The 142,230-nt window shown below is 52.3% G+C and overlaps 3 protein-coding genes across 3 annotated transcripts; 2 read left to right on the top strand and 1 right to left on the bottom strand.

The window, feature by feature from the left end:
- Positions 1 to 32,635: 32,635 nt before the first annotated feature.
- On the top strand, positions 32,636 to 44,673 carry CHRNB4 (cholinergic receptor nicotinic beta 4 subunit). The gene is made up of 6 exons (XM_056128775.1): positions 32,636 to 32,733; positions 37,669 to 37,817; positions 38,963 to 39,007; positions 39,111 to 39,220; positions 40,331 to 41,300; positions 44,533 to 44,673. The coding sequence occupies exons 1-6, from the start codon at positions 32,679 to 32,681 to the stop codon at positions 44,671 to 44,673; spliced, it is 1,470 nt and encodes a 489-aa protein (XP_055984750.1). The 5' UTR covers positions 32,636 to 32,678.
- A 6,170-nt stretch (positions 44,674 to 50,843) lies between these two features.
- On the top strand, positions 50,844 to 64,195 carry CHRNA3 (cholinergic receptor nicotinic alpha 3 subunit). Its single transcript, XM_056128776.1, has 4 exons — positions 50,844 to 50,882; positions 51,429 to 51,538; positions 56,530 to 57,550; positions 64,054 to 64,195. Exons 1-4 carry the CDS (start codon positions 50,856 to 50,858, stop codon positions 64,180 to 64,182), a joined length of 1,287 nt encoding a protein of 428 aa, XP_055984751.1. The 5' UTR covers positions 50,844 to 50,855; the 3' UTR covers positions 64,183 to 64,195.
- A 14,949-nt stretch (positions 64,196 to 79,144) lies between these two features.
- Positions 79,145 to 124,185, bottom strand: LOC130036823 (CAP-Gly domain-containing linker protein 1-like). Its single transcript, XM_056128728.1, is given in 16 exon segments — positions 79,145 to 79,295; positions 85,942 to 86,020; positions 86,430 to 86,580; positions 86,755 to 86,872; positions 104,633 to 104,640; positions 104,829 to 105,038; positions 107,188 to 107,273; positions 107,276 to 107,873; positions 108,263 to 108,317; positions 109,361 to 109,464; positions 109,821 to 109,840; positions 109,843 to 110,017; positions 113,527 to 113,749; positions 115,455 to 115,579; positions 122,839 to 123,380; positions 124,101 to 124,185. Coding segments are annotated over 16 exon segments (2,730 nt in total).
- Between the last annotated feature and the right edge of the window lie 18,045 nt (positions 124,186 to 142,230).

The following is a 142,230-nucleotide window of genomic DNA, read 5'->3' as shown; positions in this document are numbered from 1 at the left end:
TCTGAAGCCATTTAAGCCCGCATGTACAAGAATACAAGCAAGTATGTTAAAACCAAACACACGTGTGCTACTTTAGGTACATCAGTGGGCTAGAGTATAAGAGGTCGCGCTCCAGGAAATACTTCTCGCTCTCTTCCGGGAGCTTTATTTTACAGTCTCTGGATCTTGGCCGTTGATGAGATTACATGGAGCTGGGGGCAGTTTGTGGGTGTGGCTGCCAAGCTACTGGAAAACGGGGGCACCTGGGTGGAGGCCCAGTCCCAGTCCCAATCCGAGCAGGTTTGGAGATCGCAGCCCCGGGTCCCACATACCTGGGTTCCTCTGCCAGTTCCTTCATGTGTGAGGCTTATCCGAGCATGTGGAGAGTGGCCTTGAGCATGGCTTTGGCTGAGTTCAGGAGGTTTTCGACTGCTGCAGGTCTGCCTGGGGCGGGGAGGAAAACTCAACTCGCCCCCTCCGAGGTGCCCTGGTGAAGACAGCCTGGCGCAGGGGCAGGAGATTCTGCCCCAGCCACCATTCTGTATCTATCAGTTCCCTGGACTCTGCTCTCCTCTATATAATTGTCACCCTTTCTGGGGAGCTTCCTTCGTGGATATATAATGACTGCATAGACTTTGGATCTCACAGATACCCTCTATTGCATAAAAACAAAGAAAGCTCCTTTGACCTTTGAACAAAGTCCTGTGATTCTTTCTGAATAGTACATGGACATAGACAGTCAGGTCCCCCCACCCTTTTTCTTTCCTTTTGGGTCACACCTGGGCTGGAGTGATAGCACAGCGAGTAGGGCATTGGCCTTGCAAACGGCCAACATGGCCGACCCGAGTTTGATTCCTCCGCCCCCCCTCGGAGAGCCCGGCAAGCTACTGAGAGTATCTCGCCTGCAAGGCCAAGCCTGGCAAGCTACCCGTGATGTATTCAATATGCCAAACACAGTAAAAACCGTCACAATGGAGACGTTACTGGGCCCACTCGAGCAAATTGATGAACAATGGCAGGACAGTGACAGTGACAGTGGGTCACACCTGACAATGCAGGTGTGTTACTCCTGGCTTTGCACTCAGGAATTACTCTTGGAAATGTTTGGGGACCATATGGGATGCTGGGGATCTAACCTGGGTTGGCTGCACGCAAGGCAAACACCCTACGTGCTGTACTATTGTTCAGGCCCCGCTCCTTACAGCTTCTACACCTCATGCAACAAGTTCTCACTGACCAGCTCCCTAGGTGTCAAACATTGTACCAAATTCTAGGGACCCAAATATAAAGATCTTACTGGGATAAACCTGAACCCAACGAACCTCCTATTACTGATTGTGGTTCTGTCCCTGGTGTAATTCCCACCTAGAGTATTCCTAAAAACAGAGCCAGGAGAAACCCCTGAGCATCACCAAGTGTGACCCAAAAAGAAAAAAGAAAAGAAAAATGTAAGGAGAGGTGCTGGACAGAACACAGCAAATAAGGTACCTGCAAACCTTACTGTACTCAGGGCTTACTCCTGGCCGCCCTGGGCTCAGGGATCACTTCTGGCAGTGCTTATGCGGCCATATGGGGTGCCAGGGAATTGAACCCAGTTTGGCCGTATGCAAGGCAAGTGCCCTAACTGCTATGCCCCCATCCCATTAACTCCATTTAAAATCATCACTGTGGCAGTGTTGTGAACCCCAGTAGTTCATTCTAAGGATCTTGACCTGTAGTTGGCAGCCTAGCCCTAAAAGGAAGGAGTAAGCCCCCCAGACACAGGGGCATGACAATGTACCCCACCCTGCAGCCTCCCTTATCCTGGACTCAGGAGAGGAGATGCTGATCCTGGTCACTCTGGTCATTTAGCAGAAGCGGCTGGGCACCAGCACTGCCCTGACCAACATGTGGGCAGTGCGTTCTTCAGGGACTGATGCCAAGGGTGAGGGCCGGGTAACAGACTAGTAGCTTAAAAGACCCCCAGGGTTCAGCCTGCTGGTGGTTGCTGGATGTCGCACTGCCTCATCTACTTCCTCTTCCGTGTGTGTGTGTGTGTGTGTGTGTGTGTGTGTGTGTGTGTGTGTGTTGGTTTGTGGGCCACACCCAGCAGTACTCAGGACTTCCTCCAGGCTCCTCTGTTCAGAAATCACTCCTGGTGGGGCTCGGGAGATTGTCATATAATTCAGAGGCTCAAACCTGGGTCAGTCCCATGCAAGGCAAGTGCTCTAACCCCGGTGCTCTCTCTCCAGCCCATGGGAAGGACTGTTTGTCCCTTACATTCTACCCACTGGGCCTGGCAGTATTTTCCCAAGCTGGAGCACTGTGTCTCTCACCCACCCTCGGTGGACATGGGGCTACAGGAGCAAGGCCAGGGACCAGCTAAGGGTTCTGAGGAAGAGGAGGGGCCTGGGGTGGGACAGCGCCTGGGGCTGGGTGGGTGAGAGACATCCCTGTGTCACACATGTCCTGTTCTGCTGCAGCCCTATGGGGGCCCAGGGCTGGGGAGACAGAGCAATGGGCAGAGAAGTCACTCCTGAGAAGGGCATCCAAGGTGGTGAACACAGTCCACAGACAGGAAACACAATACTGAGCTAACTGGGCCACGGACCTGCTGGAGTCTGTCTCTGAGCGCCCCAGAGGGAGCCAGGAGTGAGGGGAGAGGAATGCAGAAGGAAGGGAGCCCCAAACCCTGAAGTCGCACAGAAACCCCCAGCTGTGGGTTTACACAGCACAGCTAATACCCCACCACCAACAATACACACATGCCACTAGTATTCTTTCTTGCTTAGTAATTTCTTGGTTTTATATGTATAATATTCTTTCTTGTTTTTATAGTGGGTAAGGCATTTGCCTTGCACGTGGTTGACCCGGGTTCGATTCCTCTGCCCCTCTCGGAGAACCCGGCAAGCTACCAACAGTATCCCGCCTGCACAGCAGAGCCTGGCAAGCTCCCCGTGGCATATTTGAAATGCCAAAAACAGTAACAACAAGTCTCACAATGGAGACGTTACTGGTGCCCACTCGAGCAAATTGATGAACAGGAGGACAGTGCTACAGTAATATATATATATATAATATATATAATATAATATATATTATATATATGGAGAGAGAGGGAGAGAGAGAGAGAGAGAGAGAGAGAGAGAGAGAGAGAGAGAGAGAGAGAGAGCCTCTAATCATGCCCACAGAATCTGATTCTGATTCCTGTTCAGGGACCAGCAGCCTGGGGCCTGCATGCCCAGATTTTCTTTTCCTCTGGCACAAAGTGGCTGCCCACCACTGTTGTCAGGAGTGTCTGTGCCCAGATGGCTAGCGGAGGCAGGTGCCAGCTCCATGACTCCCTGGGACTGGGCCTTGCCAGCAACCGGAGCTGCGGCCCTCCCAGCCTTGCTTCTGGGAAGGCAGATTGAATTAGTTGTTGGGCCCATCTGGTCAGCCCTTGGCCTAATACCGTTTGGCAGCTCATGCCTCAATGCCAACCCCAGTCCCCTGGCCTCACGGCCAGAAATCCAATTTGCCACCGCTTAATTGAGCCCTGGACTCCCGCGGGCACTGCCCCCCAGGCCCTCCTGCCAGGCCAGCAGCAGATTGCCTGGTGATTAGGACAAGGAGGAAAGAGCGGCAGGAGCCAAGTGAATTTCAATTACCCTCATTTTCCTCCTGGAGCAGCACATAGCCCTGGCTCTAAGTGCGCCTCCGCGGCAGCTGCAGGGAATGCTGATAGCATTAAGCCTTTGTAGCACTTGGGGTGCTCCAGATGTCCTGCATTTATCAGAGGGCAGCCTGGACCCCCACCTGTGGGCTCTTAGTATCTAGTTCTATTTGTCAGAAAAGTAAGTTCATAGTGGCTATAAGTGACCCCAGATACCCAGGGTTTGGGTTTCCCACAGTCATTGGCTCCTGTCTGTGGCTGGTGGACTCCAAAACTGGACTCCAAAAGGCAGTTTTGTTTGATTTTACCACACGTGGTGGTGCTTGAGGGCTCAGTTCTGTGCTGTGGGCCACTCCTGGCACCATGCAGAGGACTTTGCAGTGCCAGGGATCAAATCAAGGCCTCCTGTATGCAAAGAGTTCGCTGTAGTCCATAGCGCTATTTCTCTGCCCTCTAAGAAGGTTTTGGGTCTTTATTCCCTGGTAGCCCACCTATCCCTGGAACTTAGGTAAGGTGGCAGGGCAGAGCCTTTGCCGAATGATAGCCATGGTCTCAGGGAGCAACTAGGGGCAGAGAGCTTAGGAGGAGGCAGCCACCTTTCTTACGCCTGGAGATGCTGCATCCTAGCTGTGGCCAGAGCTGAAGCACATTCAGACTCAAAAGAAATAGACTCCGGACCTTAAGGGTGATCAGCTTCAGCACTGAAGATCAGGGGTCAGAGTGTTAGTACAGTGGGTAGGATGTTTGCCTTGCCCACTGCTAACTCAGGTTCGATCCCTGGCATCTCGAGCCCACCAGGAGTGATCCCTGAGTGCAGAGCTAGGAGTAAGCTTAGTACGACTGGATAAGGCCCACTCTCTAAAAATCCTTTAATTAAAAAAGAGAGTTTTTTTTCTTTTTCTGTTCCACAGGAACACAGACAGCACCTTCCCTGAAGGGAAAATCAGGCTCAGCCTCCAGTTTGCAGTGTGGTGAGAAGCAGCCTTAAGTGGCCTCTCTTGAGCACCACCAGGAGAAATTCCTGAGTGCAGAGCCAAGAGTAACCCCTGAGCATCACTGGGTGTGACTCAAAAAGCCAAAAGCAAAAGCAAACCCACTGAAGCGCAGAGGCCTGTAGTTCAAAGTTACACAGCAAGTCATTGTAGAATTCCAGTCACCTGACCGTCTGCCTGGGGGTTTGTTCTCCATCCTGGCTCTTGTCCATCTGCCCAGGAGAAAGAAAGACACTGGTTGGTAGTCTCCCCAAACTGAACCTCTGTGCTGGCCAGCCCTGGGAGGGGTGGGCTCCAATAACGGGCCAGCACAGCCCACCATTCTCCATGCTTGACTGGACTGAAGAATTCATGAGCTAAAGGGAACTCCCACTTGACAACCGTCAAACCTCAACTTCCACATGAGTGGTCCAGCCTAGCCTAATAGCAGACAGTGGGAGCCGACTGAAGGCCACTTCCCGAATCTCAGCCACAGGGGGAGCAAGACAATCCAAGTCCCAAATTCTGGCACCCCTTCCCTTGCTAACCAACTACTAGCATTGCATTCGGGGCCGGAAATGGTAGAGTCCACACAACTGCTGTGGGAGAAGATCCAAGTGACTGGGTTGGGCTCCTGGGAACTGGGCAGGCCTCAGGGGCTCAAGAAAAGTTGCCAGGAAGAGGGGCTCTATCAGGAACTGATCCGAGGCTGGCAAAGAGGGCAGTTTCCCAAGAGAGGAAGAGAAGGATGGCTCTTATGCCATAGATGTCACCTGATTCCTTCCCATCTTTTTTTTTTCCTTTTTGGCTCACACCCGTTGATGCTCAGGGGTTACTCCTGGCTCATGCACTCAGGAATTACCCCTGGCGGTGCTTGGGGGACCATATGGGATGCTGGGGATCCAACCTGGGTTGGCCGCGTGCAAGGCAAATACCCTACCGGCTGTGCTATGGCTCCAGCCCCTCCTTCCCATCTTTAGCTTAGGAGAGGCTCTAGGAAAGCAAAGGAATCTGTGCTGTGCTTAGCCAGCCAAAAATGGCCAAGGTCACTCCATTATACTTTCTCCGAGGTTGCCCCTGGTCATGAGAAATAGGACAGAAAGAAGCCTCAGATTGTTGGTAACCGGTAGGCCTGGTTGAAACACCCCTTCTACGCCTGACAGCCGCTCCCTAGCGTTTCCACGACTCATCTAGCCCACAGGGAGGAAGGCGTGTACAGAGACTATTCCAACTCCCCGGGGAAAGAGGGCGGGGCCAAAGTCCATCCCAATCCAGGAAAGTGGGCAGAGCCAGGACCCATTTTGCCCCAGGTGAGTGGGTGGGGCCACAACACGCCCCTCCTCCAGGAAATGGTCAGGGCCAGGAACATCCCTCCTCCAGGAAAGTGGGCGTTGTCTGGACCCATTCCTGCCCTGCAACCAAGGCTCCTCCATCCTGAGGGCCCAGGTTGCCTTAGGAAGGTCATATCACCTACAGACCTGACAGTGCTGTGGCACCTGTTTGGCACCTATTTGGCATCCTGCCTCACTCCTCCACTAGGCATACTAGATTAGGAGAGGTCAGTCGGGTCTTGGAACCCTAAAGGTTCCTAGAACAGCATTTGTCAAACTCCTTGGTCTCGGGGGTCCCTTCATACTTTTGTTTTTATTTGGGAGGGAGGGTTGGGTTCCAAGTGCTCCAGGCTCCGTGCTCAGGCATCACTGCTGGCTGTGCTGGGGGCCATATATGGTGCTGGGGATGTAGCTTGGTTGACCAAACACAAGCAAGGGTCTTACCTGCTGTGTCCCACCTATCTCTCCCGTCCCTGCTCTTCATACTTTTCAAGATTTTCATAAGTTCTGGAGAACTTTTGTTTCTTCCGAACTCCATCTATTTACCATTTTAGATGAAAACTGAGGAGCGTTTTTTTAAATGTTTCTTGATTTATTTTTAAAATAAAATAACCAGTAGATACTGAAATATTTGTGTGAAATAAGCATATTTCTAAAATGGGAACAGTTTAAAGAGGAGAACGGCATTCTTTTACACTGTGCACATTTTTTAAAGGCCTGGTTTTAATAGAAGACATCTGGACTGTCAGATTGCTCCTGCATTTCATCTGTTGTACCGTGCCTTTCTGGTTGAAGCGTATGGAGAAAAGATGATGTCACAGATGTGCAATAGTAAATAAAATGGGGCAATGATTGAATTGCCTTTCCAGGAAAACATAGATATTCTTCTTGACAGTACATAAGAAATGAACAACTGGTAGTTTTTTGTTTGAGGAAAAGTGGTATTTGAGCCACTTTGATACTGTGATACTCTGGGTACCCTGTGATGTTGGGGATGGAACTTGAGCCTCTTGCATGCAAAGTCTGTGCTCATTCCATTGTGCCTTCTCCAACCCTGAGTGGTCATTTTTATTTATTTATTTTGATGTTTAGTGCTTTTATTTCAAATGTTTCTTTTACAATTGCCAATTCTATTATATCTTATGTGATTGAAAAGTATTTTTATTTATTTACTTATTTTTTTATTAAAAATTTTTTTAATAGTGAGACATCATGAGGTACAGTTGCAGACTTAGACATTTTTGTGCTTGGGTTTCAATTATATAATGATCAAATACCATCCCTCCACCAGTGCCCACTTCCCACCACCACGCATCCCAGTATCCCTCCCTCCCCCATCCCCCCATCCCACCCTGCCTCTGTGGCAGGGCATTCCCCTCTGTTCTCTCTCTCCTTTTGGGTGTTGTGGTTTGCAAAAGAAACACTGAGTGGCAATCATGTTTGGTCTATAGTCTACTTTCAGCATGCTTCTCCCATCCTGGGAGGGTCCTCCCAACACCTTTATTTGGTGTTCCCCTCTTTATCTGAGCTCCCTTTTCCCTAGTATGTGTGGTTGGCCTCCAAGTCATGGAGTAGACTTCCTGGTACTAATCTCAGCCATTCTTAGGTGTTAGTTTCCTATTTTGTTACTTTATGTTCCCCAGATGAATGCAATCTTTCTATGTCTATCCCTTTCTTTCTGAGTCATTTCGCTTAACACGATACTTTCCATGTAGTAAATGAGTGGTCATTTTTAAATGTTTAATTGCAATGTAAAATCTGGAACTCTATCAGTGAGAATGTGGTACCTATTCCATTACATGGGTCTTTTGGACTTTGAATCAGTATTTTATTCACACATGAGTCCGTAGCATTCTGCATTGGTCATTTGGAAAATGCTGATTCCCTGAGTTACACAGATCTATGAAAGATTGACACACAGGAGATTCAAGCACATCAAAGTTGTTACTATTACTGCCAATCTCATGTTTCCCAAAAGTCTCACTTTTCATTTAAAAGCTAGTGCCAGAGGGGCTGAAGCAATAGCACAACAGGGAGAGCGTTTGCCTTGCACAAGGCCAACCTGAGTTCAATCCTCAGCATCCCATATGGACCCCCAGCACCGCCAGGAGTAATTCCCGAGTGCAGAGCTAGCAGTAACCTGGCAAAGCTGAGCATCGCCAGATGTGACCCCCTGCCCATAAAAAGCTAGTGCTAGAGTGATAGTATAATGGGTGGGGCACTTGACTTGCATGCAGTCAACCTGGGTTCAATTCCTGGCACCCCCATATGGTCTCCTGAGCCCACCTGGAATAATCCCTGAACACAGAGCCAGGAGTAAACTCTGAGCACCACCAGTCATGGCCCCCAAACCCAAAATAAATGAAATGAAAGGAAATAAAAGCTAGTGCTTCAGAGTTACCAAGGACTCAATAGTTTTCTATGAAGTCTTGAGCTAACTTTGTCCCTTTGTGGGGAGGGGGGGTAAGATGTCAACTACCTACCCTTGTCAGACCAACTAGAGTTTGAAGCCCCCCCCCACTCACCTTCAAGTAGAAATGGGTTTCATGAGAAATGCAGTGAGTTTGGCTCACAGTGCAAATACTCACACCAAAGTTTCTCCTCAGACATTTATCAAAGTTTGCAGGCTGACTCTTACATGTGCTTCTCATTATTTCTTCACATAAATTATTAAAAAGTGGTTAGCTCAGGGGCTGAGATTCAATACAACTTTTTTAAATTAAATATGATCAATAGAATCTTTTCCCCCAAATAAAATCCTTTCCTCTTTCATCAAAGATGGTTGCAACCCCTTTACTGTGAGTACTCAGCAACGAAGCCACAGACACCAGAATGGCTGGATGTTGGGGTACCCACACCAGTAGATTACCTAAGTGTTATTTTACCTTTGAGGAGAAAAACTCTCTGGTTTTCTTCTCTGGGCACCAAATATGTGCATGGGGGTTCCCACACTGAGCACTTCTCAGATACCAGCTCTTGTCCTCAGTAGTCAGCTCTGAGCTTTCTCAGGTCAGGTCAGATGCCAGGAGGTGTCCCTGCCAATAGCCACCCCACCCCAGGCTGTCTCCTGACCTCTGGGAGCCCCTCATCAGGTGTGACCATTTGCTAGAGCTGCTCAGAGGACCAGGAAAACAGTTTACAAACAAAAGTCCCTGTTTATCAGAAAGGAGAAGGCCAGGATGGAAATTAGTGGTAAAGCCCAGGCCTTGCCTGGGTGAGGCACTGGGTTTGATCCCCAATATTTTCTCTCTGCCCTCTCCTCACCTTCACCACCCCCCCAAATTATGATTCTGATGTTGTCTGTTAAGAACAGACAAGTCACACTCATAGCATCACTCCAGCCTCTGGATGGATCTTTCCAGATGTAGCTATTGTTTGGTGTGTGTTATTTCAGGGCCATATCCAGCAATGCTCAGAGATCACTCCTGGTTGGCTCAGGAGACCCTGTGTGGTTTCGGGGATCAAAGCCAGGTCGCTCATGTTCAAGGCAAGCTCCTCACCCCCCTGTACCACCTCTCTGGCCCTGCAGTTATTTATTTAATTTTTTTTTCTTTTTAGGTCACACCTGGCGTTGCTCAGGGGTTACTCCTGGCTCTGCACTCAGGAATTACTCCTGGCGGTGCTCGGGGGACCATATGTGATGCTGGGATTCAAACCCAGGTTGGTTGTATGCAAGGCAAGCGCCATACCCGCTGTGCTATCGCTTCAGCCCCCTTGCAGTTATTTTTAAAAGAGAGTTTCTGTGTGAAACATGTACAGGAGCCTGTGGGGGACACAGGGACCACAGATAGCTTGGTGGGCTCCAGAGGTCATGGGGACAGAGTGGGTCTGGAGAGCCAGGACTGTTTCCTCATGGTTGTCCTACACTTGGAAGGACATGCCAAGAGGGGACACGGGTGTCCCTACCCTGCCCGTGAATTTAAAGCAGCAGGGAATGGACGGAGGGAAGGGGGTGTGTATTCTGGGCCTAGAGGCAGGACAAAGATTAGCAGCATCTGGGCACCCCAGCTCGGCTCACCCCGGACAGCTACAAAGGACAGGCTGGAGGCAAAGGCGGGTCCTAGCTCACAGAAGGCCCAAAATGTCACGCTAAGGATGGAGGGTTTGATCCTGCTGGCTCTAAAGGTCACCCCAAGAACTCAAGCAGGGAACTACCTTCTCAGATGTGTGCTTTTGAAAGCACCCCCTCTCCCTGGCCCACCCTGGTGGCTGCAGAGGAGGGACAGACCCCCAGGTCCTGTGTGGGGATGGGGGGGAGGGAGCAGAACTGGAGGGATGTGTCCAAGGGGGGGAATGAAGAACTCTGGAGGCCTGGAGAGATAGCACAGCGGGTAAGGTGCTTGTTTGCACAAGGCTGACTCGGCTTTGATCCTCAGCACCCCATATGGTTCCCTGTGTCCTGCCAGGAGTAACCCCTGAACACAGAGCCAGGGATAAGCCCTGAGCACTGGCTGTGGCCCCCAAAACCAAAAATAAAAAAAGAACCCTGGAGAAGCTGCGAGTGAGCCGGAGTCTGTGTGTTCCGTGGGAGGTGTGTTTGCATCATGTGTACATGCATGATGTGTGTGTACGTGCATGTCTGTTGAGTTTGTGTGCATGTGTGTGTATCTGTGTACAGACATGTCTGGGGTATTCAGAATGTCCTCACGGCTGGGGATGAGATAGTTGAGGGTTGCTGGTCAAGTGTGTTATCCCACTTACCCTAGGGACAGCTGGACAAATAGTGTGTGTGTGTGTGTGTGTGTGTGTGTGTGTGTGTGTAGGGGGTGTCCCAGGATAACAGGGTCTGGGTGGGGCAAGGGTGAGAGGAATCTTTCTCTCCCTCATTCACGTGATGGAGCAAAAGATCTAAAATCCACCACAGCAAAGGGGACAGAAAGGAGTCAGCATGGAACATGGTTCTGGAAAACGAATGGAGGTGAAGCCCTTTAGGATGGGTTGGAAGCTTTCAGGGGCACTGGAGTCAAGGGCGCTTGGGCCTCTCCGGGGGGATTCTCTAAGCCTCTGGGCAGGGAGGGGGGTGGGGCGGGGGGAGAGCGGCAGACACAGATGGCAAAGCCAGGACTGGAAACTCTTCCCCCACGCTTACTCACACCAGTATTGCCCTCACAGGAAAACCAGAGTTTCTGCTCCAAGCTGAAGTGAATAAACCGCCAGATGAGGCACTCTTTAATCCTTATTCTAGCATTTAGGGACCTTCTGCCATAATAACTGCTTTCCCAACAGTTATCACTTAATTCTTTCCAGAAGCAAATAACCCCAGATCAGCCTGTTTAAATACAAAAGGAACATTTGACAAAAACTTCCAGAGACCTACATCTCTATCTATCTATCTATCATCTATCTATCTATACCCCCCGCCCTATCCCGTGCCCAGAGGTGCTGGGGGGGCCTTGCAGAGCAGGAGTCAGATTGGGGCTCCCACTTGCAAAGCACGCACTGCAGCCCTTTGCACCATCCCAATGGCCCCTAAACTTCCAGAGTGAAGGGGAAAGAGCAAAACAAGTCCTCAGAGAACATTCAGGCAATAAGAGAAAAGAAAGGAAATTCCCAACCTAAGGAAAGTTCAAGAAAATATTCTAAATAGAAGGGGGATGGGAGAAAGGCAGGGTTTAAGAAAAAGAATTAGAGGAAAGTAATACCTATTTTAAAATCATGGCAAAACATACATAAAAATGCATAAAATAAAATGTATGAGCCAGAGAGATAGTACAGCAGGTAAGGTGCTTGCCTTCCACTCTGCCTACCTGGGTTCAATCCCAGGCATTTCATATGGTCCCCTGAGCACTGCAGGAGTGATTCCTGAGTGTAGAGCCAGGAGTAACCCCTGAGTATCACCAGGTGTGACCCCAAAACAAACTAACAAAAATAAGTAAATAAGGGGCCAGAGCAATAGTACAGTGTCAGGGCACTTGTCTTGCACGCAGCCAACCCAGGCTTCATCCCTGGTATCCCATATGGTCCCCCGAGCACCGCCAGGAGTAACCAAGTGTGGCCCCAAAAGCCAAATAAATAAATAAATAAAAATTTGTCACGCTAACCCTTTCTGAGAGTATGATACAGTAGTACCAAGGCCATTCAATTGTGATAGGCGTCACTATTCATCTTCACAACTTGAGTTTCCTCACCAGAAGGCAACACCTTACCACAAAACAGCAACTTCCCACTGCTCCCTCTCCACTTTTTATCTCAGACCCTATGACCGATTGTGATTGATGCCTTCTCATCTTGGTCAGACCAATGATGTTGTATTTGTTCTTCTGCACTTGCACCATCAGGTCCTTAATGGATGCTTCTGATGCCAGCGTACGTGCATTGAAAGTATTAACAGTCATTTTAGTCCTTCATTTTGGCAGCCTCACAGCACACCGTTTTGGACACTGGAGAAGAACTGTTCCTCGGAACATGCAACAATAGAGGCGTCAGTGGTGTCAGTGTCCTTGTCAACATGAGCATTGATTCATTCTAAAGCCTAACAACCTGAATCGGATGATTATGCTTGAATTAGAAATGGCTCACCGCCGGCAGTTTCTATCTTCGTTGTCTACTCACCAACATCCAACTACGATGAAGAAGAAATTGAGAAGTTCTACATGGAGCTAAAGAAGTTCTATAAAGGAGACCACACCTTCTACAAGAGCATTGTCAGTGATTTTAATGCCATGATAGGACCAAGAAGGTCGCCCAAAGAACTCCATATCGAGACCCATCGCCTAGAATGGAATGAACGGGGTGAGAGACTGTCTGAGTTCATCATGTCAACCAAGACCATCCATGGTAACTCACAGTTCCAGAAGGCCGAATCTAAACATTGGACATGAGACTCCCTATGGACAGTTCCACAATGAAATTGACCACATCATATTCAATTGACAGCTTTGCCTGACCGATGTCGCTGTTGTCCCAAAATTCCAAAAAGGATCGGATCACCGAGCGATAGCACAGCAGGTAGGGCATTTGCCTTGCACGCAGCCAACATGGCCAACCCGAGTTCGATACCTCTGCCCCTCTCGGAGAGCCCGGCAAGCTACTGAGAGTATCTCGCCCGCACAGCAGAGCCTGGCAAGCTCCCCGTAACCGTATTGAATATGCCAAACACAGTAACAAGTCTCACAATGGAAACATTACTGGGTCTGCTCGAGCAAATCGATGAACAACAGGAGGACCGTGACCTGTACTTCACAGAGCTAGGAGAAAGGGCTGCAAAGTTTAAGAGAGAACTCCCAGAATGACCACCAACTTGGAGCTCTTTGGCACTATTGTGGCAATGTGGGAAGATGCCGTCATTGACAACACCGATAAGGAATACGATTGACTGGTTCAGCACATCCATGACTGCGAGAGGAATGCCTAGAGTGGGCACAAACAGACACCTGTCTTTGGAAACTCTTGAGCTCATTCACCAACATAGTTTGGCACGAGCCTCAGGCAATCACAAGCTAATGTCCGAGCTCACAAAGCTGTGCAGAGAAGCCATAAAGGAAGACCTCAAAGAGAGAAGAGCAGCAGTGCTGGCTGATGTGGCAGAAGCTGGGAAAAGTATTCACAATGCTCGCCTGTCCTTTGCCAACTACAAGGCCAAGATGACTGCCCTCCGACATCCTGATGGATCTATCACATCTTCCAGAAGGGCAATGGAGAAAATTATCCATGACTTCTACTTGGATCTCTTCGATAGCCACATCTACCTACCCACATACCAAATTCCAAAGGATGGATATGTCATTCCCAGCATTCTCCCTTCTGAAATTCGACATGCCATTTCCTTGGTAAAGAAGCATATCGCACCCGGCCCAGACAAGGTCAGACCCGAACACCTGAAGAACCTGCTGCCAGTACTCATCAACACATTGCCTTGGCTCTTCACACGCTTCCTGTCTGAATGCAAGGTTCCGTCCCAGTGGAAAACCAGCAGGACCGTTCTGTTGTACAGAAGGGAGACATCCACAACATCGGCAACTATTGCCTGATCTGCCTGCTGTCTGTCATCTACAAGTTGTTCACTCAAGTCATCCTGAGTAGAATAGGCAGAACACTAGATGAAGGACAACCATGCGAGCAAGCCAGGTTCTGAAAAGGATTCGTCACAATCGACCATATCCACATGGTGATCAAGATCATTGAGGTTTCACAAGAGTTCAAGATGCTGCTCTGTCTAACGTTCATCAATTTAAAGAAGGCCTTTGAGTCTGCTGAGACTGAAGCGGTCATTGAAGCCCTAGTCAAACAGGGCGTTCAAACTCAGTACATCAGGATCCTCCGCAAGCTGTATTACAGATTCACCACCAGAATCTCACCATTCTACAAGGAAGTGATCATCGATGTAAAGTGAGGGGTTCATCAGGGTGATACCATTTCACCGAAACTCTTCAGTGCCACCCTCCAGAACGTCATGCAACAACTGGAATGGGAAAAAATGGGAGTGAAGATAGACAGTCGGCAATTATACCACCTCCGCTTCACTAATGATGTCGTTCTAATAACACCAAACATTATCTAAGCAGCACAAATGCTGGTCGACTTCGACCAGGAGTGTGGAAAGGTCAGACTGCAGCTGAATCTCACTAGGAGAATGTTCATGAAAAATAAACTAGTCCCTAATGTTCCATTTGCTCTCAATGGAACGAACATTTCCGAATGCAGCAGCTATGTGTACCTGGGTCGAGAACTCAACATGAGGAATGACTTGGTGCCAGAACTGCGTAGGAGGAAGAGAGCAGCATGGAATGCTTTCAAGAGCGTCAAAGAAGTTGTTAAGAGGACGAGGAACCTCCAGCTCCAGGCACATCTTTTCGACTCCACCATTTTTCCTGCACTAACATACGCCTCTGAACCCTATGAAAACAGGATGAGAATGCTATTTGGGTTTCCCAAAGAGGAATTGAAAGAGCTATGCTTGGAATATCACATTTCACTCAAGTGAGAGAAGGAATCTGGAGTTCTGACCTCCATCGACGATCAAGAATCAGGGACGCTGTCTCGTTTACCAAGGCGTCGAAAATCAGATGGGCCAGACACATAATGTGATTTAGAGATGACTGCTGGATTAGAGCTGTTACCAACTGGATTCCACGGGATGTCAAAAGGACGCATGGCCACCCACCTACGAGATGGTCAGACTTCATTGTCAAAACCCTGAACAAATGGCTTGAGTCTCCTCGTGTTCCTAGAGCAAGCAGATGCCTTTGGGCTACACTGGCACGTGACAGGGACAGATGGAGACGTTACTGGCACCCACTCGAGCAAATCAAAGATCAACAGGATGACAAGTGGTATAAGTGATGACTTATTATTCTAAGTAGCCCCTGCGAGTTGAATCATATAGGCTTCTTTTCGTAAAGTGATTGCCTCACTTAGCATATTATTTTTCATATTTATTATTATTCAAAAGATCAAAAGACATCAAAAGATCACGTGGACGCCCACCTATAAGATGGTCAGACTTCTTCGTCAAGACCCTAAATGATCGGTTTGAGGCTCTACATGTTCCTAAAACGAACAGATACCATTGGGCTACGCTAGCACGCAACCGGGATGAATGGAGACGTTACTGGCACCCGCTCAAATAAATCGATGAATAACGGGGATTAAGTGATTAAGTGATTATTATTCATATTTATTCGGGAGTCAGAATTTTCTTCCTTTTTTGAGGTTGAATAATACTCCATTGTACATGCACAGAGAGCTAGACCCTTTTCACCTTTTGGCAGTTGTGAATAATGCTGCTATGAAGAACATGGGAATACAGAGAAATCACCTCTGAAAATGAAGTGCATGCTTGCCAACATAAGACTTTCATAGAAGCTTAGAATATAGATTGGTAAAATGTCCAGAATGTGAACCAAATGTCAAAGAGAAACGAAATCTGAGAAGAAAAAGAAAACATTTCAGGAAGCGACTCATGGGATGAGACACATAGTCCAGCCTTCCACACGTGGCCGACTTAGATCCAATCCCCAGCATTCCACAAGCATCCCGCTCTGCAGAACTTCCAGGACCTCCTGATCACCATGGTGTGACCCCAAAACAAAAATATTAAAAATTTGAATGGGGAGGGCGAGCTTAAGGGAAATGGGGTAAGCTGAAGGGGAGGCGTTTGGGTACACAGATACCCACTCAGGCAGTTTTTAATTTCTCTGTATAAGGGCCACTGCAATGTGGCTGCAATAATGAATGCAATAATGAATTTATGAATGCACTCATTCTGTACATCTGACTTGGAAGGGGTGGATTTTGGTTTTTGGTACACACCCAGCTGAGCTCAGAGCTTACTGTTGGCTCTGTGCTCAGGGTTCATTCCTGGCAGCGCTTAGGGGACCATATGGGAGGTTGGGAAATTGAACCTGGGATGACCATGAGCAACATAAGCACCTAATCTGCTATACTACCACGCCAGCCTTCATCTGATTCTTTTTAAGATTAGTTGTTAAAAGTGGAATTTGTAGGGGAGGGACATTTGGGTCACACCTGGTGGTGCTCAAGACCTACTCCTGGCTCTGTGCTTGGGATCACTTCTGCTGGTGCTCTGGAGGTCACATGTGGTGTCAGGGATCAAACCAGGGTCAGCAACATGCAAGGCAAGCACCTAGACCCTCACTATATCACCTGCTCCGGAGGAGGGATTTCTTGTGCAGACAGATGGGAAGATTTTAGGGGTCTTATCTTCCAGAAGATTTGTGCCAATTCCTGCCCCGCAGTAGCGAGTGTCCACTGTCTCAAACTCCACCCTGTCTGGCTGTCATTTAGAAAAGAAAATACTTCTCTGACCTGTGTCAGTTTGCCAGCCAAAAGGAGTTCATCATGCTTTTAGTTGCATTTCTTTTATTACATTTGTTGCTACAAATGGCTTCACATGTTTGCCGGTGATTTGTTCTGATTTCAAAATCAGATGTCTGTTATGTTCTCTGCCCTTTCCTATTTTGATGTCATCTTATTTTTGATTTGTAATAAAACCAACCCTTGCCAGCTAACTATAGAATCATCCAGTTTATCATTTACTGTTTAATTTTGTTTATGGTGTATTTTATCCATAAAACCTTTCTGGGAGCTGGAGCAGTAACACAGTGGGAAGGGCATTTGCCTTGCATGCAGCTGACCCAGGTTCAATTCCCAGCATCCCATATGGTCCCCTGAGCACCGCCAGGAGTAATTCCTGAGTGCAAAGCCAGGAGCAACCCCTGTGCATCACCGGCTGTGGCCCAAAAAGTAAAACAAACAAACAAACAAACAAAAAACCATCTTTCTGCTGTCTCATTTTTGAGTCATTTTAGTTTCTGTGTTAAGCTGAGAACAGCCTTCCCCACATCAACATCATGTAAAAATTTTCCTCTGCTTTCTTCTCTCATCTTTTTGTTATCGTTTTGGTCACCTCTCTCCTTTTACCCCATTTGTAATTTATGTTAGCAGGTGGTTTGGGAAAAGATCAAATCCTTCGTTTTCTCAGCCATATTTTTTTCACTTCCTACCTATGTTGAAATACCATAATATTTTTATCTCTTTTTCATTTTTTGGCTACACCCAGTGGTACACTGAGGTTACTCCTAGCTCTGTCATCAGAAATGGTCCTAGGGATGGTGCTTGGGGGAAATTACACAGTATCAAAATTCAAACCCAGGTTTCCCACAAGTGAAATATATGCTCTAGCCCCTAAGCTGTTGTAATTTATTGGAATTATCAATACATTGATATTATCCATTTATTATATATTGATATTATATAATTTATTGATAATAAATTATCAATAAAGGCTTTATTGGAACCTATCAACTATTTTATTTTATTTATTTATTTTTGCTTTTTGGGTCACATCCGGCGATGCACAGGGGTTACTCCTGGCTCTGCACTCAGTAGTTACTCCTGGAGGTGCTCAGGGACCATATGGGATGCTTGGAATCGAACCTGGGTCGGCCGCATGCAAGGCAAACGCCCTACCCGCTGTGCTATCTCTCCAGCCCCCTATCAACTATTTTAAAGGTAACTTCCCATTTACTGATGTTGTTCTATCACTGAAACATTAGAGCATGTTTACAACAGACCAAGGTCAAAGGCGAGTTGTCCAGTCCTTCCGGGCCTTGCTGGGAAGCCCACTTGCCCCTGCCCACAGCCTTGAAAGGTCCATTAAGAAGGTACCTTCAGTCCTCATTAACGCCCAAGCCCAAGAGTCAAGCGGTAGTTCCGGAATGAAGGAACACTTTCTCCTCAGCTCACCCCATCTGCCCCCCATGTTCCGGTCTCACCCCAATGATAGGCATATTGGGGAGCAGCTGCAGACCCACTGAATCCTGACCCCACCAGGCAAGGCACCCAGAAGTCATCTCAGCTGCAGGGAGGTGGGCAGCTGGCCTGCCCACATCCTGGGATCCTAACTGGCAGGTAGGCGGGCTTGCCATGCCGTGTGCAAACATCCTCTGCTCTCAGGCTCCATGAGAGAGGGAGCACCACTGACGAGGGTGGGAGAGAAAGAGGAGCTCCTGGAGAAGAGAGTGCACTTCTTTTCTTCCACCTCTCCCCAATGCCACCCCTCAGCAACCAGGCTGCTGAGAAACGAGAAGCTTGGGTCTCTCACAGGCCTTGTGGAGTCAGGCTCTGTGCTTACGTGGACTCCTCGGGGCATCCCTGTGCCCTGTGATAAAGGGGGACCCTCTAAAGGAGTCAGGGAGGTGAGGCAAGGCACCACATTACGAGACACTCCGCCCTACACATACACCACCCCACCCTCAGCTGGACAGGGTTCATAGGCCAGACACCTGCTTGCTGGAGACCAACCTCACCTCAGGATCTGGACAGGTCTGGGTCAAGGCTGAAATTCAAAGAACTAAATATTCTCTCCCACAGCACCTTCATCAGTGACTGCCTGTTCTCTCTCTCTTTTATTTTATTTCTTTTTTTATGTAGGAGTACTGCTATTTATTCAGCCACTGATTAGCTGATTGAATTGGGCATGAACTCCACCTTACTTTATTTTTTCATTTTTTATAATTTTGTTTATTGAATCACCGTGAGAGCAATTACAAAGCTTTCGGGTTTAAGTCTCGGTTATAAAATGAAACACACAGCCCTTCACCTGTGCCCATTCTCCACCACCAAAAACCCCAGTATATCCCCATCCCACACCCTCCCCCTACCTGTGGGGCAGATGATTTCCACAGTACTCTCTCTCCTTTGATTACATTCAATATTCTGACACCAGACCCACCATTATTATTTGGAATTTTACCCCAACACTCAGATCTGCTGAAAAGGCAACAGTAGACAATTTGTTTTCTATTGCTGGCTAAGAATAACATATGATGTCACGTGACTGCAGTAGTGGCAGTGCGATTTTGAAATTCCGAAATTTTAACACTTAAATCTGGGGGGATTTCTGCCAAAACCTGTTGGGTTCCGAGATTTGTTCCTGAGTCTCTGGGATCTTGGCCGTTAAGCAGCTGATCAGGAGCCAGAGAGGCCATTCATGGGTGACGACTCGGGGAACTCATTGTGGTGGGGAGGAAAGGGCCAGCTCCACCCCCATCCCGTGAGGCCCTGCGTGTCTCGTCACTGTGGGCCCAAATCTGACTGTCCAGTGGCCTCTGGAGGATGATAGCCACCAGGCCACCAGGGGGAACAGGCCAAGGCACAAAACCTTTCCCCCCTGTGGTGGCCCAGCACCGGTAACCTACTGCATGGATTGGACACATTTCCACCAAAAACCATTGGGCTTTGAGATTTGTTTTTAGTCTCTGGGATCAAGGCCGTTAAGCAGTTCGATCAGGAACCAGAGAGGCCATGCCTCCAATTATATAGCTGAGCTGAGGTGGTTTGTGGGTGTGTCTCCCGCATAACTAACTTGACGTTTACTTTCTTGGTAAATTTGCCCCTAGTTTTTGGGGTCTGGCCAAAGGCACAGCAGCAATTTTGGGGTATCTGGAAGTCTGAAGGTGCCATCAGGCTACTGATGCACTCGCCTCACAGGTACAGACTGACCTGCTGGCGGCACCTTACCCCCTGACAAACTGTTCTCTGAGGGGACAGTTTGTGGCATAAAGGACTATGTGATCTCAGCATCTCCTCTCTCTCTCTCTCTCTCTCTCTCTCTCTCTCTCTCTCTCTCTCTCTCTCTCTCTCTCTCTCTTTCTCTCTCGTGCTCTCTCTTGCCCTCAATCCCTTCTCTGAGTCTTAGTTGTCTCCATGTTTATTAGAGAGCAGAACACTAAGGGCCAGAGTGATAGTACAGCAGGTAAAGCTCTCTTGCTTTGCATGTGTCTGGCCCAGATTCGTTCCCTGGCATCCCTATGGTCCCCTAACCATCACCAGGAGTGATGCCTGAGCACAGAGCCAGGAGTAAGCCCTGAGCAGTCCTGGGTGTGGCCCAAAACAACAACAAGAACAGAAAACAAAGGAGAACACTAAAAATCTCTAAGATTCTGGTAACGAGTGTTTTTCCAAGCAGAAGGAAAACCTGTTTGCTTCAGTCTGAGGTGAAAAGGAATGAGTCTCTGATTTATTGGGCAGATGTTCTCCGCCGAGCGTCTAACTGGCCCTGTGCCGAGGATATGGTGCTGGCCAAGACTCTCTGTATGTACTCCCTAGTGTGACCACAAAGGTCCACTTCCATGGCCACTCCAGGGCCAGTTCATGAAGAGTTGAAGCTACAGATTCAGAAAGAGCTTTATGGGCAGCCAGCCAGCAGGCTGGGAGACTCTGGTTCATGTCCTCAAAGTGATCATCTTGCCCATATGGCCACAAGAAAGGTCTTTTAGAAAAAGAGACAAAGGAAGTGCTTTGTTTGTTTGTTTTAGGGCCACAGCTGTGGGTGGTCAGGAACCTATTCCTGGCTCTGTGCTCAGGAGTGACCCCAGGTGGTGCTCAGGAGGACTATGTAATGTGGAGATTTAAACCAGGGTCAACGTCATGCAAGCAAGTGTCCATCTTACTGTCCTCGCTCTCTGGCCCTGCCTAGTTTTACAAACAGCAAACAGTTGTCCCAAGTGCCTTTCTCAGGCAGGCACTTGGGACAAAGAGGGTGAGAATGGAGAGTGGTTAGGGTCATCCTAGCAATGTAATTTTAAGCTGTTAAAAACTTTAATAATGGGGCCAGGGCTATAATACAAAGGGAAGGTCTTGCACCCAGATGACTTAGGTTCAATCCCCATTACCTCATGTAGTCCCCTTAGTGACCAGGAGTGATTCTTAAGCACGGAGACTGAAGTAAGTCCTAAACACTGCTGAGAGTGGACCCAATCTCCTTCCCTGCAAATACACACACACACACACACACACACACACACACACACACCCTTTATTAGTATTTTGTTCAAATTTGTTCAAGTCTTTTGAGATAGGATTAGAGATAATTTTTTTTTTTTTTTTTTTTTTTGCTTCTTGGGTCACACCTGGCGTTGCACAGGGGTTATTTCTGGCTCATGCACTCAGGAATTACTCCTGGTGGTGCTCGGACTATATGGGTTACTAGGAATCAAACCCGGCCGGGTCAGCCGCGTGCAAGGCAAACGCCCTACCTGCTGTGCTATCGCTCCAGCCCCAAGATAAGGGTTAGAGATAATTAAAAAAATTATTTTTTGGAATCTACAGACTTTACAGACCAAAAACGAAAATTGGAGATAAGGATTAGTCCTCAGAGATCTCTGAGGAGCCTGTCTAAAGTGTGGTCAGAAAGAGTTTGCCAGTGAACTTAAATTTAGGAGAGACATTTTTCAGCCCGTACATTCTCCCAACTCCCTTCAGTAAGTGGCCTGTCACAAACCCTGTTCCTCATGTCTAAACTGAAGAGTCAGCCTTGACCCCTCAGTTATGAGCATGCTCCCCGCATAGCCAACCATAGTCAGCCTGCAGCTCTACTGAATTTTCAGTCTCTTCTCCTCCTCCACCTTTCCTACACACTCCCAAGCCCCTGTGGTCTCCAGCTTCTACTTCAGTGAGGCCCAAGCTCCCCCCAGGTGCTTACTCCACCAGAAGCCAGAGCAAAACATTGGAGACAATTGTGTCATGCCATCCTTCTGCTTAACACCATCATGAGAAAATCTAAACTTTCTGGAGCCAGAGAGCAAGTACAGAAGTTAAGGCACTAGCCTTGCATACTGCCAACCCTGACTCAACACTTGCCCCTGCCTTGGCGCCACCAGGAGTGATCCCTGAGCACAGGAATAAGCCCTGAGCACTGCCGGGTGTACCTCAAAGAAAACCTAACCCTTCCACTTGACTTGAAGGCCTGAAACAGCCCGCCTCAGTCCTCACTCTCTGCTAATCACACACTCAGCACTTCTGTCCTTTCTTCCTGCCCTGGCAGCTGCACATCTATCTACGCTCTCTCTTGTCTCCACCCTGTGAAATATTGTTGTTATTGTTGTTTTTTTTAATGGTTTTTATTTTTGTTTGGTTTGGTTTTGGTTTGGGGACACACCCAGCTGTGCAATGCCCCCTGCATAGTAAAGCAAGCACCTTGATCACCGTAGCAACGCTCTGGCCACCTCTGGAATACCCTAAAACTCCCTAGAGTTGATTCCTCTGGTCAGCACCACTGAGAGTCAAGTAACTCTCCTCCATCCTGCTGTATCACACCACATTGGGTGGCATTCCTGGCACACTGGCCTCCAGAGAAGTTATTTTATATGTGATTTCTTTTCCTGTTCCTTCTCTCCCATGAATGAGGCCTTTGTCTTACTTCCTGTTGAATCCTTAGATCTTTATCCTCCATTGAGAATGGAAATGAAAATGGAAAATACTCAGTAAATGTTTGCAAACTGTCCACTGTAGTACTGACCTCCTGTTGTTCATCGATTTGCTCGAGCGGGCTCAGTAACATCTCCATTGTGAGACTTGTTATTACTGTGGTTGGCATATCGAATACGTCATGGGCAGCTAATAGCGCCACGGGTAGCTATTTTTGCAAACAAATGAATAAAAACAGGCCCTGGCTCAATGCTTAATAAATGTTTGCCCAAAAAAATCAATAAAAGAAGTTAAAAAGAAAAAGAAACAACAGTCTTGCTCTTTGCTCTCATAAGATTTGAGTCTGGAACCTTCCTAAAGGAGTCTTCCCAAGTCGGCCTGTGGGCCAGATCACCCCAGAGCAGGATTAAAATAGAGATTCCTGGTGCCATGTTCAGGTGGGCAGAATCAGAACACCTAGGAGAGTGTCCTGGAAACATTTATTTGGGAATTATTTCTTTAGATAATCACAGGTTGGTTCAGGCCATAACCCTAGAAGAAAGGCTCTCTCCCTTTTTCCCGTTTTCTTCCAAAATATTGTGGCTAATTGTCTGTGTTCTCTTGAGGACTTTAACTTTTTATTCCAGCCTGACTCATCTGGTCAGCAATGGCTGGCATGTGGGAAGCACTTAAGAACTGTGAGTTGTAAGAAAAATGAAATGAAAACTGTGCTTCGGTGTTACAACTTTCCTGATGCGGGGTAGAATCATTGATCTGGGAAATGGGATTCCTGAGTTTGGGCACGAAGTTTGCTGCTTCCTGATCGGGGAGTTCTCTGAGCTTGGATTCTTGATGCATAAAAGGAGAGCAGGGGCCAGGAAAATAGTTCACTGGGCTGGAGCACAAGCTCTGCATGCAGGAGTCCCAGGCTTGATCCCTGGTGCCACAAGGTCCCTTCGACACTACTGAGAATGGCCCATTAACTAAGAGTTAGAGATATAGTACAGGGATTAAGGTACTTGCCTTGCATACACATGACACTGGTTCAATCCCTGGCGTTGGCTCTGTGCTCCAGGGTCACACCTTGCAATACTCATGGGATTTTGTGGTGCCAGTGACTGAACAGGACTCCAGTATGCACAGTACGAATGGGACTCCGGTACGCAAAGTACATGCTGTGTGCTTCCAATTGCTGAGCTACTTCTCTGGCCCATGTTTAGTTGATGTGTGTGTGTGTGTGTGTGTGCGTGTGGCAAAAATACTAAAGCATCTGCTGAGAGAGAGTTCAGAGCTCAAGGCACTTGCCTTGCTTATAGCCAAGTTCAGTTCGATTTCTGGCACTGCACCTGGTCCCCGGAGCACTGCCAGGAGTGATCCCTGAGCAAAGAGTGAGGAATAAGCCCTGAGCACAGCCAGGTGTGGCTCAAGACCAAAAATTAAATTTTAAATATATTTTTTCAAAAATTTAAGACAGGAGGCTGGAGCCATAGCACAGTGGGTAGGGCATTTGCCTTGCACGCGGCCGACCCGGGTTCGATTCCCAACATCCCATATGGTTCCCTGAGCACTGTCAGGAATAATTCTTGAGTGCATGAGCCAGGAGTAACCCCTGTGCATTGCCAGGTGTGACCCAAAAAGCCAAAAAAAAAAATAAATTAATTAATTAAATAAAAATTTAAGACAGTTGAGTTGGAAAAGAAAAAGTTGTTTGTTTTTCTTTCAATTATGTTAGATTAACTGGATCTCCAGTGGGGAAAAGTAGATTTTGGTATCATTCACTACAAACAAAAACTTGCTAAAAATAGGATCAGAGATCTAAATGTGGAACCGAAAATTATAGACTTTTAGAAAAAATAATGGGATTATCTTTACAATCTTAGAATAAGCAAGATCTCTTCAATATACTATAAAAAGCATTGCAAAGATGATAGAACAGTGGGTAGGGCACTTGCCTTGCATATGGTTGGCCCAGGTCCAGTCCCCAGCACCTCAGTACCCACCTATGGTCCCCAGAGTCTGTCAGGAATGATCCCTGAGAACAGATCCAGGAATAAGCCCTAAGCACCACTGCATGTGGCCCCAAAAATCAGGGCAAAAAAAAAGAGAGGGAGAGATAAATTTATCTAGAAAACGAAAATTAAAAAAAAATAGTTGTTTTTTGTAAGTCAAATCTTTGGTTTTGATTTTGGGGCCACGTCCTGCTGTGCTCAGGCCCCAGGGATCACTCCTGGCCATGCCACAGTGCAGTGGGCACTAAAGATCTAACAAATGGGGCTGGAGCTATAGCACAGCGGGGAGGGCGTTTGCCTTGCACACAGCCGACCCAGGTTCGATTCCCAGCATCCCATATGGTCCCCTGAGCACCGCCAAGAGTGATTCCTGAGTGTATGAACCAGGAGTAACTCCTGTTCATTGCTGGGTGTGACCCAAAACAGCCAATAAATAAATAAATAAATAAATAAAGATCTAACAGATGTCACTGCATTCAAGGAAAGTGCATTCATTCCTGTATTATCATTTTAACCTCAAAAATCGACAAATAAACAAATAAGCAAAACATGTATATCAGTTAAAGAAAAAATATCTAGAATATACAACAAATTCTTGCAACTCAGTACAATCCCTTAAGAAATGGGTAAATGCAATACACATTTGACAAAGGGTTGATATCAAGGATATACAAAGTACTGGTTGAACACCACAAGAGGAAAACATCCAACTCCATCAAAAAATGGGGCGATGAAATGAACAGAAACTTTCTCAAGAAAGAAATCCGAATGGCAAAAAGGCACATGAGAAAATGCTCTACATCATTAATCATCTGGGAGACGCAGATCAAAACAACAATGAGATATCATCTCACACTACAGAGACTAACCCACATCCAAAAGAACAAAAGCAACCGGTGCTGGCACAGATGTGGTGAGAAAGAGACCCTCCTTCACTGCTGGTGGGAATGCCGACTGGTTCAGTCCTTTTGGAAGACAGGATGGATGATTCTCAAAAAATTAGAAATTGAACTCCCATTTGACCCAGCAATACCACTCCTGGGAATATATCCCAGAGAGGCAAAAAAGTATAGCCGAAGTGACATCTGCAATTGTCTGTTCATTGCAGCACTCTTTACAATAGCCAGAATCTGGAAAAAACCTGAGTGTCCAAGAACAGATGACTGGTTAAAGAAACTTTGGTTCATCTACACAATGGATTACTATGTAGCTGTTAGAAAATATGAAGTCATGAAATTTACATACAAGAGGTACTACATGGAAAGCATCATGCTAAGAGAAATGAGTCAGAAAGAGAGGGACAGACATAGAAAGATTGCATTCATCTGGGGAACATAAAGTAACAAAATAGGAGACTAATACCCAAGAATAGCTGATATAAGTACCAGGAGGTTTACTCCATGGCTTGGAGGCCAGCCACACATGCTAGTGGAAAAGGCAGCTCAGATAGAGAAGGGAGCACCAAATAAAGAGTGTTGGGAGGATCCTCCCGGGATGGGAGAAGCATGCTGAAAGTAGACTATAGACTGAACATGATTGCCACTCAATGTCTCGTTTGCAAACCACAGAACCCAAAAGGAGAGAGAGAACAAAAGGGAATGCCCTGCCACAGAGGCAGGGTGGGATGGGAGGGATGGAGGGTGGGAGGGATACTGGGACCCATGGTGGTGGAAAATGGGCGCTGGTGGAGGGATGGGTACTTGATCATTGTACAATTGAAACCCAAGCACAAAAATTTGTAAGTCTACAACTGTACCTCATGGTGTCTCACTAATAAAAATTAAAAAAAAAAGAAAAGGTAAATGATTTGAATGAAATCTTTATAGAGACAAATACAAAATTGCCTAATAAGCATGGAAGAAAACTCTCATTATCATTAATTATCAAAAATGGAGTGATAGCACAGCGGTAGGGCGTTCGCCTTACAAGCGGCCAACATGGCCGACCCGAGTTCGATTCCTCCGCCCCTCTCGGAGAGCCCGGCAAGCTACCGAGAGTATTCGATATGCCAGACACAGTAACAACAAAGTCTCCAATGGAGACGTTACTGGGCCCGCTGGAGCAAATCCACGATCAACGGGAGGGCCTTTACCTTACCTTTTATCAAAAATGGAAATTATAACTACATTGATATACTATTACATACTATAAAAATTAAAATGTAAACAGATCAGAGCTATAATACAGTGGGTAGGGCATTTGTCTTGCATGTAGCCAACCTGGGTTTGATTTGCAACACTCCGTATGGTCCTTTGAGCCCCACCAGGAAGGCGTGATCCCTGCTGGGTGTTGCCCAAAAACAAACAAAAAAAGTTAAAATGTAAGAAGTGACCACAGCATATGTTGGTAAGGATATGGAGCAATTAAAAGTCTACGGCCCTGTTGCTGAAAAGGCAAAATGATAACAATCACTTTGGAAAACTATTTGAGAGTTTTAAAAAATTAAACCTAGGGCCTAGGTGGTAGTATTGTGATTAGGGCTTATGTCCAGCATGTGTCTGATCTAGGTAGCATTTCTGGCATACGATGATCCCCCAAGCATCACTGGGTGCGGTCCTGGAGGCCCCCAGCACTGTCGGAACATCCTGGTATCCCCACACTGCACAGCCAGACCAACATACATCCTTAGGCTCTTGCTGAAGCAACAGCCTGGTGTGCCGAGAATCACTGGTGGCCCTCACCTCCTGAGCCTCATCAGAAAGAATTGTCCTTTGTTTTGCAGCCACACCCCGTGGTATTTAGAGACTGTGCTCAGGAATCACTCCCCCACTGTAAAATCCATCTATTTCACTCATAGATATGTACTTGAGAAAAACACATATCTCCACAGCAGTTCTTGTTTGTGGAAATTCATAGTTCTCTGTGTCGTGGTAATAACTTGAAAACAACCCAAATTTCTATCAAGTGAACAGATAAACAGTCCTGCCAAAGAATGCGGGTCAGCAATGGCAGAAACAAAGCGCTGACATACATACCCAGTGGATAAATCTCAAAATTGCTTTCCCAAGGCAAATAAAGCAGAAAGCCATCCCCGCAGCCCTGAAAAGATGTCATACTATATAATATTACTTACATTAAATTCTAGAAAATATGAACTAGTCCACAGGAATAACAAGATCTGTAGTTGCCTGGGGCAGTGGTGCAGGGAGTGATGGGTTTCAAAAAGTCACAACAGAATGTTACTGTTGGGGCCAGAAGGATAGTACAGCAGCAAAGGCACTTGCCTGGCTCATGACCAACCTGGGTTTGATCACTGGCTTCTCGTACGGTCCCTGAGAACAGAGCCAGGAGTAATCCCTGAGCATAGCCAACAGTGGCCCCAAAACCAAAACAAAAAAAAACTGTGGGTGTTATGGAAATATTTCAGGACTGAAGAGAAAGCTTAAAGGGCTGAGAGCGGGCTTTGCCTGGACCTCAGTGGTGGGGGCAGCTTCTGCAAGTGCAGAAGCAAGAGAAATGCACATTCCCCTGGGGAGGGGCATGGAGAGCTTCTGATTGCCTAGGGCCCACTCTCAGGTTTTTTGGGGGGTCCCACTCTCTGGATTGCCCTTTTTTAGGAACACATTGCAGCCATCCTCGGAAACAGAAGGGGTACAGAGACGTACTTTCTGGGAAGTAGGGAGGCCTGGGGAGGGCTTGAGGGAGGGTATTAGTGTTGGGGGATTTGTTCTCGAGGTGAAGAATGGGCGAAGGTGCTCAGAGCCCCCAGACTCTTGCTAGGCTCAGTTAGTGGCTGGGAGCTTCCCACTAAGGGAAATATTCTGCTTAAAGGCTTGGGGGGGGGGCGGCTGGACCCATAGCACAGCGGGTAGGGCGTTGCCTTGCATGCAGCTGACCCAGGTTTGATTCCCAGCATCCTATATGGTCCCCTGAGCATCGCCAGGGGTAATTCCTGAGTGAAGAACCAGGAGTGACCCCTGTGCATCCCTGGGTGTGACCCAAAAAACAAAATAAAAGAAAATAAAAGAAAAAATAAAGGCTATAGGGGTGCTTGCTTAGTCTTCAGAGGATGTCCACTCCCCCATGCCTTGCAGCTGAGAGCTGAGAGGTCCCTGACTCCAGCCCTCTTTTTCTGCTCTGCTGCCCACTGATGGCACCCAGGGAATAGATGTGCCTGACTCCTCACTGTGGGGATCTCAAGAGACCCCTGAGGCATTTACCTCAGTTTCTCTGCCTGAGCCTCCTGTCTTGGTCTACGCAGCGGGGAGATCAGAGAGATCACAGGCAGAGCGTCGGATGCTGGGCCAGAAAGATGGTATAGGGGAAAGTACTTGCACATGGCCCACCCGGGTTTTGTCCCCAGCACCCCATAAGGTACTCTGAGACCACCAGAAGTGATTTCTGAGCACAGAGCCAGGAGTAAGCCCTGAGCACTGCCGAGTGTGGCCCTTATGCCGAACCACAGCAGACCTCCAAACAGAAGCCCTGACAGAAAAGGTAGTGTAGAAAGGAGGTAAACAGTCAAGCATTTGGATACTAGCTGTGCTCCTGGCTATCTTGACTGATGAGATTAGAATCCAGGCATCAAGCCTCAGGGCCAACCCAGTACCAAGGAAGAGAGCATAATGAACCCCTGGACACCACAAGCTCCACCCTCAGGACCCTGAGTTCTGTGTGGGGGATTTGTGGTGGATCCCTGCCAGCTCCATCTCTCTGGTCAAGAGCGCTGCAGCCCAGGCTCAGCTGGCGAGCCAGCCAGCCTCCCCCAGGGCCAAGGCTACTGCAGAAGAAGCAGGTGGCAGGCGGTGGCAGAACCCCAGGCCAGGATGTTTGCTTGTCTGTCTGGCCCCTGGACAATAGCTCAGTCTGCAGCTGGAGCCAGGCACACAGCTGGGAGAGCCACTGCCCATCTCCACGGTCAGCCCCCTCCTGGGCCCACCCACCCACGTCTCCTTTGTTTTTTCTTTATCGCTTATCTGTAGTGCTGGGAGTCAAACCCCAGTCTGATACGTGTAAGACAAGTGCTTTATCACTGCATCACACACCCCCAGACACTCCTTTAATTTTTTTTAATTATTCTAAATATACATAAATCTGTATAAAATCATACAAGGAATACCTGAGGACTGCAAAGCAATAAGATTGGTTAGGAGGCAGGGGAGCAAGGAGGAGATATGGCTGGTCTCCAGAGGACAATATGGTGCCCTGGGAATCAAATCCACGTTGGTCATGTGCAAGGCAAGCCCCATATCTGCTGTACGACCTCACCAATTCCTGTTTTGTTTTGGACTCACACCCAGAAGTGGTCTAGGGATGAATACTCCTGGCTTGGTGCTCAGGGGAAAAAATTCAGGACTTTGGTATGCAAAGCTTGCACTCCAGCCCTTTGAGCTTTGATCCCTGTATTTAGTTTTAATGTCTCCAATTTCTTTCCACTGAAAACAGTTCCTCAGCCTTCCTTGAATTTTATAACCTTGACACTTGGGCAAACTTTCATATATTTATTTATTTATTTATTTTGCTTTTCGGGTCACACCTGGCGATGCTCAGGGGTTACTCCTGGTTTTCCACTCAGGAATAACTCCTGGCAGTGCTCAGGGGACCACATGGGATTCTGGGAATCAAATCCGGGTTGGCTGCGTGCAAGGCGAACACCCTACCCGCTGTGCTATTGAAGACATTATTCAGCCCAGAGATTGTACTCATCAGCTTTCCCCTCTGTAAAATTAGCTCTTTCCTCTAATCAGTGTTTTCATGGGTAGGTGTTTTATAACTATATATCTGATTTATCAGATTTTGGTGAGGAAGGATTCCCAACTCAGGGGGGCTCGGGGGCCATTCCTGGCATTTCTCAGTCAGCAAGACTCAGCCCAAGGGTTGGTACACACCAAGGTCAGCCCCAGAGACATTTGGGCTATGTGGTGCTGGGAAATGAACCCAACACATTATACCGTCTCCCAGCTTCTTACTCAAAGTTTCAGTGATTCACTTACTTCCGTACACGTTTCGGTTCCTCGTTTTATTCGATGAGTATCCATCACTATCACCATTGTCAGTCTATATTTTTAGGTTTGACCTGCCCCAGATTTGCTTCACAGAACCCCTTAAGGTAGTTTCTGTCTCTTTGGTATTTCCCATCCTTCTCCAAACACATCTTCTACTTTTAGGTGCAAGTGAAGATTATTTTAAAAGGATGATATTTCATCTCTCTTCTTCCTTGGTCTCTTCTGACCCTCCCACTTTCACTAACCTAGTTCGGAGCTTTGCATCTGACAAGTTCAGGGCCACACCTGATCATGCTTAGGGCTAACTTTTGGTGGTTCTCAGGGAACCACATGTGGTGCTGGGGATTGAACCAGGGTTGGCTGCATGCAAGGCAAGCCCCTTACCCCCTGTACTATCTCTCTGGCTCAGGTTTTGGTATTTACAAGCTCCCAGCCTGTGAAACACTAGGGGTACATATGTCAGGCGATAATAGGATCTCAAACAACAGATCAAGGGCAGTTCTCCCCCACCCCCCACAATGAGCAACTCAGCCACACACATGCATTTTTCCAGGCACTGGATAACAACAAGCCCCCAGTTTCTTGCCTAATCTTTTGGTCCCATTTTATGTAAAGGATTTGCCTTTGCCTTTGGCTTCCAGAGCCCAGCAGGCCCCACGCTTCACTTCAATCTTTCTGTCTCACTGACAGAGACACCCACACCCACATATACACACACACACACACATACACACACACATACACACACACACCCTTTTGTTTCTTTTCTGATTTTAGTTCATCTGCCTAGGGCTTTTGTTTTATACTGGCCTCACAGTTTTTTCTGAAAAGGCAGTTTCATTTCAACAGTGTTCTTTCTAAAGATTCTATGTCAAGTCAATGTCACGTTGTAATAAAAGACACTGACACAGTCAATATGGTAACTAGATTTAGTCTGTGGAGGTGATCAAGTTGCCTTTTTAAGTGATCACTCCCCACAAACCTTCCATTCCTACCTGCTCCTCCAGTTGTTATATTTGACAGCCAGGATCTATTTTATTTTATTTTATTTGGAGGTCTGGGGTGCTAAGGCCTATTCCAGGTTCATTGGCCAAATTTGGTCCACAGAGGTCTCAGGGATGCAGTGACAGGAATGGATCCCAGGCATTCTGCAGGCAAAGCATGCTCAAAGCAGCCAGCCCTTTGAGCCATCTCCGGGGCCAACCAAGTGGGTTTAGACCCTGAACTGAGGCACCAGCCTGGACAAGATTCAGAGGCTGCTCTGCCCTGGTGCAGATGCCCATCCTGGAGACCTCCCACCCCCAACCTCCAAGAGAATGGTAGCACTGTAGCACTGTCCTCCCGTCGTTCATCCATTTGCTGAGCAGGCACCAGTAACATCTCCATTGCGAGACTTATTGTTACTGTTTTTGGCATATTGGATACGCCATGGGGAGCTTGCCAGGCTCTGCCATGCGGGCGGGATACTCTCGATAGCTTGCCGGGCTCTCCGAGAGGGGCGGAGGAATTGAACCCGGGTCGGCTGCGTGCAAGGCAAACGCTCCACCCGCTGTGCTACCGCTCCAGCCCAAGAGAATGACTCTAAAACGTAGGAAGGGCCACCTGACCGAGGAAGGTGTGCTTGTAAGGCCCGAGGAAGCAAAAGACATCCCGTCTGACTCCGTCCCCTCTTCCACGGGACCCAACTTGGTGGGTCAGGAGACTCCAAATTTCACCCTTTTCCAGCCAGTCCCTGCGCAGTATCCGCAGAGAGCCACCGCTCTGCTCCAGCTCCCGCGAAGCCGGATATCAGACGGCGACAAAGTCCCGGCAACAACGGTCCCCGCCAGGGAAGGGTCCCGCGCGGGCCTCAGTCTCCCCTCGGTGCAAAGGGCACCAGCTGTCTGCTTGCGGCCCTCGAGGAAACCTTCGGGTCCAGCAGCGCCGGCCCCGCCCCAGGACACGCCCCCACGCCTCTGGCCACGCCCACAGGGCCACGCCCCTCGGTGGGCGTGGCATCACGCTGAGCGCACGCCGGGCCCTCGGCGAGGTCTTAGTGCCCGCGGGGCCACCTGCGAACCCTGGGCCTGGGCACAGCCGAGCTCACAGAGCTGCTCGCCGCTGCCCGCGCCCGGTCCGCCCGCTGAGCTCGCCCAGGCTGTGCCCCGGTCCCGCCCATCATGAGGAGCGCGCGCCCCCTGGTCCTTTTCTCCCTGGCTGTTCTATGCGGGCTCGGTGAGTTCTCTTTTTGGGGAGGGGGTGCAGCGGGGAGGGGACACGGGTGGGACGGCAGCGGGGGAGTGGCCCGAGGTGTCCCTGCGAGGGGCTGAGCCCGCCCGCCCAGGAGGCACCGTGGAGTCTGGCAACGGGGTCTGCGAGGTTTGGGGGTGGTGCGGAGCGCTTTCTTTGGAGTTCCTTTGGGCCGGGTCGCGCGGGGTGGGGTGGGGGCATCCCGCTCCTCCCGGGCGCGGAGGGGTGACGTGTAGACGGTCCGGTCCGGAGCAGACCGCCGCTGGCCCAGGAGAGAAGGTCCGGGTTCGCTTTGGTGGAGATGCAGACCTGGCCCAGCCGGGAAGACTGTGCGGGGGGTGAGGGTGAAAGACTTTTAGGGCGCCCTGACTCAGTTTACCCCCTCCCCAGTAGTTGGGCCAGCCTGGATACCCTACTCTTGCGCCCTGTGACTGCTCTCGGGAGCCTGGGGTCTCTGGCACCCGGCTGAAAACCCTTCCCCCGCGGAGACGGCGGGTGGTCAGGAATGCCTGATCTGGCCTCAGTTTCCCCACCCGAGGTCCCAAGGCTTTCTGCTCTTCCCCTCAGGTGCACTCTGGTAACCCTGTTTGGGCAGGGATGCTGCAGGGGTGCCGGAAGGCGAGGCTGAGACTGCTTCTGTACGTCCTGGGTGAACCTGGGTGGGTCCTTTCTCCCCTCTCAGCCTCAGTTTCCCCTTCTGGGCAACGGGGGAGCATTCACTCTTGCAGACTCCGGCATGGGAATGTCCATTTGCAGCGTTTCTTTTTTGTCTTTGTTGGGGGCCACACCCTGCTGTGCTCAGGGCTAGTCCTGGTTCAGGGATCATTCCGGTAGGGGTAAGGAGACCCTGTGGACATTTGCCCACTGTTCTATAGCTCCTCTTCAGTTGGGCTGTTTCTTAAGCGGAGTCCTGGGGCTGCCTGCCCCACCCCATTCCTGGGCTCACCCTGGCCCCTCAGGATTGAAATTTTGTCCGTGGAGCCTGGGACCATCCAGATGACTCTTGTGCTCAGTTGAAATAGCTATGACTTTGCGTGTGGTAAATTCTTTTTGGGGGAAAAAAAGCTAAAAACTCAACTTAAAAAAGAAAATTCCATAATCAAAATAGAGAGAGAGAGTGAAGTGGAAATCATCTGCCACACAGGTAGGGGGAGGGTGTGGGGTGGGGGGGCATACCGGGGTTTTTGGTGGTGGAAAATGTGTACTGGTGAGGGGACGGGTGTTTGATCATTGTATGACCTGGACTTAAACCCAAAAGCTTTGTAACTGCTCTCACGGTGATTCAATAAATAAATTTACTTTAAATAAATAAACAAAAAGAAAAAAGAAAATTCCAGAGCTGCCTTTCAGCAAATGCAAATCTGTTCCCTTCCAAGGCCCACCACCTTCTCTTACCCCGAACTCCATCCCCAAGTGAAAATCAGTTTCTCTGCCATCCTCAAGACCCCTTGGCCAAGACAATTCTGTGGCTAGTTGACTTTCTGTGGTTTGTATTCTGAAACAGGTGGTGTTATGTTTCTGGCTCTCCCATACAGATTCTGAGAGCAGATGTGTCTTTGCAGCCTGTACACACTCACAGTTTAGAACCCTAGGTGGCTTCCTCTCTGGCCGCTAACCCCTTTAATGGGAGGGGGGGCGGGCAGCGGGGGAGCAGTTTTTCCTGGAAGCCAGGGTAGGCTAGTTGCCTCATTCATCAGAATCACTGGGTGCTGGCTGACCCCTAGTGGTGGTCCCTGTCTAAGTCCCCCCAACCCCTTAAAATTTCCTACCCCAATTGTACCCCAGAAGCTTCCACCATTCTTGGGCCCCATCCCTGAGAGACCTTATCTGTTGAACCTGCTGAACTTCCTGGGCATAAAGCAGCAGATTGGAAAGTCTAAAGGACTATTGTTCTGGGCTTTCCCCCAAGGGGTGTTGTGGGGGTTAGCAGGGGGAGGGTGGACTGGAGTCCTCAGCAGGCTGCTGGACATTCCCACCCCAGCCCTCAGTTGCTCATGTATAAGTACTAACACAAGTTCAGGAATGAGCACCCATCAGCCCAGCTCGGGACATACCTGTCGGGGCAGACTCCTTACTGGGGCTTGAGCACTAAGAAGGCACAGGGTCTCTGTCTGGAGAAGTTGTTTGGATCAGAGAGCAACTCAGTGGACTGGACACAGGCTTCACATTCAGGAAGCCCAGACTTGATCCCAGGCACTTCCTGCTCTCCAGAACACTGGTAGAAATGATCACTGAACAGAGAGCCTGGAATAGCACCTCCTGGAGTAACCAAAAATCAATTCTTCCATCAAAAAAAATAAAGATAAAAAAGGACTGTAAAGCACTGTCCTCCCATTGTTCATCAATTTGATCAAGCGGGCACCCGTAATGTCTCCATTGTGGGACTTGTTGTTACTGTTTTTGGCATAGTGAATACACCATGCAGAGCTTGCCAGGCTCTGCTGTGCAGGCGGGATACTCTCGGTAGCTTGCCGGGCTCTCTGAGAGTGACAGAGGAATCAAACCCGGTTGGTCGCATGCAAGGCAAATGCCCTACCTGCTGTGCTATTGCTCCAGCCAAAAAAGGGGAAAGAGTAAAAAAGAATTTTAAATATAAGAAACTAGGGGGTCTGGAGCAATAGCACAGCGGGTAGGGCGTTTGCCTTGCACTCGGCCAACCTGGGTTTGATTCCCAGCATCCCATATGGTACCCTGAGCACCGCCAGGGGTAATTCCTGAGTGCAGAGCCAGGAGGAACCCCTGTGCATTGCCAGGTGTGACCTTAAAAAAAAAAAGCAAAATAAATAAATAAATACAAGAAACTTCTAGACCCAGTTTAGATGCTGCTGACTGGGGAGGTCCTTAAGTATGTTCCTTTCTCTCTTTGATTTCAGCTTCCCAGGCTGCAAGATAGTACATGGGTGGAAATCAGAGGTTCATTTGACCTACTTTCTCCTTCCCAGGGAGAAACAAATCACTGTGCCCCACTCCCTCCAAAATCTACCTCCCTTAGGTGAAACAACAGAAAGCGGCAGCCTATGGCACTTGGGGCCACCATTGCCCCCAGCCTTTGGGGAAAGTTGATAAATTACCCACAAAGTCTTCAGAACCCGACTCTGGGGTTCACTGCTCCTCCCCCAGCCAGGCCAGGCCCCCTGGGGCGAGATAAGACATGAGAGGCTGGAAAGGTTGCCCCTGGGCTCTGGGCACTGTGGAGAAGTGGGTGCCAGCCTCCCTCCCGCAGTGATGCGAGGCGGGGACACCGCAGACTCCCCCCAGAGCTCTCTCGTCCCTGCGAGGGTGGGCTTGAGCTCGCAGCTGCCCTCCCTCCAGTCTGGATGGCACCGCCCGGTGCATGCACCAGACAGACTGGGAGGAGGCCCGGGGCTGCAGCTGGCCTCCACGGGGTGAGAGCAGGGCTGGGAATGTAGGCCGAGCCTCCGCAGGGCCCGCCCGGGGCAGCCCCCGAGGGCCAGCGCTTGCAGGTGGGCCGGGAGTAGCCTGCACACGGTCTCCTAAATAGGCAGCGCAGCTCCAGATAGGCAACGAGTTGGAAAGAGCAGGAGCGGGCAGGGGTGGCTGTTCCGGGGCCTAATTTCAGCCAGCTCCCACCCTCACCCCCCAAGCCCAGTGCATACCTGCTTGTCCAGGCAGAGGCAGCAGCTGGGAAACTGAACCTCGTCAGGGAGTCGTGAGAGTCCCCGACATCCCTCTCCTCAGCTCCCATCTTTACCCGCCCACCCACCCCTACACCTGCACTGGTTCCTCTATTGCAAGCCCCATCTCTGTTCCTGTCTTTCCTTCTCCAGGGCCCTCACTACCCTCTCGCTCCCTCCAAACGCAGCACCCCTCCTGCCACCCAACCCTGACATTCCCCGCAGAAGACCATGATGGGGGAGCCCAGGACCTTCCCTTCTTCCCTGTAAAGCAGCAAAGACAAAGGCCCCCAAACCAAGTGGTCAGAGATCTGGGGTGGAAGAGAGGGTTAGGCTTGAGTTTGTGGGAACTGAGGAGGAAATTACAGGGCAGCCCAGTGGTACTTGGGGGCTACCATGGTTACACCCGGTGGTGCTCAGGGAGCCATGCAGTATTCGGGATCAGACACAAGGTCTCGTGCATGCGACATGTGTGTCCTGCCATTTGTATCATCTTCCTGCCTGGGGCTCTAAGAACACCCTTTTAAGCTCTAGAACAGGAGCCTACTGACAGATGGACCCCCCCACCCCCCGGTTGGCTTCCACAGGCACCTTGCATGCTGAAGACCCAAATGTGAGCCGCCAGAGATCCTCAGTGAGAGCCTCACCTCTGCAAGCTCCACACCCCACAGCCTTTGGCACATGACCTTTCTGGCTGGGGCCACACTGGGGGGCAGGAGAGAGAGGCACTTCCAGGCTGGCCTTAGCCCCCATGTGGTCAAGAAGGACGCTGGGACATTTCCGGGTGGGAAGAGGTTGCCCACAGATAGAAGTAGGGGTGGCGGGGGTGGGGGGGCGGAGTGGAGGCAGCGGCCTGGGCACGGGAGAGCTGTGAGCCATCAGGGCCAGGGCACAGGGCACATGGTGGAGCTGTCATGTGGCAGGGTTGGGTCCACCTCTGCCTGGAACCCTTCAAGTTGGGGGGGCCCTGGAGAGACCAGGAAGAGGTCACTACATATCAAAGCAGCGCAGAGAGCTCAGAGCAGGGCTAGAGATGAAGTCGAAGGGGGGGGGGGCAGATGGACCTGGCGAGATGCTCAGTTTGGGGTCACTCCTTGCTGGAGGGGTTGCAGGGGGAAAGGGGTGCAGGGTGGTGTGGGTGGGAAGCAGCACTCCGTCTGGGCTATGTTCAGTTCGAGATCTCCCTGAGAAGCGCCTGCCTGGGGGTGCCTGGTCTCCTCCCCAGCCGGCCCTCAGTAGCAGGGGAGCTGGACACAGACAGTGGGGCTGACCCTGCTTTTCCCAGGGGACTGCCGCCGGGCCAACGCCGAAGAGAAGCTCATGAACGACCTGCTCAACAAAACTCGCTACAACAACCTGATCCGCCCGGCCACCAGCAACTCCCAGCTCATCTCCATCCAGCTGCAGCTCTCCCTGGCGCAGCTCATCAGCGTGGTACATGCGTGTGGCCTGATGGGTTGAGGGAGCGGGGTCGGGGACAGTGGAAAGGCCCTCAGAGGCCCGGGAGGGCTTTGAAAAAAGCAGCGGCCGAGTGGCCATGCCATACGGCAAGACTCAGGGCACATAGGTTTTCACCTTGGCATCACCCAGACTTCTGGAAGAGCCCCAGGCTGTGCATCAGATCTTTCCCCTTCTTCAGAGATTCGGCAATGTGCCAACATTGCAGATCCCAGGACTGCCCTGGAGCTGTGGTTCTTTGTTTTGCTTTTGTTTGGGGGCCACGCCTGGCAGTGCTCAGGGCTTACTCCTGACCTTGCACTCAAGGGTCGCTCCTGGTGGTACCAAATATGAACAATCTCTCTGGCCTCAAGTTACAATGATTTCGTTCCAAAATTTTGTCTTTGCCTTCATGTATGCTCAGTCTGTCGAGGGCGGTCAGGGGGCAGTGGGGGGAAGGGGGAGGGGGAGGGGGCAAGCCTGCATGTGCACCCCAGTTCCACAGTTTGAAGCCACCTGAAAATCCAAGGTCTTGGATTGATGGAGAGACTTTGACTTCAAGTAATAGAGCTTCTAACTACAATTTCTGAAGCAACATGGCCTCTCTAAGGAGCACACAGGCCGGCACGGTTGTGTGTGTGTGTGTGTGTGTGTGTGTGTGTGTGTGTGTGTGTGTGTATTAGGTGGTAGTGGTGTGAATGTGGGAGAGTTTTTGGGGGAGTATGTGGGATGTATGTGGGGCGTGTATGGGTGTGTGTGGGGGGGTATATGCTTGGTGTTTGTGATAATGTGCCGAGAGTGTATGTGGGTTGATGTGGGGTGAGGCGGGGGGGGGGTTATGTGGGGTTGTAGGGTATATGGGAAGTGTGAGTGGGGGTATATGTGGGGTCATGGGGGTGGTCTGGTTGCTAGAGGGTATGGTGTGGGGTTATGTGGGGGTTGTGTGTGGTAACTCACTCGAGGTGGGGAGAACCCCTGGGATGTGCCTCCCAACATGCCAGGTGAGAAGTGCCTGTGAGTCACCCGACAGATGGTTGGTTAGGCAGCAGTTGGTCACATGTGCCCAGAACGTGGGGTGCTTATGGGAGAAAGCAGGCCTGGGCATGAAAGTGCCTTCTGAACTGACAGCTGTGTCCTTCCAGAATGAGCGGGAGCAGTTCATGACCACCAACGTCTGGCTGAAACAGGTAGGAGCCCCGCATATCCTAGCCCACCTGAGCTGCCTTTTCTCCAGGGGGATCCGTGGGGGTGAGGGGTCTGCCCATGATGAGGCCTTGCCTGCCTGCCCAGGAATGGACCGACTACCGCCTGGCGTGGAACAGCTCCCGCTATGAGGGCGTGAACATCCTGAGGATCCCAGCCAAGCGCCTCTGGCTGCCTGACATCGTGCTTTACAACAAGTGAGTGTAGCATCAGCCTGGAGTCCAGGGGAGTCTGCCCTTGACCACGTCTCCCCTGAGCCTTGTTTTTTTTTCCGTCTGGAAAAAGGACATAATAAGTTCTGTTGGAATTTTGCAAGACTTAAAAGGGCTAAGGTGGGGCAGGGCCGTTGGCTCACTGGGTGTCCTCCGAAGCTGGGTCTACCCCTGCCCTGCCTGCTTGTGTCCCCACACTGCTGCCTTCCAGGCCACAGGGCTGAGAAGTGGATTCAAGTTGAGTGAATCCACTTAGTTACAAGTGAGGAATGGGGCAGTGGTAGGGGCTCAGTGCAGCAGGCCCCGAGCATCCTAACTGTCCTCTCTGTCCTCCACAAGGCTTATTGGACTCTCAGTTGCGTTATACATGTAACTGTGGGTATTGCTGGATTTCTATGTCTCAGTGTGATAGGAAAGCGGAAGTTGCGAGAGAGACTCTTTCTGGGTGGAAGTTTGAACCAGCAGAAGCATGAGATGATGATGAGCATGTGTGGTGTGAAGATAAAAGCCAAATTTAGGGGCCAGAGAGATAGTACAGTCGGTAGAGCACTTGCCTTACATGTGGCCAACCTGAGTTCAGTCCCCATACCCCAAGTGTTCCCCTGAGCCCTGCCAGGAGTAAGCTCTGAGCACAGTCAAGTACAACCCAACACCCGCCCCCCCCAAATAAAACAAGAAAACAAATGGCACTGCCATGTGGGTGCCACCTGCTATCTACAAGAGCACCTGCAAATTAAAAATCTTAGCTATACTTCCTTACTCATATTTTGCCCATGCAGAAGTCACAGAACTTCCGGGAACCTCATTTTTCCCATCTGTAAAATGGGAATGACAATAAGTCCTACGGGGCTATTGCTAGGTATAAATGAGCTCATACACATGAAGCCTCCGAACTGATAGGACTTTCTCTGCTCTGCACTTACCAGGTGAAACAGTTCTTTGCTGGGAGGGCATGGCAGTGGGGTGAGAGAGGGTGTTCAGGAGGGCAGTTAGTGGGGTGTGGTCCTCCCAAGGGATCCAGAGGTCTGGGGGGTTCTGAGCATAGGCCTGACTTGTCAGTGGGTTTCCTGACGTCTGCTTCATGCCCTGCCCCAGTGCGGATGGGTCCTACGAGGTGTCCATCTACACCAACGTGGTGGTCCGCTCCAATGGCAGTGCCATGTGGTTGCCGCCCGCCATCTACAAGAGCGCCTGCAAGATCGAGGTGAAGCACTTCCCCTTTGACCAGCAGAACTGCACCCTCAAGTTCCGCTCCTGGACCTACGACCACACGGAGATCGACATGGTACTCAAGTCACCCACAGCCAGCATGGACGACTTCACACCCAGCGGCGAGTGGGACATTGTGGCACTCCCGGGACGGAGGACGGTGAACCCGCAGGACCCCCGCTATGTGGACGTCACCTACGACTTCGTGATCAAGCGCAAGCCGCTCTTCTACACCATCAACCTCATCATCCCCTGCGTGCTCATCACCTCGCTGGCCATCCTGGTCTTCTACCTGCCCTCTGACTGCGGCGAGAAGATGACGCTCTGCATCTCCGTGCTGCTGGCGCTCACCGTCTTCCTGCTGCTCATCTCCAAGATCGTGCCGCCCACCTCGCTGGACGTGCCGCTCATCGGCAAGTACCTCATGTTCACCATGGTGCTGGTCACCTTCTCCATCGTCACCACCGTGTGCGTGCTCAACGTGCACCACCGCTCACCCAGCACACACAGCATGCCTCCCTGGGTCCAGCACTACTTCCTGCACCAGCTGCCCACGTTCCTCTTCATGAAGCGCCCAGGTGGCAGCCCCCCAGGCGGCCCCCAGCCAGGCCAGATCCTCCTGGCCAAGGCTGAGACCGGTGGCCCCACCAGCTCCCCCCACCTCTATGGCAACTCCATGTTCTTTGTGAATCCTGCCTCTGCGGCCCCCAAATCTCCAACAGGCTCGGCCACTGTGGGGCTCCCGGGGGACCACCGGCTCCCATCGTCTGGGCAATTCCAGGAGGAGCTGCAGGAGGCTTTGGAGGGCGTCAACTTCATTGCCCAGCACATGCGGAGCGACGACCAAGACCAGAGCGTGAGTTGGTGGCCCGCCCCTGTGGGGTGCCCTTGCATGGTGCCCCCAGCTCACTGGAGGGAGGGGGCTGGGGCTTCCCTTTACCCAAGCCAGGTGAGACAAAGGGTAAGGTATCTGGAACAAAAACAGGTTTTATTATAGCTTCCTGCATGGAGAGAAAAGATGTACAAGACCCTTCCCTTTGTTTATTTGGGGGCTCCCCACAGGCAGAATGTGAAGATGAGGACGCAGGTCAAGACAGTTGTTTTGAGCAAGGACCCCAGGAAGCTTGGGTAGGAAGGAAGAAAGGAATTTGAGGCACAAAAAAGGCAAAAAGCAGGGGAGTTGGGGAGGCGCCATTCCAGAGACCCCCAAGGATGCAGGGAACAAGCCTGGGATTCAGCCCCTGGAGGGACCATGGTGTGTGCCTTCATGGGGAGGAAGGGCCCCAGGGCACAATTCCTGTTGACCTTGGAGCCTCCCACTGACCTTGGAGCCAGCTTCGAGGTGTAGCCATAACCCTTGGGGCAAAGGAAAAGGCTGCATGGAGGGTCCCAGGGGCTGGTGCTGCCTCCTGCAGCCTCTGGGTGTGGGGGTTCCATCCTCCTTCGGGCTCGCGAAGGGCCCACAGAAATGCCACAGATTTGAGGGGTTGAGAAACATCTGTTCACACATCCTCATATGAGGCCAATATAATACACAATATTTTTATGGGATGCCTACGGTCGCCAGATATCTAGATATATTTTCAATGTTTTGGTTATTTTCCACAGGACAGAGCAGTTAGGACTGGAGTGTAGGGAACTCCTGCAAGTTCCCCGAGCGGGTAATGCTCCGGGAACAAGGTGTTTACAGCCCCAGAGCCCGGATGGAGCGGGGAGAGGGTGGAGATTTTCCAGTCCTGCACTCCTGGTGGGGGTCTCACGGACCAGCTGTAAACATCCTCCTTTCCACACGTTGCTGCTGAGGCCAACCCAGTCCTCAGAGCACAGAGAGCTGCCTGAGAAGTAGAGAAATGAGAACAGCTGCTCGGTCCAACCCCCAGCTCCCTGGCCAGTCTCCGGGGAAGGCGCTGGGATTCCATTAGTTGGAGGGGAGAAAAGAGCAGATGGAAGAAGCGCCGTCTCTCCGCTGCGTGGGGAGCACAGAATCGCTTCCAGCTGCAAAGCAGGCTGTGGGCTCTCGCTCCTGGCCACAGGGGTGTCCTCAGCACCCCTACCCTGAAGCTGGTCGCAAACATGGGCAGCGGATGGCCCCAGGCTTGCTACCCCTCATCTGCAGCGCCCAGCTGGTGCATCTGGGCACGCTCCAGTCACAGAGGACCATCAGATCTCACTTCCTGACCAGGGTTCCATGCTATTCTTTCCAAGTAACTCCAGGCAGTATCCCTGCCTCTCTGATTCCCGGGACCCCCAAATGTCCATGCACAGCTGGGAGTGCTGCAGATTGATCCGTGAGGACCACATGGGCCCGTTTTCCAGCCCCACCCCTGCGGGGAAGGGGGTGAGGGAGCGGGCGCTGTGCTGGGAGAGCCTCGATCTGTGCGAAGGTGTCCAGGAGTTGCCCTGTCCACCTGACCCCAAGTGGGCTTCAGGAAGGACTGGTCTCCTGCACCCCTGGCTGAGCTGCGTGAGCCCCACGCTCTCCCCTCCAGAGCCCTGCACACCCCTTGGTACTCAGGGGCCTCCTGCTTTTTCTTTTTTTCTTTTTTGGCTTTTTGGGTCATACCCGGCGATGCTCAGGGGTTACTCCTGGCTCTGCACTCAGGAATCACTCCTGGCAGTGCTCGGGGGACCCCACGGGATGCTGGGAATCGACCCAGGTGGGCTGCGTGCAAGGCAAACACCCTCCCCGCTGTGCTATCGCTCCAGCCCGCTCCTGCTTTTTCTAACCCGATTAATTAAAAGCCTCTTGGGGGAAGGAACCAGGCAGAACCGGCTGTTCCTGCGAGGGTGGGCTTCCGTGAGTTCCGGCCAACCACCGAGTTGCTGCTGAGCCCCCCACGACTGCTCTCCAGCACTGCCCACAGCAGTGAGGCAGGTTCTCTTGCAGAGAGAGCAAAGCTCAGAGAGGCTCTCTACCTCGTTCAGGGTCACACAGCGGGGGCTGGCTGGACAGAACCCAGGCAGGATCCTCAAACTATCTTGCCCAGATTATGAAGCTACAGGCTCACTGAGTGGTGTCCTCAGGCCGCTGGAGAGAAGAGGCTTTCTCCCCGGCCCTCGCCTGGCCCCCCGGCCCCCACCCCTGCCCAAAGCCAGCCCCTGCTTCATTTCTCATCTCAGCACTTTCATGCTCCCTAGCAAATCACTGGGCTCTGTATACAGCACAAAAATATAAAGAGAGGGGGAAGGCAGGTGCATATCTGCCTTCACACACACACACACACACACACACACACGCACATATACTCTCAGGCCAGGCAGCTGTGGTGTGTGTGTGTGTGTGTGTGTCTGTCTGTCTGTCTACAGGCACATGCGTGTCCACGTGTATGGCAGGCCCTGGGGACACAGGATTATTCCGTGGTGGGTGGAGGGGCACCGCTGATGGACCCTAATACACGGGATGGCTGGTGCCAGCAAGCCTGGTTTCCCACCCCGCTCCAAGGGGCTGACGAGCGAGATTGTGTAGGGACACAGACGTTGGGATTCCTGGACCCCTCTACCAGGCCAAGGGAGCAGACGGGGCCCCACCTCGGGGTGTCAGCCCTACTTCTGCCAGCCCCACACCCTACAGCTGGCTCTGGGGAGACAGTGAAGGGGAGGAAAAGCTAGTTGATGCAGCAGGAGGAAGCTGAATCTTAATTACAGGATTGAATTGAGCAAATTAAGCAAATTAAACAGCAGGATTTCCAGGGACCCTGCAGGCCCCAGGGTCCTGCGTCCTCCCCAGCTCTGCAGCCCCCCACCCCCGAACCTTCCTTGGGGTGAACCTCAGGAAAAGGTATTATGGTGCAAATAAGAGAAAGCACTGGGTGAACACCCCCAGCCCCAGCCCCTTTTATGATCTGGTTTGGTTTCAGATTCAGATTGCCCCCTCAAAGTGTGGGGTGGCGTGACCCCAACCTTTCTGAGGGTCGCTGCAGGGGGCCCCTGAGACAGAGATCCACACCATTCCCGTTCCCCCACTGAGATGCCACCCATCCAAGTGGCCAGTAAGGCGCCTGGGCAAAGGCAGGGCTTGGCTGGGGAGGCTGGGAGGGGGGTCCCAGGATGTCTCCCCCCACCCTGTCACCTGCTCTCCCTGCCTGCAGGTGGTCGAAGACTGGAAGTACGTGGCCATGGTTGTCGACCGGCTCTTCCTCTGGGTGTTCGTGGTGGTGTGTGTGCTCGGCACTGGGGGACTCTTCCTGCCCCCCCTCTTCCAGACCCACATACCTCCCGAGGGACCCTAGGTTGCCCTGGGGTGGGAGAGGATGCTGTGTGCTGCAAGGGTCAGTGGCTTTCTTCCTTCCTCCCTCCCTCCCTCCCTCCTTCTCTCCCTCCCTCCCTCCTTCCTTCCTTCCTTCCTTCCTTCCTTCCTTCCTTCCTTCCTTCCTTCCTTCCTCTCACACCCAGCGATGCACATCGATGCTCATGTGCTCACAAATTACTCCTGGCGGTGCTCAGGGGACCATATGGGATTCTGGGAATGGAACCTGGGTCAGCTGTGTGCAAGGCAAACACCCTACCCACTGTGCTGTCGCTCCAGCCCCCTCTTCCCCGCCTATGGCTGCTTTCTCCTGGTGGACACTGACCGAGACCAAAATCGTGAGAGCCACAGCCAACAGCCCTTCCCGTGCCCATGGAGGGGTGAGGCTAGAGGCCTGGGCTGACCTCTGCCAGAGCCTTGGAGGGACCCAGAGGGCTTTGCCCCAGCAGAGGGCAGCACCCACCGCGAGCTGGCCTACCTCTCAACCCCTCCTCAGGACGCCGCTCCCCTCCCCCTTTCAGCCCCCAGCCTTCACATCTGCTGACCTTCCCCACCCCCCCACCCCGCCCCCGCCCCCGCCCCACGCTTCTCCTGACACTGCCTCCCTGGGGTCCTGCTCAGGCCCCCCATCATGCCATGCCCGCTCTCCTGGGTGACTGTCCCCATCATCTCTTCTAGAGCCTTCTTCGCGTGCCACCTTTCCTGTGCTCCTCCACACCTGCAGCTCTTCTTCCTGGGTGGTGGTGGTGGGGGGGGAGGGTGTGCACTGGCCTCATACCCAGGGGGAGAGCCAGGATCCTTATCCTGCTGTGTGCAGCAGCCGCCTAGGGCCTGGACAGGGCTCGGCACGAAGTGGGAACACAGTGCTTGCTCGGCACACAGTGGGAACTCAATAAATGTTTGCTCAACAAGCGGCTCCTCTTCCTCTTCCAACTGGGATGCCCCTCTGAACAACCAGCCCTGCTCCCCGACCTCCCCCAGCTCTACATTGGTCAGCGCCTCCTGTTTGAGGTCACCCAGCTCACCTTCCTCATCTCGTAGCTTCCCTGACTGCCCCATGCACTGTGCCCAGCCTGTAGTAGCCACGCAGAGTATTTGTGGAATGCTGAAAGACATTTCCCCCTACCCCCCATTCTGTTTTTGAAATAACCCTACAATGAAATTGACTTGATATACAGCCTCGTGAATTTCAGTTCATGTCATGTGATCAGAAGTAGCTGTACCCAATATCCCGTCATCCCTCGACCACCCCCTCCCCCCACACCCTGGAAACTACTTCTACTCTTTTTCTATTTGGTCTTTTCAGATTGACCCTCCTCCCCCCCCCCACACCCCAATTTTACAGTGCCAGGGATAGAACCCAAGCCTCAGACAATGAGCATCAAACACTCAAACATCCCTATCTGTCAAGAATGCTTTAAAATAAAATCATTTAAAATAATTTCTGAGAGTTGTCTCTTTCTCTAAGCAGAATGTTTTTTTATTTTTTGTTAAATTGAATCACCATGAGGTACATAGTTACAAAGCTGATCATGATCGGGTTTCAGTCATACACTGTTCCAACACCCATCCCTCCACCAGTGTACATTTCCCACCACCAATGTCCCCAGCTTCCCTCCTTCCACCTCTCCCCCCAGCCTGCTTCAGTGACAGGCACTTTTCTTTCTCTTTCCTTTTGGACATTATGGTTTGCAGTGCACATACTGAAAGGTTTTCATGTTTGTCCCTTTGCCTATTTTCAGCACACAATTCTTAATCCAGAGTGATCATTTCCAACTATCACTGACATAATGGTTCCTTCTCTATCTTATCTATTTCCCCCAGCATCTGAGGCAGGTTTCCAACTGTTAACCAAACCTCCTGGCCCATGTTTCTACTGTCCTTGGGTATTAGTCTTATACTATGTTTTTTTTTTTAAATATCCCTCAAATGACTGCAATCAGAGCAGAATGCTTTTGAGATCGGCCACACCGTTGGAGGCACTGAGCTGTTTTCTCTCTTCCTGGGCAGGATTTCACATTTAGGAAGTTACTAGTTTGGGGTAGTTATGACTTGTTACTCTACGCATTCATGGACAGGATTTTGTGTGGCCAAAAGCTCCCATTTCTCAAGATCAATAGGAGTGTGGTTGCTGGGGGCTAAGGGGTACACAGTTCACTTTGTGTGAAGTTGTCAAAGCTGTATCTCCAGCTGCCATTCCTTTGGACCTTCCCACTAGCAAAGTATGAGAGCCCCTGCTCTTTTCCTATCTAAACTTGGGATTGGCAGACTTTTGTTTTAGCCATCTGCATGGATGTGAAACGGTGTATCATTCAGGTTTTAATTTGCTTCTCCCGATCATTGGTGGTGGAGAATGGGCACTGGTAGAGGGATGGGTACTCAATCATTGTATAACTGAAACCCAAGCACAAAAATTTGTAAGTCTACAACTGTACCTCATGGTGTTTCACTAATAAAAATTTAAAAAAAAATTGCTTCTCCCTCATGGGTAGTAACATTGGCTGTCTCTTCATGTGCCTTTGGCCTTTGTTGATAAAAGGCTTCCTTAACTCTTGCTCTTTTTGTTTGTTTCCGGGGCTTGGGGGACCATGCAATGTTGGGGATCAAGCCAGGCCTCCTGCATGCAAAGCATGAACTCACATCATTGACCTATCTCTTCAGTCCTCTTTTACCTTTTTTTGAAATTTTTTATAGGTTTCTTTTTTCTTTTTGGGCCACACCCGGCGATGCACAGGGGTTACTCCTGGCTCATACACTCAGGAATTACTCCTGGTGGTGCTTGGGACCATACGGCATTCTGGGAATCAGAGTCAGGTCAGCTGCATGCAAGGCAAACGCCCTAGCCCTGCTGTGCAATTGCTCCAGCCCCTTGCCTGTTTTTACTAAACTGAGTTTACTTTTTTTTTTTTTTTTGGTTTTTGGGTAACATCCAGCGTTGCTCAGGGGTTCCTCCTGGCTCTGCACTCAGGAATTACCCCTGGCGGTGCTCAGGGGACCATATGGGATGCTGGGAATCGAACCCAGCAACGCAAACGCCCTACCAGCTGTGTTATCGCTCCAGCCCCTAAACTCGGGTTTACTTTTCTTACTAAATTTTGAATTCTTGATTTCTTCAGGACTATTTTACTAAGATACAATGTACGTATCGTAATATTTCCATTTTGACAGGGGGCATTCCTGACAGTGCTGTGCTCAGTCCAGCAGGGGCACAGTCGTCACTGTTGGGGCCGGGGGCAACAATGGCGATGTGTGCCAGGGATCAAACCCAGAGCCTTCTAACCAGGTGCTCTGCCACTTGAGCCACATCACCAGCTATTAATTTCCTTCATTTTGTTAATTTTGGTAACCCAGAGTTGCTCAGGGGCCATGCCTGGCCATGCTTAGGAGGTCATATACGATGCTGGGAATTTGCACGGGATTCGTGTTCACAGCTGCGTGTAAGCAAAGTGTCTTGCTTCTGTGTTCTTTCCCTGGCCCCAAATTCATTCATACTTAATGAACAATGTAGTAAGCTTCAGTAAGTGTATCCCCTTTTTTCAGTTACAGGAATTATGTTTGAGGGTTTTAGCTCTTTGAGGATTCTTCATATGTTCTGGATACTAGAGACTTACATCACTTTTTTAAATTGTATTTTTTAATGAATCACCGTGAGCTAGTTACAGACTTAGGAATTTTCATGATTACGTTTCAGTCATACAACGATCCAGTACCCATCCTTCCACAGTGCCCATTCTCCACCTCCAATGTTCCCAGTATCCCTCCTGCCCCATTCCATTCCATCACCACTCTTCTCTGTGACAGGCACATTCCCTTTTACTCTCTCCTTTTGGGTTATATTCCTTTTTAAACTAAGGAAAACGAACGGAAAAGACTATGTTTGGTGGATTAGGGGCAAGAAGCTTGCCTTGCACATCACCAGGCCGGGCAGGATTCAATCCCCAGCACCACCCCAGGCGTGACCCAAACACCCTCCCCCGAAAAAAAAGTGACCAAATCAACAAATTCAGGAGAATGAGAACGCTCTTAACAGGGGCCCCGGGTAAATCCCAATTCTTATACTTCTGGCTCCTGCAAAATCTCTCCCTTTGTCTAGAGGACTTTTAACATGGGTTAATAAAGACAATTCACCTGCCCTTCATTAAGAAACTTCATTAAGAATCACTTGGCAAGCACCTACAGCCTGGAAAGCTTAAGGTCTCTCTCTTTGAGGGGACGTTGGTGCCTTCTGGGGGACTAGTGACCATTCGGCTTAGCGGTCCCCAGTCCGGAGGTCCACCGGGCACTCGCCAGGACGCCAGCGACAGAGTGTCGCCCTCTCCCTCCCCTCTTCCTCTCGGGCCCCGCTGGGCTGTGCGCTGGCGCGGGCCACAGGAGCCAGGTGGGGGACTGTCCCCTGGGGTTACAGGGCCCTTCCAGCGCCTCCGCCAGCAGGCCCCGCCCAGTTTGGGGCGTGGCGAAGGGGCTCCCACGATTGGTGGGGATCGAAGAGGCCACGCCCACCAGCCCTGGCCACGCCCCGAGTGGGCGTGGCGCCCAAAGCCGGGAGCGGCGAGCGGGTCCCGGCAGCCGCGCTCTGCTCCCCGCGCCGCGCCCCGCCGCCTCCGAGCCCGCGCCGCGATGCCTTCGCTGCTGCTGCTGCTGCTGCTGCCGCCGCTGCTGCTGCCAGGTACGAGCAGCGGGGCCGCAGGCTCGGAGCCCCGTGCTCTGGCTCCGGGCCCGCGGGGAGCGGGCTGTGCAGGGCTGGCAGGGGGAGGGGGCGCCGAGTTCCCCTCGTCCGGTCGGACCGTCCGCAGGGCGCGGCTGGAGAGCTCGGACCCGGTCCTTCCGTTCGCTCCCAGGCGCCTCGAGCCTGCGCCCTGTCATCCGTCCTGGGTGCCGCCGGACAGGTGCGCCCGAGCCTTCGGGCTACATGCCGCCTGCCTCCTTAGGAGCAGGTGGGGAAACTGAGGCCAGAGCGGGCTAATGGCTGGCCCAAGACCCCCCGGGGGAGGGTAGTCGAGCCGGGGCGGGGGGTGCCCTCTACCCCGCCTCCCCGCCCCCCTGCCCCGGGCTTCCTGCCCGCGTCCCCGCGCGCGAGCGGCCCTGAGACCCCCGCGGCGGCCGAGCGCATCCGGCCGGGCCCACCGCGTCTCCGTCCCGCCGCCCGCGCGCCAGAAGATCTGGGAGCGAGCAGGCAAGAGGCCATCTCGGTGTCTCGAGATCTAGGTTGGGCTGCACCAAGGACTCCCCTCCTCCCCGCCCCGTGGCCCCCAGACTCCGAAGTGGGAAGCCGCTGCCTCAAGATGCCCGGGGGGCGGCGTGGGGGAGGAGAGGGGCTTCCCGAGAGGGGAGGCGCTTTTTGGATCAGGATGTGCGGCCGCACCAGCAGGAGCCAGGACCACACTCCGAGGGCAGGGGAGCCCGGTCGAGTCCGGCTTCCAAGCGGGTCAGTGGCCAGACCCTTACAGGTTCCTGGGAGGAAAGGAGAGTCTCGAGCCTGGGGTGCGGTCCCCAACAGGTGAAGAATCAAAGCAAACGCCCCCCCCCACTGGCCATCCGTCCACTATAAACACCGCAGGGGTCCTCCCAGCACTGAATGGTCCTTCGGCAGCAGCCCTGGGAGGGGCAGGCAGAGCCAAGACCAGGTGCCAGCTTCGTTGGCAGGTTGGCAGCCTGGCTCCGTGAGATCTTTCCAGACCCAGAGCCCAGGCTCGGACTTCTGAACGGGAGGGAGCCACTGGGCTGCCTCACCCTGGGGCCCGAGTCTCAATCTGTGATAGCAAGGGGGCTGGTCTGCAAGCCTGGGGTCTCCCAGGTACTCTGCAAGTCTGGGCCCCCAGACTGCAGATGCAGAGCGCTACAGGTGCATGCAAGTTTGGTCCCCATGGCACCCAAGTCCCACCGGTCTCTCCCCCCAGTGGCCAGCGCCTCAGATGCCGAGTATCGGCTATTCGAGAGGCTCTTCGAAGACTACAATGAGATCATCCGGCCCGTGGCCAACGTGTCTGACCCAGTCATCATCCAGTTCGAGGTGTCCATGTCACAGCTAGTGAAGGTGGTAAGTGCCAGAGCCAGTAGCTGTGGCCTCGGGGTACAGGGGCTCCTGGAAGTGCCTTACCCAAACCCAGCCCTGTCTTTGTCTCTCACCATCGGCTTGAATCTCTCTAGGATGAAGTGAACCAGATCATGGAGACCAACCTGTGGCTCAAGCAAGTAAGTGACCAGGTCTGAGCACTGCTGCCCCCTGGTGGCTATAACTTTATTTGCTGTTGGTAAATCAAGCAGGATTCTCTTCCTTCTCAGGTTTGCATGCGCTGCTTTTCTTTTGGGGGGTGGGGGGTGAGGGTCGGGGGAGGCATGAGAGATTGGGCCACATGTAGCTGTGCTTAGGGGCTACTCCTGGGTCTGTGCTCAGGGATCACTTCTGGTGTTACTCAGGAGACCATACGGGGTACCAGGGATCAAGCCGGGGTCAGCTTCATGCAAGGCAAAAAGCACCTGACCAGCTGAACTCCCCAGCCCAGGAAAAACCTTTTCTGTCATCCCAGCTTGGGCTTGGAGCCCTGAGCACATTCGAGGGACTCCCCTGACACCTCCTTCTTCCCTTCCTCTTGTCAAAACTTCATCCTGGAACCAGAGTCAAAGGCCATTGTTGTGGTGGGGTGCAGCAGGGAAGGGTTGGTTTATGGTACTGGGGGGCTTCAGGGCAGCGGGGTGGACGGCAGCAGAGGCACAGCCCCAGTCCTTTAATGCCTGCAGATCTGGAATGACTACAAGCTGAAGTGGAACCCCGCTGACTACGATGGGGCAGAGTTCATGCGCGTGCCCGCGCAGAAGATCTGGAAGCCCGACATTGTGCTGTACAACAAGTAAGGTCTGGGCGTGGGCTTGGGACTGGCACCAGGGCCTAGGGTCTTTCCCCAGGGATGCAGAGAGCCAGACCGTCCTTAGACTTCTGATATGCAGGTTTTATTTGGTGGCACATCTGTTACAGGCCAGTGGCTAGGGGCAGAGGGATGCACCACACAGACAGACCCCTGATTCCCCTGGTTTCCCACTCCCCTGGGTAAGGCAGCCTTCCCAGAGAACATACAAGCACGCAGTGAGGACCTGGAGGAAGGTGTGGGCTCTCATCTTCACCCAGACCTGCCAGGCGGGAAGTTAGGGACCAACCATTCCCCCTCCGATTGATTGTAGCCTCTGGCTACACTACTTCCTGCCCCACCCTGCACAGCTGTGCTCCCAGCATACCTGCTGTCAGTTTGGGTTTGGGGGCTACATCTGTTGGTGCTCAGGGGCACTTTCTCTGGTGCTCGGGGGCATCATGCAGTACCAGGAACTGAACCAGGGCCCCATACATGCGAGTCAAGTGCTCTGTGGCTGAGCCACATCTCTGGCCATTGATTGATCCTTCGTGATGTGAACTAACTTGTCCCCTGGATGCTGAAAGGCTTCATTTTTGCCCCTGTGGGTTTTTTTTTCCTTTTTCAATATGTTATCGTATTTTCCTTTTATTAGCAAAAATACTTAACATAGAATTGTTTGATCTGATTTTGAATTGAGGGAGGATAGGTATACATGCTTATCTGTGTTTGAGGGATTTCACACCTCTTTAAAAAGCCCAATCTGCTTTGAATAAGTAAAAGTATTCTGAGTTTGGGCTGGAGCGATAGCACAGCGGTAGGACGTTTGCCCTTGCACGCAGCCAACATGGCCAACCTGAGTTCGATTCCTCTGCCCCTCTGGGAGAGCCCAGCAAGCTACTGAGAGTATCTCGCCCGCAGGCAGAGCCTGGCAAGTTACCTATGATGTATTCGATATGCCAAACACAGTAACAACAAAGTCTCCAATGAAGACGTTACTGGGCCCGCTCGAGCAAATCGATGAACAACGGGAAGACAGTGATTCTGAGTTTAGGTTTTGATGCTGTACTAGGATTGGAGAAACTGGTTTTGGATAACTCCTCTTTAACTATGCCCATGACAATCTGAGTTTTGTTTGCCATTTTCCCAAGGAAATGCAGCATTCATAAATGTTTTATGCAATTTTTTCTTTTTGTTTTTGGGCCACACCTGGAAGTGCTTGGGGCTTACTACTGGCTTTGTGCTCAGGGACCACTCTTTCCAGGGCTCAAGAGACCATATGGACTGCTGGGGACTGAACCCAGTTGGCCTCAGGAAAGCCAGGTGCCTGCCTACTGTACTATTTCTCTAGCCTCAAGTCCCATGCAATTTTTGTTGTTGTAGTTTTTGGGGGGCCACACCTGGCAATGCTCTGTCCTCAGGAATTATTCCTGGTGGTCCTTGGGGATGCCAGGGATCCAACCCAGGTCAGCTGCACTCAAGGCAACCACCCTACTGACTGTACTCCAGTCCCTCCTGCAACTTCTATGTGTAAAGTGGTCTCTGAGAAACTGGGATGCAGAATGAGCTGCACTGGTTTGCAGAAAAGGAGCTGTCCTAGAAATCTCCTGGCCCAGATCCTCTCAGGCTGGAGAGATGTTCTGAGTAAGGAACTTGGATCCACATTTTCATCTCCTGGTTGGAATTTTATAGCTGTTCTCTTGCTGGCAGTCTTTGGAGAACAGCTGGAGTGCTTCTGGATGTGTGATATTTTTAAACAAGGCTGAAAGACACAGCAAATGCTCCAAATTGGATGTGGAGAGGTGTAGATAGCATAAGGAATCTCCTTGGAATAAGTCCAGAAAGCATCTTTAGGGGGATTCATCCAGCTTCTCCGGCCTCATTCAAGCTTCATTTTCTCAGGACTGGACCTCCGTCCAAGGTTCTCTTGATTTTAACATGCTAGAAGCACTATGCCAAAGTTTCTCCTGTGATTGTGGTTGTGAGTGTGTGTGTGTGTGTATGTGGCTAGTGGGAGTGGGGAGGGGAGTTGTTTTCTGAAGTTTGTTCTCTAATGGAATCCTTGGAAACAGCTCATGAGCATGATATATCACAAGTTTTCACAAGTTCCTGATGCCTTGTAGCTCCTTTAGATAACACGTTTGGGTCCCTGATGTGGTTATAAAATCCTTGGTTATTGACTCCATCCATGACAGTTATTTTTGTCACTGTGATTTACAGGTTTACAGTTCTCTCCGTGATAAGGTTTCATGAATACAACATTCTAATACTGAACCCCCTCCCCCCAACGACCCCGACCAGAGTGTTAATTTCCTTCCACCACTGTCTCAGGGTCCCCCTCCATCCCCCGCCCTCTATAACCCCGGGCTCCCCACATCTCACTGCCACTGTGAGCCCAGTTCCAGAGTCCAGTTCTGAGATTCTGTTGCCTACCCGTGACTCCATGTGTTCTGGTGAAAGATGTTGCTGTTAAAATATGGCACTGAGCTGATTTTCCTTTTGTCTGGGGAAGTGTGGGGCTGTGAGGTGTGGGCTTGCTGATGTCACACAGCACTGTCCCACTCAGGAGCCTGTGCATCAGCATATCTGAGAGGATCATTTTCTGCTCTCGGGCAAGCAAAAGGATTTTTAGGGGAAGAGGGGACATACCCAGCAATGCTCAGGGATTACTCCTGGCTCTGTGCTCAGGAATCATTCCTGGCTATGCTCAGGGGATCATCTGGGGTGCCAGGGATTGAACCCAGGTCAGCCCCACACAAGGCAAATACTTCAGCCACTGTTGGAGAACAGCTGGAGTGCTTCTGGATGTGTGATTTTTTTTTTAAAACAAGGCTGAAAGATACAGCAAATGCTCCACATTGGATGCAAATGCTCCAGCCCCTTTCAGAAGAATATATACATATATCTTTGATATTGCAGTGTAGTTATTTTACCCTGCACTGTATCTTCCTATATTCCAGACGAATTTTGTTTTCTGAATCACAGATTTTTAAGATTCATTCCACTCCATTGTTCAGATTTTTCTTTCCAGTTGCCTTCTGGCCCCTGCTGGAACTTCTTTACCTATTTTCTGTCTATATTATGTCTTCTCAAATGAATATTTTAGAAATCGCATCCCCTGGCTTTTATTTTCATCACTGTGCTTTCCCTGGTGTATGTCCTTCTGCTTCTAGTTTAGCTTTATGTCTAAAATGATTTTCTCTCCTAAATTTTCTCCATTCTTTATTTCATTTTCTGGACTTTAGCCAAGTTGTTTCTTAATTTTCCTCTTTCTGCTGTTTTCCCATGGTTTCAAAAGATGTCTGAATGTCTGAATTTCTCTCTCTCTCTCTCTCTCTCTCTCTCTCTCTCTCTCTCTCTCTCTCTCTCTCTCTCTTTTGCCTTTGGTGCACATCCACCAAGACTGAGAGATTCCTGGTTCTGCACTCGGGAATTACTCCTGGCAGTGCTCAGGGGATCATATGGGGTGCTGGGGATTGAACCTCAGTTGGCCACGGGAAAGGCAAATGCCCTCCCCACTGTACTACTGCTCCGGCCCTGAGGCCCAGGTCATTCTTGGGGATTTCGCTGTTGGAGGCTCTTGGAACCTGAGACTTCCCTCAGCTTCCTACCCACCCTGTTCTTCAGGGTGCCATGGGGAAGGGCCAGGCGGGGTTCCACTCCACACTCTCATGGTCTGTGGTTCTGGGGATTCCTGTAACTACTCTCTGTTTTTTTTTCTTTTGCTGTCATCGTTGCCCTGGCTTCCTGAGGGAATTCAGGGAGATCAAACACCCCATTGTCATCATGAAGCTCTTGAAGTTCTCATCCGTCTTGAAGCTCTTTCCATTCCTTCTGGCAAGGCACCACCTGAGCTCAGCTTCTGTGCCCACCTGGTCTGTTCTCTCAGAAATCGTTCAACTTGCCCAGACTCCCCATCTCAGCTGCCCCTCAGATCTCTCGGACCAGTCCCTCGGGCCCTGGGAAGTAAGGTCATTGTTGATTTTTTCAGTCAATAAATATTGACTGTATACTTACTCGCTCTTTCTGACTGGTCTCCCTCAGCATCTCTCTCTGGGCCAGGGAGTAACCCTGAACTCTGTCAGCACAGTACGGGCAGTGGCAGTGCCCAGTCATGGGAATGAGGCTCACCACACTCTGTTTGGCTTTTCTTCCTGAACCTGCTTCTGACTGACCTGGGTTCTGCCCCCCACTCTCTTTGGCCCCTGAGCAGGTCAACCTGGTCACACCCTGACCTGTGGCTTCCTTGTCCATGAAATGCTAGGACATGGAAGAGAGTGAGGGATGGAATTCTTCTCTTGGAAAAGGGCTTGGAAGTAAATGACTTTGGCTTTGCTGCTGACGCAGCTACTCAGCTCTGCATTTGAGGCGCAGACACAGCTGTTGACTGTAGACCTCAGTCAGACATGGTTGTGTGTGCTGGTGAAAACGTATTTATAGTGGACAGAGAGATAGGACGGTGGGCCAGGCGCTTGCCTCGCATGTGGCTGACCTGGGTTGGAGCCCTGAGCACCTCCAGATGTGACCCAAGAAAACAAACCCAAAAAATGCCTCTAGGATAATCATGTTTATTGATTTACTAGTTTTGGTTGGGTGTTTGGGGGTCACTCCCTATAATGCTCAGAGGACCGTGTGGTACCAAGAATTGAACCTGGACTTCCTGCATGTAGAGCGTGTGCTCACTGAGCTATCTCTCTGGCCTGCATTAGTTTGCTCTCAAAGACGTCTCTGTAGGTATGGATAGGGAACTGGGTACTGTGGAATGAGCTAGGAATGTGCCTGGGATAGTTGGATGGGCTGGAGTTGGGGATGATGAGTGTGTCCCTTTGTTGGGAGGGAAACAGGTGGCCAGTCGGGTCCCCTTTGTGAGCGTTGAGTCCCCTCGTCCCCCGTTTCACTCATTATCCCTTGTCCTCTGCCTCCTGTTGGCGTGAGCTGGATCGAGTACCTCTGCTTCGGAGCTCTGGGGCTATCACATGGCCTCTTTGTCTTTACAGCGCCGTTGGGGACTTCCAGGTGGACGACAAGACCAAGGCTCTACTCAAGTACACAGGAGAAGTGACGTGGATCCCCCCGGCCATCTTCAAGAGCTCATGCAAAATCGACGTGACCTACTTCCCCTTCGATTACCAAAACTGCACCATGAAGTTCGGCTCCTGGTCCTATGACAAGGCCAAGATCGACCTGGTGCTGATCGGCTCCTCCATGAACCTCAAGGACTACTGGGAGAGCGGCGAGTGGGCCATCATCAAGGCCCCGGGCTACAAGCACGACATCAAGTACAACTGCTGTGAGGAGATCTACACCGACATCACCTACTCGCTCTACATCCGCCGCCTGCCCCTGTTCTATACCATCAACCTCATCATTCCCTGCCTCCTCATCTCCTTCCTGACCGTGCTGGTATTCTACCTGCCCTCCGACTGCGGTGAGAAGGTGACCCTCTGCATCTCCGTGCTGCTCTCCCTGACCGTCTTCCTTCTGGTCATCACTGAGACCATCCCGTCCACCTCGCTGGTCATCCCCCTGATCGGCGAGTACCTCCTGTTCACCATGATCTTCGTCACCCTGTCCATCGTCATCACCGTGTTTGTGCTCAACGTCCACTACCGCACGCCCACCACACACACCATGCCCACCTGGGTGAAGGCCATCTTCCTGGACTTGCTCCCCAGGGTCATGTTCATGACCAGGCCGGCCGGCAATGAGGAACCCCTGGCACAGAAGCCCAAAGCCGTGCAGGGTGCCGAGCTCTCCAACCTGAACTGCTTCCGCCGGCCCGAGGCCCCCCCAGGCTGCCTGGAGGGTTCCCACTGCCGGGACGGACTGTGCGGCTCCTGCCTACAGCCCCGCAAGGTCAAGATCTCCAATTTCAGTGCCAACCTGAAACGGAGCAACAGCTCCGAGTCCCTGGAGGCCATGCTATCCCTCTCAGCCCTGTCGCCGGAGATCAGAGAGGCCATCCAGAGTGTCCGGTATATCGCCGAAAACATGAGAGCACAGAATGAAGCCAGAGAGGTGAGGGCATGCTGCAGGGCTCCGTGAGTCCTTCCGCCAATGCTAGTGGGACAGGTGGGGCAGGGAGACGGGACGTCAACCCTGGAGTGCAAGACCATCCCCTCTAGTTCCCTGAGCTGGTTACAATGCCTGTTAGGTGTGATGGTAAAGCTTGTGAGCACCACTGAGCTCCCAGGCTGCCTGCATTGGCATCTCTGGAACACTGATGGCAGGAGAAATAGAGGGAGGGCCGAGAGAATGACTGGAAAAGGATGGAGACAGAATTGTCTTCCAGTTAGGACTGATCGGCTGAGTCTACTTTTTTTTTTTTTTTTTTTGGCTTTTTGGGTCATACCCGGCAATGCACAAGGATTACTCCTGGATTTGCACTCAGGAATTACTCCTGGCAGTGCTGAGGGGACCATATGGGATGCTGAGAATTGAACCTAGGTGGACCATGTGCAAGGCAAACGCCCTACCTGCTATGCTATTGCTCCAGCCCCTCAGCTGTGTCTACTTATTATTTTTATTTATTATTGGTTTCGGGCCACACCTGACAGTGGTCTGGGGCCTACTCCCGGCCCATTCCTGGGGGCCAGGGGTTGCTCCTGGTGCTCTAAGGACTATGCAGTGCCAGGGATAAAACCCAGGCGTCCTGCATGCAAAGCACTTACCCAGTCTGTTGAACTCTCTCTCCAGCCCCTGAATCGACATTTTGTTTTTGGTTTTGGGCCACATCCAGCAGGGCTTAGGGGATACTCCTGGCTCTGTGCTCAGGATTTGCTCCCAGTGGTGCTCAAGGGATCATATACGATTGAACCCAGGTTGACCACATGCAAAACGAGCCCCCTTATACTATTGCCCTGGCCCCTTGAAATAAAATGTGAATTTTATTTACTTTTGGAATTTATAATAATAATATTTTTGTCTGTGTGCTTGAGTGGGCGGAGAGCTAGCACAAGGCCAGAGTGATAGCACAGTGGGTAGGGCGTTTGCCTTGTATGCGGCCAACCCGGGTTCAATTCCTCTGATCCTCTCAGAGAGCTCGGCAAGCTACCGAGAGTATGCCTCCCGCACAGCAGAGCCTGGCAAGCTCCCCGCGGCGTATTCGAGATGCCAAAATCAGAAACAAGTCTCACAATAGAGATGTTACTGGTGCCTGCTCGAGCAAATCGATGAACAACGGGAGGACAGTGTGATAGTGCTACAGTGCTGGTCAGCTTGAGTTGATTGTGGCATGGGTGACACAGGGACAGTAATTTGTGGCATTAGTATACAAAGTTAGTGTACTCCACTACCAGTAATGAGTTCACATGTCAAATTTTACTAATTGTGTCCCCACTCCCCTTCAGGAGTAATGTACAGCGTGCTTTTTTTGGGTACAGCTCACTGAGTTTTTTTTTTTAAAGATTGTTTTATTATCACAACCATTGGGGTTTTTATTTTTATTTATTTATTTATTTTGCTTTTTTGGTCACACCCAGCGACACTCAGGGGTTACTCCTGGCTCATGTACTCAGGAATCACTCCTGGCGGTGCTCGGGGGACCATATGGGATGCTGGGAATCGAACCAGGGTTGGCCGTGTTGGCTGCGTGCAAGTCAAACACCCTACCCGCTGTGCTATCGCTCCAGCCCCAGCTCACTGAGTTTTTACGTTACATGTATACTCCTATAGCTATGTCCCAAGTAAAGAGAGAGCAGAGTTCCAGCACCTCAAAAACTTACTGTCTCCTTCCGGATGACAGCCCTCACCCTCCTGGAAAGCTGTGACCCTTTCCAGCCTGGAAAGACACAGACACCCTTTTTTAAAATTAATTTTTAAATTAAAAATTTTGTTTTGTTTTTTTTTGTCACACCCAGCGATACTCAGGGGTTACTCCTAGCTCTGTGTTCAAGAATCAGTCCCGATGGGGTTGGAGAACCATATGGGATGCTGGGGATCCAACCCTGGTCAGTCTTGTGCAAGGCAAGCGCCCTGCCCATTATGTTCTCACTCCAGCCTGGCCCAGAGAGATGCGTTTTAACTTTAATGAATACTCTCAAGTTTCTCAAGTGTTTGAATCAGTTGCTGTTCACACCACCAGCAAGGACGTTTGAGAATTCTGGTGCCTTTACAGCCTTGCCAGAATGTGTGTAGAGGAAACGCCATACTTTTTTTTTTTTTTTTGCTTTTTGGGTCACACCCAGCGATGCACACGGGTCACTCCTGGCTCTGCACTCAGGAATTACCCCTGTTGGTGCTCAGGGGACCATATGGGATGCTGGGAATCGAACCCGGGTGGGATGCATACAAGGCAACCCCCCCTCCCCGTACTATCCAGCCCCAATTTCATACTCTTTTAATGAGCAAGTTCCTCTGCTGTCATGGCTAGGGTTCTTGTCCATGTGTTTCCTGGACATTCCAACATCTTTCACGTTGCCTCTATTCACATTCGCTCACCCAGTTTTCAAGTTGGGTGACCTCTGTTCCCTCCCCCACACTGGTGTGAGAACTAATGTCCAGTAGTGAGAACAGGGGGAGTTGATCCCCACCTCCAGCAGCATCCCCAACCTTGTTTCCTTCCCCCGGGGTTACCAGAACCAAGCTCGGTAATTTCATAACGAGATCTGCTGTAGGATTAATTGGCTCCATCTTAACTTGGTAATTAGCACAGAGCTACTTGCCAGATAATGTCAGCTCCTGATATGCTGGAGGTAATTAATGTTGATGGGCAAGTCGGGTGCCTCCTTTATTCACCTGCGAATGCATCTAGTATGAGGTGGGGGGGGGGGCAGAAACAGCTGAGCTCTCCCAGCGGCCCTGAGCATGTCTTGTGACGGTCATAACACAACTCCTGGGGCTGGAGTGATAGCACAGCAGGTAGGGCGTTTGCCTTGCACGCAGCCAACTTGCGTTCGATTCCCAGCATCCCATATGGTCCCCCAAGCACCACCATCAGGAGTGATTCCTGAATGCGTGAGCCAGGAGTAACCCTTGTGCATCGATGGGTGTGACCCCCCCCAAAAAAAACAAAAAAACCACATCTCCTGCTGCTCCCCGTAATTTAGCTGAAAAGTCAGTCCTGTGTTCCATGTGGTCGGAGTAGGGTAGCCAGTGTTACTGGGGTCAGCAGAGAAGGCTGGACATGTGCAAGATGCCAAGTTCAACTCCCCCGACCCCGCTATACACACACACACACACACACACACACACACACACACACACACACACACACTGCATGCCACTCCCCCCACCCCAGCCTTTTCAGGTGGGACCCTGGTGGCCTCCAGCACAGCTGAGCTCAAGTATTAAACCCTCAGGCCTGATGGTTAACTATCATGGGGAGTGGTCCCCAGTGACTGCTTGCAAGAAACCCCCTTTCAAAAAACTCAGCTGAAGCAATTGTTGGACCCGAAGCAAGTAATGAGTGGAACATCCCTGGTGTCTGACTCTAATGCCTTGAGTAAAACCATTCTTGACTTTCTTTATCTACTATTAAATGATTTATGTTAGCAATAATCTACTGAAGACCAAGATCTAAGTACACAGTCTGGCCTTTGGGCCAGGCTACTGGACATGATCTTTACTCCAAAAACTACCAGCAAGGCACTACACAAGATGTTATCGAGTTTCCAAGGCACTCTGACAGGTATGGAGACAGACATTAAGAAAAAAATTTACTGTAAAATGGTAACTTCAGTAGTATTTAACCATGATGCATCAATAAAAAACTAAGTAACGGGGGCTGGAGCGATAGCACAGCGGGTAGGGCGCTTGCCTTGAACGTAGCTGACCTGGGTTCGATTCCCAGCATCCCATAGGGTTCCCCAAGCACTGCCAGGAGTAGTTCCTGAGTGCATGAGCCAGGGTAACCCCTGTGCATTGCCGGGTGTGACCCAAAAAGAAAAAAAAGCCAACTAAACATTTCTAAGGTTGGAGAACCAGTGTAGTGGGTAGGGCTTTGCACACAACCAACCCAGATTCCCCTGAGCCCCACACAAGTGTTCTCCAGCACAGCCTGAAGCAAGCCCTGAGCATCTCCAGGTGTGAACCAAAACCAAACACATTTTTTGGCTGTTGTTTTCTTTTTTCTCATCAAGAAAAAATCAGTGTGTGGGGTGGGATGGGGTGGGTGGAGAGACAGTACAGTGGGTGAGGGGCTTGCCTTACCTGGAAGAGGTGGGGGGGTGCATGGCAGAGCAGTGGCAATGCCTGGTTTATCTCAGGGGCAGTCAGCGCTGGCCTCTGCTCAGCTGGAATCACGGGGAATGGGGGCCATTGGAGATGGGGTGGGGGCGGGTGACTGAGGCAGCAGAAACTGGCCCACAGCCCGCCTACTCCCAGCCTGCTTACTTTTAGTAGCCATTCCTGGCTGATACCCATTTACTTCTCTTCTCCCTATCTATCAGTTTTCTGTCTTTCTCACTCTCCTTGCCTGAGCACAGAGCCGGGATTAAATACTGAGCACTGTCGTGTGTGGTCCCCAAACCAAATAGACATTAATAGCAAAGGTTCTCATCAATATAGACTCTACAAGCACTGGCTTCATTTCGGTCTCATATAGCCCTCTGAGGGGCTGGAGCGTTAGTACAACCTGTAGGGCATTGCTTTCCACACGGTCGACCCAGATTTGATCCTTGGCATCCCATATGGTCCCCCAAGCACCACCAGGAGTGACTTCTAAAAGCAGAACCAGGAATAAGCTCTGAGCACTACCAGGTTTAGCCACAAAACAAAACCCAATAGCATTCCAAGCCACTCTTTTTTTGCTTGTTGGATCACACCCGGCAATGCACAGGGGTTACTCCTGACTCTTCACTCAGGAATTACTCCTGGCGGTGCTCGGGGGACCCTATGGGATGCTGGGAATTGAACCTGGGTGGGCCGTATGCAAGGCAAACGCCCTACCTGCTATGCTATCGCTCCAGCCCCCTTGTAGTTTTTTTTTTCTTTTTGGGTCACACCCGGCGATGCACAGGGGTTACTCCTGGCTCTGCACTCAGGAGTTACTCCTGGCGGTGCTCAGGGGACCATATGGGATGCTGGGAATCGAACCTGGGTCGGCCGCGTGCAAGGCAAACGCCCTACCCATTGTGCCATTGCCCCAGCCCCACTCTGAGCCACTCTTTTCACCACATCCAGCCGAGGGAGTTGAGGTCAAAAGCAATCACCTAATTTACCCACATTTTCATTACAATGAGAGCAGAGCAGAGCTAGTATTAAAATCAAAGTCTGCCTCCAAGTCTGCTTTTCCATGCTCCTTGCTTCCCTTTGAGCCTGGAGTTTCAGCTTGTGGGGAGTGGAGAGGATTGACACATCTGTGGTAAGGCTGCAGTGCTTACAAACCATAGGGAGGAATCCAAATAAAGTGCTTTGTGGCCAGTATGGCATAATAATTTTAATTTTACTTCTGACTTCCTAGTGTCACCAAGAGGTGCATTTATCCAAACTCATAATGGTGAAATCAAAATTCTGGTCTTCCAGTCCCATTTCAGTGCACTTAATTAAATTACTGAATCACATGCTACCTTCTTATGTGATTATTTCTTCAAAATGAGTTGATTCATAGGTTCTGTCTTCCTCGATTCAATTAGGATTTCCTTGCTTTCTGAGCAGTCCAGGAGTGTAAATAACATGCCATTTCCCTTCCTATTCAGAGCGTAAATTGAAACCGTATTATTCTATATTATATACAATTAGTCTTATTCTTTCTTCTATTTCTTTATTATCAACTATTTCTGATTTTTAACCTTGTCTATTATATGCAGTATTCTACGACACTTTGGTCTCATGATAATTTGGTCATTGCGGATGAGAGTAGGAAAGATTATAGAATACATGTTAAAAGGAAATTAATATCTAAAACTGGGCCAAAACCAGTGCTTTGAAACAATGGTAAATGATGGTGGCTTGTGTTAATGCTTCAGTGACCCAGAATTCTCCCACAGATGCTTAAGTCAGGGATCTGGTTTTACTATATAAATTGGAATTCAATTTTTAGAAAGTATAAATTAGGTATCACTTCAGAAATTTCTCATGGAAAACAGATTTAGCACAATAAATTCTGTATTCTATACCTGTTTCTGTAGTGCAGAAAGAAAAAAGAGAACAGATTTCTTCAGAATACATTAATTAGAAAACAGGGATTCTGGGCTCGGGAGATAATATAGTGGGGAGGGTGCTTGCCTTGCTTTTGGCTGACCTGGGTTCGATGTCTGACATCCCTTTTAGTCCCCCAAGCATCCAGGAATGTTTTCTGAGTGCAGAGCCAGGAGTAAGCCCTTAGCATCACTGGGTATGGCCCCAAAACAACACACAGGGTTTCTTGCATCTTGGAGACAGAAGGTACTTTTACTGCAACATGCTCATAAAACACACAATTGAAAAAGTGTACACTGCCTTTTTCTTCATGTTTTTTTTTTAATGTAGGACTACTGCTATTTATTCAGCCATTGATTAGCTGATTGAATTGTGCATGAACTCCACCTTTTTCTTCACGTTTAATCTTTTCCTCTTTCACGGTTTTCTCTTCTGTTTTTCAGATTCAAGATGATTGGAAGTATGTTGCCATGGTGATTGATCGTATTTTCCTGTGGGTCTTCATCCTGGTGTGCATTTTAGGGACCGCTGGGCTGTTCCTACAGCCCTTAATGATCAGGGATGATGCCTAAGTATTGAATTCATGACTCTGTGTGTGTGTGTGTGTGTGTGTGTGTGTGTGTGTGTGTGTGTGTGTGTATGGCTGAGAGGGTTTTACTTTTTGTTTAACTTAAAGGTTTCTTGTGATAAAATGCATCGAACATAAAATTTACTTTTTTTTGACATTTTTGTGGCCCCATGAGTTACATACAGTATTCCTAGTGTTAATGTTCCAGCCATATGATGTTCTGCCACTGCGCCCACGAGCAGTGTCAGCATCCCTCCACCAATGCCTCAAGGTTTCTTTGCCTCCAGAGCCCTTTCCCTACAGCCCTCAGGCTGTTACCATTGACTGCTTTATTGACCCTTACAATGTTTCTCATCTTAACCATTTTGAAGCAGATAGTCCAGAGGCATTAAATGCATTTGCATGACTGTGTAACATACCACCTTCCATCCTCCCGACCCATTTCATCCTGTAAAATGAAACTCTATACCTATTAAACAATAATTCTCTCTTCTGGCTTTCACCACTCTCCAGGGCCCTGGCAATCACATTTCAACTTTGTCTTTAGGATTTTGACAACTCCTAGTGACTGGTTTATTTCTCCTAGGGCTGGATAGTGTTTGCCTTGGATGCAGCTGACCTGTGTTCAATCCCAGGTACTGCATATGGTCACCTAGAAGTGGGATCGCTCTAGGAGTAATTCCTTAGCACAGAGCCATTAGTAAGCCCCAAGCACTATTAGGTGAGTCCCAAAAACCAAAAAAGAAAAGAGGCTTGGAAATGTTTTCTCCTATTCAATGTTCTTAGAAGAACTGGATAGGTATTTTTCTGTGAAGTTTGACAGAATTCACTAATGAAGCTTTCTGCAACCCCCTCATTTATTTTTAAAGTTGGGAGGTTTCTGAATACTGATCATGACTCCCTACTAGTCCAATATTGGTCTGTTTGTAGTTTCTGTTTATTTCTGATTCAATCCTGATGCATTGTTATGTTTGTAGCATTTAACTGATTCCTCAAGACTGTCAATTTCTTGTCATTTAACTGTTCATGTAATCTCTGATGAGCCTTTTTGTTTCTTTTAGTTTCAGTGGTAACATCACCTTCATTTCTGACTTATCTGAATCTTTTTCTCTTAGTCTAGCAAAAGGTTGTTGCATTTTATCTTTGCCCATTTGTTAAATCAAGCTTTTGTAGTTAAGGGATTCATATTTTCTACCATTTTATGGGGTGCCTGTTTATTCTGTAGATGGTATCTTTGGGTGCACATTTTAAAACATTTTCATGATGTGCAGTTTGTCTGTATTTTCTTGTGTTTTTTGTTGTTTTCTTCTAAGAGAGATCTTACGTTTTAGTATTTTCCTCAGACAGACACTGTGTGTGTGTGTGTGTGTATGTGTGTGTGTGTGTGTGTGTGTGTGTGTGTGTGTGTGTTGGGCGGGGTGGGGCAGCAGACCCAGTAGTGCTTGCGCTGCTCCTCAGTGCCCTCATGCCGAATACCTGGGGCTCTCATGTGCCCAGCAAGTGCTCCAGTCCTTCCAATCATCATCTCCCTCACCCTATCTCATAAAGTTATGGGCATTGTCGTTTGCATTTCAATAAAGTTGTTTGCATTTGGGGGAAAAGTGGGTACACACACAGGCATACTTGGGGGCTACTCTGGCTTGGTGCCCAAGCGATGCCGTGGTGCCAGGGATAGAACCTGGGCCTCCTGCATGCATTACAGCAACTGTCTTAGGTTTCTGGGGAAACTTTAATGAAAGAAAAAGTACAAGTAGGAGCTGGAGCAAAGAACTTAATCAGATACACCTCATTGTTGAACCATGCTGGCCTAGACCCCGGTAATATTGGCTGAGTATTGTTGGGAAGATGAAGTGAAATAGTGCATCTAGGGTGGCTGAACCACGGGCCTGAGTACATGGTGATTGATCTTTCTTTACATGTTCCAAGAGCTGATTTTCGGGGTTCTTGCTACAACTGTTCTCTTTGCTTGGTCCCTTTTTACAGTGACCCCTGAATAACTCTGAGGGCCGTTGACTGTTCATCTGTAGGTTCTTTCCCCAGTGTATGTCTTAGCATCCCACAGCCTGATCACGTATTGGAGATATGTCTCTAATCTCTTTATTTAAAACCGGAGGCCATAAAACATAAAGACTGCCTCTGTGAAACTGTTTTTACTTCTCAACAGGTTATCTTTATATACTAACCCTTGTTCTTCAACCTATTCCATTTTTTATCTTAAACCAAACCCTCTAACTGTGCCATTTCTCCCGTTCTTTTTTGGGGGAGACTGGCGATGGAAACATACTTGCCTGTGCGCAGGGCTTCCTCCTGCCTCTGTGCTCAAGGATAACATCTAGTGAAACTCCTGGGACCACATAAAATTCCAGGGATGAATCTTGGGTCAGCCTCCTGCAATGCCTTATCATGTATATTATTTCTCTGCCCCACCCCCTCAACTGTTCATCAGACACATAAAATTTCTCCTCTTAAGGGCTTTACAATCCTGAGCCAAGGTTCTCTTTCATAGATTCTTCTCAGTTTCTCCTTTTATCCCTCCTCTAACTTCTACTTCTTTCTCATGGATCCTTCAATGCTCGCCCTCTCCAAATGAAGACCACAATGGAAAGCCTCTCAACATTCAGAAATTTTATTACTAATCTATTGACTTACATGCATCTATTAATTTTTTGAAAAATGTATCAGAGTAAATGAAATGTGTATGGCATTTCAGGTGTTTGTCTAAGGCAACCATCTGGTACTTAAAGTGGCACCAACCGTTCCAGCTACTTATAGCCATAGAATCGAGAGATGTCCATATCTTTTTCTCTCTAGATAAAAAACTGCACTTTCCCCAAAGTGGTGCATTTGGCAGCATTCTCTCGCTCCTGCTGAGCCTTCCTCTTCATAGCCTCACGCTCTGGTCTCTGCTCTTTTGTGATGAGCTTTGACATGACTGGCTCGGGAACGTTGGGCTTTCTCCGTGTAATTGGTTGGAAACGGAAGTCTTTGAGTTGAAACTGACTCTGCCGTTTGGTTGGAGACTGGCGCTCTGTCCCAGAGACAGGAAGAGGGCCCTGCTGGAGATAAGTGCTAGCTGTTGTCTTGGAGGGAGAAGGTCCAGAAGTTGCAGGCTGAGAAATAGACCGGCTAGTAGAGCTCAGCAAAGCTGGTCGCGATGAGTTGGTCAAAATGGGCTGAGCTGGTCTAGAAGGATGTGACAAAGATGCAGGCGCTGGCCAGGATGAACTTGTGGCAGTCAGCCGAGCTGAGTTGGTAGAGCCAGGCCTGGCAGGGTAAGCTGCAGCATGACGATGTGAAGTCAGACTGTGGTTTTCAAGGAACACGTCGAGCTTGCGGCTTCCCCATGGTAAGAAAAGGCAAAGGTACCAATTTGACCTTCCCAGGAGGTGGCAGCTCAGACTGGTTTGTAGACGAGCGTTCTCTCGCACTGCTGCATGTTTTCTGAGCTTTGACCTGAATTTTCTCAAGACCTTTTCCAACCCTTATAGCACCTGCCAATGGTTTCACAGCTGAGGAGAGCTGGACATCTTTGGACTTCTTTGAACTACCCGGAGCCAGGGCGGAAGAGGATCCAGGCTTTGGATCCCTCTTCTTCCCCAGTGCATCAAACTCTTGCACAGACTCAGGCATGTGCATGTCCTTGCAGCTCCGGGGCCTTTTAAGGGTCTCTTGGCAAAGCTCAGGTTGACTTAACTTGCATTTCATCCTGGCAATGGTGGGCTTCTCTTGTGACTTCACCTTGTTCCCTGTCGGCTTATTGTCATCAGCTTTCTTGGAGTTTTCTCTGGCCTTTTTGGTCTTCTCCTGCCCATGGCTCTTGGTTTTGCTGATTTTGCTGGACGCAGCTTTCTTAGGTTTGCTCTTGGGTTTGGCCATGGTCACAGGACACCTATCACTGACTGCAGCATTACAAAGAATCCCTGCTCCCCCTAGCAAGCATTCTGGGACTTTGGGATGGATTTTGGTCTTGGGTTCTCCCTCTAGAGGCTCAGAGGCCTGGTTTTTGTTCTTCCATGTTGGGTGGGAGTTCCCCTTAGTGCCACCTGAGTCTTCTTGCCCCTGATTCAGAGTGATGGTATCCGTGGTGTTCATTCCCTGCAGATCTATGCATTTACATAGGTCTTCTAAGCAATCAAAGAGCTGGGGAAGTTGTTTATCTTCCACCCATGTCTTGATGTCCTCTCCAGAAAAGAGAGGTCTTGGACTGCCCTGATGATAGTCAATCACCTGACTTCCTTCCTGGTAGGGAAGTGACAGGCTATAACTTTGATTTGGAACCTGAGATGGTGTTCTTTCAACAAGACTGTCAGAAAGTGATAGGGACAGAGACACCATGTGGTTGGTATCTAAGGTTTTTTCATAGCAAGCTGCCACAGGCAGTGGTGTTTTTGGTCAAGGATAGTCACAGTAAAGTCTCCTGTGTAAGACTTCTTTTCAGTACTTCCTGCAATATCCCACTCCAAAACACTTGGGTTGCAAGCAGACCAAGTGGATAGCTGGCTCTGGCCAGACACTCCCGGCAGTATTGTTGTGCTAGAATGTTGGTCAAGATCGGCACTACCCATGTGTGGTTGGAAAGAGATGCCAGAATCTGAGGGCAGGAGCCAAGCAAATCTACCAACTGGAGTAGATACACTGGAGTAGTTTCAGACACTTCCTGTTAGGGAAGCTGCATTGTTCACCACAGGAAGGGAAGCTGCAGAGAATGTGCAGTTCCCAATACAGATGGAGTTTGAATATTTTCTGTAAGGAACAAGAGGGTGATGAAAAAATTCTGTGAGACTGATAACCTCCAAAAACTTTTATTTTCTTTTTGGGTCACACCCAGCGATGCACAGGGGTAACTGCTGGTACATGCCCTCAGGTATTACTCTTGGCAGTGCTCAGGGGATCATATGGGATGCTGGGAATGGAACCCGGGTTGGCAGCGTGCAAGGCAAATGACATGTCCGCGTGCAAGGCAAATGCCCTACCTATCACTCCAGCCCTGAAAGAAACTCTTTGTGAAGATGACAAGTTGCCTTAACCTGGACCCTAATTACCACACAAAAAAATCACTTCTCCTGATTCAACTTAGTAGATATCACTTCTTTATTTTAACAGGCAGACCATACATGTACCTTACAAACTAGAATATGATAAAAACATTGAAGATAATGTATCTTCCATCCCCCTAGGTAACCACTTAGTTATTTATAGGAAGTATCATTTCTAAACTGTTTACACTCAAAACCTTCAAGTGCCAAGTGTGTTCCAGAGACAATCAGAAAAGAAACCACAACCATGGTTTTTGGATAGGTCGTTTTTCCTACGGGTTCTCTACTCGAGACATAGTATGTTTTTAGTCCTAGAATTAATTAAAGTCAACTGCTTTGACTGGCTCTCAGCATATTTAGAAATATTCTTTGTGTTTTGATTTGAACTATTTGGTTCTCTCTAACATTCTATCTCAAACTGTATCTCTTTCCTTGATAATTTCCCTCCATAATCTTTCTTTCCTATTTTATTCTCCCTCATATCATCTTCTACTCCTTGGCTTTTGTTGGTCAAAGCTTGTTGAAAATAACCCTAAACTTCCTCACCTTTGAGGACTTGCCCCCCCACCACTCAGCACGACACACCTTAACCACAATCCAGTTTTTCTTATCATCGAGTTTAGAAAGAAAAGTCCAAAGACACATGATAATGAATTTTGAATAGCACTAAAATTAAAATACTAAATTATAAATACAAGTGGAAAGATACTACAGATAAAACATCCTAGTATATATTTAGTTTTCTACCAAAACTGTATTTTCTGTTTCTGTCAAAATATTGTCTCTGATTTACTTTATTTCATGGATACCATGTCAAAATACTATTAAAAGCAAAAGGAAACACAGAGAGTGAACACTCATATATAAACATGTACTTGAGGTCATAAATATGTATCAAATATAATTTAATAAATGAAGAAATGGCCTTTGTATTTGGGAGAAAGGAAGTCAGTGTTTAAAATCTCACAGCAAATGTGAACGTCAAGCTAAAATAAGGCTTACCATATTCTAGTTGATTACATTCCTCTATTTTTACATGCTGTTTTCCTTAACTGCTAAGTTTAGGGATAAGAAACCTCATAAAAACTTTGAAAAATATTATTCCTTACCTGACATGATCAGAAAAGAGGAAATATCAAGGAAAAGTAAATGAGAAGAGGAGACAATGTGAGATTATGTCTGAACACTGAAGCGGGAGTCCACAAGTGTCCAGTACAGATGACTGATCACTAGTGATTGATCATTGGTCACTGGTCACTCACGATGATTGAAACTTGTTTAGAAACAACTGCACGGGATCCCCAAGATTCTACCAGGTGCTGGTAGGTTTGGTGGGAGAATGATGCCATAGAGCAGGCAGTTGAAAGGTAGAGGCTAGCCAATAGGGACGTCAGATTCCCAAGAAGAAGACTGGATTGGATAGACTGAGTTGTAGACTTAAGCAGGCTAGAGAGATGGAATCTTTACAAGACAGTTATAACAGTTTCATTTTCCTTAGACTCTTAGGTTAGGGAAATACTCCTCTGTACTGATGAACTTACATATTTCATTAAAAAATCAACAGGTACTTGGCAATAATTTTATTGCCTAGTTAACCAATAACATTTAGTTACTACTAGTGTACTTTGTATAATGTTTAATAATAAAAATAAATTATATGTTAATGATTTATGATATACATTATTACTTAATTTAGGTGTATGAGATGATGGATTATTATGAGAAATCTTCCCCTAGCAAAAACCCCTTAGTTTAGGGTGTTCTGCTAGCAAACATGCATCCAGAAAATAATAGTAGGCAAGGATAGAATATATGACACAGTATCTGCCAGCTGTAAACTTGTGTTGGGCAAAAATAGACTAATATTTTTTAGGGTCTTTTAGATTTATTTATATATTTATTTATTTATATATATATATTTATTTATATATTTAGACAATATAGTCAAAACTAGAATAAACAACTTTCACAATCTTTTTTTTTTATTTATTTTGATTTTGGGTCCTCACCTAGCCATGCTCAGGGCTTGCTCATGGCTCCACACTCAGGAATCACTCCTGGAGGAGCTCGGTAGACTGGGTGCAAGAGAGGTACCCTGCCCACTGAATCCTCTCTCCTGAGCAAACAACTTTAAATTTTACTGATGCCTACGGATTCTCTGTGAAAGGAACAGCAGAAGAGTTTGGTGGTTTAGTCTTTCCATATGTCAAAGCAGTACCTAGTTGTGCAGCATTTCTCCACACAGCATTGTCACAGGAGAGCAGAGCGACTCCCTGGGACTCAGTCCTGGTCTGAGCTCAGAATCCTGCCGTGTGTCTAGACACTCCATGGGCCACTGTCCTGCTTCCTCTAGGTCTGGATGCCTCCTCCCGTACTTGGAGCAAGATCTCAACTACCAAAATGTACTGTAGCAGTGAGTGGTCCAGGGCCCAGACTGGGCCTGCCTATCCCCATCCAGAGTGGATACATGGGGCTTTGTTGGGTGCCATGTTTGGGCAGAAGCCAGATCTCAGGCATCGTTTCCCCACCATGGGAACCTCCCTGACAGGGTTTCTGAGTCAAACGGGGCTTCAGAGATTTCCCAGGGTTCAGGAAAAAGAGCAGATTGGGCTGGGTCTCCCTGAGTGACCCACATTCCCTGCCCCTCGGCCCCTGTCCGGCCTCCTCTCAACCCTCCTGCTCAGCATCCTGGGCCTGCAGCAGCAGAAGTCGAGCAGGTTCTCTAGAATTCACAGCAGCCCAGGACAGGCCCAGATGGGGAGGGTCATTCTCATGACCCTGGGGGCAGAGGGCTGGGGACCCACTCAAAGGTTCGTTATTGGATTTTCTCAATGACATGATGGCTCAGTGGGCTCCAGGAGAGGAGGCCTTTTCTGGGAGCAGCGGAGATGCATTCCAGAGTCCTGTCTCTGCTCCCCATACTCTCCTCAGAGCCCTGAGTCCCGTGTATGGGGCCTGGCCTGAGTGCGATGCTGAGTTGCTGTGCTGTGTCCCCCTGCCATCCATGTTGGGCTGCATCCAGGCGCATCTGTGTGGCTCTGGCTTCCAAGTGCACCTGAAGAAGGAGCTTCTCCTGACCGCTCTAACCAGTGCTGAGGGTAAAGGCCCTGCCATGTGGGGTGGCCGGGCTCATGCATGTCGTGCTCTGGGTGACAGGACTCCTCTGTTTCTGGATGTTGTTTGGCGGGACCCTGAGTTGCGCTCCTTCTCCAAAGAGGTTGCTCCAAGCCCAAGCAGTTGTCCCAAAACCACCTGAGGAGCTGGGCCTGCCTCCGCGGGCTGCCCCAGAACTGGAGCCTGTCGAAGCATCAGTGGCAGCCGCAGCAGCACAGGCAGAGCTGGAGAACACCGGGCCTGGAGACCCTCATGGTGCCAGCTCGTGTGCAGAGGCCAGCAGGGCCAGCGAGGCAGCTGAGGGCTCCTGTAAGGAGCTTGGGAGCTAGCATGTCTCCATCAGCACGTTTCCTGCCCGGCTGATGGCTGAGCAGCTGACCTTCATGGATGTGGTGAGAGGCAACGCCCACCCTGCCTTCCCTGGAACCTCTGCTGGCAGCGGCCCTCCCTGCCCACACTCACCCCTGTGCTGGCTCCCTGACTTACAATGTCCTGGATGGCCGAGATGGTCAGTGTCAGGGGGCATAAGAGGGGGTGTGTGTCCCTGAGCACATCAGAGAGCAGTGGGGGGTCCCGGCCCTTGTGGTGCAGAGACTTGTCGGGGGTCCGAGTGTCTGCTGCCATCTGAGCATCTGTGATTCCTCCATAAAGTCCCCCAGTGCATTTCCCTTCACGGGAGATGCAGGAATCAGCCCCCTGGCAGCTGCCTCAGGGATATATGCCTCTGAGGAGCACAGAGAGGTGAGCAGGTTGGTCCTAATCCTGTCGGGCACCAGAGTAGTCAGAGGGGCCCTGTGCCCACACCCCGCAGTCAGTCTGGGTTCCAAATCCTGAGCCCTCAGTGCCCAGCACAGCCCACAGGCTGGTGTTAGACTGGCTGTGTCCTGTGTCTTGTCTCCCTGGGGGTAGCTGTGGGAGAGCCTGATCCTCTCCCCAGGAGCTGTTCCTGGAGCTGCTGCCCTTCAATGCCAGGGGGCCTTCTGGTCTAAGAGGCCGAACTACAAGTGCGACTGTGCCACTGTGCGGGCCACTGAGAGACAATTCATCGCTGTGGCCACCTGTGTCCTCACAAATTGCCTTGAGGATCTGAGCCAGCCCACACGGGCACGGATGCTGGAGTACTGGATCCTGGAGGCACAGGTGTGTTGGGGGTGAGAGCCCCTGCGGAGTTGGGGGCCTGGGTCCTGGTGGCCGTCCAAGTGGGGGCCCATCGTCCTGCCTTCTCCTTCCTCGAGTTGTGCCCACTGTCTCCCGGGGATTCCTTGGGGATCCCTGTGTCCCCCATAGACCCCAGACCCTCAGTGTCCCCCGTGTTTGGGCTCTGCCCTGGGGCCTGCAGGTGCTCAGACTCCAGCTGCCCTGTCCCCTTCTCTCGCCTCCCAGGAGTGCCAGCGCCTCCACAACTGGGCGTCCACCAACGCCATCCTCTGTGCCCTGCAGAGCCCCGCCATCCGCAGACTCTGCCAGACCTGGCGCCACGTATCCTGGTGGGTGTCCCCAAGGCTGAGGCCTCTGTGCTCTGTCTGCAGTGCCCCTCAGTGCGCTGGGACCCCTGGGGAAGCACTTGGGGGCCCAGGAGCTGGGCAGGGAGTGGGACTCAGGGTTTTCACCTGAGCTCTGGTTCTGTTTCTAGTTTCCTTAAGTGTTGGGGACAAGGAGAGCCAGAAACAGGATATGTGGATTTTGGGCCCACATTGCCAAACTTTCTGTGAACCAACCACCCCCCCCCCCCCAGGGTACTGGGCTTGCGTGGGTGCCAAGGTATGCGTGCTCCGCCCTAGTGATGCTGGTCCCGGGGACAGTGAGTGACTCTGGGTGTGGGGGTGGGTCTTGTTGCATGTCTCAGACTAGAGTTGAGCATGCGGGGCATGTCCATCCCACTAGCTCAATCTTAATCACAGATGTTCAGTTTGTTCCTGGTCACAGACCCCTGTATCCAGATCTCAGCACTCACTGCCCAAACCAAGCTGTGTACAGTGGGATTGGGGGGGGGGGGGGGGGGAAGCCCTCAGTCGCCCCCTACTGGCCCTGAGTTGTTGCTGCAGGAGCCCAGGATACTGCACAGGCAGCTGCTGTCCACTAGTGTCCCACCTGGGGCTCAGGGGATGCAGGGACATTCCCTAAAGGACAAAAATGTTCCCTTCCTAGGTGGAGCCAGTAGAAGCTGAGGGCCCTGAGAAGACAGGTCCAGCGATATAGCCGCTGCAAGTCCCCAAAGGTAGTGTGCAGGCTGGAGGCCTGCATGGAGGAGGCCGGAGGAGGGGCGGGTGCTGGGCTCTCATGTGTTTTCTCTGACTTTCCAGTCTTCTCTGCATGGGCAGGGGAGGTATGTGGGAGGGATTAGGACCTGTTGGGGGCTATGGGTACAGGAGGCCCTGGGGGAATATGCCTGGGGCTGCCGGTCTGGGTGGGGGCTGCTGGTTCCACTGATGCTGTTCTCCTCAGTCTGGGCCTGAGGGAGGAGAGAGGGGTTGGGCGTGTGGGCCCAGAGGCTCAGGGACAGGTGCTCGTTCCCAGAAGGAGCAGGGATGCAGCTTCAAGTCCTAGCTGAAGAACCTCGGGAGAGGACAGGGGAGACCCCTGTGGCAGGTGAGGGGCGTGTGCGGGACTCAGGGACAGGGGTGGCCCCCACCAGGGTCTCCCCTCAGAAAGGAGGCCCGTCCCTGCCCTGCCTCCTGATGAATCCATCCCTACTCCCAGGGCAGAGCAGGCGGTTGCAGAACTGGTGCGTGGAGGGCAGTGGGGGTGCCCCAGGGAGAGTGCTGGGACCCCGGAGAGTGAGGGGAGGTGGACCTTGGGGGTGATCACGGAGGGGGTCCCTCTTACCTGGAGCCAAGCATGGGAGGCTGAGGCCTGGGGGTGTCCTGGGGACCCCAGGAGCAGGGCCCCTTTCTAACGGCCCCTTCGACACAGTGTGTGATCCCCTTCCTGGGGCCCTACCTCCAGCAGCTGGAGAAACTGGACAGAGACATGGCAGATTTTGAGGTGAGTGGGCTGGGGCGGGTCGGGCTGGAGTCCCCCACCCTTGCATCTCAGCCCTGGGCAGCCCCCCTGAGGGAGACTCGCAGGGCTCCCAAGGTGGTGGGTCACATGCCTGAGGCAGGAGCAGCACTGGGCGCCAAGGTCTTGTCTCCAGTTCCCGGGAATCAGCAGAGCCCCCGGAGCAGAACCACCTGAGGTCATGGGCATCCCCAAGACCCTCCCTCAGCAGGAGGCGTGGGGCAGAAGGACCACAGGGTCCACCTCAGGGACAAGATCTTGGTCCCCAAGTGACACCCGCAGTGTGTCACAGGGTGGTAGGCTTGAGTCCCTGACACCCAGGCCCATTCTTTGAGCTCAGAGCCTAGCCCCTAGTGTCCCTTGGGGCCCTTTCTCATACATTGGCTGCTTCCAGGGTGAGGAGGTCAACAAGAAGAAATTCACAAAGGTGCACGGTGGGACCCTGAGGGGAATGGAAGAATGTACCCGACTTCCCCGTCCCCTAGTCCCCTGTCGAGTCCTCCTTGTCTCAGTCCCTCCGGCCTGACACTTACAGTAGAAGAATGAATCAATGGAAGACCCATATGTGCGTGTGGGGCCAGAGATCCATCAAGGAGAACTTCCTGGTGGAGGGGTGTTATCTGATCTCAGAGAAGTGGAGATGCTCATGAGATAGAGGGAAAGGGGGATCCCCATGGAAATTTCCTTCTAGTTGGCCTTTGGGTAGCCCTGTATGGCGCTGCACCCCACTCAGGCCTTTCCTTTCCTTCCTTTGCCATGTGTCAGGAAAAAAAGATCCTCAGGCAGATTGCCCTGCTCCAGGAGGCCGTGGAGAACTACAGCCTGCAGCCCCACGAGCAGTTTCTCACCTGGTTCAACGACCTGGAGTTGATCACGGAGGAGGAAAGGTGGGAGGGACAGGCCTGATCGTGGGGAAGGTCCGGGCTCCAGTCCTGGGACTGTCTGCGTCGTATCCATGGACCCACAGCCCAGACTGATTTGCAGCCTGGACCCTTCTTGTCTCCTGAGCCTGGCGGGGCCGTGTTAGTGTGGCTTTGGTCGCCAAGCACTGCCTCTCTGTCCCCAGCTGCGTCCTGTCCTTCCAGCGGGAGCCCCGACTCAGCCATCTAACCCACGGCACCCGCCAGGAACAAGCTTCAGACGAAGCCGATGTCTACAGTGGATTTGACATCCCCTTCACTTCTTTTTGTTCTTAAACAATCTCAACTCTGACATTTCGTATTAACACTAACTTAGTTTAGAATTAAAACAATTGACAGAAAGAATGTGTCCTACTGCAATTTCCTAGCGTCACAATTTTTCTCCCTGGCCTTCCCCACACACTTGGCACCCACACCAGCAGCAGCTATTTATGGTCCTGCGGTCTGGGGTGTGGAGATTCTTATCCAGTCCTTCTGGATGAGTTTGTGGTGGAGCAATAGCACAGCGGATAGGGCATTTGCCTTCATGCAGCCGACCCTGGATCGATATTGCCGTCCCTCTTGGAAATCCCGGCAAGCTACTGAAAGTATCCCGCCCACACAGCAGAGCCTAGCAAGCTCCCGGTGGTGTACTCAGTATGCCCAAACCGGTAAGAACAAGTTTCCCAATGGAGACGTTACTGGTGCCCGCTCGAGCAAATCGATGAACAATGGGAGGACAGTGCTACAGTGCTATCCATAATAAACTCCTTGATTTTCTGAAACTTTCTTTTGACACAGGAATCTTAGGTGGACCCCACTGTCGGGAAAGGCTCTGCTTCTTCCTGTGTGTATCCACTGCACGCCAGGGCTTGTCTCATTGTTGGGGAAGCTCTTGCACTTTTTGGGGATATCTGCGGGATACCTTCTGGTAGATCCTCAAGCGGGGCAGTTGAGGATGCAACCTCTGCACATTCGTCCTCTCGTGGAGGTTCTTAGCAGGTAATAACTGCTTCCCTGGCCAGGAGTGATGAAAAACACAAAAATACATAAAAATTAAATAAATAAAAATTGTTTTGTTGCCACACCCAGGCTGGGCCTGCTTCTTCCTAGTTCTGCAGAACCCAGCAGGACGTGGCCTCTCTGCATCCACCAAGTATCGCCAGGAGACACCGCCAAGTCTCCTGAGCACGACCTGACTCCCCTCTAAGGCTCCTGGAAAAGCCACAGACACAAGACTTGTCAGCGGAGCAGCCCCCACTACCGGGCAGAGAGATCTCAGTCCTGCACCAGCTCTCCTCAGTGAGGAGCTCTGGGAAGGAGCCTCCCTCTTCCGCACGGCTTCTCCACTGCCCTCTAGTGGCCACAGCTGACATTTCACAGCAGGTCAGGAGAACTATTTCAAGAACCCAGATGCATTTTGACCCAGCAGGCAAGGAAGAGTGTCTGGGGAGGGGGCTGGAGCAACAGCACAGCAAGTAGACAGGCTGCCTTGCAAGCCCAGCCTCAGTTCCCGCCACCAGTGCTGGTCTCCCAAGGTGTGGCCCCAAAGAATATCTTGGGAATTGAGAGGCAAACCAAGACTTGACTTGCGAGGCAATTCCTGGTGAAGATTGCAGGTGTGTGTGTGTGTGTGTGTGTGTGTGTGTCTGTGTGTCTGTGTGTGTGTCTGTGTCTGTGGTTTTAGGGTGTGCATATACGTGGTATGTATTGCTGTTAGATATGCACAAACCTGGTGTGTGTGTTGGTTTTGAAGTGTACATATACGTGTGTGTGTGTGTGTGTGTGTGTGTGTGTGCACCTGTCAGCTCTGTGTGGAATGCAGAAAGGTGAGGTAAGGCTATATCACCTTCTCTTACCTCACTTTTGTCCCCACAGTTGTGTCCCAGCCAGGAGCACAGGGTACTGCCCCCAGCTCAGACGGTGGCTGCCCTATTTCCTCTCATGCCACACTTCGGACTCTAGAAGCCGGGTCTTCCTGGGCTCTGTCCTTCTCAAACAAGACCTTTAAAAAAAAATCAATCCTTTAACCTCATTGCCTGAAGCTATCAGTAGCAAGGCAGACCTTCTAAGGAAGGCACAGCCAACCCCAAATTTTTCTGCCTCCCTTGGCTAGTGCAGCAAGGTCGGTGGCCACCCTGTATCAGCTTCCAACTTAGTTTTTTGCTACCAAAAGATCCGCACCCCCTGCTGTGTCTGGGTTCAGGTGTGGCAGTTGCCAGGCCCGCATGGGCAAGACTGGCCCTGCCTCCACAGCAGGGGGCCCTCCTGGCGCCAGACGTTCCCACCCTAAGCATCTCCCTTGATTCCCCTGGGGGAACCCGTTGCACACAAGCAGGGTTGAGCAAACACAGGCAGAGGCGAAAGAAGCCCAAAGTGCCCGCTTTTGTCCCACATCTCACCACCGGGGGAGGGTGCACTGCAGAATCCCCTGGACATAAGCGTCTTCGGGCTTGTCCCTGCGAGGAGACCAGGCAGGACCGAGCAGGAGGAGTGAAGGACCCAGGCCCACGCGCACTACTGGTGCAGGCGGGTCGCTTCAGGGCGCTGCCACTGCAAGGCAGGTCCCCTTCCTGGAGCTGCATGAGCTCCCTCGCCTCCAACTGCCCAATCTGCTGCCCTGTGCTGCCACGCAGCCCCCTTTGAAGCCGCAGGCGTCTGCAGAGCTCTGAAAGTCCAGACCTGAAGAGCCCCTCCCGCGGCGACCACTGAGCCTCCCGAGCTCTCGCTCCCCCCCCCACCTTCCCCCGGCCCCGGCCAGGCACCCAACTCCCGCCGCCCTTGCCAGCCTTGCCAGTCCCAGGCCCCTGCGTCCCTCCAGACCGCGGCGAGGGGGTGTCCTCGGTCTCTCCCGGGAGCAGCGGCCACCGCCGGGCCAGAGGGCGCCGGGGGATGGGCCCCTGGCATGGGCCGGTGGTCATCCCGACTGCCCACCACCGCCTCCCTCCTCCTCCCCTCCCCCAGGCTCGCTGATGTCCAGCAGCGCCCAAAGGCCCTCGGGTCCGGGCGGGGGCGGGCGCGCGGCCTCGGGCACGCTCAGGGGCAGGCGGGGCAGGGCAGCGGCCAGGCTAGGGTGTGAGGTGGCCAGAGCCGGGGCCAGCGCTTGGCGGCCTGGTGGCTCCTGGACAGCTCCTGTCCCACGCTTGGGTCTGGAGGGTGAGGCGAGGTGCCCGCGTGGACACTGGGTGTGGCCTCCTGTGTACCGCCTAGGGGTGTGGCCTCACTTTCCTGTAGCTTGGGGGTGTGACCTGGCCTATGTAATACCTAGGGGTGTGCCTCAATTGAGCCCCTTCCTCTGGGGTTGTGGCCTCCCTTGCCTGTGGCCTAGGGATGTGGCTTTGCCTGTGTATCCCCTGGGGTGTGGCCTCACTTCCAGCAGAGCCTGATGCTTTGGTTGCTTCTGGGTCGTGGCCTTGGGGTGTGGCCTCCCTTGCCTGTTGCCTGGAGGTGTGGCCTCACCTTGTGTAACCCCTGGGGGTGTGGCCTCGCCTGTGTAATGCTTGGGGTGTATCCTCCCTTGTGTGACCCCTGGGTGTGGCCTGGACTGTGTGATGCCTGGAGGGTGGACTGGCCTGTGTGATGCCTGGGGTGTTGCCTGGCCCAGGGAACACCTGGGGGTGTGGCCTTCACTGTGTATCACCTGGGGTGTGGCCTCACTTCCAGCAGAGCCTGACACTATGGGTTGCCTCTGGGGTGTCCCCTTGGGGTCTAGCCTGGCTTGCCTCTCACCTGGGGGTGTGGCCTCCCCTGTGTAACGCCTGGGGTGTGGCCCTGCTTCCAGCAGAGCCTCACCCTGTGACCTGCTTCTGGGGGCACTTTCATGCCTTTCCAGGTTGGGGGCTCCTTCCTGCCAACCCCCTTACAGGTGTGTGCTGGGGGTAGGGATGGAATGGCTGTGATGAGGGGCTGCTGTCCTGGGCCTTCCTCCTCCTGGGGTTGGTCCCCCTGTTCTTGCTGAGAGGGCTCCAGACAGGTCAGCCATGCCTGCTTCTCACGTGGTCAGAGCAGCGCTTCCCCTCGGCCTCACAGGCCGAGGTCCCACTCAGCGCCCACCCCACCCCACCGACTCCTCTGGCTCTGGCATCTCCAGTGCCTCTCGCACCCAAGGCCTCCCCGGGAACCACTTTTCCTGAAGTGAAGCCCCCAGAGTGTTAGCCCTTCCCACACGTGGTTCCAGCCAGGCCCAGAGTGTAGTGATGTCATGTGGCCACACGGTTTTGGATTTCTGATATTTTACTAATTAAGTCTGGAGGGATTTCTGCCAAAAGCAGCTGTGTTCTGATATTGGTTTGTGTGCCTCTGGGATCATGGCCGCTCCGGAACCAGAGAGCCGCTTGTGGGGGCAACTCATGGACTCGGTGGGGCAGAAAGGACAGGCTGGTTCCACCCCCACATCCCACGAGGCTGCGGGTACACCATCACCACTGGCTTATTCCTGGCTCTCTAATAGTCTCTGAGGCAGTGGCCACCATGCCACGGAGGGGGAAAAAGGTGGAATGGATAAACACCCTTTGCACCTGGGGCGAGGGGTGGGAGCATGGCACCATAGCTTAATGCATAGTCCAGATACAAAATCACAAATCACAAATCATCCTGTTATTCGTCGATTACCTCGAGCAGGCCCCAGTAACGTCTCCTTCATCCTAGCCCTGAGATTATATAAAAAAGAGTCCAGATACATTTCTGCCAAAAGCCGCTAAGTTCCCAGATTGATTTGTCTGCCTCTGGGATCAAGGCCCGAGCGGGCCCAGTAACGTCTCCATTGGAGACTTTGTTGTTACTGTGTCTGGCATATCGAATACTCTCGGTAGCTTGCCGGGCTCTCCGAGAGGGGCGGAGGAATCGAACTCGGGTTGGCCATGTTGGCTGCGTGCAAGGCAGACGCACTACCCGCTGTGCTGGATCAAGGCCATTCTGGAGCTGCAGAGCTGCTCTGGAAGGCAATACGTGCTCTCGGTGGGGTGGGCCCTCGTGCTTCTCATCCCAGGAACCACATGGTGTTTGTTGGGTTCCTGAGCATTGCTGGGTGTGGCACCCAATGACGCCTTTAACATTATTTTTGATGGGTGGTATCTCACCTGGTAGTCGCAGGACTTACTGATCAGTCCTAGATATTCCGTGCCTGAAGAGATCAGGGATTGGGCTTGGTGCTTCATGTCATGCTCCTTAGGCCAGCTGGTATAGGGACATACCCACCTGCTCTACTGAGGTGAGGTTGATTCATACTCGTGGGTAAATTATATTCTGATGCTTCCACAGGGCAGATGTCATGTTGTGGTTGGTTTGCTTCCAGGTCTTAATATTCACAAAGAGCCTTTCCTTTCTTCCCATTTGGTGTTGATATGCAATGCACGTAGGAGGGACTTGTCTTATACTCCCAATTACGATCGCTGTCAGAGGTTTTTTTTTTTAAAATGTCTTTGGTTTTTTTCCGGATTTGTTTTGAGTGACCTTTGGGGACATGAGGGCTGCTGCACGTGATGTTTGTCTGAATGGTTGGACAGTGTGCTGCTTGGTTGGGACAGTGGCCTGAATGCTGCTCAGGTCCGGTGACACTTGGAGACAGCGAGATTGCATCCATTTGTGCTGGGTGAGCACTGAACTGCAGGGACTGAATATAGATTTCGATATGTGTCAAATATCTGTTCCCATTTGAGTGTGGGCCAGTGATGCTTGCCTAGCAGTGTTCAGATGCTTTCAGTGCCAGATACCCTTGTGTTCACCAGAAATGTGCCTTCCTTGCTCTTTCTGTCACTAAGTTCTTCTTGGAGTGGTGGATGGGCACCAGAAGACGTGATCAGAGCACCTGAGTTCTAATTAGAGGTAGCACCCCTTCCCTGCTACGACTACACTTAGGGAAGTAACGAATGTTATTATAAGGAGATCATTACTGCCCTCTTTTAGGGAGTGTCTCAAGGGAGCAGTTCTGAAAGATCATGGAGTGTTCAGTGGAACCCTACTTCTAATACTGCTTTCATTTTGTAGTGTGAGTGAGCTAAGAATTCACTGTTGGTTACGTGCAGGGGAGGGCTATAAGCTGAACATGTGTGAGACCCTGTGTGACAGCGTAGGGGGTTGTAGTTTTACAGGTTCGCTTCCCACTGTATAAATAATGACTAGTGCTCATCGTCAGATGGAGGGTGTGGTGTCCTCACGTATCTCTATGCCTCTGCACAGCGGTTGATGAAGTGGTAGGAGCATAGAGACCTGAGAGCACTGGTGAAAACCACCCACAGAAAGATCGAAAGGAGAAATCCACTGAACTGGACTGTGCTGGGCAAAATGCCAGTGACCATTTCCAGCCAACCCTCGAGCTCTTTAATTCATGTCATGTCCCTGACCGTGTCCATGGGGTTTTGGTAACCATGACAGGCACTATATTATTGTTTTCTAGGTTTTCCTGTCAACCTCCAGAAGCCTGACAAGCACGCCTGGTTTGGTCCTCACCATGGTCCCAAGGAGAACACCGAGGTTGCTCCTACTCCTGCCACAACATGGTTCATTTCCAGCTAAGATATTGGGGCCTGAGATGGAGGTGCTGTGCAGAGGTGAGTCATGGCTGATCACACATGGGGGCCTGGGGAAGGGAGTATATGCTGCTTGTACTTAGGAGGAAGTGTGCATATACATTGGGATTCAGAAGTGTCTCATTTTATATGTGCTTTTATTCGCAATGTGGGGAAAAGTTTTCCTAGCATTCAACTGTGTTTAATCTTTTCAGTTGCTACAATGGGTAACTGCATGATTCATAAATTAAGTCACAGATGGAACACATATAACATACTAGGTTCAGAAGCCCATTTGTTCTTCAAGGACCCCTTAGTTGTGGTGCAGGATGACTTGGGGGGGTAGGAGTGGGAGGGGAGTATGTGCTGTTTGTCGTTAGAAGGAATTGTGCATGTGCATTGGTGTTCAGCTGGGTCTTTTCGGTTCCTGCTCTGGAAAGGTATGCACATCTTTAATCATTCCCTGCAGATTTCTTTGTATCTCCTAACTGGCCAGGTGCTACACTCACTTCACTTGCTTGAAATTAGAAGCCACTTAAACCATGCCCATGTTTTTAGAATCTGTTTTGTATTCCCACTTAGTGTCACACACCTCACTTGAATTAGCATGACCTGACCTTGCCCTTGGCCATTTTCATTAATTTGCACACCTATTGCTTTATGTATCCTTTTGTTCTTTTTGCCTGCCAGGTTTCTCTACAGAGTCCAGCGCAATATTAATTTCATTTACTATTACTTCCTTGATCGCATCTCTGCACTGCTTTGCAAGCTTGGACGTTAGCTTGCCGTTGCCTGAGGCATGCGCCAAACCACGCTGGCGAATTAGCTCAAGAGTTTCGAAGATAGGCGATTTTTTGTGGCTGTCTCTCTCTTGGCGTTCCTCGCACATTCATGGAGGTGCTGAACCAGTCGATCGTATTCCTCGTCAATGTTGTCAACAACGGCATCTTCCCATGTTGCCGCAATAGTACCAAAGAGTTCCCAGTTGGTGGTCATTCTGGGAGTTCTCTTTTTGAACTTTGCAGCCCTTTTTCCCCGCTCTGTGAAATAGAATTTTGCACGAAGGAGACGGTGGTCCGATCCCGTTCGAAATTTTGGGAAAACAGCAACATCAGTCAGGCAAAACCGTCGATTGAATATGATGTGGTCTATTTCGTTGTGGAATCGTCCACCGGGAGACTCCCATGTCCATCGTTTAGATTCTGCCTTCTGGAACTGTGAGTTACCATGGATGGTCTTGGTCGACATGATGAATTCTGACAGTCTCTCACCCTGTTCGTTCCATTCTAGGCCATGGGTCCCGATGTGAAGTTCTTCAGCTGATCTTCTCGGTCCTATCTTGGCATTAAAATCACCCACAATGATCTTGTAGAAGGTGTGGTCTTCTTTATAGAACTTCTCTAGCTCCATGTAGAACTTCTCGATTTCTCTTTCATCATAATGAGATGTTGGTGCGTAGACAAAGAAGATAGAAACTGCAGGCAGTGAGCCACATCTATTCAAATGTAAACGTCCGATTCGGGTTGTTAGGCATTCGAATGAATCAATGCTCTTGGCCAAGTTTGTGTTGACAAGGACACCGATGCCTCCAACACCTCTTTTATCGCATGTTCCGAGGAACAATTCTTCTCCAGTGTCGAAAACAGCGTGGTGAGATTTGTGCCTTCTTGTCTTGGTCAGACCAATGATGTCGTACTTGATCATTCGCGCTTGTACCATCAGGTCCTCGATGGATGCATCTGATGCTAGCGTACGTGCATTGAAAGTACAGACGATCATTTTTGTCTTCCTTCGTTGTGGCAGCCTACGTCGGCCTTAAGATTTTGTCGGCCTCTCCTTTCTCATCCTTCTCAGTGCTGCCATGTCGGTGAAGCCTTCAGGGTCAGGTGAATGAGACCAGTTGTAGTTACTGGTTTTGGCATATCGAATACACAGCGGATAGCTTGCCAGGCTCTTCCGTGTGGGCGGAATACTCTCGGTAGCTTGCCAGTCTTTCCGAGAGGGATAGAGGCTTTTGGGGTGACCTCTAATCACCCTTGTAGGTGTTACCATATTTGAACCCTATCAAATATGGTACGGCAATTCCGGAAGATGGGTATTTAGTGTCTTATGATGCGCAAGCGGCCGCGCGGGTCCGGAAAGCATCCTGGAGTGTGGCGACGGCTGGGTAGTGGAAGTAGTGTCGAGAGTGGAAGTCTGCCAGTGGGGTATTTATCTGGGTAGGGTGGGTCTCCTATGCACAATTCGATCCCTGGGTGGTTGATGGAAGCAGACAGGGCAGGGTAGGGTGGGGCTCCTGATTAGAATCCCTTTGTCACCTGTGGTGGTGGGAGCAAGCAGAGAAGCTCTGTCCCTGGGTCCGCCGAGCCTGGAGTCCACTACTTCCACTACCCAGCCGTCACCACACTCCAGGACACTTTCCGGACCCGCGCGGCAGCTCCGGCCGAGACCCACGCACGACTGAAGACCCACAGAACAAGATAAGAGGAACTCTCTGAGACCTTGGACTCCAGGCTCGGCGGACCCAGGGACAGAGCTTCTCTGCTTGCTCCCACCACCACAGTCGTCGCCACACTCCAGGACGCTTTCCGGACCCACGCGGCAGCTCCGGCCGAGACCCACGCATGACTGAAGACCCACAGAACAAAATATATATATATATATATATATATATATATATATAATGGGCTGGAGCAATAGCACAGCGGGTAGGGCATTTGCCTTGCACACAGCCAACATGGCCGACCCGAGTTCGATTCTCCTGCCCCTCTCGGAGAGCCCGGCAAGCTACCGAGAGTATCTTGCCCGGACGGCAAAGCCTGGCAAGCTACCCGTGACGTATTCAATATGCCAAACACAGTAACAACAAGTCTCACGATGGAGACGTTACTGGACCCGCTCAAGCAAATCGATGAACAACGGGAGTTGAAATATTGAATCTAATCAAATAAATTGGTGTTGAAATATTGAATGTAATCAAATAATGTGAACAATCTTATGAAACAACAAAAACAACAACAGAACCCAACAAGGGCCAGAGCAATAGTTTAGGTATTTGCTTTGTTACCCCACTGACCTGGGTGGATCCCCGGCACCCCACATGGTTCCCCAAGCCTTACCAGGAGTGATTCCTGAGTGTAGAGCCAGGGGTAAGCCCTGAGCACCACGGGGTGTGGTCCCCAAACTAACAACCAAAATAAAACATAACATGGAAGCAACACAGCAAAGAAATATTACCTGATTCTCCTGGGCCCTTTCGTCCTCATCTGCTTGAGAATCGGAATTACCTTTTAGTTGAAAAAAAAAAAGAGTGAGTGTAGGTCTTTGAAAATGTGCCTTTTTGGGGCAGCAACAGTTCAGCAGGTAGGGGGTTAGATCTCTGCTCCCCTGAATGTCCCCTGAGCAGAGTGATCCCTGAGCAGAGCCAGCAGTAAATTCTGAGCACCGCAAGGTGTGACGCCAAAACCAAACTAACCCCCATCCCCAAAGTGCCTTTTCGCCTTGTTTTGGTCTCTTATTTTGGCGCCAGTGCTTGCGGACCCAGGGACGCTACTGCGAGCCCATGCTCCGGGCAGGTGCCCAAGTTCACCCCCCTGTGCAGCCAGCTGGGGGAGGGGCGGCGGGGCAGGGGGGCTGGTGCCCCCGGAGGTGTGGGGGAGGGCGGAGAGCAGGCACCCCTCAGCGGAAGCATTTTACCTGCCCAGCTCTGGAGCTGCCTTTTGTTCTCTTTGAGTTGAAGCTCCAAGTTTTTGACCTTGAGCTCCAGCTTCACCTTGTCAGATTCCAGGGACTGAAAAACTGAATGCAAGGACTTGGCAGAGGCATTTTCTGCCCTGAACAAGGAGACCTGCAACACAGGGGTGTGGCTTAGGCCCACGTGGCTGTGACCCCCACGTGGGTGTGGCCTGGGTCAACGTGGGAGTGGCTCAAGCTGGAGTGGGCATGGCTCAGGCCAATGTGGGCGTGGTTCGGAGTTAGATGGGCGTGGCTCGGGTCCAAGTGGGCGGGGCCGGGGCTCCACCTCATTTCTCAGCTTCTCCAGCTCTGCATTCTTCTCCGTGAGCAAAGCACTGGTAATACTGATGGATTTCTGCAGGGAAGCTTTCTCTTCATCGGGGTCTCTTATGAACACGGATTCTCTAAAAGACCAAAGAGTTCATGAATCACGAAACACGACCATCCTGTTATTCGTCGATTGTCTAGAGCAGGCCCCAGTAACGTCTCCTTCATCCTAGCCCTGAGATTTTTAAAAAAGTGCTATATTCAAGGCTCTTTAGGAGAATGAGACCCATCATTGTTACTGGTATTTGGCATATTGGGTACGCCATGGGGAGTTTGCCAGACTCTGCCGTGTGGGCAGGTTACATTCGGTAGCCTGCCAGTTTGTCCAAAGTAGGAATGAGATAATAAGATGTCATAATAAGATGTTGCGCAGCCGCGAATGTGGTTCCGGGAGCTGGTTTTTATAGTCTCTGAGTCTTGGCCGTTGATGGGATTATACGGCGCCAGTGGGCCAGTTGGTGGGTGTGACCCCCGCCTCCCCAGAAAAAAAGAACTAAGAATCAGGGCTGGGGAGATGGCAGGACTTGCACCCAAGTACTGCATCCCTCAAGTACCCCCAGGAGCAGCCAATATGTCCTCGCCCTGCAGTGAGCCAGGACTGGCCGAGCACCACAGGGTGTGGCCCAAAACAAAACCAAAAGTAGGGGAAAAAAAGAAACAGGGCAAGGAGATAAAGGTCAGAGCTTACACCCCGTGTGCTGGAAGGCCGAAGAGGACCCATGCTGCGGGCACCCCCGCCCTAGAGCCTGCCGGTCTAAGCCCTAGGTCCCAGGGACTTCTGGGAACTGCCCAGAACTGCCAAAGCTCCAAGCACTGCTGGGAAGAATTCCAGTATTCCTAGGAATATCTCCAGTGCTACTGGATTAAAGTCCCAGTACTTCTGAGTAAGTCCACCAGTACTGCTGGGAGTAGCCCTGAGCACTGTTGGGTATAGCCCCAAGGACTGCAGGGTGTGGCCCAGCACTGGGCAGGTGCTGTGTCACCTCGAGGGTCCGGGCCCTAATGCCTGCAGGCCGCCCGCCCAATGCTGCCAGTCCCTGCCCCCGAGTGCTGGGAAGGTTTCTGCACAATCACTTTATTTTTAAATGTCTTTCTTGGGGGTGGGGGCAGAGGGAGAGGCCCAAATGCCCAGGTGCGTTTGCCTGGCACATGACCCAACCTGAGTTCAATCCTCGGCTTCCCATAAGGTCCCTGAGCTCCACCAAGAGTAATTCCTGAGTGCAGAGCCAGGAGTATGCCCTGAGCACTTCCAGGTGTGGTCCAAAATAAGGGTGTTTGCCTTGCAAGCGGCCAACATGGCGACCCGAGTTCGATTCCTCTGCCTCTCTTGAGAGCCCAGCAAGCTACCGAGAGTATCTCGCCCGCACAGCAAAGCCTGGCAAGCTACCCGTGACATATTCTATTCGATATACCAAACACAGTAGCAGTTGTCACAGTGGAGACGTTACTGGGCCCTCTCCAGCAAATTGATGAACAGTGACAGGGACTGTTTGGGCCACGCCTGGCGATGCTCAGGGGCCCACTCCTGGCAGACCCAGGGGGACCTTATGGGGTGCCGGGATTCGACCCCGAGTCTTCTGCACGCCAAGCAAGTGCCCTGTCTGCTGTAGTGTCTCTGGCTCCCACACGCTTCTTTGAAAGAATCAAGAACATGGGGGCAGAGAGGCAGCACAGGGGTCTGCGTCACATGGTCCCCAAGCACTGCTGCAGCTGGGATGGCCCCCGCGACTCGCCCACCCAGACGACAGCAGGGGCTGCAGGCGGGCCCCAGCCCAGAGGGCCCAGGTCACCAAGGTCTCTGTGACCCCCATGCGGAAGCAGAAGAGCCCCCAGCTCTGACCCCATGTCCCCTCATCTCCCACCGTCCCGCTAGGGGCGCCAGGGATGCCCCACCGAGCCAGGGCACAGGCTGCCCAGACTCAGCGCTCCCCGGGGGCTGTACAGACCCCCCAGGCCCCCAGCAGAGCCGGGGCACAGCGCTCCCTCGGAGGGACCCTCCAGGGAAGCTGGGGGCAGTGGGACGAGGGCGCCCTGGCGTCCTCTCCCCTGCACTGCCAGCTGGCCTTGCGAGGGCATGTCCCCCCGCCCGGCCCACCTGCACCCAGCAGCGCCTCGCTCAGGCTCGCGTCCCGGGGTTGCCTGCCCGCCCCTCGGGGGCGGCCCGTGGCTGCGGAGCCGCAGGAGGTGGCACTGCCCGCCAGTGGTCCCTGGGGGGCCTCCGGCCGGACGCCCGAGCTCCGTGGCGCCAGGTGGGTTGGCGGGGCCGGAGCAGGGCCGGCGACTCCCGGCGGGAGACCCCCGGCGCCGTCTCCCCGACGCCGGGCGGACCCCGGCCCCCCTCGCCCAGCGAGGCGCACCCCGAGAACACGTGACGGTCTTTCCTGGGGGCAGCGGCTGGCGGCCGCGGGAGCGCAGGGCGCGCGAGTCCTGGGGCGCGGGCGTGGCCCCCGGGTGCGGGGGTCTGAGTCTGAGGCGTCTGTCCGCGGGGCCTCGGCGGCGGCGGCAGGACAGGACGACGGCCTCGGTGTCCGGCCCTCGGGCGGGGCGGGGCGGGCGGCGCTGAGTCCGGGTCCGGCGGCGGCTCGGGCTCCGCATCTCCCTTGTCGGGGGCACCCGGCTCCCTCCATGCGGTCTAGGAGACGGGGGTCAGCGGCGGCCCGGGCGGCCCGCACGTGCCGGCAGGGGGCTGTCCCCGCTGCAGCGTACCCACCCGAGACTCAACACGCACCCCCACCCCACCCCTGCTCGGGGCGCCCTCCAATCCAGGTGGGGAAACTGATGCTCAAAGGCACGCAGCCAGACGTGGCCGGGCTCGGCTTCTTCTGACCCCCAGGTCGGGGGTCTCTCCTGCACCCCCTTCTCCGGGGCGGAGCGTCCGACCACTGCCCCCGGGCTGAGGGGGCGGGTCTGGGCAGGGGGGGGGCAACGTCCTCTCCCCACCGCGCCCTGCTGCTGCTGCGGCTGGGCGCGAACCTCCGGGAACCCCCAGCCCACTGAGTCTCCTTGGACTCCCCGGCCACGGACTGCTGGTCGCGGGCCCTGCTGGTCCTCATGGCCCCTGGGGCCTCGACTTCCCTTCCTGTGCCAGAAATCAAGCCAGAGAGAGGCCAGTGCACAACTGCCCTAGAACCGATGCTCACTGGCTCCCAGGACTATTGCGGGGGGAGGGGCCCAGGCTTTGATGCTTGCAGAAGTTTAGTGAAATTTTACTGACAGTGAGGGAGATAGCGTTTGCCTATGAGTACATGCCAGAACCTGCGTATCATTGTGTTCATGTGAATTTAAAGAAACAAGTTAATAACGTTGGGAGATGGAGAACAGAAAGAAAAAAAAGGACTTGTTGCCCCACCCCACCCCCCCAAAAAAAGAATTCTTTTAAACACCTAATCCCAGGTTGAAGTGCTATTTCCTGAATAAATTATTACCAAGCAATGATAACAATTAAAACACACACATGCAAAGCAATTATACGAATGTCTTGCAGAGAGGCTTTATGCAGGGAGTATCCATTGGTTGTCACTCAGTTCAGTAACTTTCAGCAAGTTCGGAGAACGTGTTTTTGAAACCTTTCTGAGCCAGAACAGGGGCAAAGATTGTTCCGACTAATCCAACAGAGAATGATTTTCATCCAGACTCTGGAGAGGACCAAAGTGAGTTGCTCTTAAACAAAAAGGCAATTCGCAAAAGGCCAGAACAGAAAGATGAACATGGGTTTCCGGTAGAGGATGAGAGCTCAGGGCACACGGAGCGTGTGGCCTCACACCCCCGGCCAGACTCGCCTCCGGGCTGGCTTGCACAGGAGGAGGAGGAGGACCTGGCCTGGGGAGAGAGGGCGGCAAGACAGGGAAGGAGCGAAGACACAACAGATACAGCCCAATGGGTGCGTGTGTGGCTATGTGTGTGTGTGTGTGTGTGTGTGTGTGAGCATTTACACCACAAAAGGACGTGTGTGGGGGAGCACAGGGCGGGGACGGACGGCCAGTCAAGACTGGGCAATGCCACAGCCTGGAAAGGACATGAGAGGGGACAGAAGTGTGGCTCCTGGGACGCATATTTGGAGAGAGACAGAGGTGCGTGTGAAGTGGAGGATCTCATTAAAGTCTGGGGTCCAGGACAGCTGTGGATGTTCGTGTCCTACTCAGTGGTTCGAATCTGTGTCTTGGGGACAGAGGGAATGTGCACCTCGGGAAAAGCCGGGAGGGCCACTGGGTACTCCCTCCATCCCACCTTGTGGTAATGGGCCATAGCACCAGTGATGCGGGCAGGTTACACAGTGAAGGAGGCGTAACTTACAGCAACAAGCCGAGTCTCCCTGGTCCCCGGGTGAGTGGGTGAACGAGGAGCATGTTCCGAGGGTTGGATCCCTCCAAAAACTGACAGGAGGAATCAGAGACTGAGGCCCACGTTAGAAATGGCAGAATGTATATCTGGTTAGTGAGACCCAAGATATCCGCACACACATTAAAGAATTCTCATGGGTTTACGGAAAACGGAAATTCTCACAGAGATGAAAAGAGAAGTGTGTATTTATCTCAGTGCGTGGCTCACACTTACACTCCAGATCATTAAGTAGTAAGAAAAGAATCTGAGACTGACAGAGATCTCTTGAATTCAACACCCAAGCGCTGGACGTACACCAGAAAGGGTGGACTTCTGTGCAGTTAAGCTATTACATGAGTAACACCTCGCTTGGAATTAGGATCTTTTTTAGGTGGAAATAAGACGGTTTTAGTGGAAAGGAAATCTCTGATGCGACCCTGTGGGTCAGGAATCTTGACTTTCCTATGGCATGTGTTTGGGGGCTGGGCTGGGGTCTACACTTCACAGACAGGAGAGCTGGGTTGGTCCCCAGCACTGCATGGTCTCTGGAGGTGGGAATGACAGCAGAGCACTGCGTCCCCAAAGCAAAGCAAAACAAACTTATTTGGTAACTGATGCCACCATAAGATTATTTTAAGAGTTCCTTGCTCTAAATCTAACACACACTTAGAAAATCTGATTTTGAATGTTTATTCAAAGTGAAGGGGTTTAAGAAAGATGAGCAGATTTCGATTTGGGGGGGGGTTATACCGGGAGATCTCAGGGGTTCCTCCTGGTTCTGCACTCAGGAATTACTCCTGGCAGTGCTCAGGGGGACCATATGTGATGCCGAGGATCGAACCCAAGTTGCCCATGTGCAAGGCAAATGCTCTCCACGCTGGAATGTCGCTCCAGTTCCAGAGCCCCATTCTTTGGTCAGGACTATCCAACTTGCCTGAGCCATAAGCTCTGAGGCAGGAGGAGAGGGCAGCTTCCTTGGCATGTTCCTGACACAAGCGTGGAACATTGCACAACTCCCGGCCAGCTGTCCATGACAGGGGATGTGTGGCAACGCCTACATGGACACAGCCGAACAGACCCCAGCAGCTGCTCCTGCTGACCAGTCCTCATGGCTAATTCCTTTGGTCTCTCCTCTGCTCTGACTTCTACCGTGCAAGCCACAAGTGGCTAGAGGACATTGGGCCTTCTTCAGGGCTGGGAGAAATCCTGGTTTCCACGTTACTTCCTTGATGCTGAGAGCAGGCCCAGACTGAGTTCACCTAGATTCCTCCATGCCAATGATGATTTCCAGTCTTTCCTTGAGCCGGCCTGCCTCTAGGCTTGCCCTGAGGTTTGTAGGGTACTTGAAACAGTCCCTGTTAAGTCCCTGCTCCTGTCATTTAGAGAGATCCCCTGACTGTTTCCCTGGAAGAGGGCTTTGGGGTCCCATAGCTGGTTTTTCCTATCTGCATGAGGGGTAGACCCTACTACAGAGAGGAAAGACTTACCTAGATTCATACAAACCAACATACTGCCACGGAGAATTAAAGAACATACTGAAGGTATAAAAGAAGAGAAGAGCAAGCATTTCACCTTACTCACGGTGAGGTGCAATCCACCCATTTGCTGTGGGTCCTAGTCAGAAGAAGCTTAAATCTGCAGCGATAAAGGATACAATTTAGCATCATGTTTAAATCTTGACTTCCATTTTCTAAGAGCACCGTACCAGGAGTCTGGACAATCTGTCTAATATCTTTTCCATAGAGCTTACCAAAAAGGCACTAGAACAATTCTGCAGGTGTCATTTAAAGTTTCTTATAACAATACAGTTTGATCAGTTCCTTTTTTTCAAACACAACCTCTAACCTTCTGCACATTCCTTAACATTCATTCTGTCCTGTAAAAAACCATCTTCACTTTCACAGGATCCCTTTCCTTTTTCCCACTGACGATATCTCCATCCATTATCTTTCTGACTTAAGACATATATCTATATTCCTGTCATCCCACAAGATTGAACTCTTATTTTACTGATCTTAGTACAACATGATCTCCCAAGTTGGGACACAGCTACCAATAATCTCACTTAACAAAACTGTACTCTGCAGTGCTATTTCAAAAGCATTAGATCAGTTCTAGAACCATTCAAAAAGTCTTAAAAATGCTCACAATTAAAGCTCTTACAAGGTATATTCACTGGGCAAAAGATCACTTGACATTGGAAGTTAACCAAAAGACGTCTTAAAATTCTGATTTCCAGGAAAAAGATTAAAACACTCCTAGATTATCATGCAACATTAAGGATTTCACACTTGTGTACAAAGCTCTCTGAAGATCGGGGCTGGTGACAAGGCTTTGCATGGAATAAAGTTGTCAAAATAGTAGCATGTACTTTCACGCACTGGACAGGCTGTCTAACAATATAGTTAGTAAAATTTCCCATGAAATTCTTCATTCTCAGAAACTATTACAGCAAGCTGACATCCGAGATGAACCCATTTTATAACTCTAGAAACTCATGTTGAAACTAAACCATTAGCAGCCTCCCTGACTTTGCTGGCAACAAAGTCGCAGCACCTGCCTCCTAGGAGACATCCAGGCGTTCCCAAGTTCCTTTATCACACCACCAGGGCGCCCCTGGGGGCGTGACCTGTGGCTCCCGGACACGACTGTCAGCCACAGTCCGAGAAGGCTCACGCCTCGCACCGACAGTCACCATGCCAGTCAGGACCTGGCCTTACGCGATGGTGATTCCCAGTTTCGGGGCGCCTTACTTACCCCGAGAAGAGCCCGTTGGAGAGGGCCGGGGCAGCAGAGCAGATCTCGGTGGGACCTCCAAATGTTAGGGTCGAGACGCTCGCCGCCCGTGAAGGAGACTCCAGGAGACTTTCTCATGCAACACGCACAGGGTTTATTGTCCAAGCATGCCGGGGCTCACTACATGTCCCGAAAACAGGACAGAGGCAGAGAGCCCCGAGCCAAAGTACAGTGGGATTTTATAACCAAGAGTAAACAAAGGAATCTGACAGTACAGCAATCTGCAGCTTTACCAAGAACAGCACGACACTTGACAAGATGAACTTCTTCGGAACATCTGAGCACATGTCCCCATATCGGCCCAGCCACAAGGTCATAGCAGGGTGTAGGTGGGAGCTACCTTATGACTCTTTTGAGCCAGCTTTTGCTGCTCTAGTTTCACAGCTTTTACAGTTCTCTGGTGAACTCTTTCCTACCACTTAACTCTTTCATGACTATTAGCCCGGGCGGCCCTTACATTTCTATTTCTGACCTTACAATAGCACAGGGATTAAGGCATTTGCCTTGCAGGAGGGATATGCTTCATATGCGTCAGCCCCTGCAGCCCCCAAAGGAACGCTGATGAGTAAGGCTCAGTTTGGGCCAGGGAGAGGGAGCCAAGCTTCGGAAGCTTCTGGAGTGTGGGAGCTGACTCCCACCACAGCTGCCAGGTGAGGCTCTGCTAGCACTGCTCACCAGCCCACTGCGCTGCTGCTCGCTCAAAATTTCAAGATCGACTTAAATTTGTTTTGTCTTTTTAGAAATGTTATTTTCTTTGTGAATTTTTTCAATCCTAGTGAAATACACAGAGTTGATCATGATTGGATTTCAGTCATATCATGTTCCAACACCTGTCCCTTCACCAGTGTACATTGATCACCACCAATGTTCCCAGTCTCCCTACTCCCCCAGGCAGGCAAGGCACCTCTCTCTCCCTCCTTCTTTCTTCAGTGCTCTCTCTCTACCCCCCCTTTCCCTCTTTTCTCTCTCCCCCTCTCTCTGACACACGCCTTTTGGTTTACAATACAGATATTGAAAGGTTATTATGTGTATCTCTTTACCTACTTTCAACACCCAGTTCCCGTCCAAAGTGATTTCCAACCATTTCCAAGCATTACTGCCAAACTGGTCCCTACTCTATCCTAACTACCCTCTGTCCCCGATGCTTGTGGGAGCTTCCAACCATTGACCAGTCCTCCTGGCCCCATTTTCCTAGCCTTGGATATCAATCTCATATATATGTATATTATTATCATTTCTGCTCAGGGGACGCAGCTGTCAGCAAAACGCCTGTGAGTGATCTCTCGCTGTGTGTGTCTCTCTCTCTTCTCAGAGTTCTGGAGCCCAGCAAGCACCGGACTGTCATCAGTGATCATCAGAGAAACTGGCTCCCTGCAGCTGCCCCATTTAGGGGCCCCCGAGTGCAAGAAAACGGACCTTCGCCCGCACCCCTCAGCTCAAAGTGCCCACGCCTGGCAGGGGGCACGGACGTCCCAGACACACAGGCATCCATCTCGGCACAGCGGCACTCGTCATGGAGGGAGGCACCCCCTCAGCACATCAGTCACACTCATGGGGGGCACTGGGATAGGCTGAGCTGGTGGAACGACAATGGTGACGGTTATTGAGGCAGCAATGGCAATGCCAAAGATTGTGGCGGTGGTGATGGTGGCAGGAATAGCTGTCGCATGGTGCTGTGGTGATGATGCTTTGGTGGTGAAAATGGCAGCATTGTTGGGGATGTAGTTGTGGTGATGATGGTGACATGGTGATGCGGACAGAGCAGGCGGACGCTCTGCCGATCAGATCATGCTGGTGATCTGGTGATCATGGTCTGAGGCTGGTCATGGTCATTTTCGTGGTGGTGGTAATCATGATGTCGGGCATAAAATGAAGTCATGCACAAGTTCGATGACTCTTGGTGACGATATGGTGAATTTGGCTATGAGATGGGAAGTTTAGTGACTTTTGGCGTGGCTCTTATGGGGGCATTTCCGTTTTGGTTGACTGTGGCACAAATTTGGTGAATTTGGCAATGCTATGGCAAATTTGGTGACTTTGGCACTAGTGCTTTTGGGGTAGTTTGGTTTTGGTTGGCTATGGCACAAATCTGGTGACTTTGGTGATGCTATGGCAAATTTGGTGACGCTTGTCTCTGCTGTTTTTTGTATTTGTTTTGGTTGGCTGTGGCACAATTCTGGTTAATTTGGTGAACTGGTACATTCAGTGAAGTTTGGCATCGCTATTTTTTGCTATTTCTGTTTTGATTGGCTGTGGCACAAATCTGGCAAGTTTGGTGATGTTATGGAAAATTCGGTGATGTTTGGCACCGCTATTTTGTTATTTGTGTTTTGGTTGAATGTGGCACAAATCTGGTGAACTTGGCACACTGGTAAAATTTGGTGAGGTTTGGCACTGCTGCTTTATATTTCCGATTTTGGTTGGCTTTGACACAGATCTGGTGAATTTGGTACACTGTGGCACAAACATGGTGAATCTGGTGTTGGTATGGTGAATTTGGTAACGTTTGCCACTGCTGTTTTTGGGGGGGTGTTTCCGTTTTGGTTTGCTGTGGCACGAATTTGGTGGGCTTGGTGACATTGTGGCAAATTTGGTGAAATTTGGTGGCCGTATGGTAAACATGGCCATGATACTGGCAACGTCGGCAATGTAATGCAAGGATTCTGATGTTTTTTTATCGAAAAAAGATTTTCAATAAAATTCTTCAGTAAAATGTTTTTATTGAAAGAAAGTTAGAGAAATGTGAGGGGGTGAGAAAGAGATCACGGGGGGCTGGATGAAACAAGGCAGAAAGGGTCACCTGGGGGCAAAGGCAGGGGTGGCTGGCCAGATCTTGACTCCCCGGCCTTTGACTAAGCTGCAGTTCTGCCAAGCTGCCACAGGAGGGCGCGCTTCTCGCTGGCGGGTGTGATCTGGCCAGACCTTGATTATCCAGCTCTTGTCTGAGCTGCAGTTCTGCCGAACTGCCACGGGAGGGCGCCCTTCTCTCTGGCGGGGGTGGCCCTGGCCTGCTATTAGTTATCCAGCTCCTGTCTGAGTTGCAGTTCTCCAAAGCTGCCACGGGAAGGCGCGCTTCTCGCTGGCGGGTGTGATCTGGCCAGACCTTGATTATCCAGCTCTTATCTGAGCTGCAGTTCTGCCGAACTGCCACGAGAGGGCGCCCTTTTCGCTGGCGGGGGTGGCCCTGGCCTGATCTTAATGTTCCAGCTCCTGTGTGTGTTGCAGTTCTCCAAAGCTGCCACGGGAGGGCGCGCTTCTCTCTGGTAGGGTGGCCCTGGCCTGATCTTGATTCTCTAGCCTGTGCCTGAGCTGCTGTTCTCCCAAGATGCCACAGGAGGGCGCCCTTCTCGCTGGCGGGCTGGCCCTGGCCTGATCTTAATGATCCAGTTCTTGTCTGAGCAGAGTCTCCTGCCCCCGTGCCTGGCTCTCCTCACCGGGGCCCCTTGGAGGGGGGAGGGTTGAGTTTCTCTCCCCCGCCCCGCCCCGCCCCGCCCCGCCCCGAGCAGAGCCATAGCAGCTGAGGACCTCTGGAGCCAGCCACGGCCATGCTGGGCCCACTCTCCACACGTCCGGATGGGCCTCATGCATGAAAGAACTGGCAGAGGAACCCAGGCATGCGGGTCCCAGGGCTGAGGTCTCCAAGCCTACTCAGATCGGGACTGGGCCTTCTCCACCCAGACCCCTTCCCCATCTTCCAGTAGGTAAACGTCACACCCACCAGCTGCCGCCAGCGCCAGGTTGATCCCATCAACGGCCAAAATCCAGAGACTATAAAACCCAGCTCCCGGAATAATGACATCTTATTATCGCGTTCTTACTTTGGAGAACCCGGCAGGCTAACCGAAAGTATCCTGCCCACATGGCAGAGTCTGGCAAACTTCCCGTGTCCTACTCAATATGCCAAATACCAGTAACCATGACGGGGCTCATTCTCCTAATCCTAAAAGAGTATTGAAATGGCTCTTTTAAAATCTCAGGGCTAGGAAGAAGGAGACGTTACTGGTGCCTGCTCAAGGAAATCGACGGACAACAGGATGATCCTGATCCTGATCCTGATGTATATTATGGGCTGGAGCAATAGCACAGCGGGTAGGGCGTTTGCCTTGCACGCTCCACCCCTCTCGGAGAGCCCGGCAAGCTACAGAGAGTATCTCGCCCGCATGGCAAAGCCTGGCAAGCTACCCATGACGTATTCAATATGCCAAACACAGTAACAAGTCTCACGATGGAGACGTTTCTGGGCCTGCTCAAGCAAATCGATGAACAACGGGAGGACCGTGACCATATATATTATATTCCACAAAATGGGTGCTTACTTATATTTGTGAAGGGACTCGGGAACCATATCCAGCAGTGCTGAGGCTCCTCCGAGCTCTGCTCAGGCATCACTCCTGGAGGGGATGCTGGGGACCATAGGAAGTGCCAGGGAAAAGAATCTGGGTTTGCTGCTTGCTAGGCATCAGCCTTGCCCCAGGGCTCTCTCTCCAATCTAGAGTTTACTGACTTACAACCTCGTATTACAGAATATTCACAGTACGATGTAATATTTGGATATCCTGCCAAGTAACCATGATTCACGTATAGACCGTTTGAATTCCCTACCATAGATTCTAAAGTCAAGGACTGCTATTGGGGATTATGTAGGCTAAAAGTGATGGTCTTGTTCAAGCTCTTTCTCCAGGAAAATCAACCTGAGGACACGTGCGTCAAACGTGCAGGAGTTGGTGCTTATAAACATCTTTGGATCTGTTCATTTTGGGTTAAAAATATAGCAACTTCCAGTTTCTTTCCCAGATTTTATGGATTGATGGTGCTTGCAATGCATGGTGTCCCTTTAATTTCTTCTTGTGAAATAGCTATGGAGAATCACTGAAGGTATTCATTTTAGGCTACGTTGGTTAGGAAGCTTTGCAATAATACAATAAAGGTTTTATTTGTTTTGGGTTTTTTTTTTTTTTGCTTTTTGGCGATGCACAGGGGTTATTCCTGTCTCTGCACTCAAGAGTTATTCCTGGCGGTGCTCAGGGGACCATGTGGGATGCTGGGAAGTGAACCCGGGTCCGCTGCATACAAGGCAAAAGTTCTACCCGTTGTGCTATCTCTCCAGCCCCCTGTGTAGGGTTTTTTGTACCTTTAAACTTCACCAGTGGTTCTTTTTTTCCATTTTTTATAATTTTATTTATTGAATCACCATGATAGCAGTTACAAAGCTTTCGGGTTTAAGTCTTGGTCATACAATGAAACACCCGTACCTTCACCAGTACCGATTCTCCACCACCAAAACCCCTAGTATACCCCCATCCCACACCCTCCCCTTACCTGTGGAGGAGATGATTTCCACATTAATCTATCTCTACTTTGATTACATTCAATATTTTGACACTGGATCCACTATTATTATTTGGGATTTTACCCCAACACTCAGATCTCCTGAAAAGGCAACAGTAGACAATTTGTTTTCTATTCCTGGTTATGAATAACATATGATGTTGTGTGGCTGCAGTAGTGGCTGTGCGATTTTGAAATTCCAAAATTGTAACAATGAAATATGGAGGGATTTCTTGCCAAAACCTGCTGGGTTCCGAGATTTGTTCCTGAGTCTCGGGGATCACGGCCGTTAAGCAGCTTGATTGGAGCCAGAAAGGCTGTTAGTGGGCGGCAACTAGGGGTCTTGTTGGGATGGGGAGGAAAGGGCTGGTCCCACCCCCATCCAGTGAGGCCCCACGTGTCTCATCACTGAGGGCCCAAACCTGACTGTCCAGTGGCCTCTGGAGGATGGCGGCCACCGAGCCACCAAGGGGGAGCAGGTGGAGGGACAGCACCCTTTCTTCCCTGGAATGGCCGAGCGACAGTAACCTACTGCAGGGTCTGGATGCATTTCTGCCAAAAGCCACTGGATTCCGAGATTTGTGTCTGAGTCTCTGGGATCATGGCCGTTAAACAGCTTGATCAGAAGCCAGAGAGGCTGTTTGTGGGTGATGACTTGGGGTCTTGTTGGGGAGGAAAGGGCCAGCTCCACCCCCATCCCGTGAGGCCCTACGTGTCTCGTCACTGTGGGCCCAAACCTGACTGTCCAGTGGCCTCTGGAGGATGGCGGCCAGCGGGCTGCCAGGGGGAACAGGCCAACGCACAAAATCTATTCCCACCTGGGGTGGCCCAGCGCCTCTAACTTACTGCAGGGACTGGACACATCTCTGCCAAAAACCGTTGGGTTTCGAGATTTGTTTCTGAGTCTCTGGGATCATGGCCGTTAAGCAGTTCAATCAGGGACCAGAGAGGCCATGCCTCTAATTATATAGCTGAACTGGAGGTGATTTGTGGGTGTGTCTTCCACATATCTAACTTTTGCCTGTTTACTTTCTTGGTCAACTCTGCCCCAAGTTTTTGGGGTCTGGCCAAACGCACGGCAGCAATTTGGGGGTACCTGGAAGTCTGAAGGCGCCATCAGGCTGCTGATGCACTCGCCTCACAGGTACAGACTGACCTGCTGGTGGCACCATACTCCCAACCTAGTGCTTCTTAGGGTTTACTCCTTCCTCTTCACTTAGAGATTGCTCCTGCCAGGGCACAGATGACTGGATGGGATTCCTGCCATTGAACTCAGATCAGCCACATGCAAAGTAAGAACCCTACTCACTGTACTACCTCTTTAGCCCAAGATAAACACTTTGAAGAAAATGGTATACAGGCACAGAGCAATAGTTCAGCTGGTAGGGCATTGCTTTGGCCAATCTGGCTTCAATCCCTGACATTCCATATAGTCTGCCCAAGCACTGTCAGGAGTGATTCCTGAGTGCAGAGCCAAGAATAAGCCCTAAGACATCACCAGGTGTGGCACAAACATAAAGAAACAAAAAGAAATTGGTGTATCAGAATTCCATTGTAGAAACTGTTTGACTCATTTGACTCTATAGTTCTTCATTGCTAGCCAAAAATCTTTTCTAAATAAACCAGAGAATAATCAGTTATCACTGGCAAAAAATAAATACTTTTATTAAAGTAGATATAGAACACCTGTTTGCTCAAATTTTAATACTGCTTTACATAGTTTGTGAAACAATTTCAATCATGTTTATTACTAAAAATTTCAATAGTTTACAGATCTTTGACTGGTGAGACACCTGATAATCTCCAGAGGAAAATACATCAAAAGCATATATACTATTATAGAAGTTCTTTTTATACATGTAGCCTGGATGGTACATTATTTATCACTTTTTACAGAACTAGAAAACATTCAAATGAAGATAAATAGATTCAGACTGGATGGTAAACTTCTAATGGTTGAGGTCCTTCATTTCATTTTTTTGTGATAAGAAAATCCAAAATTATGAATGTTGATTTCTCATCATACATTCATCTAAAAGCAATGTGAAAAAAGTAAACCTTGTAAAGACAGTAAATTAGTTATTTTAGGTGTTTCACAAGTAGTGTGTTATGTCATCCATCAACTGCTGGAGATTTCTGCACAGTGCAGAGAATGGGGTGGCCGGGCCGAAGTTGTTGTCGTAATTGTTGAGGTCGTCCCTGTTCCCGTCGAGAGCCGCCTCGGACATCATCTCCACTTTCATGTTGAGGTCCCGATTCTTTCTTTGGAGGTCCATAATCACGGAATTCAGGAAATCAATCTGTGTTAAAGGAGAGCGTGAGACGGTGAGCCATCTGCAGGAGCCATCCGAGCCCGCCACAGAGAAGGCTGGGCCCCAGTTCCAGTCCCCGCCCCAGGGTTTGAGGCAGCCAGAGCTCCCATCTCCCTTCCTGAACGCAAGCTCCCGGGTGCCCCAGGGAAAACCCCAGGAGGAGATGCTGGGCCCCCTCGGTTCCTCTCAGAGCAGGGAGTCAAGAGGGCCTTCCCTCTCCTACAAAGACAGACTCACTACTTTAAAATTGATGGGGGGGGGGGAATTCCACTTTACAAAAGCAAGCATGACTGTAGGCAGAAACATTCATGTTTCACTTAAAAACTGGCAGGTTTGTGTCTGAGTGATAGCACAGCGGGAAAGGTGCTTGCCTCGCACGCAGCCAACCCAGGTTTGATCCCTGGCATCCCATAGGGGCCACTGGAGAGCAGCCAGGAGTGATTCCTGAGTGCAGAGCCAGGAGGAAGCCCGAAGTATCGCCAGGTGTGGTCCCTAAAGAAAGTAGAAAGAAAACCAGAAAAACAGACTGATTCTTTTTCTTCCTCAGGGCAAGTTCTGATGACAAGTCTCTGAGAGTGCACAGGCTCCCCCACACTGGAGCCAAGAAACACAGATCTCTCTTCCTCCAGCTGAAAAAAACCAAAACCAAAACAAAACAAAACATGGAAATGTTCAGTTCCCAACAAGTCCATGCAGGGTCCAGCTCCACAGCCCACATGCAAAGTTCAATTCAGCCCACATGTGCCATCCAGGGCCACTGGGGTCTGGAGCCAAGTGTGCGAACCCCAGAGGACCCCACCCAGCTGTCTCCCTCGACAGGAGCAAGAAGCAGGAAGGCGGCCCAGAGGACCAGACTCCCCCAGCTCTGCGCCCAGAGCATGCGCAACGTGGCCGGGACAGCCACATGTTGGTGGACGTTTCCGTTTGCGACTGGACCTTCCTGATGGGAAGGAGGCCCTCCAAAGTGGTGTTCGACTCTGGCAAAGTGAAGATTTGCCAATTTTATGGGAGCCCGAAGCCCAGGTTCTGGGAGAGCAGCAGGAGTAAGGGCAGTGGAGAGGTCTGGCTTCTCGGGCTCCGGCAAGGACATGACCCCTTTGACTGAAGGAATGTGTCCTTGTCCATGAGGCATTTCACTCCTTAAGCATCACCTCTTGTGCTGGGAGCGTGTGGAGGTGTGGTTCCGGCAGTGGGTGCCTGGGCCCTGGTTCTCACGGGTGCCAGGTGAGCACAGCCCCTTCTTCCTCAGCATCCTTCTTTTTGGCTTCTGTTATTTTAATTAATCAATTAATTTGGGAGAGGGGCTTTTCGGGTCACAACCTGGCGTTGCTCAGGAGTGACTCCTGGCTCTGCACTCAGGAATTACTCCTGCCAGTGCTTCGGGGACCATATGGGATGCCGGGGATGGAACCTGGGTTGGCCATGTGCAAGGCAAACACCCTACCTGCTGTGCTATAGCTCCAGCCCCATTCTCGGATATTTTAAATGGTAGATATTCCCTGACTCTTTCGAAGATTACACGCATATATACATATGTACATGTCTATATATGTATACACACTTATCTATAACCTTTGTGGGTAGTCAGTTTGGTTTGTTTGGGGGCCGCACCCGGTAGGGTGGGGACTAAGCCCTGGCTCTGTGCTCAGGGATCACTCCTGGCGAGGGAGGAGCAGCCCAGGCTGTCAGCAGTCACTCGAGCCCGGGAAAGTGGGGCTATGAGGTCAGAGGGCACTGGCTGGCCTCCTCACGGTCATCAAAAAACCTTGAGACACTGCGTATGTCAACACATGTGGCTTGTCTTCCTGTCCCAGCCCAGGCTCTGGGCGAGCTAACTTGGGTGTCCAGTCCCTGCCGGGCTCCCTCCTCCTCTGAGCTGTCTGGGAGTGGTCAGCTGTTCAGTGATCTCGCCAGGCTGCCCCATGTCCCCCGGATCCTGTGTGGTCACTCCGTGCACCACCTCCCCAGGGGTCATACAGGGGTCACGCAGGGGTACACTTCCCCTCCTGTGCCATGTAAGAACCAGGGACCAATTACTCCTGGCGATGCTCAGGGGACCATATGGGATGCAGGGGATTGAACTGGGTCTGCCGTGTGTAAGTCAAACGCCCTACCCACTGTGCTATCGCTCTGGCCCAGGATATGGTTTCTCTCAAGGCAGTATTTGCAGTAATTTGGGAGGGGCCCAGGGGCTCCAGGAAAACTGGCCACACACGGGCCAGGGTCTCCCTCACCTGCTCTCCCTGCCCGACAGCAACGGGTTGTGCGTTTTCATTTCTGAGTCTCAATGCACACCACAGTTTAACCACCATGTACTTTCCAGAACTTTCTGCAGCAAGGGCTATCTTCTCTGTCCAGCTCAGCAGCCATGAGCTGCAGCAGGCTACTGGTGTGCGCTGGGCAGCTGACCGCTGACAGTCATGTTACCGGAATGGGACTGACCTGAGCATGCACACGAGGCTGCTGGCCACAGAACTGGGCCGTGCAGGTGGTCCAGAGAGGAGACGTAGCCCTGGCTGCGGTGCGTGGTGGAAAGAGGCCGGGCACCAACACACACGCAGGCCATGGCCGCCTCTCAGCAGCCCTGGTTTCCTCTGATGTAAGCTCGCTTCCATTTTCTTTCCATTGGCTTATAGATATGTATACACACGTATACATACAAGCACATATATGTATACGCATACACATATATGTATAAACTATACATGGGACCAAGCATGTAAAACTAAAAATGTATCAAAATATGTACATATGAATTAAAATACACTTATTATATGGATATAAAGATGTACACATATGTACATGTTATGTATGTACACACATGTATGTGTGTGTACATTATTTTCCTTTTTGTTTTGGGGTTCACACCCGGCAGAGGTCACGACTTCCTCCTGGGTGCTTGGGGGACCCTGGGGGATGCTGGGGATCCCCCGGTGGGTCACGTGCACAGCAAGTGCCCTCTCACTGCACTAATTCCAGCTGCTCTATTTCTCCCCACTGAGCTTCGAACCTTAACATTTCTCTGATACACTAAAAAATGCCTTTGAGCAATCAAGTGAAAACACGAAGGCCTGAACTTACCGAACAAGCTAAAGACAAAACGGACAACCCAAGCTGGGGTCCCTGGGCTTCTATGTGCTCTGCCGAGCGCCCCGGGAGCAACCCCCTTCCGGCTCTCACAGGCGCCGACGGGCGGAGGAAGTGTCTGAGGCTGCAGGCCGAGGCCCCCAACAGAGCCCGACCCCGAGACGGCGGCCCTGCGCCCACACACCTTGGCCTTGTCGGCTTGCGTCTTCAGCTCGGCCACCTCCCGCAGCAGGCTCCCGTTCTCCGCCTGCGCTGCCTGCAGCTTCTCCTCCGCCTGCAGCAGCAGCTTCTGCAGGGCTTGCAGCGCCTCCTCGTGCTGTGCCTGGCTCTCCGTGGTGGACTTGGCGTGCTCGGCCTGCAGAGCCTGGGACTGGCTGCGGCTCACGTCCACCTTCTCCTCCTGCGGAGAGCCAGGGGCCACCGTCAGCCGCCGGCCCCCTGCCCGCTCCCAGCACACTTGCACACACACACACACACACACACACACACACACAAACACATAAACATACACACACAGCCCCTCTGCTCTGCTCACCAGTACACACACACAAACACACATGCACACACACACGCGCACACATGGCCCCTTCACTCGGCCGGCTTCGTTCAAGTTCTCCTGAAGACTATGAAGCGCTAGCCCCTTCCCCTGCAGCTCCTCGGCCAGGCTATCGGTCTACCAGAGTGACAAGGATGGAGTGAATGGACCAAGGAGACGAACAGGAACGGGAAGGGGAAAACAAAACAGAAAACACGTATGAGAAGCCCATGACCCAACACAACCCCGAAGAACAGAGGTGTGAGGTGAGCGTGATTGCCTGAAGCTCGCGAAGCCAAGGCCTTGGCGCCATCAGTTCTGGTGATGACTGTCTAGTGGTTATAGAAAACAGCCCAAACACAGGCGTTTTCTAGATCTAACTTTGGAGTGACCAGAAAATAAGAAAGCCTATGAGAAAGACTGACTTTCCAGGGGCGGTGAGATGGCACAAAGGGCTGGAGTACACACCAGGCCCGAGTTGGAACTGCAGCACCACTGGGCGAGCCTAAGATGGGTCCACAAGCTGAAAAGACCCACTACTGCTGGGCGGGAGGACCCCGGAGCCAAGAGCATGGCTTGGCGAGGAAGAAGGATGTAAGTAAGGGAGGAGGGAGGCTAAGGATACGAAGGAGGGAGGGAGGAAACAGGGAAGAAAGGGAAAGGGAGGGGAGGGAAGGAGGAAAAGGTTATCTTTTTTTTTTTTTTGGCCTGCTCGAGCTAATCGATGAACAACGGGAGGACAGTGACAATGACAGTGACCCTATGGGATGCTGGAGATCGAACTCACGTAGGCCGTGTGCAAGGCAAATGCCCTTCCCACTGTACTATCACTCTGGCCCCCAAGATTTACTTTCTTGTAGTTTCTTGTCTGTGACTTTAAAAGTTTGAGGGGTTTCAATATGAAATTTAAATTGAAGAACCTCTAATCCACTAGGCAGCAGTCACCAGAACTTGACGTTTATTACATCTTGATGCGAACAAGTGGCTCAACTATCCCCTGCTGTGTCCTAGGAATTGATTCCGTTTGTTTCTGGAATGCCAGCTAAGGAGTCCTGAGTCCTGAGAGGAACTCCCGGGGGTCTCTGGGTCCCTCTGTTATGTCTGTAAGTCCTGTCTACAAACCCCACAGCCCTTCCATCTTGGCCAACAGAGAAGTTTCTCCAACAAAGTGCACAGCGCCAGGGGGCGGGGGTGGGGGGGGTGCGGTTGGGAGGGCGCGTCCCTGCCACCACAATCCTATAGGAGGAAAAGGGCATTTCTCGGGGCTCCTTGGTGAGAACTGCAGCTTCCTCGGAATGGCCCAGATCTCACTATCTTGTCCTTCCCCAGGGTCAGGGCTACCATGAGAGTCCATGCCCGTGGCCAGCAGGAGGCCATGCTGGAAGGCGGACTTGGCCCAAGCATCCCTTAGAGGCTGAAAGGGCTGAAATCACTGCAGGGCTGGGCAGGGGCTTGTGCTGCAGGCAGGGAGGGGCCGGCAATGAGAAATACCAAGATGGGCCACGTCACCAGCCCTGAGGGAGCTCAGAGGTTCAGAGGTGTTGAGCACCAGCTGGAAACTGAGGCGCCTCGGGGAGAGGACGGCAAAGTCAGTCACACGAGCAGGTGGTCAGCAAGGTCAGGGAAAGACTCCTGCGGCCAGACTCGAGCCCAAGGGTCGGGGCGGACTCGGCGAGTACGCAGGGGGCCCAAGGGGGGGAGCAGAGGTTTGGTTTGGGGGCTCCTATCTGGTTTTCTTACTGGCCTTGTGAAGAGTTCTCTGTTTCAGAAAGACCCCAGACGGGCCCGATTAGCTGGGGCCAAGGCTAGCACGGCATCCGGGTGCTGGGGACCAATGACCGCCCCAGAATCGTGCCGACACGTTCTCAGTCCCATCAGAGGGAACCGCACGGGACGTGACCGGGAGACCTGTCAGCACCAAGCCGGAACACGGCGGCGAGCACACTGACACACAGCATGCAGGGAGCGAGCGTGGAAGTGGGCGAGGGCGCCCGGGTACCAACCTGCCGCTCTCGGCCCACTTTGCATTCTCTAACTCCTGAATCTGCCGCTCAGCCACCAGGAGCTGCTGCCTGAGCTTCTCCATTTCCAATTTACCTCGGAACTGGCCTTCCGGAGCCCATCGAGCTGCAAGAGCTTCTCCTGGGTGGCCTCCAGCTGCGCCGTGGCGTCGGCCAGGGCCTGGGCTTGCTGACTACACATGGCCCGCAAGCCCTCCAGGTGCTTTACCTTCGTCTCCGCCTCCTGCAGCTTGTTCAGGGCGTCCTCCATCTCCACCAGGTGCTGGTCCTCGGTCTGGTCGAGCTTGGCCCGTGCGGCCTCCAGGCTGTTCTTCTGCTCCTGGGCCGTCCTGACCAGCTGCGACCTGAGCATTTGCAGCTCAGAGGCACGTGCCGCACGCTCAGCCGCCAGCTGGGCCTTCAGGCTCTCCACCTCCTGCTGGGACTCGAACTGCAGCTTCTCCATCTGCATCTTGAGCTCGGCCAGCTTGGCCGCCTTGGCGCCCACGCCCCGGCTCACGGACGCCTTCGGCTCGCCCATGGCCTGTTGGTGCGGGGCGATGGCTGTCTCCAGCTTGGACTTCCACGGGGCGATCACGTCCGCGTTTTCCTCGTTGGCATGGTTCAGCTTGGTCCTCCGCCACTCGTTCTCCTTGGCGAGCTTCTCGGAGGCCGCCTGCAGGGCCTTCACCTCCTTCTGGTGGGAAAACAAAATTTCCATGAACTTAAAACAGGAAGGAAAAGAAGCAGAAATAGAAATTATTCTTTTGCAAACTGACTGTTTGCTTCTTCTTGTTTTAAGGAATACCTTCAAAATACTGGGGTTCTAAAGGATTTGATTTGTGCTGCTCGACTGAAAATCAAAGCTGAGGCAAAGGCCTAGACCCGACTCTCAGAACGAGAGAAAAACGCTCATCAACAGCAGCCTCCGACCCCAAGGAGCAGAGGTGCCTCTGCCGGGCCCTGCCAGGTGTATCCGTGTCTGATTCTGAGTCTCCAGCAGAAGTGGTCCTGGCGGGGTCGGCCAGGCACCCCGCATCCTTGCCTGCACCCTGCAAGCCTCTTGACCTGCCCGGGCTTTACCTCCAGGTCGCCTTTGGTGATGGACTCCTCTTCGACTCGGAACTGGAGGTCCTCCACTTTCCTGTGGGGGAGAGGGAGAGTTGTGAGGGGCGTCACTGCTGCCCCCCATGAGGGCCACCATCCTGTAGATGCGCGCCTGACCCAGCCCCCGCCTCCACACACAGGAGGGCTGAGAGAGTCAGCGAGGGCCAGAGCGAGAGTACAGCGGGCAGGGCGTTTGTCTTGGCACGTGGCCGTCCCGGGTTCAATTCCCAGCATCCCATTATGGTCCCCTGAGCAATGCCAGGAGTAATTCCCGAGTGCCGAGGCAGGAGTAACCCCTGAGCATCGCTGGGTTGACCCAAAAAGAAAAAAAAGAAAGTCAGGGAGTCCCCTCGGCTGCGAGCACTGGGTGGTACCCGCAGGCTACAGGAGGAAGCTCAGTCGAGCCAATGCCAGGCGCAGTGTCATATCAACCCTTTCGGCCTTGCAGCTAACAGAGGTGGTTAAAGACTGACCCGGAGCGCATACCAGTCCCTGTCAGGCAGCTCCTGTCCCCGCATCGGGACAACAACTGAGCCCCTCGGGGAGAAGCAGCAAACGTCTCGGGGCTAGGGGGGGCAGGAGGGGCTCCCAGGGGACGTGGCGAGTTCGGCATGTGGAGCTGAGGAGCTGAGCCGGGCACTGGCAGGGCCCCTGGGCACCACACTGCCGGGAGCCCATCTGAGAAGGCGGTCTTGGCCGGCACCCCGTGTCCGTCTCTCTGCAGCCAGGCCTGAGGCCCGCGTCCGTCTGTCTGCAGCCTGGCCTGAGCCCTGCCTGGCTGCTGCTGTGCTCCATGGGTGCTGCAGTTTTCTTCCCACCCGGGACTTAACCCCAGGGACTCCCACAGGGCCCCACTGGGATACGACAGTTCCCAGTCACCCAGCACAGGCCTCCTGAACACCAGGCCACGTGGACACAGCAGGGAGGGCCGGGGGTGCCTGGGCTCCAGTGAGCTCCCCCCATTCCCCCCTGTGAGGCCACGCTCAGGACTGGGCACCCGGTGGTTTCTGGTCCTCACAGCCCTGGAAGGCCAGGCGCGCCCCGCCCGAGGCAGTTCCCCAGCTTGGGGCACGGCCTCACCTCTTCTCCTCCTCCAGCTGGTTCAGCAGCTCCACCTTCTCCCAGTTGCTCGTTTCCAGCATGGCCCGCAGCTTGTCCATCTTGGCCCCTAGCTCCAGGACGTACTGTGGAGGCAACGGTGCATGAGTGTCCTTGCCCGCCCCCGACAGCCCTCTGTGGGCTGGCACTGCCACCTGCCACTGCAGCACGCTGAACGCGTCTCCCACCTAAGCTGCAGCATTTCTGGAAGGCCGGGGGGGAACCACACCACGAAAGCACCGGCGGGGACAACTCGGCGCTCCCTGAACCCCCACGGGGTGAGCAGAAGGCGCATGTGATCAAACCACGTGCCGGATGCCACTGCAACGACGGCAGACGGGGACCCACAGCCTCTCCCTGCACCGCCTGCACCAAGGTCGCGCCCAGCATTTGCCGCAAGCGTCTCTTGGCCCCGGCACTGCCGTCTGCACACAGACGTCACCTGGTCATGCCCGTCCCGGCCAGGGCTAGCTCCTGCTCTATCACCCCCACATGGCTCGTGGCCTTGGCCACCTCCACCCTCTCCAGGTCCCGCTCAGCCAGCAGCTGCTCAATGTGCTGCTGCTTCTCCTTCAGCGCCTCCTGGAGGGCGATGGTGCCGGAGATCTTGCGGGCGCGGCGGGAGGAAGTTTCCGGCAACTGCAAAGGAAAAAGAGACGTGAAGGGGGTGGGGGCGGCGGACGCGGGCATGCACGCGGTGATTCTCGGCAAAGCACATGGAGCAGTGCTGCATCCTTGCATATGGGCCAGCGACTCTCAGCAGAAGCGTCTTGAAACCTTCCCGAAGATCCTTGGACGGGACCTGGGCTCCACTGACGGGCCTCGTGGGAATCCAGAGACTCTTCTGCAGAGCCGGAGGCAGCCCCCTCCACAGCCCGCTCTGGCCTGAGCTTCCTTAAGGCTGAGCCCTTGGCTTGAGCTTGAGGCCGGCTCCAGCATCTTCAGCCTTGCACGTCCGTCAGTCAGGGTCTCCCCAGGGCAGCCTGGCCCTTCTCTCTTCCTCTTCCTTCCAGCTCACCTCGCTCTCCCCAGCACCCGCCCCAGGCCTGAATAGCAGTAACCAGAGACTCTTGTCTCTGGGAATGGCCTCGTGCCCCTGAGGGTCACTGGGTGTGACCCCATAAAAGACCCCTGTGCCATCTGCCTTCGAAAGTGGGGGATGAGAGGCTAGAATGGTAAAGTTGCGGGGAAGGCGCTGGCCTTGCACGCCGCTGACCCGAGCTGGATCCCAGGTACCCACCCCATAGGGTCCCGAGCCCACCAGGAGTGACTCCTGAGTGCAGAGCCCGGAGGAAGTCCTGAGCATTGCTGGGGTGTGGCCCAAAATCCAGGAAAAAAAGGAACAAGTGGTGGGTGAGCATGTGTGAGGGCTCACGCCCAGCGAGCAGGACAGCAAGGGCAGCTCAGGGGAAGACCAAGCACAAAGGGAAGGAGAGAAGAGGCAAAGACAGTGAGGAGGGGAGGGGAGTGGGCTGGAGGGCCGCGGGGACTGGGGGTCCTGTCCGTTCTGTCCTGGGCTCGTGGTCGCTCATGGTCGCTCTGCAGACCAGTTTCCTTGCGGCACAACGGCCCCTGCAGGCAGGGACACAGCGGGACCTGGTCTTCATTCTTCAGGCACACGGTGGCAGGGGCTGGGGCGGGGGTGGCCGAGGACGTCCGCTCCTTCTGCCCGGCCACCCCTGACCCATTGCCCTGCTGCGAGCCAGCCGCAGGGTCTCTTGCCGCTTCCCTGCATCATCTGAGCTGCTGCCAATTGCCTGCTGACTGACGGGCCCAGCAGGGCCCAGGCTGTCCACCGCTGCTTTGCCTGCTGGGAGCTCTCGAGCTACCTGTTTCTGTCCGGGGAGCAGCTCATCCTTGCCTCTGCGTAAGGATCTGGCCGTGACTCCCCAATACACTTAAAGTATATTGGTCAGATTAAATGCTCTCCCCAGGGCCAAAGAGTTTTTTTTTTGGGGGGGGGGGAAGGTGCTTGCAGAGGTTCAAGATCCAGCACCGTCAGGAGTGACCCCAAGAGCAGAGAGCCAGGAATAAGCCCTGAGCACCCCTGAGTGTGGCCCCAAAACCAAATAATAAATAAATAAAATTTCTAGGAGGACACGAGCTCTCGGGCCCAGCCATGTGCAGTGCTGCCGGGAAGTGCACTAAACTCTGATTTCAAGGGGTGGCTGGGAAGAGCTTGACAGCCTTGGGGGTCTCCACCAAGACCTGGGCTTAAACCCCCTCCACCGCGAGCAGCCCCCAAGCACCACGCCTGGAGTCCCTGAGCACTGCCAGGTGAGCCCCAAAACCAAAGAGCAAAAATAAAAACTAGGAAAGGCGGGCGGCGGTGTTCCCTGAGCCTCCTGGCCTGAGCGGGTGGGGCATGCCGGACGCACACGCTTCCTGGGCCCGAGACAGCTCCCTGAGGAAACCAGCATGGGAGCGAACAGCTTCTTTCAGGCAACCATGGGAATGAACGAGACTGTGAGGTTCAGGCGCCGGAGCAGGGAGAAAGCAGCACCCCTGGCATGGGGGGAGGCAGGCGCTGAGGGGCTGGGCAAGGTCGGGGCCACGAACTGAACTCAGGATGTTGATGCCAAAGCCTCTGCTCTGCGCGTGGTGTGTGAGGCCCCAGGCTCCCTGCCAGCAAGGCCAGACCCTCTGTGGGAGCCTGGTACCTCAGAAGAGCAACTCAGCCAACACGCGAACCGGGAGGCTCCCCCAGGGCACGCACGGACCTGTGTGCATGTATGTATGCATGCACGTACGTTGCTGTGGGCATGTCTACACACACCTGTGTGCATGCGCGCGTTGTGTCTATGCAGGTACGTGCCTGTGTGTATATACCCATCAGTCTGTGTATATACGGTATGCACTACGTGTACATGTATGAGTGGCTGTGTGTGTGTGATCGCTTGTGTGTGCACGTATGGAATTATGTTGTCGAGGTATAATTCCATGAAGTCACACAGAATCATTCTATATTCCTGTCATAGACGCTAACGGTGATGTGCAGTTTAGGAGTGAGCTCCACCCTGCGTAAAGATATGCAAGGCAGGGGCCAAAGAGCTCGAGAGCGAAGCCCCAGCGCTGCCCAGGCTCAATCCCGGAGGCCCGCCAGGAATAATCCCGAGCACAGAGGTGGAAGAAAGCCCTGGGCTCTGCCAGGTGTGACCCCAGAACAGAACAAAACAAGACAGCAGGGGGAGGCTGGAGATACGGCTCAGGCGTGGGGCTCTTGCTCGGATGTGGGAGGCCCCGGCTCAACCCCAGCACTGCAAACGGCCCCTTGAAGCACTGCAGGGTGTGGCCCACAGTCAAGCAGAAAAACAAAACCAAATTCCACAAATGGGCTGGCTCGCGAGGGAAGGAGAGGGGCTTCTGAGTCTGCTCCCCTCCTGAATGGCGAGTCGAGGGGAAGGAGGAGTCGGACGTGAGGATGGAGGCAGGGCAGGGAAACCTGGTGGTGGTCGAGCAAGACAGGACTGGCCCCAGGCCTGTGCCCACGGCGCGTGGCCTCCTGGCTCCCGTTCCCGCGTCATCTGATTTGTATCTTCCGTTGCACACACACTCACTCCCTCCTCTTCCGCATCGAGGGTCAATTCAGGGAGCAGAGGGGGCGGCAGGAAGCGCAGCCCCCAGCAAAGCCAGTCCCCCGGGACACATCTCCACCGTGGGCCCGTTTCCCTGTGGACAATATCTCAGGACACCCTTGCACATTCGGACACACTTTAGTGTTTATGACTCAGAGAGACGTGAGGGGAGAAGCCACAAGGCCCCAGCTTTGACTTGCGGCCCCGCAATGGACAGAAGTCGAGGCCCCTCTGTGTCGACAGGGGTGCAGAGGGACAGGAGGGAGCAGGGAGGGACGGAGAGAGCAAACAGGCAATGCCAAGCGCCAAGCGTTCCCCAGAGTCTCTGGGTCCCGCTCTGACCCTCTGACGCCCCCTTCAGCTCCCCCACTTCATCCCTAAGGCGGCCTGAGCCCTGAGCACCCGAGGAAAGGCCCATCCCTGCTCCTGTCACCGGTGGTGGCTGGGAAGTCACTCGCCTGCCACCCGAAGCTGCCCAGCCCACCTGGTCCTGTTCCGCCTCTTGCCCCTGGGGCCCTGGGAGTCTGTGGGGGCCTGAGCATCGCACAGGGCGGGGGAGGGGGGGCTGCTTACTAGTTCCGTGTGGCTGGGCCTGCTGCTCACGGATGAGGCCTTGGAGCTCACGGAGCTGAGCGAGGAGGCCGACGGGCGGCGCTTCAGGCTGGCGGGGGTGGTGGCCATCACACGCCTCACGGGGGCCGCCTTGGCCTTGGCCAGCGTCGTGGAGGGGAAGCCGATCTTGGTGACTTTGTGAATACGAACAAACAAGCCATACTTGGGCTGACACTGGAAGTACCTGCGGACAACGAGGAGTGGACGGACAAAAGACACCTTTGGCAAGAGAGACAGGCGCCGACCGCAGAGTCCACTGAGTCCCACAGCCTCACATCCCCACAAACTAACACGCTCCCACAGCCCCACACTCCCACACACTCACACCCCAACCAACACTCCCACACTCTCACACTCCCACTCACCCCAACAAACACACTCACACCCCAACCAACACTTCCACATTTCCACAGTCCCACACTCACACACACTCACTCCCCAACAAACACACACACTCACACCCCAACCAACACTCCCAGATACTCACGCCAACCAACACACACTCACACTCACATCGCAACCAACACTCCCACACACTCAAACCCCAACATACACACACACTCACACCCCAACAAACACTCCCACATGTCCACAGCCCCACACTCACACACACTCACTCCCCAAGAAACACCCACTCACACACAACCAACACTCCCACACACTCACACCCCAACCAACACACACTCACACCCCAACCAACACACACTCACACCCCAACAAACACTCCCAGACTCACCCCAAGAAACAAACCCACTCACATCTCAACCAACACTCCCACACTCTCACACTTCCACCCCAAAAAACACACACACTCACACCCCAACAAACACTCCCACATTTCCAGAGCCCCACACTCACACACACTCACTCCCCAACAAGCACTCATACCCTCCCACAGCCCCACACTCACACACACTCAAACCCCAACTAACACACACTTACACCCCAACCAACACTCCCAAACACTCACACCCCAACCAACACACACTCACACCCCAACAAATACTCCCACACTCACCCCAAGAAACACACACTCACACCCCAACCAACACTCCCACCCTCTCACACTTCCACCCCAACAAACACACACACTCACACCACAACACACCCACATTTCCACAGCCGCACACTCACACACACTCACTCCCCAACAAGCACTCATACCCTCCCACAGCCCCACATTCACACACTCACACCCCAACTAACACACACACTCACACCAACAAACACACACACTCACACCCCAACCGATATTCCCACACTCCCACACACTCACACCCCAACCAACACTCCCACACTCCCAACATCCCACACCCACCAACACTCACACCCCAACAAAAACACACTCACACTCAAACCCCAACAAACACTCCCACACTCCCACAGCCCCACAGTCATACACACGCACACCCCAACCAACACCTGCACGCTCTCAAACCAACAATGACACGCTCTCATTCCCTCACAAACATGCTCACACCCCCACCAACACTCACATGCTCATGCCCTCACCAACACTCTCACAGCCCCACACTCACACGTTCACATACACACACCCTCATACATACATATCCACACTCCGAAGCACACACATTCATACATTCACACGCACACTCCCTCCACGCCGCCCACCCCCACCGCGCAAACCAGGGGCGATTCCAAGCAGCCTCCCCAGCATCTGAAGGGCGACAGCAGGCCCGGGGGGTTCCTGCGGGCTGAGCACAGCTGCATGTGGGAGCCCCAGTCTGTCCCCACATCCCTGCAGGGTCCCCGAGTGCCACTGGAAGTGGCCCTGCCTAAGAACCAAGTGAAGTGGCCTGCAGTCCCCTCAGCACCTCCCGGGCACCGTGCACTGCCCCAGGCTGTCTGGGAGGGGCAGGAGGACCCACCTCGTTCCAGCCACAGCACCATTGTTCTTGCCCAGCGGCTTGTCCAGCTCCACGCCACACCAATCCCCCTTGGCGAAGTCCGTCTCCCCGAGGAAGCGCACCACACCGGCCTCCACGCCTCCCACCTGCCAGAGGGACACGGGTCAGGCACCCTGGACTGTGCACAGCGCCCCCACCCCCGAGAAGGAACATTCTGGCTTCAGAGGAGGGATTTCCTTAAGAAACCTCAAAGGTCAAGGTGCCATTTCCCCCTGCAACCCCTACAGGGTGAGCAGACGCTGCTGCTCAGTGTCCATGCAAGGCAGCGGCGTTCACACCCACTCACTGTCACTGGCGGCCTGGCTGACCACACCCCTGGGAATCTCTGACCCTGGCCAGCCACCTGGTGTGGCAAGGGGGTCGCTGCCCCGCGGGAATGGGAGCGGAGCCATGGCAACCCCAACACTGGAGAACAATTAAGCCAGAAACCAGCTAAAGGAAAATGACTGTTCTCATATCTTAGTGGAGTTCGATTTTCCAGTTCTCCTTCACTATGCCTTGGCTTGATGCTTAGCCCCCGGGACGCAGAGCAAAACAGAATCACAGCGCTGGACACTGACGGGAATGCTGACAAAAAGGGCTGGAGCACAGGGGGGAAGGGCACTTGCTTTGTGTGCGGCCACCCTGGGTTCAATCCTCAACACCCAAGATGGTCCCCCTAGCCCGCCAAGAGTGATTCCTCAGTGCAAAGCCTGAGTGACCCATAAGCACTGCCAGGAGTGGCCCCAAAACCAAAAAGTCAAAACAGAAAGGAGAGAGAGAGAGAGAGAGAGAGAGAGAGAGAGAGAGAGAGAGAGAGACCTCAACTAATAATGCCCGAGAGCGTGGTTTTTATTTTTTTCGGGTCTGGGGTAGGACTGGGTTCACGTGCTCGGGGGTCACTCGCAGCACGAGGGGTAGCAGCGTCACCCAGGACTGTCTCTGTGTGTCCTGAAGTGCCATCTGCAAAGGCCCTGGCACAGCCTCCGTGGCCAGGCGTGGGCCCTGGGCACTGTGAGTGTGACAAGGAATAAAAGAACAAGAGACAGGTGGCTGGGGTGGCGGCCCTGGGGTGAGAAGAGGCTGCAAAGTTCCTGTCTCACAGCTGGTCATCGGTGAAGAATCTGGCACAGAACATGCTATCCCTGACCCGGAAACAGCCTCCTGGAACAGCACAGCTAGAAGCCAGTCAAGTCTCTCAAGACCCTGACATTATATCCTGGAAATATCATCTGCCCAAAACTGCTGCAAGCCTGTCTCCAGAACATTCTGTCAGAGCTCAGCTGGAGAGAAGGGAAGTGATCTCCCAAGGTCAGGAGAACCACCACACATCAGCCCGGAGAAGCTCTTCACGGTTGGACTCTGAGACGCCACAGGACGGACAGAGTGACCTCCCGCTCTGAGACACCATAAGACTGACCAGAGCGACTGACTGTCCCGCTCTGAGACCCCTGCCTACTTGCAAGCACAGACGGGACTTGAGGTCAGAGCTGGGCATTTACAGTGACCCCACTGAGGGTCCCTTAGTCTCCAGAGAGAACCAAAGTAGCACAAGCATGGGGGCAGTCTGTCCACTGCCAGTGACACGGAGTGCCGGGGGCAGGGGACCGTCTTCCACAGGCCTGGAGGCTGGAACAGCCATGTCAGAGCCTTCAAAGGGCTCCTCGGAGGTCAGTCCCGTAAACATCGGGGCCAGCTGGCGCAGAACCTAGACTTCCTGTGCGCAGGGAAGAATGGGGCAAAGGGCAGGAGGCCCTTTGGAGAGCCGGGAAGGCACCAGCCCTACACGGGAGCTTCGCCTCAGTGCCCCGAGGCCAGCCCCCACTCGCCACGGCCTCCTGACCACGGCTGCGTTAGGCCGTGGAGCGCCAAGCAAACCTTCCTTGAATTAGGAAAAAGACCAAATAAAGTGTTTGGGTTTTCTTTTTTCCCTTTTCTTCTTTCAGAAAACTGCTCTTATGCTGGTTGTGGTCCCTGAAAAAAACCCTCAAATAATTTTTTAAAGGCGTGCTCTAGCTGAGGTATGGAGCAATAGAACAGCACAGCAGGCAGGGTGTTGGCCTTGCACACACCTGCCCGGATGTGGTCCCTGAGCTCAGCCCTGAGCACCTTAATCACTTAATCACTTAATCCCCGTTATTCATCGATTTATTCGAGCGGGTGCCAGTAACGTCTCCATTCATCCCGGTTGCGTGCTAGCGTAGCCCAATGGTATCTGTTCGTTTTAGGAACATGTAGAGCCTCAAACCGATCATTTAGGGTCTTGACGAAGAAGTCTGACCATCTTATAGGTGGGTGTCCACGTGATCTTTTGATGTCTCGTGGAATCCAATCAGTAATGGCTCTAGTCCAGCGGTTGTCTGTAAACCTCATTACGTGTCCAGCCCATCTGATTTTTGATGTCTTGGCAAATGAGACAGCGTCCCTGATTCTTGAGCGTTGACGAAGATCAGAACTCCGGATTCTATCTCTCATTTGAGTGAATCGTGATATTCCAAGCATAGTTCTTTCGATTCCTCTTTGAGAGACCCGAATAGCGTTCTCATCCTGTTTTCGTAGGGTCCAGGTCTCTGAGGCATATGTTAATGCAGGAAGAATAGTGGAATCAAAGAGATGTGCTCGTAGCTGGAGGTTCTTTGTCCTTTTAGTTATTTCTTCAATGCTCTTGAAGGCATTCCAAGCCGCTCTCTTCCTCCTGCGTAACTCAGGTGCCAGGTCATTCATCATGTTGATTTCTCGACCTAGGTATATATAACTGTTGCATTCGGAGATGGTGGTTCCGTTGAGAGCGAATGGAGTGTCAGGAACAAGACTGTTTCTCATAAACATTGTCTTCGTAAGATTCAGCTGTAGTCCTACCTTTCCACACTCACGGTCAAAGTCCGCCAGCATTTGTGCCGCTTGGCTGATGTTTGGTGTTATTAGAACGATGTCATCAGCAAAGCGGAGGTGGTGTAGTTGCCGACCATCTATCTTCACTCCCATGTTTTCCCATTCTAGTCGTCGCATGATGTTCTCGAGGGTGGCACTGAAGAGTTTTGGTGAAATGGTATCACCCTGCCGAACCCCTCTCTTGATATGGATGATTACTTCTTTGTAGAATGGTGAGATCTTGGTAGTGAATCCGCAATAGAGCTCATGAAGGATCCTGATGTATTGAGTTTGTACGCCCTGATTGGCTAGGGCTTCCATGACCGCTTCCGTCTCAACAGAATCAAAGGCCTTCTTTAAATCAATGAACGTTAGACAGAGCGGCATCTTGAACTCCCGAGATACCTCAATGAGCTTGGTTATTGTGTGGATATGGTCAGTGGTACTGAATCCTTTTCGGAATCCAGCTTGTTCACATGGTTGTCCTTCATCTAGTGTTCTGCTAATCCTATTCAGGATGACTCGAGTGAATAGTTTGTAGATGACAGACAATAGGCAGATTGGGTGATAGTTGCCAATGTCGTGGATGTCTCCTTTCTTGTATAGTAGTACAGTCTTGCTGGTTTTCCATTGGGATGGAACCTTGCATTCAGACAGGTAGCGTGTGAAGAGTCGAGCCAATGTATTGATGAGTACTGATGGTAAGTTCTTCAGGTGTTCAGGTCTGATCTTGTCTGGGCCAGGTGCTTTTTGTTTCTTTACCGACGAGATGGCATGTTGGATTTCGGAAGGGAGAACATTGGGAATGACATATCCATCATGTGGTATGTGGTATGTGGGCAAGTGGATGTGGCTATTAAAGAGATCTGAGTAGAAGTCATGAATAATCTTCTCCATTGCCCTTCTGGAAGATGTGATAGATCCATCATGATGTCGGAGGGCAGTCATCTTGGTTTTGTAGTTGGTGAAGGACAGGTGGGCATTACGAATGTTTTTCCCAGCTTCTGCTGCATCTACCAGTACTGCTGCTCTCCTGTTTTTGAGGTCATCCTTGATGGCTTTTCTGCACTGTTTTGCCAGTTCGGACGTTTGCTTGTGGTTGCCTGAGGCACGTGCCAAGCCACGTTGGCGAATAAGTTCAAGAGTGTTCGAAGAAAGACGGTTTTTTGTGGTTATCTCTCTCTTGGCATTCCTTGCACAATCATGGAGGTGCTGAATCATTCGATCGTATTCCTCATCAATGTTGTCAATGACGGCATCTTCCCATGTTGCCGCAACAGAGCCAAAGAGTTCCCAGTTGGTGGTTGTTCTGGGAGTCCTCTTCTTAAACCTTGCATTCTTTTCTCCTCGTTCTGTGAGGTAGAATTTTGCACGAAGAAGACGGTGGTCTGATCCCGTTTGGAATTTTGGGACAACAGCAACATCGGTTAGGCAAAACCGCCGATTGAATATGATGTGGTCTATTTCATTGTGGAACCGTCCATCGGGAGACTCCCATGTCCAACGTTTAGATTCAGCCTTTTGGAATTGTGAGTTACCATGGAAGGTTTTGGTTGACATGATGAACTCAGACAGTCTGTCACCCTGTTCATTCCATTCCAGGCCATGGGTTCCGATGTGGAGTTCATCGACTGATCTTCTTGGTCCTATCTTGGCATTAAAATCACCAACAATGATCTTGTAGAAGGTGTGATCTTCTTTATAGAATTTCTCCAGCTCCATGTAGAATTTCTCAGTTTCTTTTTCACCATAACTGGATGTTGGTGCATAGACAACAAAGATAGAAACTGCCGGTAGTGAGCCACATTTATTCAAGTGTAATCGTCCGATTTGGGTTGTTAGGCATTCAAATGAATCAATGCTTGTGACTAAGTTTGTGTTGACAAGGATACCGACACCACCAATGCCTCTTTTATCACATGTTCCAAGGAACAGTTCTTCTCCAGTGTCGAAAACAGCATGATGGGATTGATGTCTTCTCATTTCGGTCAGACCAATGATGTCGTACTTGATCTTTCGTGCTTGTACCATAAGGTCTTCAATGGATGCAGCAGATGCCAGCATACGAGCATTAAAAGTACAGACAATCATTTTTGTTTTTCTGCGTTTTGGCAGCCTATGTCTGCCTTGGTGTTTTATCAGCTTCTCCTTCCATATCCTTCTCGACTCTGCATATTCAGGGTTAGGGAAATGAGATCCATTTATTACTGGATTTGGCATATCAATTTGGTCTATTTGGCATAGACCACGGATAGCTTGCCAGGCTCTGCCGTGTGGGTTGGATATTTAAGGATATTTAAGGTACCCTGAAAATTTAGAGAAAATTAAATAAATAGTCGCGCGGCCGCGACTTGTGCTCTCCCGGGAGCTTGTTGTGATAATCTCTGGATCCTGGCCTTTGTTGGGGTTACACGGCAGTTGGAGGGTGTAACTGTCTAGCTACTGACAGGTCCAGTCCCAAACCGTGCAGGCTTAGAGATCTCAGCCCCGGGTCCCACACACCTGGGTTCCTCTGCTAGTTCTGTTATGTCTGAAGCTTATCCAAGTGTGTGGAGAGTGGCTCCAGTAAGGCCTTGGTTGGGGCCTGGAGGTCTTCAGCTGTTGGGCCCTGGCGAGGATAGTCAGACACAGGGTAGGAGACTCTGCCTTGTGCTCTCCCGGGAGCTTGTTGTGATAATCTCTGGATCCTGGCCTTTGTTGGGGTTACACGGCAGTTGGAGGGTGTAACTGTCTAGCTACTGACAGGTCCAGTCCCAAACCGTGCAGGCTTAGAGATCTCAGCCCCGGGTCCCACACACCTGGGTTCCTCTGCTAGTTCTGTTATGTCTGAGGCTTATCCAAGTGTGTGGAGAGTGGCTCCAGTAAGGCCTTGGTTGGGGCCTGGAGGTCTTCAGCTGTTGGGCCCTGGCAAGGATAGTCAGACACAGGGTAGTAGACTCTGCCTTGTGCTCTCCCGGGAGCTTGTTGTGCCCTGAGCACCACCACCAATAAATGAATAACTGATCAGAGTTATTCACCGCAGAGCCAGTGGCGGTGTCCCCGCTCCCTTGTTCCAATGACACTGGTGTCCCTGTGTCCGAGTGTGGATGGTTGTGAATGCAAGTTAAAAAAAAAAGTCTTTTTTCTTCTTTGGGTCTTTGGGTCACACCTGGCGATGCTCAGGGGTGACTCCTGGCTCTGCATTCAGGAATCATTCCTGCGATGCTTGGGGGACCCTATGGGATACCGGGGAACCCAGGTTTTCTGAGTGCAAGGCAAACGCCCTCTCTGCTGTACTACTGCTCCAGCCCCCCCAAACAGTCTTTAAACTGTGTGTCTCCTCCAGCTCCAATTCCCTCCCCGTGTTACTCTTTGGCCACCACCGAACCCCAACCATGACCCTCCAGAACCCTCCGAGGGCCACCCTGCGCCTGCAGGTGGGTCCCCTCACTGCTCTCCTCTCCGGCCTCCACAGCTTGGCCACCGGCCTGGCGGTGGCCATCCCTGTGGTCCCCGGGAAGCCACTGGCTCCAGGCCGGCCCCCAGTCTGTCTGGTCAGAGCTGCCCGCCGCAGACGTCCCCAAGGGGACTTTTCCCGGCCGCTTCCCATGGGTTCTGAAAGCGTTATTGAGTGCTTCTGCTGGGGCAGAACAGTTGTCTACAGCCAAGCGCCTCTGCTTTGGGGACCTGTGCAGAGGAATGGGCTTGGGGTGGACTGAGGATGCCACGTGCAGGGACCTGGTGACCCCCACCAGAAACTCATCTCACGGGGGTACCCCCCGCCCCCACCGAAGGCCTTCCAGGAGCTGCTCAGAGAAACACAAGAGCAGGTGCTGAGTCTGAAGATCGAGCAACCAAGACAGCAAAACATACTCTTGAGAATGTTCCGGAGACGGGTCCCTACCCGTGGCCTACCCAGGGTCCATCCCCGACACCCCAGATGGTCCCCTGAGCCCTACCAGGAGTGATCCGTGGGTTCAGCACCAGGAGGAAGCCCTGTGCACGGCCAGGTGTGGCCCAAACACCAAACCACACACGTCTGGAGAGACGGCTCAGGGCTTGCGCACAGCTGAGCACGGAATGGCCCAGAGCGGCTCGGGGTGAGCCCTGTGACGCCCCAAACACAAACATCACAAACCAGAGCAATGGAACCGATTTCCAAATTTGTTCGTTGGTTTGTTTTTTGAGTCACAGTCAGAGTGCTCAGGGCTTACTTCTGGCTTGGTGCTCAGGGATCACTACGGGATGTGCTTGGGAGACTGTACATGGGACCAAGATTTAAACCCCGGGTCAGAGGCGTGCAAAGCACACGGCCTCCACACGGCATGACCCCTCCACCCTGTTTTGGCTAAACTGGTAAAATTGGCAGCATCCCCGCATGCATCCATCACGCTGGAAACTGCAGGACCAGGCATCCCGGCTGCTCATGCTTCCACCCAAACCGCGAGTCTGCAAAAGCTGATGGACCAGACAGGTGAATGGACACCCACCCACGACCGCTGCCCTCGGCACTCACCAGCACCCGGTCCCCGAGCTTCAGCTTCTGCTCCCCGTTCTTGAGGGAGCCAGCCTCCGAGAGGTTGGAGATGGACTCGCTGGCCATCCTGGTCAGGTTGCTGATGTGAGGGGTGGCCGGTGCCTCCTTCGTGGAGGGTTGGGGTGCCTTCGGGGCGGCGGCAGGGGCCGGGGAGGCCGACAGGAGCAGTGTGGCCTGGGCAGCAGGCGCTGGCTGCCCGCCGTTGGTCTCATCGTCGGCCTGCAAGCTCCTGCTCAGCTTGGATGGCCGGGTGAAGATGCCCTTCAGCGGCTCGCACTGGAAGTAGCGCACACCCGCCACCGAGCCGTCGTTCTTGCCGATGGGCTCATCCAAGACGATCCCGGCCCACTGACCAGGGGCAAACTGGGTCTCCCCGAGGAACTGGATGAATCCAGGCTTGTTCCCCTTCACCCAGACTCGTTCCCCGACCTGGAAGTCGTCCACAAACTCCTCCTGCGTCTCCGGGGAGGGGGAGCTGGGGGTTTTCTCCCCAGGCACGGTCTTCTCAACGGGAGCAGCCGCTGGAACAGCAGAAAGGGTCAGAAGGGTCAGGAAGGGCCTGTCCAGGTCCAGTTATTGTGTGGTTGTGGGGGGGAGGGACACCCAGCAGTGCTTGGGGCTACTCCCAGCCAATGCCGGGGGCTGCTTGTGGCGAAGCCTGGCCGGGCCCGCCGTGAAGGGGACGTGCCTACCTACCGCAGCATCCCAGGCCGCAGTCATACTTTGGGCTGCTGAGGGGAAATCTTTGGACACACCCCGTGATGCTAGGGACCAAGCCAGGCGAAAGCTCCAACCCAGTGTCTTATTTCTGCTGTGTCCATCTTCTTTTTCTTTTAGGTGGGGAGCACCCCAGCCAGTCCTCAGGGCCTATTTCTGGCTCTGCGCTCAGGGTCACTCATGTGAGGTTGAGGCTGGAGAGTCACATGGGGTGCCGGTTACCCTCCCCACTGTACTGTGGCTACGGCCGGCAATGAGGCCCTTTAGTCCAGGTGAGTCCACCTCTCTCAGCCTGTCCCCAACCCCGGGTGAGGGAGCTAGCAGTTAGGGGGGAGTGTGTTGGTCGCCTCAGCTGTCACCAGTTGCCGTGACACTAAAGTCACAGAACGTGACACTCTTGTGTGAGAGCTGTCCCCAGAGTCGTGAACGTGCCTACAGCTCAGGGAGGCCTTCCCGGGCGAGGACTCGAGAGGGGGTTCCCGGGTGGGAATGAGTCTCCCCTGGCCCGGGCTGAGCGCACTTACCGGCCGAGGGCGCCGTCAGGGCCCAGTTCCCATGCTTGAGGATCTTGGTGGGGGCCTTCAGCCCGCTGGGCCTCAGCAGACTCATGGTCAGGCGGTCAGACGCTGCCGCGGCCACTACTGGGCCCCCACCATCGAGCCCACTGTGGGGCCTTCTGTGGCACACTCGTTCTCAGGGATAAATCTCTGAAGAGCAGAGGAGAGAGTTTGTCTCAGGGGAGTGACCACAGCAGCTTCCGGAGCCCAGAGAGCTGCCAGTCTGGCACTCGCCACCCCAAGTGCGAGCCCAGCCTCCGGCACAGCCCCCTCAGCCCACCAAGTGTCATTCCTGCACAAAAACTCAATCCAAAACAGACAAACAAACAACTGTAGATTCGGGGCCAGAGGGCAGAGGGGACAGGTACTTGTCCTGCAGGCAGCTGACTCTCACGCCCTCCTTGGCATCACACCCACCCCCAAACACATTCAGGAGCCAGAAATCGTCCCTGAGCACTGCGAGTGTCACTGACCACCTCCCCGTCCAGACACTGACTAGCCGGGAGGCGACTCAGCAGTGATGGCTGGTCTTGTGTGTGTGTGTGTGTGTGTGCGTGCGTATGTGTGTGTGTGTGTGAGGCCTGGGGTTACACACAGAAGCTAAGGCAAGCAATAGGCGCACTTTTTTCTATGGGCTGAGAACTGCCAGAGAAAAGGGTCCAGCAAGACTGCGCCAAAGGGGGGCTGGAGAGCGATAGCACAGTGGTAGGGCGTTTGACTTGCATGCGGCCGACCCAGGTTCGATTCCCAGCATCCCATATGGTCCTCTGAGCACTGCCAGGACTGATTCCCGAGAGCAGACCCAGGAGTAAATCCTGTGCATCACCAGGTGTGATCCAGAAAGAAAAAAAAATTGCGCCAAAGGGGAGCGAAGGAGGTTTTGGCGTTTCCTTCGTTCCTTGTGACGCTGCCCAAGTTTGATAACTACAAGCCAGTATTAACTCCATTTCTTAACCCACAGAACTGAGGCAGACAGGTGGATGGGGGAAGCGTCGCCATGGCAATGGAACTCCGAGGAAGTCAACAAAAGCTTCATGGCCACCAAAAGACCACCTGAGGGCATGGGACCAAGGTCTGGTCAAAATTAACCCACATTAGGAGGCCCAGAGCAGGCTGGACCCCCGAGGGAATAGGAACAAAGGCCAGGAAAGGAATTTCTAAGAGGACCTTGGACCACTCAACTCTACCCCCTTGGCAACCACCCTAGCAACAGACTCTAGGTAGCTAGAAACTCCCACCAGGGGCAGCCTGGGGAAAACCCGAGATTAGCCCCCTTGAACCAAGGGAGGGCGCTCATGTGTGCCCGAACCCAGGGACTGCTCTTGCCTACGAGGTCGGTCATGTCACGGGCTTCTCCCCTCCTGAGGTGTGGACTTTCGGACCGAACGCAACCAGGCAACCTAACGTGTTCAGTGGCTTTCTGTGCCTCTGGAGAAGCCGCACTCTCTCTCGAGCCTGTTACTCCCTCCCTCATTTCCCCTTCCTAAAAGCCTCCAAATAAAATGTTCCTGCTTCATGCTCATCTCCTGAAATGCTTTTCTGCGAGAAGGACAAAGGCCCGGGGGCCTGAGGAGGTCGAGGATCAACTCCCTTTCCCTGAAAAGGGCAACCCCTCACTCTGGCCCGAGACCCCGGGAAGGCCTATTGGGCGTCGTGGGGCTGGCAGGGCTCGTCGCGCTCATCAGTGCCAGCGCTCCAGCCAGTCCCGGGGGAGTGACATCTTCTCCTCTGCTTCTCATCAGCCCCCCATGAGGGCCCTCTGACTCCAGAGTCATTCCATATTTCAATAGAAAAGTCCGCAGGGGGCAGAGAGGCAGGACAGTGGGGAGGGCACTTGCCTTCTATCCAGTTGTCCTGGGCTCGATCTCCGTCAGCACAGGGACGTTAGCTGGCCAGGGTGACCCCTGGGCACAGCCAGGTATGGCCACCCCAACCCACCCCACCCCACCCCACCCCCACCCCACCCCCAATAAATATATAACTACTAAAAAAAATTTAACTAAAGATTAAAAACTATCATACACTAAAGAACTGTTAGAGAAAAAAGTCGCCCGCATGTGGGCAAAAAGCCCAGAGACTCAGATTCACCTGTGTCACACTGCACTCGCAGCTTAAAGAACTGAGCTCTGCCTAACAGGCTCGTGCCAGTCTCCTGCAGAGACTGAAAATGGCAGTTGGTGTCTAGAATGTTCCAAGGTAGAAGGAGAATTCAGCAAGGAGGAGGGCATCATGGGCCCTTCTTAAAGGGGCAGGCGCCACCCTTCGTGATGCCAGGGTCCGGCTGAGGCTCCAGAGGGCTGCCCTGCAGATGCCAACACTAGCTGGCCAATGTGCCTCTGGTCCCTGCGGGGCCCAGTTCTGGACCCCTGGGCCCTGTGAAAGTGGTTTCAGAAAACGTATGACAAATGTTTATCAGTTACAGATCTCCAACTGAGGTCATTCGGCATCCCCCAAGTGGGACCTGGACCCAGTGACCGTGCCCAGGGCCCTCTTCAGGAGCCGGGCCATAAAATCTGTGGGCGGGGGGTCGGGGGCGGAGGGGCAGAGCGACAGGGCAGAGGCCCTGAGCCCGACCCTGACAGCCCTGCTCTCTGTGACCCCAGTGCTGTGAGCAACACCTGCCGCACCGTGGCCAGGGAGTGGCCCAGCCCACTAAGGCCTGAGAGCTGTACAGAGGAGTATGGCCTGGCCTGCTCGGATGGGAGCACAAGCTGAATGAGTGCGGGTCCCCTCGAGGATGAGTGAGCAGGAACGGGGGAGTGGTGGGGAGGTGGGGAGGGCGGAGTGACCTAACCTGGGGGCTCAGGACGGGACACCTGGCGGTGCTCAGGGCCGACTCTGATCCAGTCATGGGGGCTCATGCTGGCAGGACCTGGGGGGGGGTGACTTAAAGGGTGGGGTGGGGTCAGCCGCAGGCAAGCAGGCTCCTTGGCCCTGGGCTACCCTTCTGGGCAAGGATACCTATTTTCTTTCTTTCCTTTTGTTTTTTGGGACACCCGGCAGTGCTCAGGGTTACTCCTGGGTCTTTACTCGGGAGTCACTCCTGGCAGTGCTCAGGGGACCTATGGGGTGAGCCATGCACCAGGCAAGCGCCAAGTCTTGATGCCAAGGTGCCCACGAAACACAGTGTGCCACAAGGGACTCTACAGAGAACGTCAGGGCCAGCGAATGCTACGAGGAAGTCAATCAATTCTGAAAAAACACAAAAAGATGTAAAGGAGGGGCTGAAGTGAGAGCACAGTGGGCAGGGGTTTGCCTTGCTCACGGCTGACCAAGGTTCGATTACCAGTCCTGAGCACTGCCAGGAGTAATTCCTGAGCATCACTGAGTGTGACCCAAAAAGCCAAAAAAAAAAAAAGAAAAAAACAGTGTGAAAGAAAATGTGTTTGAGCCTCACTGTCTCCCTGAGACTTGAGCACTCAGTGCCGTGTGTGAGCCCAGTAGAGTCTCCGGCCTGAACAAGCCCCGACCCCCTCACCCCCATGCTCCTGTGTTTGGACCGTGACCCTAAATCCTGTGATGGGACCACATGTGTCCATGACAAAGACGCTAGCAGGCTCACGCCCTAGAACGTCCCTGCTTCACACAGGCGTGGCACACGGGTCCTGGCCTGCTAGTGATTCGGCAGGAAGCAGAGGTGTGAGCCTGAACGTGGGTCAAGTCCGTTCCTTCAGCTTGGAGGGGAGGAATGTCCGAGAGGGGGTTTTGAGCACTGCCTCACAAGCATGAGGTCCTGAGTCCAAGCCCCTGGGGTCACACGTGCACCTGGCACAAAGCCGGCACAAACCCGGCAGCTCGGCTGTCCCAGCACCACGCAGGAACGGGGGTGACCCCAGGGGGAGGGCCACCAAGAGAGGAGGGGGACACCACAGAAAGGAGGAGCGAACATAGGGCAGGAGTTGAGGGCTGCAGGGCCGGGAGCACTGGGCAGAGAGCAGCCCTGGGGAGCAGGAGGCCAGGTGGGCACCCCTTGTCACTGGCCACTCGAGGCAGTCTCACAAGCCATGTGCAGACCCATGAGGCTGACAGGGCGCCAGGGACAGGGCAACCCCAGCAAGGATTTTTCTTTAAGTTTTGGGCCATGGGGCCAGAACTATAGTACAGCGGGGAGGGCGTTTGCCTTGCACACAACTGACCCGGGTTCAATCCCGGCATCCCATAGGGACCCCAGAGCACCTCCAGGAGTAAGTCCTGAGTGCAGAGCCAGGAGTGACCCCGGAGCATGGCCAGGTGTGACCCAAAAACAAAACAACAGCAGAGCAAGCGGAAGGGCCCGGAAGCTCCGAGCCACAGACACGCCGAGGTTGGCTGGTGCCCACTTGCCTCCGCCCCCACCAGGCCAGGCCGGCCTAGGATCAAGGTGCCCGGGCGTCCCCAGACAGGATCTGCCTCAGCGGCTCGGTGCGTTATCTCAGCCTATCACCCAACTCGACTGGGATTGACTCTGGTTATCTCCTTGACTGGTTATCTTGGGCATCTCAGGGGCCAGCCGCCAATCTCCATCCTCCCACCTGGCCAGGGCGGGATCAGGTGTCAGCAGCTGGGCCCTGAACACCCCACCTGCTCGTCCAAACGCAACGCAAGCACAAAGACCAGGCTCGCCCCCAACTTGTAGGACACAACCAAGCTAGGGGCCCCGGAGAGCACTGGGCCCGAAGACGGGTCCCAGAGATCCCCAAATTTCCCTTAATCGACGGCCCGGCCCAGCAATCTGCATCAACCACTGGGCCCGAGCTCTCTGCTTTCCTTCTGCTTGCTCAGCGAAACGCAGCACCTCACACCTGTGTTTGGAGGGGAGGAACACCAAACTTTTCTTTTTTTGGCTTTTTGAGTCACACCAGGTGATGCACAAGGGTTATTCCTGGCTCTGCACTCACAGGGGTTACTCCTGGCTCTGCACTCAGGAGTTACTCCTGGCGGTGCTCAGGGGACCATATGGATGCTGGGACTCGAACCCGGGTTGGCCACGTGAAAGGCACACACCCTACCCACTGTGCTATCTCTCCAGCTCCAGAACTCCGAACTTTATATAGAAAACAATGTATTTCACAATGCCTTTTCAGCCATTCTGATTGTTGGGGGGTAAATTCTAAACAATCATGGTGTATCTTTTGTAGAATTAATGAATGTAATCAATGTAGAGGAGAGTTAAGTAGAAATCATCTACCTCACAGGCATTGGGTGGGTGGGAGCTGGGGTATATTGGGGTTCTTGGTGGTAAAAATGAGTACTGGTGAAGGGTGAAGGGAAAGGTGTTTGATCATTGCATGACCGAGACTTAAATCTGAAAGCTTTGTAACTTTTCCCACGGTGATTCAATAAATAAACATAAGAAGAAAAAATAAATAAATAAATAAAATTATGAAAAACAAAAAAAATAAGGAGGAGTTCAAGCCCAATTCAATCAGCTAATCAGTGGCTGAATAAATAGCAGTACTCCTACATTAAAAACAAACAAACAAACGAAAAACACTATACTTGTGAGGCGAGTGCATCAGCAGCCTGATGGCACCTTCAGACACCAGATACCCCAAAATTGCTGCTGTGACTTTGGCCAGACCCCAAAAACTTGGGGCAACGTTTACCAAGAAAGTAAACGGCCAAAAGTTAGGTATGTGGGAAACACACCCACAAGCCCCCTCCGGCTCAGCTATATCATTGGAGGCCTGGCCTCTCTGGTTCCTGATTGAACTGCTTAATGGCCATGATCCCAGAGACTCAGAAACAAATCTCGAAACCCAGTGGCTTTTGGCAGAAAGGCGTCTGGTCCCTGCAGTGCTGGGCCCATGGTTTCATGCCTTGGCCTGTTCCCCCTGGCGGCCAGGTGGCCGCTATCCTCCAGAGGTCACTGGACAGTCAGGCTTGGGCCCTCAGTGACAAAACTTGTTGGGCCTCACAGGATGGGGGTGGAGCCAGTCCTGTCCTCCCCGTCCCAACGAGAACCCAAGTCATCGTCCATGAACGGCCTCTCTGACTCCTGATCAAGCTGCTTAATGACCAGGATGCCAGAGACTCAGGAGCAAATCTCGGAACCCAGCAGGTTTGGGCAGAAATCCCTCCAGATTGAAGTGTTCAAATTCGGAATTTCAAAATCGCGCGGCCACTACTGTAGCCACACAACATCATAGGTTATTCATAACCAGCAATAGAAAACAAACTGTCTACTGTTGCCTTTTCAGCAGATCTGAGTGTTGGGGTAAAATCTCAAACAATAATGGTGGGTCTGGTGTCAAAATATTGAACGTGATCAAAGTCGAGAGAGAATAATTTGGAAATCATCTGCCCCACACGTAGGGGGAGGGCGTGGGATGGGGATATACAGGGGTTGTTGGTGGTGGAGAATGGGCACTGGTGAAGGTATGGGTGTTTCATTGTATGACCAAGACTTAGACCTGAAAGCTTTGCAACTGCTCTCACGGTGACTCAACAAATAAAATCATAAAAAAATGAAAAAAAAAGTAAAGTGGAGTTCATGCACAATTCAATCAGCTAATCAGTGGCTGGATAAATAGCAGTACTCCTAGATAAAAAAGAGAGAGAGAGAGAAGTCCAGAAAAACACGGCAAATCTGTACCCCAAGCACACTCCTCCCCAAACGATACATTTTCCCCCACCCGAGATAAAGCCGACACGCTATGGGTCACATCCTCCTGCCACTGACCCCCAAAACCCGACGCTCCCTCCTCCCACCCCTGGGACTGATGGCACAAACTCCATCTTTGTGTCACGCCGTACATGAGACATTTGTCACTAGAACCTGAGGCCTCACTTCAGAAACTCAACAGAAGCCACAAAGATGGGGAGCACTGCTCGGGGAGCACCATGCAGGGGCTGCTCAGACCCTCTCTGCCTCTGTCCCCCGCCTGCTCTGGGGACGATGCATAAACAAGTGGCCAGGGGTTGAGAACAGAGGAACCAAGCCTGGAGGAAGCGGGTGCTTGTGTTTTGTTTTCTCTGGAGGCCTGTAAGTACGGTTCCTCTTAAGAGACAAAGAAGGCCGCAAATAAGGAACCACTCTGAACTCGGTTAGCACCCAACTCTGATTTAACGCCAAGATCTGCTCTAAACGAACCTTGAAAGGGTAAGCTAAATATCTCTCAGGAAAGCAAATAACCTTAGGGGATTATCTGCGCTGGTACTGAAAATGGGGGGAAAAAACAGTCTGTTTTGTATTTCTTGAAAATGTCAGCTGGACTCAAAGCTGGGGGTTCCGAAGGCAGTTCTATTTCATCCTGCAGCACAAATGCTTCCTCCCTGCTAGAGCTTTGGCTCACGTCTGTCCAGCGTCTTCTGGACAGGGAAACACCAGCCCTGGGAGGTGTGGGGTGATGGGACACTGGCACACAGGAAGCACCTCAATTTGGGTCATTTTCCCCCCTTAGGACTCCGAGGACCCCTTACCCCTCGGGCAGCACCGCCGACATTCTATCAGGAAGTTACATAAAAATCAGTCTTCCGTTCCAAACAAAATTTCAGGAGCTGCAGACACAGTTCAAGACTACATACAGCCTAAAGGCACAGGACATATGCAAACGGCATCTATTCACTGTCATCAGCGAGCCCCGTCACCCGCCTCACGCTGGCATTCAACTTCAAAATATCCAGATAGAGGAAATTTTTATGTGTCAGGGGGAAAAATCAGAGTTAGCAAGCGCTCAAAGAGAAGAGCAAGCCGGCAAACAGGACTGAGAGAAGGTGAGCGGAGGTGAGGCCGGTCTCTGGCCTAACCCGGGTCCCAGCCCCAGCTGCCCTGCAGAACCCGCCAGGGGACACCCCACATGCCTCGGAAAACTCACGGACACCCCACATGCCATGGAATCCCCCCAACGCTCACAGCCGCTCAGTTCTGACTCACACCCGCCCTTCCATGCAAAAGAGCTGAAGGAACAAGGATCCCCAGGTCGAAGCTTCTAGTGTCGGGGCTGGAACGATAGTACAGCGGGGAGGGCATTTGCCTTGCATGCAGCCAACCTGGGTTCAAATCCCGGCATCCCATATGGTCCCCTGAGCACTGCCAGGAGTAAATCCTGACTGCACAGCCAGGAGTAACCCCCGTGCCTCTCCGGGTGAAAAAATTAACAATAAAAAGATAACACCGTGGAGGTGTGCAGACTGGGGGCGGGGTGCAGAGGGAGACCTCCCAGAGAGCCTGGCCCAGAGTGAGCATAACATCCCCAAAGACCCCGTAGGATGGCTCCGCCAGGTCTGGGGTGCAGCCTCACACTTGAGTCTAAGCCACCCTGGTCAGGATGTCCAAAGAGTCCTCAGAAAAGAACTGGAAACTCTGCATTGGAGCAGACCACAGAGGATGATGCAGGGGAAGGAAAGCATTAGGGGGCCTCTTTCAAACTGCTCTGGGGCCCAGGTGACTGTTCAGAGTGGGAACTGTGTCTGCCTGCGGACAGCTAAGCCGGCTCCTGCCCGGCCCTGCCCAGCCCCGAGCACCCAAACAAAACATTCATGTTTAAAAACGGCGTATTACTACAGAGACACCTCTAACAACTCCCACCCGGCGAGGCTCAAGGGATAGGCTCTGCACTCAGGAATTATTCTGGTGGTGCTTTGGGGACCACATGGGATGCCGGGGATTGAACCTGGGTCAGCCTCGTGCAAGGCAAATGCCCTCCCAATGTATATTGCTCCAGCCCTTGTAATTCCTCTTTATAAGCCCCTAGGGCTCCGTGTGTGTGTGTGGGGGGGGGATCGGACACGAGCAGCAGACTCTGTTCTGTGAGGGCTGGAAGGTCCCTCATATTCACACGAGGAAGCCTCAGAGACGGACCTTGGTGAGGGCGCCTGGGCCCTTGGCAAACTCCACCAGGCGGGGCGAGCCCCCCAGCGCCTTGAGCCCAATCTGAGTGCTCACATGACACACGCCAGAGTGCCCATGTTCTGGGGTCCCTTGAGCAGAATACCCGGAGTGAGTGTCACTGCGAGCAGCTCAGGTGAGCAGAGCCGTGGCTTCCCCCGCCGGGATGCGGGCTCGGGGGCCATCGTGGCTCAGGGCGGGAGAAAAGATGTGAATGCAGCATCCACGGGGGGATGTGGGGCCCTTGGTTCTGACCTGTCTCGGGTCTGTCTGTTGGGATGGCCCCACCCCGCCTGCGCAGGGCCAGGAGCGACCCTGGGTGTGACCGAGACAGCCCCTACCCTCAGCTGGGGTGACCAAGCCACTTCCTCAACGCTTCCGCACTGCTGACTGGGAACAGAAGGAGCAGAGAGGCCTCTCCCAGACATGCAATGAATCGCATGGAAGGTGAACTCCGTGTCCTGTCACCACACAGGGCCGGGCAGGCCCCTGTCCTGTCACCACACAAGGGCATGCAAGCCCTTCCCTGCTCCAAGACTGGGGTGGGGAGAGACCATCGGGGGAGCCCAGGAAAGTTCTGGATTCCACAGGCCGAAGCCCAGGGACGTGAGCAAACCCACAGGGAGCTGGGTGACAGCAGCCCAGAACACAAGCGAGCCCCAGGTTCTTTCTCTTAAGGTGCTGCTGAGACCAACATGCTGAGCGGAAAGGGTGCCCGGAAATCTGGTGATGCACCTGCATTCTCGAAAGGTCAAGTCTTGAGACCAGCAGTACCAGTACCACAAATCAACTCACATGGCCAAGAACGCAGGGAAATGCGATCGCGTCTCAAACATACCTGCACAAGCTTCCAATGGCAGAGGGCACAGAGGGCGCAGGCAGGCACCGGGGGCGCTGGGGCCGTGCACGGGTTCAAGCTGACTCCCTGGCTTGGCACTGGGGGTCACACCAGGCAGGGCTTGGAGGACCATATGGAGTGCCAGGGAACGAACCCGGGTCTGCCAGGGGCAAGGCAAATGCCCTACCCACCTTACTATCTCTCTGGCCCTGGTATGCCGTTTTTAGAGGACATTATCAAGCTGATGTGTTTCCCCCTTGCATCTTCCCCTTCATTCCGGTATTTATTTTCCCTTTCCCTCCCTTTCTCGCTGAGGCTGAGGGTCACACACTCTAGGTGGTAGTTACCCAGTTGGGAGGGGGGTCTCACTCGGCCTGCCAGAACTGCAGCCATGCCCAATTTTCCCTATTTACAGCGAAGAACACGTCATAGGAAAAGCATCTGGTTGAAATCTCACATAAATCAATGCTTTTGGGTCTACAGATTGTCTTAAGGGACTAAGCATGGAGAAACCTCACCGCACAGAAGAAAGAGCCAGAGTTCTGGCCCGGGCGCCCCTAAGAGCCAAGCTGACACTTTGAAAGAGAAATATTTCAGAAGTGCTCCCTGTCATAAAGATAGTAAACAAAACATATAAAATCATATTTGCAAACAAAAATCCACCTTTCATAAAACGACAACATTTAAAAAAGAAAAACTCCGGGGGGCCAGATATATAGTTCAGTGCAAAGGTGCTTCCCTGGCATCAAAGAGTCAAACATGGACCCCTGAGAACCCCCTAGAGTAATTCCTGAGCATCACCAGGTGAGGCCCCAAGCAAAAACCAAAGCAAAGCAAACAAATATATATGTGCTGAAAATAACCAGTAGGAAACAGGCTGGGACGGGCGTGTGGGAGAAACAGAATTTCCCGCACACCCTGCACCCAGCCCTGAGGTCACACTGCAGAACCTCAAGAGTTTGAATGAAAAATGTAGGCAATTGTATTTCTAGAAAATGAGAATGTAAGATTAGAGGCTTCAGGTCTTGCCAAGACTCAATCAAGGGGAAAGGCGGGTCACGAAAACAAAATCACTCACAAATCTATGTTTCTTCTGCAGGCCCGTGGGCAGCGGCTGTGCTCCTCGAAGTGGGGGCCCGGGAGAATGCGCAGAACTTCCGCGATTCTGCGCCAACCAGGCCGGGAGAGCAGCTGGGCCAGCCGCATGGTGAGGGGGGCATAGCCGAGGTGTCCGTGGGGTTCTGCGGAGGATTCGAGAGGGACACCTGGAGTCAACCAACTCCTCTCTGCCTAATGGGCCATGGGAATTTTTTTTTTTTTTTTGGCGGAGGCCATACCCTGCGGTGCTCAGGGCTCCCTCCTGGTGCTGCACTCAGGGATCACAACCTGGGTTGGCCGCATTAAAGGCAAATGTCCTCCACGCTGCCATCCTGGATTTGACTTTGGGGAGGAACACAGTGTGCTCCAGCCTACCCAGCTGAGCCCTGCCATCTCCACCCTCTACCCAATTCCCAATCTCTCTATTCTCTCCTTCTCTCTCTCTCCTTTCCCCCCACCCCCGCCCCTACAGCTTTATGCATCAGACCTGGTGGTGCAGAGCTGACGCATGGCTCTGCCCTCACCTCTCCTGGCCCTGAGTCCTTCTGTCTCAAACCAATCTCAGAAAGCTGCTTGGTGCCCCTGTGTGCTGGAAGGTGCCAGTGCCCGGCAGCCCGTGCAGACGGCAGGGGCGTGGCCAAACCCCAGCACCGCTGGGTCTGAACATTCAACGGTCTGCCCGGGAAAGATTCCATCCGACCCCCACAGAAGAAAAATTGTTCATCAATTTGGTGAGAAACTTCTCCTATGGAAACTTGGCCCACTTCGGGGAGGGAATGTGGAGAGCTCTAAGCCCAGCCAAGCTACTCTCAGGCATTCTTCCGGGGGCGAGGCCCCAGGGCACAGCCACGCCCAAATCTCCCAAGGGTGAGAGTGACAGCACCCAGCATCACAGTGACCCCCAGTCTGAAACCCTCCTCTCTCACAGTGACTCTGAGTCCAGCAGCCCCAACTGCCCACGGTGAGTCAGTTGTGTTGGTCCCCAATCCTCTTACTTGAGGCTGGCCTTTTCGCTGACCAGAGGCTTCCTTGAGTCCTGACCAGCCTCCCCCGCCCTGAGGCCTAAGTGGACAAGGGCCCCCTCTTCCCACCCCCAGCCCCCATCTTTAAAAAGTGTCCCCCAACAAGCCCCACTCAGTCCTGGCTTCTGCAAGGGCAGCGCCTTCCCACCAGCAGGACGCCACACCACTGGGGAAATGTGTGTGTATGTCTATGTACGTGTCTGTGTGTATGTTGGCGCGGGTGCATGTGCGTGAAGGCTCGGCTCGCCTATTAGATGGTGTGCATGTGACTGCGTGTGCTCGAAGACTCGGCTCACCTGCTCATTCACATCGTCCATCCAGAGGCGCAGGGTCTTCCGGAAGGTGGGGTAGCTGTTCCTGTCCCCCTGCTGGGGCCGCAGCAGCCCGGCCTTCTCCAGGTTCTGTAACGTCAGGATGTGCTCGTAGCCGTATGTCTTCAAGAGAAGTTGGGGAGCCTGCTAGATCTCAAACTTCCGAAGAGGGAGCGAACATTTTCACTCTCATTCTGATACTTTTGTTCTTGAGTCATACCCGGCAGCATGCAAGACAAGTGCCTTACCCCTTTCTAGCTCTTGGTTTTTGTTTTTTTTTCTTTTCGGGTCACACCCGGCAAAGCTCAGGGGTTACTCCTGGCTTTGCGCTCAGGAATCACTCCTGGCGGTGCTTGGGAAACCATATGGGATGCTGGGAATCGAACCAGGGTCGGCTGCGTGCAAGGCAAACGCCCTACCCGCTGTGCTATTGCTGCAGCCCCTTTTGAGCTCTTTGGACCCCACATTTTCACTTTAAAGCCAGAATGCATGGGCCCAAGGTAAGGAAGATAGATGACAGTGTACTGAAATAACTGAGTAGGAAAAGGAGGCCAAACACACCTCCTGACGTGCTATTTTCCAGATGTCTCCTTTGTTTTGTTTGCTTTTGCCCCCGCACTTCCTGTGCTCAGGGATCAGTGCTGGTGGGGCTCAGGGGACCCATATGGGTGCCGGGGATCGAGCCTAGGTGGGCCACGTGCAAGACCAAGGGCCTTTTTAAAAAATTTCTCCCTTGGCAAATGAGTCACTTAGAAACACTGACCTGGAGAATTTCTCTTTTTTGTAATAATCCAGAACCTTCTGCTTGAGCCCACTGTTGCACACCGACTGCAGGCAAATGAGCCTGAGCACCTTGATGAGTGGATGCTTCTGGGCGATGCAGTCCTCGATATAACTGTTGACCTAGAGTCATGGCAGGTTTGTGCGTGAGCGCCGGGTCTGGGCCTGCAGGCCTGGGCGTTCCTGGGCCCCTCAGAGGCCCGATCAAGGAGAGGCTGGAGATTGGCTCACGCTCCTGCCCACACTCCCTGGACAACCTAAGCTCCAGGGGCTGCGGGCGGGTGCAACTGTCCCACTTGTCAGCGACACCTGAGCAGCATCAGTAAAGTAGCAGGGACTGTGGGCAATTTGGGCGCTTGCTTGCTGCAAGTGAGAATGTGGGATTTATTGACAGGCAGACAGGAAAAGGGATCATATAACCCACGCTCTTAAATTATCCGTGATGGGCTTCAATAGTCTTGGGCTTCAGGGCTGGGTCTTGTTTCTCTGAGGGCAGCGAACATCAATGGAACACATGCACACACACACACGCAATGGAACACACACACACACATGCACGAACACACACACAATGGAACACACACACACACACACACACACACACACACCACCCCCCGTTAACAGAAACCTATCCCTTGGCAGAATCTCTTTCCGCACATTTTGCACTGCCCTGACAGGTATTTAGGCCAGACACGGGAATCAAAGTGATTCCTTTCCTACCTCGAGTTCTGTTTGCCAGTCTGGTTAACTATCGGCTAAAACGGTTTTAGTGTTCACGTACCTGATCAGTGTCTATTCCAGACATCAACTCCTGCTCCACGGTTAACTGATCAAAGAAGTCTTCAGATGCTGAAACATAATTCACACACGAGCATCTCAGAAGTGGGAGAAATGCTCATTTCTCCCGGAGGCATGCAAAGTAGCAAGCAAGCACCAAGTTTAAGTCATCACCGGGAAGGCACCTTCCAGAACAGTGAGGCTGACAGCCTGTGCCCCAAGGTGCACCTAGACACAGAGCCCCGGGGCCTGGGCCCTAGCAGCTCCCCTTCACACTAATTAAAGCAATTTCCAGGGGCATTTTACTTTGGTTCGTTTGGGGGCCACCCCCGGTGATGCTCAGGGATCACTCCTGGCAGGCTTCGGAGACCATATGGGACTCTGGGACCCAACCCGGGCCGGTTGTATGCCAGGCACTGCAGTACCGCTCCAACTCCAGCTTCTTGCAACATCCGACTGAAACCAACCTCAGCAATCAGTGCCAGGTCTGGCGAAGCAGTGCTGGCGCCACCCGGAGCCTGGGAGAGCCCTGCTGCACCACCTGACCCCGCAGAACTCAACAGTCACACTCGGAACATTTCTGCGAGGACACAGTGGCTAGCACAGGGAACAAAGCACAAGTGAAATAGTAGCCGGGGCCCCCAGAAGTAGCAGGGAGCCAGTGACACACCCTGAGCCTGAGCCCGGGACAGGGCACTCACTCGTCACGTCCTGGATGCGCTCGGCGATGGAGGTGTGGTTGGCCAGGGAGCCCCGCGCCGCCTGCATGTGGGGTAGCTGGGAGACGAACTGCTTGATCTCGCCCACCGTCTTGGCGTTGTGCCTTTCCTGAGGGAGGGGAGAAGGTCACGACAGTACTGGGGACAGCACTCAGGGCCTCGCACACTCAGGGCCTCGCATACACACACACACACACACACACACACACACACAATGTGCCTCAGCCCCAGCCCTGGCTGCCAAGAGTGCATTTTTAAGAGTTTGGGTCTTTGGGTTGCCCAGGGCATGTTTGAATCACGTGCAAGGCAGTGCCCCGGGCTTCCTCCTGGCCTGGAGCTCAAGGATCACTCCTGGCCTGCACCGGGACCACATGGAATGCTGGGGAGTGAACCCAGGTCAGCTGCATGCAAGGTAAGCGCCTGCCCATTGTGCTATCCCTTCGGCTCCCCCAAATTAATTTTCAGTGTGAGAAACGGACACAAAACGAATTAGGCTATAACCAGATCCCACAGCCACACGAAAATAGAAAAGGCAGGTTGGTGGGTCCAGGGACTGCGACAGCCACATCCTGCAGCACTGGGAGACCATGTGGACAGGGAGGGAGCCCAGGGCCCACGCAGGCCACACCTGACACTGCATGGTCCCTGCCAGGGATGTGGAGCTCAGCAAACTGCCTTGAAGCCACAAAAGCTAACGCTCGTATATCCTGAGACCTCAACAATAGCAAATCAAGTGTAAAACGTTTCCTGGGTCCAAGCTATACAGTGGGGGAGGTGCTTGCTCAGTGCCCGGCCTCCCCACAGAACCCTGAGGCCTGCCAGGAGCCAGCCCTGAGCACTGGCAGCGGGAAGGGAGGGAACTGGACACCACAGCGAGCTCGGAGCTGGAACAGTGAATGCCCGACACTTCTTATCCATAGCTTTATAAGTCACGGTGAGGAAATAAAAAATTGAGGAACAAAACCCAAGTGAGACAAAAGCAACTTCAGAAATACAACAACCATGGGGTCAGAGTGACAGAACAGTGGCGAGGTGCTCGCCTTGCATGCGGCCAGCCTGGGTTCGATCCCCAGCATCCCATGGGGTTGCCTCAGCCCACCAGAAGTGATCCCTGAGCGCAGAGCCAGGAGTTAGCCCTGAGCACCTCTGGGTGTGCCTCCCCTCAAAAAAAAAAAAACAAAAAAAAATCCAAAGAAATACAAATATTGATATAGTGGAGATAACTCCTAAAAAAGATGAAATCAGGAAATCCATCCTTCAAGGGAAAAAGTGATTTTTAAAAACTTCCCCAGAGTTAAAAAATTCAGCTTCTATCATTTTACTGATTCAGGTTTCAAAAGTGACCTGAACCCAGAATAAACGAGCAGCAGGAGGGCGCGAGGTGCTAAGGAAGCTGGGGGCCGGGGACTGTGCTCTCAGTATCATCCGCCGTCCCAGCCTGCTCGGGCTGATCCCGGATTCCCTAGATGCAGGAGCTAGCAGAGATGCCGCTACCGCCAGCGGCTGGGAGGAAGGAGAGAGGGACAGGGAGTGCGGACGGTGACTGGCAAAGGACCTGACACCAGGAGAGGGCCTGGCACCACCTTTCCCCAGGCGCCCGCAGCCCGCCTGCCGCCTGGCCCCAGGCCCCAGTAACCTCAAAGACGGCCGAGATGACCTTGGCCTTCTTGCTGAGCACGGCGCCCACGGCGTTGAAGTTGCAGTCTCGGATCTCGGCATAGAGCTTCTCGGCTGAGTTCAGCGGCAGCTTCTTGGCCTCTGTGGGCAGGTCCTGCCAGTCACCCTGCCTCTTCGGGGCGAATTTCTCGGGCGGCAACTTTACATGACCTGCACGGGAGGGGACACCCCAAGTGAGACTCCAGAGACTTCCTGTCAGGGGAGAGCACTGGGCTTTGAGTCACTAGCTGTGCACGAGCGGAGGATGCTCACACTTTTCACGCACGGCTTCCCTGGCCTGGCCCGTGGGCCGCCTTCTGCCACTGCCAGCCCGAACCGAACTCAGGATGGGGCCACCCGAGGAAACATGCCCCAGGGCGGCCCACTGTCTGTCCTGCTGGCGGTGCATGTGCATGCAGTCTACACCGACATCTCAACAAGTCAAGAGGAGCCCAGGATGGGGCTGGAGTGATAGCACAGCAGGGAGGCTATTTGCCTTGCACTGGGCAGACCCTGGTTCGAGTCCCAGCATCCCATATGGCCCCCTGAGCACCGCCAGGAGTAACTCCTGAGTGCAGCATCAGGAGTAACCCCTGTGCATTGCCGAGTGTGACCCCTGTCACTGTCCTCCCACTGTTCATCGATTTTGCTCAAGCGGGCCCAGTAACGTCTCCATTTTGAGACTTGTTACTGTGTTTGGCATATCGAACACGTCACGGGTAGCTTGCCAGGCTTTGCCGTGCGGGCAAGATACTCTCCGAAAAAGAAAAAGAAAAATAAGATCCCAGGAATCACCTCAGCATGGAAGTGTGCATGAGGGCGGGAGACAGCTCCGACGGCTTCTTTCCTTTCTTTTTCCTTTCTCTGATATTTGGGCCACACCTGTCAGTGCTCAAGGCTTATTCCTGGCTCTGTGCTCTGGGCTTATTCTTGGCAGTGACTGGGGGAACCATATGTGGTCCTGGGGACCAAACTCACCCTAAATGCTGCACTGCCTCTAGCTCCAAATTGGTTCCTTTCAAAAAAACATCTCCAGTTTCAACACAAATCCCGATGTGTCTACACACAATCAGCTCCACTGCTGTGGGTCCAGAGAGACGGGTCATCGGGGGCAGCACACGCTCAAGTCCAGCTGTCTGTTCCTCTGAGCACTGCCCCGTGTGGGCCCTGAGCACTGTGGGGTGGAGCTGAGAATCATAAAGCAACAAGAACTCCTGCATCGGAGAATGTGGGGAGAGAAAGGGACCGACGGAAGGAAAATACTTTTCGGTGCTTTCCAAATCCTAAGCCCCTCCGAACAGCCCGGGCGCCAGCGTCTGGAGACAGCATGCCACGGTGGCCACGGGACCCGGGGCCTGAGCACATGCTGAGATACACGAGGTCGGCAAGACCTCACATTCCAGCTCAAAGCAGAGGGGCAGCCGCTGGCCCAGGCAGCCTGCACGCAGCTCCTGCACGGGCCTGCCATCGCCCTCGGTTCAGCCACGGGCGCAGAGCTGGGGGGTTATGGGGAAGCCCAATTTCCCCTTGTTTTTCAGATTTCTCTTAACGGTTTCTTTTGGGGGGGGGGTTACACCCAGCGATGCATTGGAATTACTCCTGGCTCTGCACTCAGGAATTACTCCTGGCGGTGCTCAGGGGACCATATGGGATGCTGGGAATCGAACCCGGGCTGAGCCGCGTGCAAGGCAAATGCCCTACCCGCTCTGCTATCACTCCAGCCCTCTCCCTTAATTAAATGTTTGATCAGCAGGAAGTGTGTGATGTGAAGAGACTGTGAGTTCCCGAAACTCCTTCCTCCCGGAGGCACCCCACGAGTCCCATCTCTCACACCTCCGCACCCCCAACCCCAGCACCTCTGCCAGATCCCCCGAGACTTGCAGAAGCACCAGGAGGTGGGGACCCCTCGCACAGGGTGCTCCCGTGCCAGGACAGCTCGGAGCAGGAGTCTGGGGAGGGGCTGTGTGTGTGGCATCACCCCCAGGTGCTGCCAGGCACAGCCCTGGTGGCTCCAGGGCCACAGACTGGCCCCACAGAGCAGAAAATCACCGAGATCAGCCCCACGGCCCCTTGGGCACTGCTTACGA

Source organism: Sorex fumeus, unplaced genomic scaffold (assembly GCF_029834395.1).
Source record: "Sorex fumeus unplaced genomic scaffold, SorFum_2.1 ptg000067l, whole genome shotgun sequence".
In the NCBI taxonomy this organism is placed as follows: domain Eukaryota; kingdom Metazoa; phylum Chordata; class Mammalia; order Eulipotyphla; family Soricidae; genus Sorex; species Sorex fumeus.
Note: the sequence above shows the minus strand (reverse complement) of the source record. Positions and strands in the feature narration are given on the sequence as shown.

What these genes read in the sequence shown, in the direction of transcription:
- CHRNB4 (XM_056128775.1), top strand. Translation starts at nt 32,679, where the DNA reads ATGAGGAGCGCGCGCCCCCTGGTCCTTTTCTCCCTGGCTGTTCTATGC. An exon ending in GGCTGTTCTATGCGGGCTCG is followed by an intron (nt 32,734 to 37,668) that starts GTGAGTTCTCTT and finishes TGCTTTTCCCAG; the next exon opens with GGGACTGCCGCCGGGCCAAC. An exon ending in TGGCGCAGCTCATCAGCGTG is followed by an intron (nt 37,818 to 38,962) that starts GTACATGCGTGT and finishes GTGTCCTTCCAG; the next exon opens with AATGAGCGGGAGCAGTTCAT.
- CHRNA3 (XM_056128776.1), top strand. Translation starts at nt 50,856, where the DNA reads ATGGAGACCAACCTGTGGCTCAAGCAA. An exon ending in CCAACCTGTGGCTCAAGCAA is followed by an intron (nt 50,883 to 51,428) that starts GTAAGTGACCAG and finishes TAATGCCTGCAG; the next exon opens with ATCTGGAATGACTACAAGCT. An exon ending in CACAGAATGAAGCCAGAGAG is followed by an intron (nt 57,551 to 64,053) that starts GTGAGGGCATGC and finishes TCTGTTTTTCAG; the next exon opens with ATTCAAGATGATTGGAAGTA.